This window comes from Triturus cristatus, chromosome 1_1, assembly GCF_964204655.1.
Source record: "Triturus cristatus chromosome 1_1, aTriCri1.1, whole genome shotgun sequence".
Taxonomy (NCBI): Eukaryota; Metazoa; Chordata; class Amphibia; order Caudata; family Salamandridae; genus Triturus; species Triturus cristatus.
Window position 1 is genome coordinate 154,880,684 of NC_140579.1, and position 144,179 is coordinate 155,024,862.

The window sequence follows — 144,179 nt, forward strand, 5'->3', positions numbered from 1 at the left end:
GAATGACTTAGAACTCTCAGCTTGGGCTGGAGTTGAACAAGACACCCATTCTAAAATGGTAGGCCTTTCACAAAAGGGTAGGGGGGTTGTGCCATTCACAACCCCTGTCCAAATAGATTTCCTCCCTGAAAAGGTTGGAAGGGCAGTGGTAGCCACAGCCCAGGCACAGACAGACTTCCCTGTAGGGACTGGCAGAGCTGTGACAGTCACAGCTCAAACACAAACTGAGTGCCCCCCTGAAAAGGTTGGCAAGGCTGTAATGGTCTCAGCCTATACTCAGACTGACATAGGTGTAGTGAAGCCTGAAACAATGGATCACTCCACACAAACTGAGAGTAGTGGGGAGGAAGAAAAGTCTCCCTCTCCCCAGACATTAGGAAAAGGTCAGCCTCCTCAGGGATCTGACCTCACCCCTTCTGAAGGAACTGCCCCAGAGGTAGCCAGGCCTGGCCTGGCAGAGCCTCTGATGTCAGTGGCCCCTTCCAAGGTGGGATCCAGTCTGGTGCAGGTAGCCTGCCTCTCTCTACCCTGCCTCAGTCAGCCCAGGGCTGCAGAGGTCAGGGAGGCCAGTGGACCCCCAGAGGGCCCCTGTCCACAAGAACCCCCCCATCAAAAGAATGAGGATTGCCTGGCTAGTAGCCCTAGTCAGGTGATGGGTAAAAACATTCCTGAGGGATCTCCTTTACAGGTAGTTAGGGACCTCCCCCAGGGGGATTCTGTTGGGCACAGGCAAACATGGGACCTTAGGGCCCCAAACCTGACCTGTCCCTCCAGTAAGCCCACAAAAGGGACCCAGCCTCCAGCTTTAGGTAGCCAGAGGCTGACCCTGAGAGCACAGTGCAACTCAGTTAAAGAAAGAAAGGCATCCATGGTGGAGGATGATTGGAGGAAGCTGAGGCCTCACTTTGAGGACACTCACTTCAGTACTCCATCTCAACACCAGCCTTTTACTTTGCCAAGACACACCACAGGTAGAGATTCCCTATGGTGGAGACCCTCTGATACCCTTAGGGTGAGGGATTGCTTAGTGGACCATGAGACAGGGGGTAACCATGCCAGTGCTGGTTCCTCCTTATATGGCCACTTGGGCAATATAGGCTTACCTGGTCAAGGTCAGCCTTATCTCCCTTCGTTTGGGGGGGGGTTGTGTAGGAAGGTGGATATCTGACTATGGTTACCCCCAAATTTTTGCCTAGTGTCTAGCTGGTTTTTCGACTTAGTTGGCCTGAGATCCTGCCATTCAGGCTCTCAGGCTATCTGCTCTCTCTGTAAAATGGACTCCATGTACCCTAGGTACATACCCAATTGGTTGGATCACCCTGTCAGCCCCTGTACCAGTGTACACTAGGTACCCAGGGCATTGGTGTATCCAAGGCCTGCCAGGGGCTGAAGCATGTATTATGCCACCCCAGGCTTGGCCTAACAATCTGACACAACTGGCTGATCACTCAGCTGGGGTAAGTTGGTGTAATCACCTCTTACTTAGGTGTAGTATACCTATACCTAAACTTAAATGGGACACCTGGTAACCTATAAGTCACTCCTATGGCAGGCCTTAACAATCCTGAAGGCAGAGTGCTTGGTTCCATGTGAGATGGTGCTCTGGCATGAGCTGAGCCTGTCTGCAGTGGTCGGAACAACTTCCTTCTACTGTTTCCAGATATCGTCATACCATATACTCTTAAGTGCATTATGAACCTCGCGGTTAAATGCTATCTTTGGTTTGGCTTTATCAAAACATGTCGAGTAAGGTGTCATACGAATTGGAATACTAACCCCTCGCCAATTCTGGCGACGGGGTTAGCATTCCACCCTTCTAGAGGGACACGACATGTACAGTACCTGAAACCCGGGTAAAATCAGACATAGCCTCAGCTCCACAAAATGGATGCTGCCACCACAGACACAAGTCTGCCCTCCTGCTGCTGGGAGTCCTTCCAGCTTGGGAGGTGTGGACAAAGGGTTTCCTGCCAGGGGAGGTGCATGCACCACCCCAGACAGGATTTTGTGTATTGGTCAGGTAGGGCTTGAAAGAAACCAGACATGCCTGTGGCTCACAAGGAGCCTCGGTGCATATGCCAGTTCAAACCGGTCCTGGGGCACACCAGTCCCGGGCCTGGGGCGAGCTGGACAAAGGATTGGGGGTGTAACCACCCCCCTTCCTGGTCCCACCCATAGGGAGGGACCTAGCAGGTAGTCCGGCCCCTAGAATCCGAATAAAGGTAGGAGCTGTGTCCTAAGACTTCAGACATCCTGGAATCAACTTGAAACTAAGAAGAAGACGGGAACTTCGACATTCTGCTGCACAGAAGACTGAAGAAAATCTCCCCTGTGGTCAGGGAGTGACCACCTTGCTAACGCAAGCACCATCCAGCGAATCACCGTCTGCTTTGCCGCCGCCTCCCGCCGGAGCCCGAGCCCAGAGACTGACAAGACCTGGACCTCCAGACCTCTCACCGCCCGATCCACAGTCCCTGAAAAGAGGAGACCCGTGGAGGCACCGAGACACGTGGAGCCAGCCATCTTGGAACGACTACGACAAGCTGACAAGTGCAACAACCGAGGCTCCCTCCAAGTTGTGCTTTAGGTCCTGAGAAGCCCAACCCTCGAGCAGCATCTGCACCAAAGGTGAGCCCTCCAGCATCTCCACGATCTGCGTGGGGCCCTTCTGCATTTTGCCACTCGACGCGCCTAACCGGTTGCTGGCCCGCTGGCTAGTGGCCATCTTGGCGACGAAATCTACGACAAACACCGCTGGTCTGGTTGCTCCAGACTGGCCCTTGCTCCCCTCCAAAGGAGCAATCCCTCTGACCTTGCTGGTCAGAACCAACAGCTGATTTCCGAATCCTCCTACAATTGCTTTTGCCAAGGCTTGTTTGCTTCGATCAAGTCGCCCACACCGCCGACAGCGAGAGCCTGCGTGGGACAGCTCGTGAGCCGACTCCTGGACGTCGTCGACCTTCAGGGACCACGTGGCTGCGGAGACAAGCTACCCCTCATCACCTGTTTGCACCCGACATCGCCTGGTACCCACCTGGTGCCACGCTGGTCACTGGCTAGTGACTGTGAACACTGTCCCCTCTGCTTACAGGTCTTCAACATCTCCGATCCACTCTTGGATCCACCGCATCTCTCCCGGACCGACCGCCTGCAGCATCTTTGTCCCAGGCTCAACGGAACAGATAGAAGAAACCCGACGCACTTTGAGGCCTATGCACCCGCTTCCTGTGGGTGAGGTAAAGCTGGCACTCCTGTGCCCAAGTGTAGTATTACATCTCTAGTGCCTGTGTTCCAAATCTTAAGTTCCTAGGTCATCCGGAAGATTCCTTTTGCAGTAACTTTGTACTTTTTACGCACCCATTGAAACCTATGGGAGCACGCGTGTGACTATTTGCTCTGCACACGCCACCCGTGGACCTCCTGGTCACTAACTGACGTTAGCTCCTTGTAGGCCCAGCGATTCTAGAGGCCCTAGGCCTTTTCCCTTTTCTGTTCGTGGTACTTATACCACTATTTTAGTATATGGTTCGAGTGGCCACCAGGGCCTATCCATATAAAGTGCAACTTCTGTGTATTCTGTGATAATCTTGTTTGACGATTTGTGCTCCTGTGCTCATAAAGAGACTAGGGGTTACTTTGAGAAATAAATACATATATATTTTGAATATATATCTGTGTGGTGTCCTTTCATTGGTATAAAAGGGGGTTACTATTGGTAAAACAGCTTGCTTAACACGCTTCACGAGTTTAGCCTCAAAGACTGCTTAGCCTACGCTACCACTAGGGCAGCTAGTCCGAAAAGGTTGACTTACAACCACACCATAAGGGTTGCTTGGCATGGTACAAGGTGATCACTTTAACTAGTGAGCATCATATACCAGGCCAACTTCTCACAAGGTGGATGTCAGGTTAATAACTTTGGGCTCCATGGTTAGGCCGTTATCAATGATAATGCCTAGATTGCGAACTTTTTGTGACAGAGTGGGTAGGGAGCCCATTTCAGATGGCCAGTGTCTTAGGTTCCAGAGGTTTTGATTTGGGCCCAGAATCAGAACTTCCGTTTTGCTACCATTAAGTTTGAGCATGTTTTTACTCATCCAGGTGGAGATGTTCCTAAGGCCAGACTGCAGAAGGGAGGAAGAGTCGTGATCTCCATTTGAGAGTGAAAATATGATCTGTGAATCATCAGCATAGGTAAACATGTTTAGACCAGCTACTTCAGCGATCTGGGCAAGCGGAGTAACATATAAGTTAAAAAGCAGAGGGCCTAACACCGAGCCCTGAGGGACACCGTGAGGGGATAGGTGGACATTCGAGGTCGCAGTGCTGGAGGTGATTTGAAACGTCCTAAGAGTTAGGAAAGATGATATCCATTTTAGTGCTTTGCCCCTAATACCCATGGTGGAAAGTGAGTTTAACAAAATGTCATGGGAGATGGTATCAAACGCTGCGCTGAGGTCAAGTAGGATCAGCGCAGCGGAGTCACCTCTGTCAACTAGGAGGCGAAGATTTTCCATCACACCAAGCAGAGTTGTCTCCGTTGAAAAGCCAGGACGGAAACCCGATTGGGAGGGATGTAGTATGTTATTAGCCTCCGAGAAACTAGCGAGGTGTACGTGGACATGTTTCTCCATAATTTTGGAGAAGGCGGGTAAGAGGGATATTGGGCGGAAGTTGGCCAGGATTTTCGGATCTGCCGATGGTTTCCTGAGGAGGGGTGACACCATGGCATGTTTCCACATGGCTGGAACCTTTGCTGTGGAGAGGGATAGATTTAGAGCTTGGCAGATGATGGAAAGTTGTGGGGCGTCAAAAAGTCGAAGTACCGAGATTGGGAGGGGGTCGTTAGGAGAACCAGATTTAACTTTCCCTAAAATGTCTTGGAGACCCTGATTGTTCATCTCAGGCCAGACTGTGAGTGGCTCGTAAGATAAGTAAGGCGCAGGAGAGATGGCATCCATCTGCGGGTCAAGGTCCCGATCTATCACTACTTGTGTCTGATGTTGTTTTTCTATGTCCTGGTGAATTGTATCAATCTTGTCTGTGAAGAAACGCGCCAATTCTTCACATTGGGCATTATTCAATGGAGGGGGTTTGGCTGAAGTATTTGAGCCCGCTAATTCTCTTACAAGATTAAACAAAATGTTGGATTTGTTGGTGGCATCTGAAATAGATTTCGCCACGTAGGTAGCTCTGGCCGTGGAACATGCTTTATGGTAAAGCTTGAGTTCTTTTCGGTAAGTCAGGTAGGCTACAGGGGAGCAGTCTGTCCTCCAGAGGCGTTCCAAGCATTTGCACTTGGATTTAGCTACCCTCAGTTCCTCGTTGTACCATGGCGCAGGAGCATTGTGGGATGTAAATTTTTTGCGTGCAAATGGGAGACAGATGTTTAGGGCTCCTAGTAGCCATTTGTTAATATTAGTGGCTACAATCTCTATGTCCTCGGTATTAAATAATTCTTCCAGAGGAGCAGAGTCCAATACAAACATAAAATGGGTTATGTCCAGTTTCTTCCAGTTCCTTTTGACGGACTGCCCTGTCCTGCCGGAGGGACTAAAAGTCAGATGGTCAGACACACTAAAGTAAATAAGAAAGTGATCTGACCAATGCAGGGGCACGGCTGGGTGGCTAAGTGACAGGGGAAAACTGGAAAAAATTGGGTCCAATAGGTGACCACCTTTATGTGTAGCTCCAGAGTTCCACAAGGTGAGGTTCATGGCAGCCAGGTCGTGAGTAAAATTTATGCCAGATTTATTCAGATGGTCATCCAAATGTATATTTAGGTCTCCAATAATGGATAAATTGCTATAGTTTACTCTGACTGAGGCGACCCAGTCAACCAGTTGCGTGGCCCAGGATTGCAGCGGGCCGGGTGGTCGATAAATCAGGAGACCCGTGAAGGAAAAATTCGGATGGAGTAGAAGTTTAAAAAGAGCTATCTCACAGGCGTTTAAGGGAACGTGTTTCAAGGTGCATTGCAACGATTTTTTTAAAATGACTGCTATGCCGCCTCCTACTCCAGTGGGTCGATCTTGTCTGACAATGGCATAGTTGAGCGGAAGGGCTTCACCTATGTCTGGGCCTGAGCTGGCGTGTAGCCATGTCTCTGTGAGAAATAAGGCATCCAGTAAGTTGTCGGACAAAAGGTCGTATATATTTCTTTTATGTTTGCCAAGGGATCTGCAGTTTAGGCTTCCGAGCAGCCACGTATGCTTCGGCTTATGGCCTTGGGAAATGGGTCGATAGGGCTGGGGGACGTCGAGTTGGAAGTTGCAGTAAGAGCACGAGATGGAATTGTGCCTGTCATTAGGTAGGATCTTGCAGCTTTGCTTAACAGGGGGTCGCATGGAGAATAGTAGGTCAGGCGAGTAAACCCTAAATTCCACTTTCCAAGTTCGCAGATGCCTTCCTGTGACCCCTGATCCAGAGCACAAATACATATTTACGGGACACTAAAGCGGTCCTATGCCTTCTCCAGGATCTACAATTCAATCCTGATACCAGTATTTTAATTGGTTTGAACGTTGAGATCCTGTACACAGGCCTCCCACATAAAGAAACCTTGAACATAATTGAGGAAGTCCTTTTTAAAGCAAATTGGACCTATCATACACCAAGACACCTGGTCTTAGAATGCTGCAAATGGGCTTTGACAGAATTTTATTTTCGCTTTGAGGACATGCTATTCTGCCAACAACACGGGACTATCATGGGGAGCACCTTTGCCCCGAGTGTGGTGGGGTTGTATGTACATCATTTGGAATCCCATAAAATTCTGGCAGAAACCAACCCATTCCTCCAACACATAAAACAATTGAAAAGGTATATTGACGACATCCTGTTGATCTGGGAGGGTGAGGAGTCAGTAGCTGACGAATTCTTAGGATGGCTCAATATTCAAGACCCTTTTCTAAAGTTTACCAACACTATGAGCAGATCCAAGTTGGTATTCCTTGATCTCAATATCATCGCAGCAGATGGGATCCTCAAGACTACTACCCACGAGAAACTCATAGTAAAGTACTGCTTATTGCTGTATTATAGTTTTTATCCGAGGCATTGGAAAGAAAATGCCCCTTTTGGACAGTTCCTTAGGTTAAGGAGAAACTGCACAGAAATCGCTGATTTCAGGACACAGGCTGCAAAACTGTCTGACAAACTTTTAGCTAGGAACTACCCGAAATGGATAGTGTCGCAAGCAAAAAAACAAGCAAGGAACAACCACAGAGACTCCTTATTGGAGAGACGTCCACAACGGAACAAGGAAAAAGACAAGAGAACTATTTGCATTACCACCTTCAATATAGCCTCAGATTGGGTTTGTAAAATTATAGGAAAACATTGGCGGATCCTGAACAGTGGACAACTTAACATCCCAAAACCTATGTTCTCCCACAACAGGGGGAGGGGCCTGAGAGACATACTGGTCCACACCCGCCTAAAACCTAAATATACCAGAGAACGGAACCAAACTATGATGGGCACACCACCCACAGGCCACTATCCCTGTGGTAACTGCAGTGTCTGCCACCTCAATACTGTCGTACTTTGCAATTTGGGACCGCGTAGGAGGCAGGGCCCTACCCCTGTCTATCCCGGTATTAGCGAACCGCGAATGGTCAATGCGGTATGTACAAGTGCTTTGTGTAACGTTTTAGCTATGAATGCACTGTGTATACGTTATTATACATCACTACGTGGGTTCCATCTTAGAGCGGTGGCCATCTTATGGTTGCCCTCACATAGGCTACATATCATGAAGCAAATACGGGCCTTTTAGAGCACATGTGCCTTCCTTTGACTTTTCTGTGACCTGGGCAGCTTGGCTCCGCTGCCCCAGGTCAGTCCGGTCTCACGAGCTCCCCGTCCTCTGGCCACCTGTGATTAGCATCAGGGCTTGACACACCATAAAGCCTTTACATTAAACACGAGCCTCCAGCTAATCTCTTTTACACCTGACTGTTCCTGCTTTATGGCTTGTTTTCCAAACAGGAGATGCTCATGTTTATTGGGGCCTATCAATATCTGATGTGGGATCTGAGCCTTGCTGGGTAAATAATTGTGGGCTGGTTTAACTTGAATGTGGGATGGTCATCATGACTCTGCCTTTTTGTTTGAAATGTATACATATGAATGACCATGCCATAAACCAAGGAATGTGTGCCTGAAGCATGATATTTTGTATTTAAGGAGAAGCCCGTTTCTGTGTTTTTAGCTGTCTCCTGAGAACATACACGCTGTTGTACTTCTAGGATACCTGTAATTGGTCTGCAGCCAATAAACTGATCTTTGACTTCACCCAGAAGACTCTGTGTTTCTGTAGGTCTGAAACAGGAAGAACCCGAAGTCATAGGGTGTGTTCCCCTGCACCGCTGGGCTTAAAATTCCCAGTACTTCAATACCATCACGAAGACTGTTTCCTTCAACAACGGAATGAGTTGGGAACTGCATAACTTCACTAATTGCAACACAACAGGGGTATTGTATCTCATCACTTGCCCCTGCAATCTACACTACGTGTGCATGACCATGCAAAAAGTGAGTACCAGGATTTGCGAACACCGTAGTAACGTCCGATGCCAACGCATCACTACGAAGATGTCATCACACTTCGTCAAACTGAAACACACATCCTAAGACCTGTAATGGGTAATCCTGGAACACCTAAGACATATAGAGAATTTGGAACAACGACTTCTTGAAAAAGAACAGCAATGGGTTTTTAAGCTCCGTACGGATACCCAGCAACTCAATGATAATATCCTGTGGGGCCTCTTAAGTTGAGCTCAACTTTACCCACTACTCCTTTGATTTAGTATCTTGAACTTCAGTGTGCCTGATGCCCATGTAAAAGACAACGAGAAATCATTAGGATAATACATATATACATCAGGTGACATTTTTTCAGCCTGAATACTTATAACACATGGTTATCCCAAGGAACCTTCTACTTGACAACCGGAGCATTCTTAAAATCTTCCAGTAAAATCTACTTATTTCTATAATAATATAATCAGACTCTGTTTCTCCGGAGTATTGATTTTCCTGATAACCCATGTCTGGTTTTTTTTTGTTTTAAACAATTGCTAGAAAGGCGTTGATAACGATAAGCCCCCTTTTCTCAGCCATCGAACTGTGCCAGAGAGCAAAAAAACGAGCGGGTAATATGTATGTAATACCATATGATTAGACCCCATCCGTGTCTCATTCAGCTAATATCTTAATACAATCACCACACACTATTTAGTGACTCTCCTCCAGAATATTGCTAAATATTAAATACTGGGTTCTTTTTAAAAAAATAGTACAGAAGCAATTACGAGTACCTAACGGAAGGGACAAACCCAGCCCTTCCTAAGTTTTTCTCTTACTCTTTACCTCCAATAAGGCGCCGGTGGGACGCCACCTTTGGCGGCCATGTTTAAACACTGCGCGTTGCAGTGTTTACCCGAAGCAGAACTCTGGCACTTTTGCGCTGACCGAGCGCGAGGGTACTTGAAAAGAGGGACCAGTGCACCAACACGCTAATATGCGGTCCCCACAGCAGGAAGAAGGCGCATTGTCCGAGGCGGTCTTGATGAAGTAAGTGACGGGGGTATTACCTAAAGAAGCTCTCAATAGGCGGCAACTGCTGCTAATTAAGTTGCACTACAGACAGCAGCTTCTTTCTGATCGGCATTTCCTTCCTTCCTCATTAGGGTTTGACTACAGGCCAATCGACCCAGGTTTCGACCATGGCGCTATAGTTCAGCGTTTTTAAAGTATGTCATGAAGTATTCTACTTCCTATATGTTAAATGTGTTGTCATGTTGTGTCTTGTTTGTTTTGTCTCACAAATGTGTTTTTGCACAAACCACAGAGTGTGGCAACGATTTTACACATTAAAAAGAGTGATCACTGGTTAGACCTATTGCACATCCACAACATATTGGTGTAACATAGTCATGGTTCAGGATGACTTTTGCGACCTGCCAGCCCTGCTGACAGGTCAACGTTTTTAATGCTTTTCCCTTTGTGTTATTACAGATACGGAATATTTCATTAACAAAGCGTATGTATACAGGGTGCATGCGCATTATGTGTGCACAAGTGTGTTCTTATTAGAGGATCTATTAGGAGTGGTACACACGGGGCTGGTTCCAGTGGAGTCCTGAAGAAGAGCCAAAAGGGGAACGGCTTGAAACATGTTGGCTATCCATTACTGAGACAACCAGACTCATTATGGTATTTGTTTTCAGTAATTACCCCCGATTTCAACCATACCAACTAGGGGCGGGAATAAAATAGTGGCCCACTAGTTAGGTATTTTTAACTGCACATTTTTCACTCCCCCCTTACTTTACCTTGTTTACACCAGTAAGTGCTCCGGCGTAATCGCCAAGTCGCAGCACACCTCAATCCGTAGAGGTTTGGGATGAACCCCAATGATGAAGGATGCCCTAGGGGTAACCCTGGTGGGTGAGGGGTCTCTAGAAAAAAAGTATTTTTTCTAGTAAGCAAATACAGTAGTTTCTCACTGTATCCAATCACCATTCCTTTGGGCATATATTTTCGAAATACAATCTTTCACATCAAGGTACTTTAACTTCATCATGATTTCTTGCAGTTTGCCACAAATTGTTTTTTTCCGCATAAAAATACAATGTATTCTCTGAATCTTTGCATATGTTTAACCCAGATCTTCTTTGTATAACATATTCATCAAAATTGAAAGAACAGCTTGCTTCAGTTCCTTTCTGAGTTTCGAGTCTTCTGGAATACCTATTTTCTGCAAGTCAATTTATGGTCCGCTGTGCCAAATACATTTTGATTGATCTTTTGTCTCTGCCCTAAATATTTGGATATCCAATTTCTCGATTTGTACTTGAAGAGCATTTTGCATCCTGAAACCTTCTTTTTTAAACAAGTTTCTTTATTCAAGTTTCACAGAGAAAATTACAAACCACACTAGTGTAGAAATAGTACAAATAAGAAAAACACCTGTAGCACAGGTACTCATAGTGCTGCCAGCGGCACGGCAAGCCTTCCCTGGCGGCCCACGGATCTTGCAGACATTGTACCTGTGTCTTTTTTTTTTAAATGTAAAGAGTGTCAGCAAACACCGCTGCAGCAGCGCGGACTCCGAGACACTCTGCTCTATGGGGGCCGGGCGATTCCAGCAGAGTGGAGATGCAGGGGCGCTAAGAGGTGAAATACAACAAAGCCTCATTAACATGTAAATGGTCTTTTAAAGACCTGTGAAGTCCGCGGATGTGGCTGTGTGTGTGCCCAGGAAGCTGTCTCAGCCCGGGCTGACACATGCTGGGTGAGGTGAAAGAGGGTGACAGACAGAGGGAGACAGATAGAGGGAGGGAGACAGAGGGAGAGAGAGAAGGAGGGAGACAGAGGGACAAAGACAGAGGGAGACAGAGAGAGGGAGACAGAGGGCGACAGACAGAGAGAGACAGTCCGAGGGAGGGAGAGGGAGGAAGACAGATGGAGACAGAGGGAGGGCGACAGAGAGAGAGAGAGAGAGAGGGAGAGGGAGACAGAGAGAGAGTGAGGCAGGGAGAGGGAGACAGAGGGAGAGAGACAGAGAGGGAGGGAGACAGAGGGAGGCAGAGGGAGTGAGTCAGGGGGAGATAGAGGGAGTGAGAGAGGGACAGAGAGGGAGACAGACAGAGGGAGGGAGACAGTGGGAGGGAGACAGACTGAGGGAGACAAGGAGGGAGACAGGGAGGGAGACAGAGGGAGGGAGGGAGACAGAGGGAGGGAGACAGGGGGAGGGAGACAGAGGGAGGGAGACAGAGGGAGGGAGACGGAGGGAGACAGAGGGAGAGAGACGGAGGGAGGGAGACATAGGGAGACAGCCAGAGGGAGACAGAGGGAGTCAGGGGGATACAGGGAGGGAGAGGGAGACAGACGGAGCGAGACAGATGGAGCGAGACAGACAGAGGGAGACAGAGAGAGAGGGGGAGACAGAGGGAGACAGAGAGAGAGACAGAGGGAGACAGACAGAGGGAGACAGACAGAGGGAGACAGAGGAGGGAGACATAGAGAGGGAGACAGATAGAGGGAGACAGAGAGAGTCGGGGGAGACAGAGAGGGAGACAGACAGAGGGAGACAGACGGAGCAAGACAGACGGAGCGAGACAAAGGGAGGGAGACAAAGGGAGGGAGACAGAGGGAGGGAGACGGAGGTAGGGAGACGGAGGTAGACAGAGGGAGGGAGACAGAGGGAGGGAGACAGAGGGAGGGAGACAGAGGGAGGGAGACAGAGGGAGGGAGACACAGGGAGGGAGACAGAGGGAGGGAGACACAGGGAGGGAGACACAGGGAGGGAGACACAGGGAGGGAGACACAGAGAGGGAGACACAGAGAGGGAGACACAGAGAGGAAGACACAGAGAGGGAGACACAGAGAGGGAGACACAGGGAGGGAGACACAGGGAGGGAGACACAGAGAGGGAGACACAGAGAGGGAGACACAGAGAGGAAGACACAGAGAGGGAGACACAGAGAGGGAGACAGACAGAGAGAGATGGAGAGAGGGAGGGAGAGAGACAGAGGGAGACAGACAGAGGTAGGAGGGTGACAGAGGGAGGGAGACAGAGGGAGCGAGACAGAGGGAGGTAGACAGACAGAGGGAGACAGACGGAGACAGACAGAGGGAGAGAGAGGGAGGGAGATAGAGGGAGGGAGACAGAGAGAGGGAGGGAGAGGGAGTGAGAGAGAGAGATAGAGAGAGAGGGAGTAAGACATAGAGAGAGGGAGACAGAGAGGTAGGGAGAGATAGAGAGAGGGAGGGAGACAGAGAGAGAGATAAGAGAGTGAGAGAGAAAGATGTGTGTATGTCGGGTCTGGTGGCTTAGTGGACGAAGGCGTCCGCTGCAGGGGCCTGTGTTCAACCTCATGGTCACAGTTTGTTTTTTGCTCTCGCCCTGCCCTGTTAGAGGGAGGCAGAGGGAGAGAGACAGAGAGGGAGGGAGACAGAGGGAGGCAGAGGGAGTGAGCCAGGGGGAGACAGAGGGAGTGAGAGAGGGAGACAGAGGGCGACAGACAGAGAGAGACAGTCTGAGGGAGGGAGATGGAGGAAGACAGATGGAAACAGACAGAGGGAGACAGAGGGAGGGCGACAGAGAGAGAGAGGGGGAGGGAGACAGAGAGAGAGGGAGGCAGGGAGAGGGAGACAGAGGGAATGAGACAGAGGGAGGCAGAGGGAGTGAGTCAGGGGGAGACAGAGGGAGTGAGAGAGGGACAGAGAGGGAGACGGACAGAGGGAGGGAGACAGTGGGAGGGAGACAGGCGGAGGGAGACAGGGAGGGAGACAGGGGGAGGGAGACAGGGGGAGGGAGGGAGACAGAGGGAGGGAGACAGAGAGAGGGAGGGAGACAGAGGGAGGGAGACAGAGGGAGAGAGACAGAGTGAGGGAGACATAGGGAGACAGAGGGAGACAGCAAGAGGGAGACAGATGGAGTCAGGGGGATACAGGGAGGGAGAGGGAGACAGACGGAGCGAGACAGACAGAGGGATACAGAGGGAGACAGAGAGAGAGGGGGAGACAGGGAGACAGAGAGAGAGAGAGGGAGACAGACAGAGGGAGACAGAGGGAGACAGACAGAGGGAGACAGGCAGAGGGAGACATAGAGAGGGAGACAGAGAGAGAGAGAGACAGAGGGAGTCAGGGGGAGACAGAAAGGGAGACAGACAGAGGGAGACAGACGGAGCAAGACAGACGGAGCGAGACAAAGGGAGGGAGACAAAGGGAGGGAGACAGAGGGAGGGAGACAGAGGGAGGGAGACAGAGGGAGGGAGACACAGGGAGGGAGACACAGGGAGGGAGACACAGAGAGAGACACACAGAGAGGGAGACAGACAGAGAGAGATGGACAGAGGGAGGGAGAGAGACAGAGGGAGACAGACAGAGGTAGGAGGGTGACAGAGGGAGGGAGACAGAGGGAGGGAGACAGAGGAAGCGAGACAGAGGGAGGTAGACAGACATAGGGAGACAGACGGAGACGGACAGAGGGAGAGAGAGGGAGGGAGATAGAGGGAGGGAGACAGAGAGAGGGAGGGAGAGGGAGTGAGAGAGAGAGATAGAGAGAGAGGGAGGAAGACAGAGAGAGAGGGAGACAGAGAGGTAGGGAGAGATAGAGAGAGGGAGGGAGACAGAGAGAGATAAGAGAGTGAGAGAGAAAGATGTGTGTATGCCGGGTCTGGTGGCTCAGTGGACGAAGGCGTCCGCTGCAAGGGCCTGTGTTCAACCTCATGGTCACAGTTTGTTTTTTGCTCTAGCCCTGCCCTGTTAGAGGGAGACAGAGGGAGAGAGACAGAGAGGGAGGGAGACAGAGGGAGGCAGAGGGAGTGAGTCAGGGGGAGACAGAGGGAGTGAGTCAGGGGGAGACAGAGGGAGTGAGAGAGGGACAGAGAGAGGAAGACCGAGGGAGGGAGACAGAGGGAGGGAGACAGTGGGAGGGAGACAGGGGGATAGAGACAGAGAGGGAGACAGGGAGGGAGGGAGACGGAGGGAGGCAGAGGGAGGGAGTCAGGGGGAGACAGAGGGAGTGAGAGAGGGACAGAGAGGGAGACAGGGGGATAGAGACAGAGAGGGAGACAGGGAGGGAGGGAGACAGAGGGAGACAGACAGAGGGAGACAGACAGAGGGAGACAGAGGAGGGAGGCATAGAGAGGGAGACAGAGAGAGAGGGAGACAGCGAGAGAGGGAGACAGAGGGAGTCAGGGGGAGACAGAGAGGGAGACAGACAGAGGGAGACAGACAGAGCAAGACAGACGGAGCGAGACAAAGGGAGGGAGACAAAGGGAGGGAGACAGAGGGAGGGAGATAGAGGTAGACAGAGGGAGGGAGACAGAGGGAGGGAGACAGTGGGAGGGAGACAGGGAGGGAGACAGTGGGAGGGAGACAGGGAGGGAGACAGAGGGAGAGAGACATAGGGAGACAGATAGAGGGAGACAGAGAGAGAGGGAGACAGAGGGAGTCAGGGGGAGACAGAGACAGGGAGGGAGAGCGAGACAGATGGAGCGAGACAGACGGAGCGAGACAGAGGGAGGGATACAGAGGGAGACAGAGAGAGGGGGAGACAGAGGGAGACAGAGAGAGAGAGAGAGGGAGACAGAGGGCGACAGACAGAGGGGGACAGACAGAGGGAGACAGACAGAGAGAGAGAGAGGGAGGGAGACAGAGGAGGGAGACAGAGAGAGGGAGGGAGACAGAGAGAGGGAGACAGATGGAGGGAGACAGAGAGAGGGAGACAGATGGAGGGAGACAGAGAGAGGGAGACCGAGAGAGGGAGACCGAGAGAGGGAGACAGAGAGAGGGAGACAGAGAGGGAGACAGAGGGAGTCAGGGGGAGCCAGAGACAGGGAGGGAGAGGGAGACAGACAGAGGGAGACAGACGGAGCGAGACAGACGGAGCGAGACAGACGGAGCGAGACAGATGGAGGGAGACAGAGGGAGGGAGACAGAGGGAGGGAGACAGAGGGAGGGAGATGGAGGGAGGGAGATGGAGGGAGGGAGAGAGGGAGGGAGACAGAGAGGGAGACACAGAGAGGGAGACAGAGGGCGACAGACAGAGGGAGATGGACAGAGGGAGGAAGACAGACAGAGGGAGAAAGAGGGAGACTGACAGAGGTAGGAGGGTGACAGTGGGAGGGAGACAGAGGGAGTGAGACAGATAGAGAGGGAGACACAGAGAGGGAGACACAGAGAGGGAGACAGAGGGCGACAGACAGAGGGAGATGGACATAGGGAGGGAGACAGACAGAGGGAGACAGAGGGAGACAGACAGAGGTAGGAGGGTGACAGAGGGAGGGAGACAGAGGGAGTGAGACAGATAGAGAGGCAGAGGGAGGTAGACAGACAGAGGGAGACAGACAGAGAGAGAGGGAGGGAGATAGAGGGAGGGAGACCGAGAGAGGGAGACCGAGAGAGGGAGACAGAGAGAGGGAGACAGAGAGGGAGACAGAGGGAGTCAGGGGGAGCCAGAGACAGGGAGGGAGAGGGAGACAGACAGAGGGAGACAGACGGAGCGAGACAGACGGAGCGAGACAGACGGAGCGAGACAGATGGAGGGAGACAGAGGGAGGGAGACAGAGGGAGGGAGATGGAGGGAGGGAGATGGAGGGAGGGAGAGAGGGAGGGAGACACAGAGAGGGAGACACAGAGAGGGAGACACAGAGAGGGAGACAGAGGGCGACAGACAGAGGGAGATGGACAGAGGGAGGGAGACAGACAGAGGGAGACAGAGGGAGACTGACAGAGGTAGGAGGGTGACAGTGGGAGGGAGACAGAGGGAGTGAGACAGATAGAGAGGGAGACACAGAGAGGGAGACACAGAGAGGGAGACAGAGGGCGACAGACAGAGGGAGATGGACATAGGGAGGGAGACAGACAGAGGGAGACAGAGGGAGACAGACAGAGGTAGGAGGGTGACAGAGGGAGGGAGACAGAGGGAGTGAGACAGATAGAGAGACAGAGGGAGGTAGACAGACAGAGGGAGACAGAGAGAGAGGGAGGGAGATAGAGGGAGGGAGACAGAGGGCGACAGAGAGAGGGAGGGAGAGGGAGGGAGAGGGAGGGAGAGAGAGGGAGAGAGAGATAGAGAGAGGGAGGAAGACAGAGAGAGAGGGAGACGGAGGTAGGAAGAGATAGAGAGAGGGAGGGAGACAGAGAGAGAAAGATAAGAGAGTGAGAGAGAAAGATGTGTGTATGCCGGGCCTGGTGGCTCAGTGGACGAAGGCGTCCGCTGCACGGGCCTGTGTTCAACCTCATGGTCACAGGTTTTTTTTTGCTCTAGCCCTGCCCCCTCCCCCACTGACCCCGCCCCTACCAGTGCGGCCCTCGGCCACATACCACACTGTAAATTTGGCCCCCGAGAGAAAGTTTGTGAGTACCCATGACCTATAGAATCAGCAACATTAACAGTATTGCATACAGTATAAATTCCAACCCGGGAATATGCGACTGCAGATTAAAAGGCAACATTACTAAAAGCTAATCCGCTTACCCCTTTAGAATGAATCAGGTAGCCAGTACCAACACACAGCAATAACCCAGAATAAGACACAAAACTGAAAGTGGAAAAACAAACAGAGAAACACAGAACACTAAGATTTAAAATTAGAAAGATGCTATTTCATACAAAATCCCTGCTCACAAGGATGCATACACCAGCCTAAACATTGAAACCACCTCCCCTACAACTCCTCATAATCTGGCGTAGAATCCAAACTCAATCCCCATAGGTAACAAAGTGCCCTGTGAGGTCCAATAGGATCTTTATTTTAGACATTGTCACCAGGGAAATATCTAGGAAGGAAGGACTCTATGCCCCAGACATAGGGCCCTCTCTTGTCTTTAATGCCTTCCATAGTATCACTTCACGGTGAAATTCATCAACATCACAGCGCCAGTCTCCTTGCCAGTCCCTGGTTTCCTCCATTGACAGTCTAATAGCTCTTTTTAACTGAATGAATGAATGAATGAGTGATAAAACTTGTTCAATGCATAGCTACTCAGAGACTGTCCCGGCACTTCAGTAGGATAGTGGTCACATGCAGGGTTCATCTCATGCATGATTGAGCATCTCAACGCTCCATCTGCAATGGCCTCTCACTAGCCTACCAAGTGAACGTTGGCTGCCCTTTTACAATTTTCAAACAGCTTAAGTCTGTCCTTCCATGAGGAGATGGGGGATACAATCCAAAAAGTGCCCTGCCTTATCAATTATTTTACTGTCAGCCATTTGTCACTTGGTTGCCCTTGTCTTCTGTTCCAGGCTCTGGACCATCACTACCTCAGCAGCAGCTGTCATTTGCTTCCCAAAACCGTAAATCCAACAGGATTGGGGGTAGTTATGTGGTCTGTCTGTTCCCTGTGCCCAAACCAAACACTGGCTTAGTTTCCCTTTGTCTACCTTCCAGGATATGGGCCCTTGTCATCTCATAGCTTCAGGTGGCACTTATGAACATTCCCTATTAGATTGTGCATTTGACATGGCTGAATGAGCCTAGTTCAGCTGCGACCGCCTGATCCACCATGGATAACACCATGATTTAGCCTCAGATTGCCTCCAGTTTCTCTCTTCTGAAGGGTGGACCTCATTATAAGACAGCACAGTCAGCTGCCATCAGAAGGGAGTTGGAAGTGCTCTTTACAAATATTCTTTAATTCTTTAAGCCTAACGCACCTCCATACAGATACTGAGGAAGCACTGTGGATTTAGGTAAACATGGTACACGCAGGTCCTGGAACAGCATCTCTGAGCAAGTCAAACATATTACTGATTAAGCCATGGCATGAAGGATTATCCGTACTGCAGCTCATATAACCATGCCTTTCTGACTCAGCATATTTTACGGATTTTTGTGAACATTTTATGCAGATCTGTTGACACAAATGTAGCATTTTCCCGTATCTGTAGGACTGTTTTAGTGAAACTGAAATATGCACATAGAACCGCCTACAACCCAAACGGGTTGGCAGGGGAATCTCTCGTCACAACAGATGGCATTCTTCTTTCATAAAGAGACTAGGAGTGTAGGTCATGAGGATTGTTAGAAATCCATTAGTACAACAGTTTTCCAAAATAAACAAAACAAACAAAACAACCCGCTATAGGAATGTAGGTTTGTCTGCGTCATGCTTCTGTGGACAATGCACAGGAGGCAGTTTGAATATCAACAACCAATGGTTCAGTGTCTCCATCAAGAGGTGCTATCTTTTCAAAGACTGAAAGTTTGTCAAACTCTGCTGCATCAGAGTGACCAGAGTTTTGGCACCATGAGTCACTCAAAGGCATGCCAGCGAGTGAACATAAGCCCAGACACCTAGCTGCAATAAATATTTGTACATTTCCTGCAATTGCTTCCTCCGGATGAATGATTCTGGTCTGAGGTCTAGAAAGATCACGATCCTGTGAACAGATCTTCTCTCTGAGATCATGAGGCTCTTCCATCGTAGACCACCTCAGACATCTCGAATTCGATGAGCATCTCATATTTGTGAGGCATCCCACACTGTTCTGCAGGTGCTCCATAGTCGGTATGGCATTGCTGGAATTCAGCCTTCTGGGCTCCCTCATCCTGTAGGCTCTTCAACTGTGCCTCCTTTACCATGCTTCAATCAGCATGATCTAGCCTCTTTTCCATGTCTCTTGTAGTGGTTTCCAAGCAATTTATAGTGTGCTCAAAAGCTGCCATCCTTTTATCAATTTTATCAAACTCATGCTGCATTTTGTCCCTTAAAGCCAGCAGGACAAGCTCCCCTTTCGAAAATCCTTCCCTTTACTTAAAGTCCCTAAGGTATGATTCCATTTTATGTAGGCCCAACTCCCTCTTGGCTAATGGAGGTCGCCATCTTCTCACTCTCAAAGAATGTAAGTCGCCATCTTTCCCGATTTATGCAAAATCATTGTCATATCTGCCATTAAATGCAGATTGTGAGAAGTTGGCCTGATGTATGATGTCACTAGTTCTAGTGTACACCTTATATCAGTCCAAACAACCCTTATGGTGATTGGTTGTAAAGTCAACCTTATAGACCAGCTATCCTAGTGGTAGCATGGACAAGAGCAGTCTGAGGCTAAACTCTGAATGGCATGTGAAGCCAGCTGTGATACCATATATAATCCCTTGAATACCAAATGAAAGGACACCACAACAGATATATATATAAAATAAAGTGTATTTATTCTAGACAAACCCTCAGCACTCTTTATGAGATTAGAGGTAAGTACAACACAGTCTTATTTATGCATACATTAAGTCACACAGGTAAGTAATACAGTTAGGCCCTAGGGGCCACGCAAACCATATACTAAAGAAGTGGTATAAGGACCACTGTCACGGAAATAGGATAGGCCTAGGGAATCGCTGGGGCTACACTACACTAGCAACAGTTAGGAAGTGGGAGGCCCACGGGATTCAGGTGCAGAGTGGAAACACTCACGCGTAATGCGTAAAAGTCGATAGAATTACTAGCAGTTAGAAATTAACAGTTTAAGGACACTTCTGAAGCAGCTAGAGAGTCGAGACTCGGAAACTAGACCCTAGGATAGTCACTACCCTCTGTGAGCACCGAAGTACCCAAGTTACCTAGCCCACGGGCTGCGGGTGCATAGGTGTGAACTTGCGTCGGGTTTCGTCGTGGACTTCTATGGATGCCTGAAGGAAAGTTGCTGACAGGCAGTCAGTGAAGAGTGTCCGGTGGATCCCAAGGCTGGGATCAAGAAGAGAGGATACCTGCAAGCAGAAGGGACAGAGTCAAGGTCACTAGCCAGTGACCATGTGGAACCAGGAAGGAACCAGGCGATGTCGTGAAGATTGCAGGTGAAGGTGAAGGTGAAGCTTGTCGCTGCAGCCTTGGGGACCAGGAAACGTCGAGGACGACCAGGACCAGGAGGCGAGCTGTCCCACGAAGGCTCTTGCTGTCGGCGGCGTCGAAGTTGAACTAGGACTCACCAAGCCTTGGCAAGCGGAACCCACGAAGAACGGAGGACTTGCTTCTGGTGCAGACCAGGAAGGTCTGGGGTGCTTCTCTTTTGCAAGGAAGCGGGAGCCAGTCTGGAGGAGCCAAACCAGCAGTGAAGATTTCAGGATGCGTCGTCACAGAGGCCACTAGCCAACGGGCAAGCAACCGGACAGGCGCGGCAAGCAGGAAAATGCAGAAGGGCCCCACGCAGGACTCGTGGAGTGTGGGGGGCGGATCTTCGGTGCAGATGGTGCTTGGGGTTTGGGCTTCTCAATCCCCGGTGCACAACTTTGAGGGTGCCTCAGAAGCTGCGCTGGAAGATACTAGCCACTTTTCCCAGGTAGCCGGTCCCACGTCTCTCGTCGCCTCCACGGATCTCGGCTGTGGATGTGGATCAGGGTCGGAGAAGTCTGGAAGTCAAGGCTCTGGTCGGGCTCTGCAGTCGGTCCCTCGTAGAACTTCAGCAAAGCAAAGGGTAGTCTCTTGATGGTGCCTGTGTGCACAGGATAGCCACTCCTTGGCCACAAGGGAGATTCTTCAGTCTTCTTCTTTCGTCGAAGGTCCAGAGTTTCTGTTCAAGTTGCAGGTTCAGGATAATCTAATCTCCTGGGGCCCAGCTACCACTCTTATCCAAATCTGGGTGGCTGGGTTACCTGCTAGGTCATGCCTTATGGGTGGGACCTGGGAGGGGGGTGGTTACACCCCCTTCCCTTTGTCCAGTTTCGCGCCAGGACTGCGGCTGGAGTGCCCCAGCACCGGTTTGAACTGGACTATGCATGGGACACCTTGTGTGCCCCAGGCATGTCTCATTCCTTTCAGCCCTCCCTGCCCCAATACACTAAAGTCTGTCTGGGGAGGTGCTAGCACCTCCCCAAGCAGGAAACCTATTGTCCAAGCCTCCCTTGCCGGGATCACTCCCAGCAGCAGGAGGTCAGACTTGTGTCTGTGGCAGCAGCATCTATTTTGTGATGCTGAGGCTTTGGTTAGAGTTAAACAGCTAAGTAGGATTTTAACATGTCTCTCCCTCTAGAAGGGAGGAATAATATCCTCATCACCAGAAATGGTATGGGGGTATTATTCCAAAGTGTTAGACACCTTACACGACATGTTTTGATACAGCCAAACCATAGTTACCATAACCGTTTAAGATTATAAGGCACTTTAAGAGTATATGGTAGGCTATATCATAGAACAGCTATAAGGACATGGTTCCGAAAGCTGCAGACAGGCTCAGCTCATGCTAGATCATCATCTCACATGTTACCAAGCACTCTGCCTCCAGGATTGTTAAGGCCTGCCATAGGAGTGACTGATAGGTACACATGTGTCTATATATAAGGGTAGATATAGGCATACTATATCTAAGCAAGGGGTGATTACACGACCTTGCCCCAGCTGAGTGATCAGCCAGTTGTGTCTGATTGGAAGGCCAGACCAGGGGTGGCATAATATATGCTGCAGCCCCTGGGAGGCCTAGGGTACACCTATGCCCTGGGTACCTAGGATACACTGTACAGGGTCCAATAAGGTGATCCTTACCAATTGGGAATGTACCTAGGGTACATGGAGTCCATTTTAAAGAGAGAGCAGACAGCCTGAGACCCTGAATTGCAGGATCTCAGGCCAACTAAGTCGAAAAACCAGCTAGACACTAGGCAAAAAGTTGGGGGTAACCATAGTCAGATATCCACCTTCCTACACAACCCCCCCCCCCCAAACGAAAGGAGATAAGGCTGGCCTTGACAAGGTAAGCCTCTATTGCCTAAGTGGCCATATAAGGAAGAACCAGCACTGGCATGGTTACCCCCTGTCTCATGGTCCACTGAGCAATCCCTCACCCTAAAGGTATCATAGGGTCTCCACCATAGGGAATCTCTACCTTTGGTGTGTCTTTGCAAAGTAAAAGGCTGGTGTTGAGATGGAGTACTGAAGTGAGTGTCCTCAAAGTGAGGCCTCAGCTTCCTCCAATCATCCTCCACCATGGATGCCTTTCTTTCTTTCACTGAGTTGCACTGTGCTCTCAGGGTCAGCCTCTGGCTACCTAAAGCTGGAGGCTGGGTCCCTTTTGTGGGCTTACTTGAGGGACAGGTCAGGTTTGGGGCCCTAAGGTCCCATGTTTGCCTGTGCCCAACAGAATCCCTCTGGGGGAGGTCCCTAACTACCTGTAAAGGAGATCCCTCAGGAATGTTTTTAACCATCACCTGGCTAGGGCTACTAGCCAGGCAATCCTCATTCTTTTGATGGGGGGGTTCTTGTGGACAGGGGCCCTCTTGGGGTCCACTGGCCTCCCTGACCTCTGCAGCCCTGGGCTGACTGAGGCAGGGTAGAGAGAGGCAGGCTACCTGCACCAGACTGGGTCCCACCTTGGAAGGGGCCACTGACATCAGAGGCTCTGCCAGGCCAGGCCTGGCTACCTCTGGGGCAGTTCCTTCACAAGGGGTGAGGAGGCTGACCTTTTCCTTATGTCTGGGGAGAGGGAGACTTTTCTTCCTCCCCACTACTCTCTGTTTGTGTGGAGTGATCCATAGTTTCAGGCTTCACTGCACCTATGTCAGTCTGAGTATGGGCTGAGACCATTACAGCCTTGCCAACCTTTTCAGGGAGGCACTCAGTTTGGGTTTGAGCTGTGACTGTCACAGCTCTGCCAATCTCTACAGGGAAGTCTGTCTTTTCCTGGGCTGTGGCTACCACTGCCCTTCCAACCTTTTCAGGGAGGAAATCTACTTGGACAGGGGTTGTGGCTGGCACAACCCCACTACCCTTTTGTGAAAGGCCTACCATTTTAGAATGGGTGTCTTGTTCAACTCTAGCCCAAGCTGAGAGTTCTAAGTAATTCCCCAGTAAGCAGTCCACAGGCAAGGTTGGAGACACTGCCACCCTTTTAGGGCCAGTGACACCTCCCCAGCTGAGACATACCTCTGCCATGGGATGACTGTTCTGTTTGCCATCAATGTTAGTTACCTGGTATGAGAAACCAGGCAAAAGCTTCTCAGAGGGAACTAGCCTATTGGGCCACCATAGTGATGCTAGCTCCAGTGTCTCTGTAGGCCTCAGCTTTTCTACCATTGATGTAGGGCTCCTGCCTGTACCTACCCAAAGTGTTGGGACAGGCAGTGAAGTTGGCAAACCCCATGCCACCATCACAGACAAGAGTAGCTGCTGTAGGGGAATTGACTAAGCCAGGGTCCCCCTGTGTTCCCCAAGAAAACCCAACCAAATTTTTGGGGGCACTCCCACCACCTGGGGGATTACTGCTGACAGTAATAGGTGGTGTGACAGGAGTAGTTGGAGGAACAGTTTTGTTTTTAGCCTTTGGGCAACTGCTGTCAGTTTTCCAATGCCCAGGAGTTTTACACTCATTGCAGTAAGGCTTTTTAACTGTGGTAGAGGAGGGAGCTTGGGACCCACCACCCTGTGTGGAGTTTTGGGGCCCTGCTGAAAATTTCTCTTTTGTTTTGTCCCCCACCCTTCTCTTGAGGCTTGGTGGTATCTTTCTTTTGGTCACCACCCTGATTTTTAGGCCTAATCCTGGTCCTGACCCATTTATCTGCCCTCTTTCCCAATTCTTGGGGAGAGGTCAAATCTGAGTCTACCAGGTGTTGATGGAGAAGCTGGTTCTGACAATTACTAAGGATCTGCTCCCTCATAATCAAGTTGTACAATCCTGTATAGTCCTGCACCTTGCTGCCAGTTAACCAACCTTCCAAAGCCTTAGTGGCACAATCCACAAAATCAGACCAGTCCTGTGTCTGTGTCTTCTGGGTGTCTCTGAACAACAACCTATATTGCTCAGTGGTTAAGCCAAACCCATCTATCAGAGCACTCTTCAGGACTTTGTAATTGTTAGCATCCTCATCACTGACTGTGAGGAGCTTGTCTCTACCTTTGTCAGAAAAGGAGAGCCACAAGATAGCTGCCCACTGACTCTGGGGTACCTGCTGTACTTTGCAGGCCCTCTCCAAAGCAGTCATCCACTTGTGGATGTCATCCCCATTCTGATATGGGGGGACTATCTTGCTTAGGTTTCTATGGTCATAAGACCTATCCCACCGCTGCCACCAATGTGAGAAGTTGGCCTGCTGTATGATGTCACTAGTTCTAGTGTACACCTTATATCAGTCCAAACAACCCTTATGGTGATTGGTTGTAAAGTCAACCTTATAGACCAGCTATCCTAGTGGTAGCATGGACAAGAGCAGTCTTAGGCTAAACTCTGAATGGCATGTGAAGCCAGCTGTGATACCATATATAACCCCTTGAATACCAAATGAAAGGACACCACAACAGATATATATCTAAAATAAAGTGTATTTATTCTAGACAAACCCTCAGCACTCTTTATGAGATTAGAGGTAAGTACAACACAGTCTTATTTATGCATACATTAAGTCACACAGGTAAGTAAACAGTTAGGCCCTAGGGGCCACGCAAACCATATACTAAAGAAGTGGTATAAGGACCACTGTCACGGAAATAGGATAGGCCTAGGCCTAGGGAATCGCTGGGGCTACACTACACTAGCAACAGTTAGGAAGTGGGAGGCCAACGGGATTCAGGTGCAGAGTGGAAACACTCACGCGTAATGCGTAAAAGTCGATAGAATTACTAGCAGTTAGAAATTAACAGTTTAAGGACACTTCTGAAGCAGCTAGAGAGTCGAGACTCGGAAACTAGCCCCTAGGATAGTCACTACCCTTGTGAGCACCGAAGTACCCAAGTTACCTAGCCCACGGGCTGCGGGTGCATAGGTGTGAACTTGCGTCGGGTTTCGTCGTGGACTTCTATGGATGCCTGAAGGAAAGTTGCTGACAGGCAGTCAGTGAAGAGTGTCCGGTGGATCCCAAGGCTGGGATCAAGAAGAGAGGATACCTGCAAGCAGAAGGGACAGAGTCAAGGTCACTAGCCAGTGACCACGTGGAACCAGGAAGGAACCAGGCGATGTCGTGAAGATTGCAGGTGAAGGTGAAGCTTGTCGCTGCAGCCGCGGGGACCAGGAAATGTCGAGGACAACCAGGACCAGGAGGCGAGCTGTCCCACGAAGGCTCTTGCTGTCGGCGGCGTCGAAGTTGAACTAGGACTCACCAAGCCTTGGCAAGCGGAACCCACGAAGAACGGAGGACTTGCTTCTGGTGCAGACCAGGAAGGTCTGGGGTGCTTCTCTTTTGCAAGGAAGCGGGAGCCAGTCTGGAGGAGCCAAACCAGCAGTGAAGATTTCAGGATGCGTCGTCACAGAGGCCACTAGCCAACGGGCAAGCAACCGGACAGGCGTGGCAAGCAGGAAAATGCAGAAGGGCCCCACGCAGGACTCGTGGAGTGTGGGGGGCGGATCTTCGGTGCAGATGGTGCTTGGGGTTGGGGCTTCTCAATCCCCGGTGCACAACTTCGAGGGTGCCTCAGAAGCTGCGCTGGAAGATACTAGCCACTTTTCCCAGGTAGCCGGTCCCACGTCTCTCGTCGCCTCCACGGATCTCAGCTCGGCTGTGGATGTGGATCAGGGTCGGAGAAGTCTGGAAGTCAAGGCTCTGGTCGGGCTCTGCAGTCGGTCCCTCGTAGAACTTCAGCAAAGCAAAGGGTAGTCTCTTGATGGTGCCTGTTTGCACAGGGTAGCCACTCCTTGGCCACAAGGGAGATTCTTCAGTCTTCTTCTTTCGTCGAATGTCGAAGGTCCAGAGTTTCTGTTCAAGTTGCAGGTTCAGGATAATCTAATCTCCTGGGGCCCAGCTACCACTCTTATCCAAATCTGGGGGGCTGGGTTACCTGCTAGGTCACGCCTTATGGGTGGGACCTGGGAGGGGGGTGGTTACACCCCCTTCCCTTTGTCCAGTTTCGCGCCAGGACTGGGGCTGGAGTGCCCCAGCACCGGTTTGAACTGGACTATGCATGGGACACCTTGTGTGCCCCAGGCATGTCTCATTCCTTTCAGCCCTCCCTGCCCCAATACACTAAAGTCTGTCTGGGGAGGTGCTAGCACCTCCCCAAGCAGGAAACCTATTCTCCAAGCCTCCCTTGCCGGGATCACTCCCAGCAGCAGGAGGTCAGACTTGTGTCTGTGGCAGCAGCATCCATTTTGTGATGCTGAGGCTTTGGTTAGAGTTAAACAGCAAAGTAGGATTTTAACATGTCTCTCCCTCTAGAAGGGAGGAATAATATCCTCATCACCAGAAATGGTATGGGGGTATTATTCCAAAGTGTTAGACACCTTACACGACATGTTTTGATACAGCCAAACCATAGTTACCATAACCGTTTAAGATTATAAGGCACTTTAAGAGTATATGGTAGGCTATATCATAGAACAGCTATAAGGACATGGTTCCGAAAGCTGCAGACAGGCTCAGCTCATGCTAGAGCACCATCTCACATGTTACCAAGCACTCTGCCTCCAGGATTGTTAAGGCCTGCCATAGGAGTGACTGATAGGTACACATGTGTCTATATATAAGGGTAGATATAGGCATACTATATCTAAGCAAGGGGTGATTACACGACCTTGCCCCAGCTGAGTGATCAGCCAGTTGTGTCTGATTGGAAGGCCAGACCAGGGGTGGCATAATACATGCTGCAGCCCCTGGGAGGGCTAGGGTACACCTATGCCCTGGGTACCTAGGGTACACTGTACAGGGTCCAATAAGGTGATCCTTACCAATTGGGAATGTACCTAGGGTACATGGAGTCCATTTTAAAGAGAGAGCAGACAGCCTGAGACACTGAATGGCAGGATCTCAGGCCAACTAAGTCGAAAAACCAGCTAGACACTAGGCAAAAAGTTGGGGGTAACCATAGTCAGATATCCACCTTCCTACACAGATGTTGTCTCACCTTATCTTTCTAACAACTGTGAAAGCATCAGGTTATTCGATTGATGACATATATACCACAATGAGGGCGCGATTAGTCTGGGTCAAATGTGTACTCTTCATCATGTCAAGTTTAAATAATAACACAAACAGACATTTATCCAAAATAATGTAGGGCCTAATTTAGATCTTGGTGGAGGAAAATAATCTGTCACAAATGTGATGGAGATCCCATCCGCCGTATTACGATCTTTTTATATCCTATGGAGATGTAATACAGTGGACGGGATATCCGTCACGTTTGTGATTAAGTAGTCCATCTACCAAGAACTAAATAAGGCTAGTGGTGGAAATGTATGTACTTTTATCTTATATGTTCATAAGGAACAGTTTGGAACGCACACCTTCATGCATATAATCTATGTCAGAGATTCCTGAATTAATGTCAGTAATTCCAATTTCTGATAATATTTAGTATATAAGGATTGTCACTTGACCACATGTCAGGAGAGGTCCTTTGCCTAGAATATCGCCAAAGATTCTGCCAGGGACAGCCTCACTTATTGCCAGCACACTTCGCAGATGCTACATCTCACCTGAAGCTGATAAAACTAATTCCAGAGGGAGACTGGCGGACTTCTACCGCGGCGTGTTTGCCCTTCACAGAAAACTTTCTTCACGCCTCCACTGATAAAGACAGCCTTTGCTATCAACAAGGTATGCAGTGTGTCTCTTCTCCCTAAGAAATTCTAGACTGCAAGTTTGGTTGCCGTCCATGCTATCTTAGTATAGCACGTATAAGTAGATGTTAGGGTGCTAGGTTTTAAATAACATTTTAAAAGGTGCTAGAAATGACTCCTGTAGTAATAAATACTTTTTACTCAAAGTTGTACATTTTTCTTGGTACAGTGTGTATGATAAGGGTTTTAACTGTTACCATGGTGCACCTGATCGCTTTATGGGATTGTTAGCAACCCAAAAGTAATACTTCTGTGTCAATCACACATTGAATAGCATCTTACGGGGCTACAATAACCTGTCCTTGACATTCATGGCTGGTGCATTGAACCAAGTTTACCTGTGTCATCCGTAGGTGGGAAAGCACACCTTGTAGAGTTATACCAACAGTTGGCACCCAATGTGGGGCTTGTGTCTTATGTGAACCATTATTACTTCATTATGGAGACATCCATAGTAATTGTGGTTACCTCCTACTAGGGATAAGGGAGCGCCTATTTGTGTAGGTTTGTCATGCTTGACTCATAAAACGTTATTCCCCATTCTGGGATTTTTTCTAATTCTTTGATTCCAATTATCAATTGAATCCATTCATTATAGCAGCACCTATTGTTACAGGGGTCAATTACAGGGAAGCAGTCACTTAGCATCTCAAAGCTCAAGGTATCCCCGATGATGGGGGGCACAGTTACTTTTGTAATAGCTGCATATCCAGCATATGCCTGCCTTTGAGAGATGAACTCCACTCATGGAGTTTGAGCCTATTGAGGCTGCTTCCAGGCATCTTCAAGAGTATACAGCTGTAGATCCACCAGCACACTACTGGGCTTATTAAGATCTGGAAATCACTTTAACCTACCAAGAACACCAGAAATGGTTTGGTGGTCACACACACAGAAATGACTGTTTGGGACCTCTGAGTAATGAAGGGTCAACATGGCTAGTCTAATCTGGCTACACTCTTGTTCCTCGCCCTAAAAAGTTAACACATGTTGAAGTGGGAGGTGTGTTAAATTACAAAGTAACCTTATACAGGAGCCTGGTACAGTTTGTACAATGTACTTTGAGCTGCAGAGCTGCTGCTCCAGTGCGAAAACAAACTGTTAGTTCACAGACTATTAACGCTATCATGGGGAAGGCGCCGACACAGCATGATGAGATGGCTTTCTGGATTGCCTATAAGACCAATCAGTGAGAAGCAGTGTTTCCATACACTAACACCCAAAGATAAACACAGAATACAGACTACGTGTCTCCTTCTTGGGATGGTGCCTCCCATAGAGCAGTTTAACACCTGGGGAAGCATCTTGGCATGCATTTTGTACCAGTAAACATGGTACGCGTTCATTGGCAATCCTCCTGATGTACTTAAGACAGGTACAGAATGAACAAAGAGGTGCACCAGCTTTGGACTTCGGAATGAGTTTAATGGGGAACTTCTCTACAGTCTCCTCTATCAAACTAAGCAATAATAAGGGAAAGGCTTCAGTTCTGCCTATACGCCAGTGACTGTAAGCAGTTTCAGTTCATCCATTCATTCAAAGGCTTTATTTCGATAAATCAAATCATAAAAGCATCACATTAATACAAAAAGACATTTATACAAAAACAAATTTAAATTAACCATTAGTTTTAGACATTTTTTCCAAAACATTTTTCGAAGAAAAAAAAAATCTTTTTTTTTTTTCTTTCCTTCTCTCCCTTTATATTCTTTAAATATCAAGGAGAATAAAAACAAAGTTACAAATTTTAAATTTGAGGTTGATCCTTCAATTAAAAAGCAAATTAAACATTAGATGATAGCCTTTTGGCTCTAATGGACCATGTCCACGATAAAAATTTTGAAAGACCACAAACGTACAATGTCCGGGTGTTTGATGTTAGAATACGGAGTGCCTCACTTGAGTGCCTAGTGCCCATACACCGACATATAGGTTTGAGCCACGCTTGCCTTGGGCGCGCACAGGCCGGACAGACAAACAAAATATGCGGTACAGTCTCTACACTAATTTGACAAAAGGGGCAAAAAGGAGTTGTCTGGGACGGGGGCTTCCAATGGGCAGTTAAGGCGTGCACTGGACGAGACCCTACCCTAAATCTAAAATATAGGGCCCTATCATGAGATTTCCATACCAGATCTAGGTAGAGTTCCCGAGATGGAACATCCTTATGTCTTAGGAACTCTTCCGTTAGCCTGCCAAGAGTTGGGTCAGTACTAACTCTATTGGTAACCCAGTTCCAATAGAGGGTCTTTATAGTCGCTTTCGGGGGAGAGGACAGACTATCCCAGGCTTTACTAAGACCTAGCTTACCAAGGAGATGTTTAACATCTTTAAGCCATTTTATTTTATGCCATCCCACCATTGACATTACTTCCGCTAGGCCCCTCGCATACTTAGCAAGTTCTGGGCCGGAGTTTTGCCAGATTATTGATGGGTTGGCAACCTAGGTCAAGCAACAGGGGTATCATTGGGGTACTCTGCGGAAGTGACATAATGCCCCTCAAAAATTTATTCTCAGACCTTGTCAGTAAATCTGTGTTAGATGTGCCCCAAAGCTCTGCACCGTAGAGGGCAGAACTAACACCCTTAGCCTTATAAATGTCAATAACAGGTGCAATAGGTCGGGTCGTGGCAGATCGCTGCTCCTTATACAGCGCCCCTGTAACCCTCTTATGTTTTAGCAGCATTTTATGGAGATGAGGGGTCCACTGCATGGTATCTGAGATACGGATATCTAAATAATCGAATACAGTTACCCTCTCCAGGGATACATTGTTAAGTACGGGGGATCGCCCAAGTTTTTTCGGGGGATTTAGCACTAAAAACTTGGTCTTGTCAGTATTTATAACAAGGCCACGTTGGTCGCAAAAGGCCTGAAAATTATCTAGCAGGCCTTGGAGGCCTACCGGAGTCTTTGATATTAGGAGCGTGTCATCGGCGAATAAGAGGGTGGGGATTCGTTCCCCTGCCAGGGATGGTGCATCTGATGGTTTTTCGAGTAGATGCTCAACAACCCCATTCACATATAGTAAGAAAAGGGTTGGAGCAAGAACACATCCCTGGCGGACCCCTCTCCCCACCGGTATCCTATTCGTTTTCTGCCCCTCGGTGCCCCACCTCACTTGCGCGAAGTTACCTTCATGTAGCCTCACTAGAATAGACAAGATATTAGGCGGAATCCCCATATCTGCCAGCACACTCCATAGTTGTCCTCTGGGCACAAGGTCAAAGGCAGTCTTTAAGTCGATGAATGCAAGATAAAGACTGCCTTTGCCTATGACAACCACTTTCCAATAAATCAACAATAACCTGAAAGCCTGCTCTATAGTGCCGGTGCCAGCCCTAAAACCCGCTTGATAATCAGAGAGAACCTCATTATCATTAGCCCATTGAAGGATTCTCTCAAGCAGCACCTTCCCCACAACCTTCTGGGTTGAGTCTAATAAGCTTATAGGGCGATAATTGGCTGGGTCCTCCCTCTGGCCCTTTTTAAAAATGGGGACGACCTCAGCCCCCTTCCAGGATTCAGGGATAGAGGCACCTTTATCAATTGCAGTGAGTAGGGTATGAATAAGCTTCCCCCATTCCGGCAGATTAGACCGAAGCAAATCCCCAGGGATTCCATCAGGGCCAGCTGCCTTTTGGGGGACAATGCAGCTAATCGCGTATTCAACCTCCTTAGCTGTAAATGGGAATAAGGTGTTTTCTCCAGGTAGTATTAGGGAGCTGCAAGGAGCGGAAGTAATAGCGGTTCCTAGCTGACAAGAATACAGGCTTGAAAAATGATCAAACCAGGTCTGCCCAGTAATATTACAAGTAATACGTTCGCTATCGGGCCTGTTCCTTGTCCTTATAGCGCTCCAAAAGCGACCTGCATCCCGCCCAGCACTGGCCTCTCTAAGTGTATGCCAATATGCATCCTCCCACTCTTTTTTGGCTTTTGCAACCACCCAATTATATTCTTTCCTGGCTTGCTGGATAAGGGGTTGTAACTTCGCCTTGACAGCCTCAATTAGGGCAGATTTCTTCTGTCTACATTTGAATGTGTACCATCCGTGCTTCACATTGGGCCTCTGGCGCCCAGTTGCCGTACCCCCATGTGTATGCGCCACAAATTGATTACCTACTGATTTTAGGGACTCCTGGAACAGTGACGTAACTCTAGAGGGATCAGAATGTTCTAATGAGTACATCTCCATCTCTCTTAGCGAGGCATCCACAAGTTGTCCTATAACCCGAACTTTTGCCTCATCTAGGGCAACTTTGCGCCATTTGAGGCGCCTTCCACAATTAGATGGAATAATTATAGATGTGGACTTTAGGTTGCACGGTGAAGCTAAGCTATTTTGTTTTACCCATAGATGCTTTAGGGTTAAAGACAGGAAGTTGTGATCGCTGTCTACAGTGGGTATTACTACCATATCTAGGACAAATCGCCAAAGAGATAAGTCAAGGAGAATGTAATCAATCCTAGACGTGTGATTCGCCCTATTGTATGCGTGGGCGCCCAAAGGATCTGAAGTAGTTCTGCCATTTAGTGCTCGTAAGCCATACTCCTGGGTCATAGCGTTCAACTGAATCGCCCTCTGTGTCCATCTTTTAATTGGTTGGATCGCTAGTTGGAATCATCCTCAGTGACATCTAGGATGTCTTCAGCCGCAAGGGGCTCAAACGTACAGTTAAAGTCCCCCGCGATCAATACTTGTGTACCATCACAGGTATCACCAAGAGCTTTTTCCAGCAGTGCTACTGTGGGGGATAAAGAGCTACCTTTGGTGCCCCTGGCATATACATTAAATATGTCAAGAGACCTCCCGCTGCCTAATCCTCTCAGTGAAATCCTAAGGATATCAGGTGAGATACTATGTTTTTGGGTGATGCTGCAGCCCAAGGAAATGCTCACCCATATGAGGAGGCCCCCCGAAGGCCGACCCCTCCCCGATGGTGGCAAAACTGCAGGTAAAAAATACGTTGAATAGCCGACCTTATAGTTAGGTTCAAGGCTCCATGTTTCCTGAAAAATACATATAGTGTAAGACTCCACCTGGGTATTCCAGTCTGGAAGGGCTGTTTTCCTGGCAATTCCTGCTATGTTCCAGCTCATAATCCTCAGATCGGGCCCAACAGCCTCCACCTTATCCTGCAGACAGATAAAGTGATCACTAAGTGGTGTTGGTGATTCACCTCCAGAATCAATTGCCATAAATAATGGCGGAAGAGCATGCGATGGAGAAGCCTTGCTCTTCCGGACAGAAGTAGCTGCTGGAAAGATGGATGTCCCCAGGGGGGTAACAGATATATTGTTACAATGCGATAAACCAAATCCGGAGGGAGAATTATTAACACACTCCCCCACAATTGCTATGCAATTACTGGTTGCCTCCACTCGAGATGCTAACTCGAGTCTATCCCCCCTATAAATTACCTCAGGTTGGGCTGAAAACAGGTGTTTAGGAGAAATCCCAGGAGAAGTAATTGGGGACCTGCATCCTTTGGGCCTTCTGCTATCAACTGGGGCTGACAAGAGATTCAAAGGCAAGTAGTCTCTACGTCAATACCTGGTATTGTTTCCGAGGTGAATATCTCCTCTAACAGAAGCAGGGTTTGGGTAGAATCCAAAGTTATCAACTTGCCCTCCCCACAGTTGGTTGCCAATGCTCTGTCTCTGATACCAGCTTAGTGGCCGCGGGTAAAAGTACCCCAAGTCCCGGGTGCTAATTCCACCCTCACCATGCATGTCCTGCTGGCTACAAATAGTCCTTGCTACTCTACTGTCTTTAAAATTAACTAGGATACAATCCCCTTGGTTGTCCTTGGTCCTTCTTCCCACCCAGCTAACTCGTCTAACAAGAATAATCCTGCCATCTAAGCCCCTCGGAAGTGGCATGTTATTGTTTAGCCAAAAAGTAGCTTTATTTTTAAGTTCAGTGTGTGATTCCGTTTTTCCCTGCTTTAAACAAGGGACTCCTGCCAATACAGCTATATAGGGCATACAAGCTGGAGGCAAATTAGTACATGGAGGGTTAATTTCTCTACTATGAGCTAGGTCAAGATTGATCATTGCCTTGTCTCTCTATATTACTACAATTCTGTTTGTCCTTCTGCACCTGGGTAGGTGCGCTATCACGTGTCCCCTTATCCCCTTTAGATGGTAACTGGTGTGTTGGATTACTAGCCTTATTTGATTTTATGGCTATCGCTGGAGCTTTGCTCGTTGGCGCCGTTCTCTCCGGGGGATTAGTTCCTCTCGGGGTCTCTAAGGCGCCATCCAGCTTTATGGATAAGCATTTGGCCACTTCAGAAGGGGCTACCAGTGAAGATTGTTTCTGAGCATCTACTCCTGGGCTATTTTTAGAATGTAGCTTGATTAAGGCCTTTATGGAAAAAAAGTTGTCCAAAGTTCCCTGCTCAAAGCGGTCAAGTCTTGCTGTTAGCTCTTTCAACCTCTCAGTCAAAGGCAAGATAAAAGACTTCAGGATATGCTCAATGCAAGCAATCGGGGGCATGTCCCTCTCAGAAATGGGGGGGCACGGCAAGATGGTATTGCCACTAGCAAGATCGTTGCATTTCTGGATATCAAGGGATTTATCCAGGAGAGTCTCTATTCTTTCCTGAGAGAATGCATCAAGAAATAGACCTTGGGCCTCAGTAACAGCCGCAGCATCCCTAGCTGCATTGTTCTCAGTAATCTTGCCCCTTATTGCACAATTTCTAACGGGCGCTTTCTTTTTCTTGGTTCCCTCCGTTAGCCCCTTACAGCTTCTTGCAGTTGGACAATCTTTAGCAGCATATTTAGACTTACGCCTAGCCATCTGCCCTCTAGTTCTTACACTAGGACTATCACTGCTTACGCTTGACTGCAAATCAGAAGCTGAACTAGTATTAACAGGCGTATTACAACTCCCATTATTGATAAGAACCCCAACCTGAGACGAAGAATCAACAGTAGCCTGGATTTGTAAAATGGGAGGGGTCAACGATAGTCTAACAAAGGAAGGGGGAGTCTCTGGGGATGAGTTGACCGCCGTGGGGGTTAAATTTTGTAACATCAGGGGATAACCACCACCTGGAAGAGCAACAAAGGACGGTGCCCGTAACGAGTCCTGGGAATTGGTAGACAACAACGATACATTTGTAGGGAGTAAGGGGGGCACAGAGCCATCAGGAAGCAAGAGACGATGCTCAGTGCTTTCGATGGCATTGACCACCACCCTTATAGTTTTTTGGAGCATGCGATCTATTGCGGTTAAACTAGGGAGCTGGGGTTTTATAACTTCTTTTTGCTTTGGGACTGGAGCAGGGACAGGTATTACAGGGTTGCGCTTCCCCATTCCTAATCCTTATGATATGATATCAGACTGCATGTAACACTATAAACAATAAATATGTAACTTTTATAGCCTTTTACCGCTGATATTACACAAGCAAAAACCCTGATTTGAAAAAACAGATAGCAAATAACCAAAGTACGAATACAAAGAGCCAAGAGGGGTGGCCCAGCCCGGCCTCACACGGCCACTAACGGCCAGAAACGGTCCCACCCTTGTCCCGGGCTTCTCCCGGCGCGTCCCGCAAGGCGGGAGGTCAGTCTGATTTTTAAGCGCCACCTGGCGCAAAGGGGGCGTGTCCCACGATGTTTGTGCAGGGGCTTCTGGGCCAAGTAGTCTCCCCGCACAGCGGCCGCGCCTAAGGTGTTTGTAGGCAGCGGCGGCGGGGGAGACAGCAGGCAGGACACGGAGCACCAGGCAACGGGGCAAAACAACAGCAAGCAGCCCAGAGACAAAATAAGCAGCGGCGCGGGTCCTTCCTCTGCAATCGGCTAACAAGTGTCCCACTCAGCCGGAGGTCAGCCTGATTTTTAAGCGCCACCAGGCGCGAAGGGGGCGTGTCCCACGATGTTTGTGCAGGGGCTTCTAGGCCAGGTAGTCTCCCTGCACAGCGGCCGCGCCTAAGGTGTTTGTAGGTAGCGGTGGCGGGGGAGACAGCAGGCAGGACACGGAGCACCAGGCAACGGGGCAAAACAACAGCAAGCAGCCCAGAGCCAAAATAAGCAGCGGCGCGGGTCCTTCCTCTGGAATCGGCTAACAAGTGTCCCACTCAGCCGGAGGTCAACCTGATTTTTAAGCGCCACCAGGCGCGAAGGGGTCGTGTCCCACGATGTTTGTGCAGGGGCTTCTGGGCCAGGTAGTCTCCCCGCACAGCGGCCGCGCCTAAGGTGTTTGTAGGCAGCGGCAGCGGAGGAGACAGCAGGCAGGACACGGAGCACCAGGCAACGGGGCAAAACAATAGCAAGCAGCCCAGAGACAAAATAAGCAGCGGCGCGGGTCCTTCCTCTGCAATCGGCTAACAAGTGTCCCACTCAGCCGGAGGTCAGCCTGATTTTTAAGCGCCACCAGGCGCAAAGGGGGCGTGTCCCACGATGTTTGTGCAGGGGCTTCTGGGCCAGGTAGTCTCCCCGCACAGCGGCCGCGCCTAAGGTGTTTGTAGGCAGCGGCGGCGGGGGAGACAGCAGGCAGGACACGGAGCACCAGGCAACGGGGCAAAACAACAGCAAGCAGCCCAGAGACAAAATAAGCAGCGGCGCGGGTCATTCCTCTGCAATCGTCTAACAAGTGTCTCACTCAGCTGGAGGACAGCCTGATTTTTAAGCGCCACCAGGCACGAAGGGGGCGTGTCCCACGATGTTTGTGCAGGGGCTTCTGGGCCAGGTAGTCTCCCCGCACAGCGGCCGCGCCTAAGGTGTTTGTAGGCAGCGGCGGCGGGGGAGACAGCAGGCAGGACACGGAGCACCAGGCAACGGGGCAAAACAACAGCAAGCAGCCCAGAGACAAAATGAGCAGCGGCGCGGGTCCTTCCTCTGCAATCGGCTAACAAGTGTCCCACTCAGCCGGAGGTCAGCCTGATTTTTAAGCGCCACCAGGCGCGAAGGGGGCGTGTCCCACGATGTTTGTGCAGGGGCTTCTGGGCCAAGTAGTCTCCCCGCACAGTGGCCGCGCCTAAGGTGTTTGTAGGCAGTGGCGGCGGGGGAGACAGCAGGCAGGACACGGAGCACCAGGCAACGGGGCAAAACAACAGCAAGCAGCCCAGAGACAAAATAAGCAGCGGCGCGGGTCATTCCTCTGCAATCGGCTAACAAGTGTCTCACTCAGCTGGAGGACAGCCTGATTTTTAAGCGCCACCAGGCACGAAGGGGGCGTGTCCCACGATGTTTGTGCAGGGGCTTCTGGGCCAGGTAGTCTCCCCGCACAGCGGCCGCGCCTAAGGTGTTTGTAGGCAGCGGCGGCGGGGGAGACAGCAGGCAGGACACGGAGCACCAGGCAACGGGGCAAAACAACAGCAAGCAGCCCAGAGACAAAATGAGCAGCGGCGCGGGTCCTTCCTCTGCAATCGGCTAACAAGTGTCCCACTCAGCCGGAGGTCAGCCTGATTTTTAAGCGCCACCAGGCGCGAAGGGGGCGTGTCCCACGATGTTTGTGCAGGGGCTTCTGGGCCAAGTAGTCTCCCCGCACAGTGGCCGCGCCTAAGGTGTTTGTAGGCAGTGGCGGCGGGGGAGACAGCAGGCAGGACACGGAGCACCAGGCAACGGGGCAAAATAGCAAGCAGCCCAGAGACAAAATAAGCAGCGGCGCGGGTCCTTCCTCTGCAATCGGCTAACAAGTGTCCAGTTTCAGTTCAAGACCATGAACAGGAACTACCAAAAATGATTTGGGAAGTTTATACCTCTATAGGTAGAGATACCTTTAGTACTCGACCCAATAAGCCACACTTAAAGCCTAAAATACCCCACGGGCCGAACTCTTTCGCAATCACTTTCCCTCCCAACCTCTCTACTAAAGCGAAGAAAAACTTTAAACATAGAGTGATCAGACAACACCCTGAAACACTATTCGTAGACACGTACCACTGCTCCTCTAGAGGGCAGATAAAAATGGACTTCATCTTCCATACTGAAAGACCCGACAACTGGATCATAATCCTTAACACACATCTCCCCATCTCCAAAACTACCATCACATCCCACAGCCGCAAATTGACGACCTCTCTCCCGAACCACCAGACGCTGAGCGGTAACATCTCCATAACCATTTATGTGAATGGAACAGTCCTGATACAGGCTGAGAGCGATAACCTTCAGGTCTTCGACTCCCTCTTCCTCTCTCTAAAAAAAGGCACCCTTGCTCACTAAACGACCCGGACTGACCCCACCCCTCCCCCCAGTGAGCCTTCCACAACAAGGGAGGCACTGTACCCCTCTCGCGTCCTCTTCGAGATCCCTCTCCCTGCCCTCCCGAGGCACCTATTGCAACTCTGCACCTCCGAATAACGATCCCACCCCCTCTGGCAGATGACCCGCCCACCCTTGCCCCCCTTACCACCCCATCCTGCCATCCAGGAACGAGCATTACCCACAAGCTCAGCCTCCTCACAGCCCCTCCCCATCCCCACGCCACACGTGGCATGACTCTCATCATGAGCCAGTACTCCTCCTGCCCATGAGCCCTCCCAGAGTCAAATCAGGCAGCTCTTCCCCCAACAACCACCAGGACTGGGACCCACCCCCAATAACCACCATGACAGGGACCCATCCCCCTCCCCTACGGGCAATGCTGCCCCAGCTCCCCCCCCCCCCCCCCCTTGGATAACATGACGCAACGCCTCAACCTCCTGGAAACTCAGCTTGTAATCCTGAACCAAGGCCTGAACGAAACTCTTTCCAACCTGGCCGAAAGCCCACTCAGCCCCCCACCGCGCCGCCAATTCTCACCCAACCCAGGCGTGGCAAGGTACCACCCTCCAGCGGGCCCCATGTCCCCCCCAGATCCCGACCCAGGGACCAACAGAATGGGGAATGAGAATTGCTCCGAAAGACCCAGAAGAGCAAAAACCACACTTTCCGCTCAGGAAGCGGCACTCCTAGCCTCAACCTATGATCCCCCTTCGAATTCCTCCCCCAAATCCACGATCCAAGTAATTATGGGAGTTGGAAGAGAACACCCCCCTCCGAGAGACCCCAGACCCCAGCCCACCTAACCTCCCTACCTAGAGCCCAATCTACTGAGAACAGGAGCAAAGAAGGGCCCCCCCCATCAACTGCATGCTCCTAAACTGCAGATCTGCCTCTAAACATGCAACCGAACTAGCGAGCAAAGAAGTGCCCCCCATCAACTGCATGCTCCTAAACTGCAGATCTGCCTCTAAACATGCAACCGAACTAGCAGAAGCCATCCTCTCCCATGATATAGACATAGCATTCATCACGGAGACCTGGCTCAACAATCTCTCCTACCCCAGCATGGACATGCTGGTGCCTCCCGGATTCACATTGATCAACAAAGACAGGCAAGTGCAAAGGGGTGGGGGCATAGCCATCATCCACAAGAACAACATCTCCATCACGGAAATTACCTCCTGTCTGTATAGCTCCTTTGAGTGTCTCTAAGTCAACATCAAGACATGCGATAACAGGCTTTCACTTTGCCATCTCCTGTACCACCCCACAGGCAACTCCGAATTCGGGGAACACCTCTCCGACTTGATTGCCCATTGCGCACTCAGTAACTCTAACAACATAATTCTTGGCGACCTCAATCTAAGATGGAACAAAACAAAAAACCCGCTCATTCAAACCCTAAACAACCTCCTACTAGAAAACAATCTGACTCAACATTGCTCAGAAGAAACACACCATAGAGGAGCAATCCTCGACGCAATTATTGCCGAAAGCAACACAATCACCATCGACCACATCCTTCTCGTAGACTGGTCCGACCACCACATCATTCTTTTCCACATCAACCAATCGGTCCTAACTCAACACCCCAAGCAGGACCCCTCCCAAATGGGTCAGGAACACAGCTCAGGTCCCTCGAGCTGACCTAGAAGAAAGAAATAGCTTTCTCCTCCCCAACACCACTGATCACCTCTCAACTACCGAACTCACCTCTCTCTACAACTCCAATATGACGCTCACCCTGGATCACCTTGCCCCCCTGAAATTAAAAAAATCCAGGAACATTCCCTCCAGATTATGGTTCACCACTGACATCGATGAAGAAAGAAGACATCTAAGAGCCTCTGAAAGAATCTGGAGAAACAATCCCTCTGCCCTCCATCGCGATCAACTCCAAGCAGCCTGCAGGAATTACAAAAAGCACATTAAGGACAAAAAGACAGCTTTCTTCTGCTCTGCGCTAGACACCGCAAAAAAACGACCAAAAGAACTCTTCAATATCATCAGGAATCAAACCTCTAAGCCTATGACATCCTCAACTCAGTTATCCAAAGAACGATGCGACAACTTCGCCATCTTTTTCAATGACAAAATCGCCAAGATCGATCCCTCACTTGGCTCAAATCTCATCCCCTCCACCGAGATCAAGGAGTCTGAAACTCACGATAGCACTTCCTTGATCCCCCCCAAAACATTGGTCCTCCTTCATTCCCATTCAGGAAGCAGAGATAGTCAAACTAATCTCCAATGCTAAACCCTCATCCCACGCCCTGGACCAGCTTCCCCCGCACCTGGCCAAGGACCTGAAACTCGTCCTAGCCCCGCTATGGTGAAAGATCATTACCAGCTCACTGAGCTCTGGAATCGTACCGGATTGCCTCAAAGTAGGTCAAGTCACGTCACTGCTGAAAAATCCAGGACTAGACACTGAGGATCTGAATAACTTTAGACCTGTTTTGAACTTACATCTTTTGTCCAAAATCCTGGAAAGATGTGTACTCCCTCAGCTGACCCAACACCTGGATAACATCAATCTCCTAGATCCCCATCAATCTGGCTTCAGAAAAGGCTGTAGCCCCGAATCCGCAATCCTCAATGTCATAGACGATCTACACAAGTCACTTGACTCAGACCAATGCTGCCTTCTTATCCTCCTAGACTTATTGGCCGCATTCGATACAGTCGATCACAAACTGCTCATCAAGGTTCTACAAGAAAGAGCTGGTCTTGAAGAGACGGTCCTCCACTGGTTCTCTTCCTTTCTCCACAACCGCTCACAAAGAATAACAATTAAAAACTTCGAGTCCGACCTTCACCCCGTCAACAGGGGTGTTCCAGAAGGGTCAGTTCCCTCCCCTCAGCTTTTTAACATTTACATTGAACCCCTTACCACGCTACTCAGTAAATCTAACATCGCCTTCCACTTATATGCGGACGACATGCAGCTATATCTGGAAACCACCTCCATTGACGACATCCAGAGACTCAAAGCCATGCTCAGAGAGGTTCAACACTGGCTCGCAAGCAATCACCTAAAACTCAATCAAGAGAAAACGGAAATACTGCTCATCTCCAACAAAGACGAAAACCCCCAAATTGAAGAATGGCTCAAAGCCATTGATGCCCTCAATGGTAACCTCACCCTGGCGGATTCGGTAAACTCTCTAGGTATCACCCTAGACCCGAAACTGGACATGAAAAAACACATTACAAGATCCGCTAAAAGTGCCTTTCTCAACCTGAAATTACTGTACAAAATAAAACCCTTCCTCCCGCCCAAGGACCTTCATTAAGCCACGCAAGTACTGGTGCTCTCCAGAATTGGCTATGGGATTGCAGCCCTGACTGGGACAGCAAAATCGCACCTCGCCCCCCTGAAAACAACCTTCAATGCAGCAGCCAGAGTGGTCACCGGAACTAAGAAATTCGAACACATCTCTCCTGCACTCAGAGAACTTAAATGGCTCCCAATTGAGTTGCGAGCCAGCTTCAGAACAGCCTGCCTCACGCACAAAGCCCTGCACACAGGCAAACCGGAATACTTGGCTGCCAAACTCAAAAGGGCCGGCCAGTCCAGGAACCTCAGGAGCTCCAACGCTCTGCTACTCATCCCGCTGAAAAATCGTAAGCAAAAAACCGCAGCCAAATCATTTTCTGGAAACGCCCCAAAAATCTGGAACTCCATCCCCCCCCACATCAGAACGACCACCTCGTTTCCAAAATTCAAGAACCTGCTCAAAGTCCTCTTCCTCGACCGCTCTCAAGCGAACCGACAAGAGCCAAGGAAGTACCTTAGCTGATGACAATGACTCGGATAAAGAAAACTGTTTGGACAACCGTCCTGTTTGAACAGGGAATCCTCACAGAAGCTCGTCTTGTTTGACCTGCACCCTCCACGCCCCTTTACCCGTTCGCTCCTTTGTTCATTCTTTACCCGGCTCGAACCCTCAAGTCCAACCATACTAACTGTACTGTCTATTTGCACATAATTGTACATGCTGTGAAGCGCTCTGATACCCTCGGCTCCAGCCAGCGCTATATAAAACTCCTAAAAAATAAATGAATGACACTGAGGGTTCCGTTAAAGAGAAATCTGCAATGGTATCTTGAAGAAACCTAATGTGGAACTCCTTGAGCTCTCTCATTACAGGCTATAGCAATGCTTTCTTACCTTAGTAAAATCATTGAGACTTTAGTGAATAAACAACATTCTTCTTACCTGGAGGCCCATTCACTTTTGGACCCCCCTCAGGCAGGCTTTCGAACCTCCTACAGCACAAAAACAGCATTGGTGGCGGCACTGTATACCATCAGACTCTCCCTTGATGAAGGCCTCCCAGCTGTGCTGGTACTACTCATATTATCTGAAGCATTCAACAGCATCTTACACTCTATTCTGATCCAGAGACTCTCAGACTTTCCAGAGAAACTTTAGTATTGCTTAAAAAATTCCTTAGTAATCAGACTCCAACTGTGCTTCTAGAATCCTTCAAATCTTGTACTATGATCTTAGATAAGAGGGTGCCACAGAGCTCCTCATTGAGCACTACACTCTTTATTATATACGTGCCCTCCGGCTCAAGAGGTAAGATCCCGTGGTTTAGAAGGTATCTCTTCTGCAGATGACACTCAATTAATCATCTCTATGGGACCCAACCCTGAATCTACCAAAAGCTAATTCAGTGACTGTATGAAGAAAATCGCCTCTTGGATGGCTTGAACTGCCTCCAACTAAACTGCAATAAAACAGGGATCCTGCTATTTGGTAAGGCCCATGCACACTGGTCTGATGACTGGTGGCCTCCTAAACTGGGCATGGCCCCCCACCCCAAACAGGTGGTAAAAAGCCTTGGCATCCAGGTAGATGAGAATCTCTCTGTGACGGAGCAGGTCAGCTTTACCTGCGGCGCTTGCTCTGCCATCATGCATATGCTCAGAAAGGCTTTCCAATGGCTCCCGCTGCAAACTAGGAAAATTCTCATTTGGGCACTTATGGTAAGCCGCTTAGATTATGGTAATGCCATCTGGTTGCCGCAAATGAGGCACTTCTCTCTAAGCTTCAGGTATCAGAAAACGGCTGCCCGCCTGGTCTATAAACTTCCTCTTTGTACTCCATCAGAGCTTACATTGAAATCCCTCTATTGGCTCCCAGTGAGAAAACTATCTCTATTCAAGCACTTGTGCCTGGTTTACAAAACTCTGTTAGGCAAGGGCCCACTCTGCCTTCAAGAGAAACTCCAGCCATATCTGCCTACTCGTAACTTCAGATTCAAAGGGCAACTTCTATGTACTCGTCACATACACATGACTAGATATGGGCGCTCTTTCTCTTATCTTGCTCCCCACAAATGGAACAGACTGCCTCTTCACATTCTGTCCTGTTCTGACTTTGCCTGTTTAAAAATACTGCTCAAGACTTGGCTCTTTTAATTCCAGATCAGATCCTAAGCAGGGAGGTAGACCCCTGTGGGGGTGATTCGTTTGCGCTTTACAAGGTCCATATAACTTATAACTTAAGAGACCTCAAGAAAATGAAAAAACCTGTCCGATATCAGTATTCTGATAGCCGCTCTCTTCACGTTCTTTTCAGGACACTGAAGGTTTAAGAACAGAGAGGGGGAGCTGATCTAAGTACTGAAGAAAAGAGGAGTACAGTAGGAAAAGTGAAGGAGGACGTGAGATTGATGTCAGCATAAAGCGAAAAAGGATTGGACTCTAAAACCCCAGTAAAAAAGAAGAAAGTAGCAGGACTTTCTAAAAAAACATGCCTATCCAGCTGCAAGTCCTCCTGCAAAACAGAACTTGGGCGAGAGTACTCCTAGACAGTGCTGCAGATGTCACAATAGTACATCAGGCGCTTCAGAGGTTTCTGGATGTGAATCCAACTGATGACTTCATACAGATCGAGACTCCAGATCAACATTTAAATCCTCCTGAGAGGATTTACAATCTAAACATACAAATCTAAGGGGACATACCACGTCTTATTAAAGCAGTCTTCTGGACAAAATTATTGGATGATTATGACTTTATTGTAGTGCAAGAAGACTGACCTCCAACCTTTATTTGGAAAATACCCCGGGGAGAGGAACTCATAAGGATAGCCTTGTCTCCCATAGTACCTGAAGAAATCAGGGAAAATTATGCCAGCGAATGGGCTGTGAGACAAGCTCCGGCCTCATATAGAATCCAAGCGGGGTGGGAAGAACACTCCAGTTCACATGTCATTTTCCTACACAGCAAACCACAAGCACAATACCCTTTAAAGCCAGAAGCAAAACGTGGTATAAAAGCAATATTAGATCAGTTGCAGTACCATGGGATTATAGGACCCATCGTTCACCAATGAACACGTCCCTTTTTCTCTTCTCCAAACCAGACGGTTTTTATAGAATAGTATAAAATAGAAATTTGAATTCGCACAAGCGGACTTCTGCAGTATAAAATGTCTATAACAAGTATAATGACCAACCTGGTGCGAAAAAAAAAACACAACGCTGGATATTTGCAACAGGTTTTTTAGTCAGAAAGTAGTGCCTGCGAGTGAGTACCTCACTGCTTTCAACTTCAACTGAGTGCAATTTTCAGTCCGACGCTACTCAACGGGCTATAAGAACAGTCCTGGCTTATGTTCAACATGAATCATGGAGATCTTACACCAAGATCCCAGGGTATTGTCATATATTGATATCTATCTTACTGATGATGATGATTTGAATCTACACCTGACCTGGGTAGACAAAGTAGTGACCGTGTTAACATCACATGGTTACAAAATTAATTTAATAAAAACAAAGATTGCCCACATGACAGTGACCTTCCTAGGATACAAGTTATCGAGCAAGGGGAAGGGTTTGAATCCAGACTTCCTTCATAACCTTGCAACCTCTGGACAAACTGAAAAAGTTGCAATCTCTACTGGGATTTCTATACTTTGGACGTACTTGTTTGCCTCACTACACAGGGAGAGTGAAGCCTCTATATGAGCAGATTTCTCCCATGTTTTTCATCAAAACAGTGGCTGAACACACATAGTGATGTCCTGTGTGCCCTACAGGCAGATATGTTTGAAGCTTAAAATGTACAAACTAGGGACAACAAAACCAACCTAGTTATCAGAGTCATACCCAGTCACTGTGGTTACGCTGATTTATTCTACAATGAAGGATAGACCGTCCCTATTGCTTACAAGTCTCACTTGTATTCCCTAGCTGGAACATTTTTGTTTCCATCAAAAAAAAATCCAGACAGCTGTGCAAATAGCTAACTTAAAAGCAGGTAGATGGCCAATTGGAGTTGAAAGTGGCTTTAACGGGGCTGGGGCACACTGTATCACAGCTTTATGGTGCCTTGTGTGTCAATGATGCCAGCGGTGGGTTCCCTGCTCTAAGGTGTTGGTGGTAAGAGAAACTGTTGGTGGACCTGCAGGATGCCACGTGGTGGAGGTGCCTGGGGTCTGTTAAAATGGTTACACGAAAAGCTCAGTTTCATTTACGCTGTTTAATTTTCTGACCATACATACCTTCCCTTGACAGAATTGCAAAAATGTACCCAGGTGCCAGAGATTCTTGCCCCAGATGTCAGTGGGCTGAAGCAGATTTTCTGCATTTCGTGTGGTTCAGCCCTGTAATAGTGGACTTCTGGCAACCTGTGACATCTTGTACACAAATGCTGAGATGAGTTACTCATCAACAGAAACAATTCTGACAGCAGTACAGACTGCCGTAGTGAGAGAAAGAGCACTAGCTCAGGGGAAACTAATAATTATCGTGACTCCAGTACCAGCCTTAGAGGCTGCAACAAAGGCAAGCGTCCCTAACGCAAAAGCCTTACATCCGAGATGGATACAATGGGCTAACTCTCACTGCAACAGACGTAGAATACAGGTACCACCCAAGTCTAAAAACAAAAGCATTCCTGCAATACAAACAAGAATATCCTCTCCCGAATTAAATAATGCCACTGTATCAGTATGAATATATCATTTACACTGGCGGATCTGCTGAGTCAGCCATTGGAAGTAAATAACAATACAGCGCTGCATGCGCAATCGTTAAAAGGATGCATGCAGGAAGGAAAATTTCATCCAAGTTATACAAAAACACAATCTCTAGGAGATTGCACGGCACAGCTAGCAGAATTAAAAGCTCTGTTACAGGCACTGGTAAATACGGATCGAGAATTCCCCACACTAATTGTGTGTGATTCATTTTACTGTGTACAGTCGTACAATGAGTACTTACACCACTGGGGTCAACATGGGTTCAAGGATGCAAAGGTGGCACAATTAAGCACAAAACGCTATGGGAACAGGTAGTGGAGTTGAAAAACGAACTACCGTGAGCCCACGTGATACACACACTGAGTCATCAACGTGATGGCGTTCACGTTGAAGGGAATTCATTGGTTGATGAAGCCGCAAAGGGAGCTGTACGTACGGCTTCCGTAGCTGCAATCACTCATTCAAAAACGAGAATAGACGGTGAGATTTTGGTTGCAGTTATTGCTACACGCAATAAATCGGCACTTCCGAAAAAAAATCCACTCAAGTACTCCTACAAGTTAGATGCAAACAACATTCCATTTGCTCAGATTCCTGGAGTGAGGGATAGAGTAATACCAAACATGGATGGCAGATTAGACTTAATATTAGCTGTACACGAGGGTCTGGGTTCCGCACATGCAGGGGTTACAGCGACGGTTTCCTTGCTGAAACAAGTCAAACAACGCTATTGATATCCAGGATTAATAAAGCAGACTAAACATTATATCTTGAAATGCGACATCTGCCAGCAGATGAAAGGCTCCACCGTAACACGTCCAGCGCAGACACCATTATTAATATCAGACAAACCACTAGTGTGTGTTTATTTGGACCACTGTGGCCGCTTATAAAGAGATGGGGCTTACAAGTACATCACGGTTGCAGTTGATTCCTGCTCGAGATTCCTATAGGTATGGCCCCAGTGCTCGGCTGACGCTCAAACTGTTATCAAAGATTTGCAAGTCTTCATATGGACATATGCAATTGGCACATTACATTCTGACCATGGCCCCGCGTTTAGCTCTCGGGCTTACAAGGCAGCCATGCGGGTTTGGGTGTAGCATTGCAGTACTCCTCTCCGTACCATCCCGAGGGAAATTTGGTTGTGGAAAGGAAAAACTGGGACTTAAAGCAATTTTTAACAGCTAGAGTATTAGGCTCAGGTGGTATTTGGGTCAAACATTTATATGGAGTACAAAGAGCATTAAACAACATGCCAAGAAGTTCTCTCGGGGTGTCACTCCTTATGAGGTCCTATTTGGGACGAGAATGTGGGTACTTGATCTTGATTGTGACAGCACACTGGCAGATGAAAAACCTTTTGACATCCATAAACGTTTGGCTGGTTTACAGGATCTGAATGAATCCAGGGCACTACAAAGCAATGTCCAGTTAAAGCGGACCGCCACTGGGGAAGGGAAGTCAGTCACAGCAATACCTGTGACTGGGTCCCTAAAGTCCGGGATCTGGTCAGAGAAAAAATAGCAGACAAAAAAGAATTTGGGCCATCATACAGAAAGCCTGTACCTGTACTGGCAATTGAAGGAACAAGAACTATACTTCTGCAATCTCTTGCCGGAAAAAAGGAGAAAAGATTGCTCTCCATTGACCTGATAAAACCACACTATGTGGCCGATACCGAATAGCCTCTAGCTACTATACAGGAAGTTCAAACAGAAAGACTCATCATGTTCGAAGAGTCCCCAGCACGGAATGATGGACTATGCAATAATGCTATGGAACTCGTTCCTCTTGAAAATGAAATTCAAACTCAAATTCAAAATCAACATGGAAGACAAATTTCTATTCGGCTAAACACTGATGTCTACATCAACATGCCTTAACAAGAGCCATCTACAAGTTCAACAAAACCTGCGGAACTACCAAAAATAGATCGAACTACATCTGGCTATTTCATCGACTTCGATACGTTTTCATTGGATCCAAGTGAACCAGAAACGTTGCCAGCCCAAAAAACTCATCACCAGCAAATCAAAGACATTTTTATCTTTCTTAAACAGACATACATGGTATCACCTTGGATAGAACTTTGGGCAATCACCCGGATACTTTTCTTTCTTTTCTGGGTAGGCTTAATAACTGTTTTTAGCATGCTTATTAATGGAACTTATCTTAGACAAAGCTCTGCAACATCAAAAGTGAATCTGATTCTGTAACCTCACCTTTCATAACATCATGAACAAAGAGACTTGTCATCAGTGAACATTACGGGTGAGAAAGCAAAAAACAAACAATTTATGGACGGAATGCAGAACAAATCAAAACATTCACCCCCAGTCAAGAGATCTGGGTTAAATACATCTTTCTTTTGCTCACCATGCCACCCCAGTTTAGATCTGGCCATATGCAAATCAGTCTTGACCCTGTGCCTCATGGGAACAGTCTAGCCCGAACTGCCAAGCCAGGTCCTCCCTGGAACGGAAACAAGCATCCTAGGACCGGTTTCGGGGTTTCACCACTCTTCAGCCAGGATAGCTTGATTCCAGTGGCACAGTGAGCCCAGGACCCACGTCTAGGCATACCTGAGAAAGCAAAAGACTTACTTTGTGGGACAAGGTTGATTATGATATATTCGGTCCGACCAAACTTTTAAAAATACCCCATTTATTTAAAATATCCTTAAATATATACCATAAATTGGGGTAAATCCGTGTTGTACGTCCTCAGGGGACCTCTCACGGCCAGAGATTGCCCGATACAGATCACAACACAGGGCTTCCAATACCTTGGCATATATATAACTGCCAACCCTGCAGATAGATATGCACGCAACCTGCTCCCTCCTTTGAAAAGACTCAAAAGAGACTCTGAACGCTGGATGACGCTCCTGCTTTCGCTGCTCGGTAGGGCCTCCCTGTTCAAGATGATGTCCTTGCCCCGATTCTTATACGTCCTGCAGAACTCGCAGGATCTGGTGCCGGCCAATTATTTCAGGGAGATTGAGACCTTACAGCGCCGCCTGTTATGGAATGGGAAGCCGCGCATAGCACTGTCCAAACTCAACCTCTCCTGGTATGACGGCGGGATTGCCCTCCCTGACCTCAAAAAATATTATTGGGCGGCTCATCTGGCAGCAATCAACCATGGGACATATAGGCAGGCTGACGATCCAGGCTATGCGATGGACCGCTGGGTACTGCCCGGAGAGAACTACAACCGGGCGCTCTATTCGAGCGCTGGGAGGCGCCACCTCACAGGACCAACAAAACAATCGGTGCAGGTCTGGGGGGCGGCCTCCAGGAGCATGGGGTGGGAGCATAAAATCACTCGGGCCACGCCGCTATTGGGACTCCGACAGGCTTGGTAACCTCTGGTCTACGAAGGGGTTTGACAAATGGGACCTCATTGGCATATCAAAGGTGGGCGACCTATGGGTGAAGGGCGAGGTTAAGTCGTTTGCCGCCTTGCAGCAAGAATATGAGCTGGCCCCTACCGAGTATTTCAGGTACATGCAAGTTCGCCACGCCCTGGGCTCCTGTTTACGAAGGGGGGAGACCCCTCCGGAGGCGGCACCCCTTGAAGACCGACTCCTCGATGGATACTTACCAACGAAGGCCATCACACTCACATATAAAAAGTTGGTGAACCACACGGGAGACCCCCTGGTGAGGTTGAGGGAGAAGTGGGAAAGGGATGGCATCATACTCGATTATGAAGATTGGGTGGCGGCGGTATCCTCGCCACGTGAGGTAGCCATCGCAGCAAAGCTGAGATTAGTACAACTCAAAATTCTGCACCAAATCTACATCACGGGGCCAGGGATGGTATTCATGGGGAGAGCACCTGATGGTGAGTGTAGGCGGGACTGTGGGAGTGAAGGCACCTTCCCCCATATACTGTGGGAGTGCCCGCATATCCGGAGGTATTGGAAGAGAATACACGAGGTGCTGAGTGAAGTGTTCGGCCTTACACTCCCACTGGAGGCTAAGCGATGTCTCCTAAATGTGTGGGAGCCAACGGACCTAAATAATGCGCGCATAACATGGGTCACACTGGGGCTAATGATAGCCAAACGTAACATCGCCCAGAAGTGGGGGGCATCGCTTGCGCCGAGTGTGAGAGCCTGGGAGAAAGACATGGATTGGTGCATGTTTCGGGAGAAGTTTGTATATGTGGCCAGGGGGTGCCCCAAAAAGTGGTTCCACATATGGAAAGACTGGAATGCATATAGGGGGCATATCTGTACCCCACCATTGAGCCCAGCTCAAGATGAATTGTTGCAGACATGACACGAATCGCCACTTGACAGCTCACTGTACACTTTCAATTGTTTGAGAGCCATGTAAAGATAAGAATATATTATAATGATGTACTGTGCCTGGTGTTGAAGATTCCTATTGTTAATAAAAAGAAATTTTAAAATATATATATATATATATATATATATCCTTAAATGATATGATTACCTCCAGTACATTCTCCGATGATTGAGATTATGAAACTGTGAATAATATGTTGGCTGATTTAGAACAATCTGCTACCTTTTCTAATAATGAAATGTTGGAAGACACATCAGATTTTGACACAATGTATTGCTATCAGCAATTGTTTTCACACACCACCAATGAAAACATTGCCCAACACCGCCGAAAAGCAGTTCAATAACATTTGCACAGAAATTTCCATATTTTTCAGGGTTTAACATGTATGACCCAGCCTCATATCATTATATGGTTGCACCGATATCAGCACAGAAAAATATGTTGAGAAACACCAAAGATTTACTCTGCTTCCTTTATTACCCAGTTGTCTGAACAAGGTTTCGATTTATGGAAAGAGACAAAAGACACCAAATCAGTCTGGGGTTCTAGACCCTGGCAAGTCCAGGGAACAGAAGCTCTATTTAGAGCATGCCTCATTCCTCAGCAGATTATGTTTCTGAATGATACTGTGCAACAAACTACCTGTCTTGGAATAGCCAAGAATAAGATTTGAACGCACCTCAGATTCCAAAACCATCACAGACTGCGGGTAACCTTACATCACAATAAGGGATTACGCTAGATAACATCATGCAATATAATAGATCAGACCCCAATTGGAAGGGATGGTTGGTTTTGCACATAGGCACTAAAAGATGTCAGGAAAGATTCAAAGGTACAACCGAAGGGTTTAGTATCTACAGGCCAGACCCACGCTATGTACAAAAAAAACATCCAGGGGTAGTGACGTCATAAAGTGTTGGGAAGTTATGCCTCGATTGGATAAAAACCTCAACACTCACTCAGGTGAAACAACACTTATCCTTACTCCCAGAGGATGTGGACCTACAGGATTTTTTATTAGGTCCAAGAAAGCCACGTCAAAAACGCCTCTTAAATGCTGTCTATAATGAAATATGGAAAATCTCCGATCAAGAAGCCTCGGAGAGGTTACAAGAAATAGATAGTATTTACTTTGAGAAAGCCTTAGCCGTAGTTGACAATGGTATGACTACGTTAACTTCCTGGCTATATTCACTGGGCAACATTGTATTTTCTGCTATTGATGTACTAGAACGAGATCTGTTCATACTACAACACGGGCAATCACAATTGCGTTCTATTATGTTATTAAGCTGGACACTGCAATCTTTGCACGCAGGCTATGTGCCCTGGCGTTTTATCAACAATAAGTCTCTGTTTTCCGCATTCAATCTGACAGAGAAACAGACAAAAATGGCACAGAGGGAAACAAAATATACAATGCTGCGTATTGAAAAGCTGGACAGATTAGCTTTAACAGTGGCAGAATCACCGTACACAGAATGGTTAATCCATGGCCATATCATTCTACGGAACACAACTTTTTAATTTCAGTATTGCCTAGAACAACAGGCAGGCAGATATGAACAAATGGGTAGGGAATTCATCAAGGAATCTTGGGAATTACCGTACAGATTTTGATGCAGGAGTGGGGATCTAGAAGTGTTTCTATGTGATATAAACTGTGAGAACGCTTTGAGTAGATCTTTCATATGCCAGGATATAATGCTGCACGGGGACTGTAATGGTTCAGTAGCTAACTTATCCTGTCGCTTGAGGGGTGCCCCGGCAGCCATGATTACTCCAGTGTTCAGGCTACGTTCAAAAGGGAGTTAATTTTTTTGTTTCAAAAACCTTTATTGAACAGTTGGCATGTTACATACATCATTTTGATCGAGGACAGAGACATATTCTGCAATGTTCAGATAGCCCAACAGTTACACAGAGAGTTACAGTAGTGCATGCTATCGCACAGCCCGGCAGGTGAAGAAGGGAGGGCGTCAGAAGAGCATTTGTGCTTATGCGGTTTGCAAGAGGACCGCGACGTGTCCGTGGCTGCAGTTGTCGGGATCAGCATTATTGTCGTGATCGATAGCCAGGAGGGAGCCCACAGGTGGTGTGTCTGGGTTAGCAAGGCGATGAAGGTAGGATATGAGGGAGCCCCATATGTCAGGGGGTCTATTTGCAGCCTGCATCAGGTCCCAGAATTCCCCCAGGAGTGTCTGGCAGTGCGCTGAGTCGTTGAGCCAATGTTTATCCTGAGGTGCTAGTTTACGTTCCCAGTGAATCACCACCCGCCTCTTGGCGAGCACCGGCAGCATTGCTACAAGTTTGCGGTTGACATTGGAGATGTCTTTAACATGTTCCCAGGAGGCATAGCAGGGGATCTGGGGCGATGTGCTCCTGTGTGATGTCGCTATTCGTGGAGCACACCTCCAGCCAAAAGTCGGAGACCTTAGGGCATGTCCAGGCGAGGTGCGCGTAATCTGCTTCGGGAGCAGAGCATCTCATGCATCTATTATTATCTATCAGTCCCATCTTGTGGAGCACGGCGGGGGTACGATACAAACGATGTAAATATTTAAAATGGATAAGCCGTAGACGGTAGTTGGGAGAGAGGCGTTTGGTTTGGTTACAGCAATACTGCCACTGTGCGGGTGTGAGGGCGCCGGCCAGATCTGCGTCCCATGCGTTGCGAGCTCGATCGGTGTTAATTGGTGATACAGCCAGGTTGAGTGCATATAATCTAGTGACTAATTTGCACGGAACGTGGATGAGTGTATATATTCTAGCGCTGGGCCAATGGAAAGGTTGGGTTAGCGTCTTTGCAGGTGTATCTAATCTGATAATAAAGCTGTTTGTCTAGTGATGCGGCGTCTTCCGGCAGCATAAAAAAGGTGTTATTGGGATATATGTCGGCATTGGTGTGAATGCCTAAATCTGCGGCATGGCAGACCATGCCAGCTGTTTGCAGCAGGGGGAATGAAGGGTTGCGTGCAAGTTGCAAGCAGGGAGCAAATGTAACTGCGTAGCCCGTCCCAAGCCCAGCGCACACACTCCACAGTGTATATCTCTCCCCGGGTAATTTTGTGCAGTAGAAATAGCGCCGTTTGCAGGGGCCAGGGGGAAGCCAGGTCAGTTTCGACTGCAACGAGTGGCTGGAAAGGCGTGGGGTGAATCCAAAAATGAAGAAAGCTGGCTTGGGCACACAGTGCGTAGGGTCGGAGTCAGAGATCGGGGGCTCCCATTCCACCACTTGTTAGGGGTACTGTTAAGATATCATAGGCGATGCGTGGTTGGCGCCCTGCCCAGATTAAGGCAATAATGTTAGATTTCAGTTTCTCAAAAAATTGTAAGGTAAGTGGGATTGGGATGTTTGTTGCCCAAACAAAAGGGTAGTCAGTGGGGAATGATTTTGTGGCGTTTTTAAGGGGGAAAAGAACAGACTTGCCCCAGTTAACCCAGACACCGTATAAGCAGCGAAAACAAACAACCTCCCTGGTCATGTGGGCCACATTCTATTGTGGGTCGCATATGTAATGCGTGACATCATCAGCATACATAGATGTGACCAGGCCGCGGGACGTAAAACCGATGCCGCGTTGAGTGTGGTGCTGGCGCAGGCGTGCCACCAGAGGCTCCATAGCAATGGCAAATAACATAGGCGACAGTGGGCAGCCCTGACGGGTGCCCCTCGCAATGGCTATGGGATCAGTAACCTGTCCGTTCACTCTGATGCGCACCATCGTTGCGTATATAAAAGATGGAATTTCAGCACAAAGCCCACAGTAAAGCCCAGGCGAGGGAGGAGATAGAAGAGAAAGGGCCACTCAAGAGTGTCAAATGCCTTGGTGGCATCCAGGAGGGCAGCCACCACGGGCAGAGAGGGGTTGGTCTGGTGTAAGACGGAGAATATGGTGTACAAATTATGAGAGGTGGCACACCCCGGGATGAACCCTGATTGATTTGGGTGAGCAATCATGGCATCAGCGGGAGAAGGCGATATGCCAAAAGTTTAGCGTATTTTTTATTGTCATTATTAATTAATGATAATGGGTGATAAGAGTCGCAGCTCTCCTGGGACTTGTCTGGCTTTAATAAAAGGGTGATCATGGCTTCTCGAAGGGAGGGGGGGAAGCTGCCCTGTTCTAGAGATTCGTTGTACATTTCTGCCATGTGTGGGACAAGAAGGGACGCGTACTCTTTGTAAAATGCAGGGGTGAGCCTATCTGAGGCGGGGGCCTTATCGCCCGATAGGCCCACGATGACCTTGGAGATCTCCTCTAGCATAAAAGGCTCGTCTAGGTATTCCCGATGGCTGTTACCGAGCCATAGCAGCTCTATGGAATCGAAATATTGATCAAGAGATTCTCTGGATGGGGCTTCTCCCGCGGAATACAGAAGTGAATAAAAGGTCGAGATACATGTGATGATCTCGGAGGGGGAGGTTGTTCGCCCAGCGGTCTCATCACCGAGTGCTGTGATGTAAGAGGACGCGTGCGGCTGCCTGAGAAGATTCGCAAGGGTCTTGCCTGGTCAGTTGCGCTCTCCGTAGCGGCGGGCACGGGCCTCTTTGCCGAGGAATGACACCTCCCTGTCTGCTTCTTCGTGGTACTCGGTAAGCTTGGTTCTAAGGGATGCAAGAGTGGCTGGATTGGGATTGTTGAAGGTCCAGGGTTTTGATGTCTTTTTCCAGCCGTTGAAGGGAGCCCCTAATGGATTTTAGCACCCCGGATTGCTTTGCAATGCATTACCCCCTGATGACGACCTTAAAGACCTCCCAGAGTGTGGAAGGCGACTCGACGGAGCCAGTGTTGCATTCAAAGTAATCTGTGATGGCGGTCAGGATATCCTCCCGGAACACAGCATCGCGAAGTGAGTTGGGGGGCAGGCGCAACGCAAACATACGGCGCAAGGTGAGTGGGAAGCACAGGCAGAGTCGCACCGGGGCGTGATCGGACAGTGTATGGGCCAAGTGGTCCACTGACGTAGTCCAGGAGGCAACGTCTCGAGCGGTAAGCCATAGGTCGATGCAAGACCATGCCCCACGTGAGCCAGAAAAGCAGGACCCCTCGCGCGCGTCCAGTTGTGTGTGTCACCAGGCATCTAACAGGGAGTTTTCCTCTAGGAGGGACTGAAGGGTGGTAGTGGCCAGCGGATGGTGTGTGTGTGGATGGTGTGTGCGGTCGCCAGAGCGGTCTGATGATGGTGAGGGCACGACATTAAAATCGCCCCCCCCCCCCAAATCAGGGGGTAGGGCCCCAGGGAGGCTATTATTTGCCAAACGTGAGTTCGAAAGGTGGGGTCGTCAGTGTTAGGACCATATAGCGCCGCAAGTATCAGTGGCTGGTTGTACAAGGTGCCGGCGAGAATCACATAGCGCCCTTCAGTATCAATGGAGGAGTGAGAACCGTGCCAGGGGAGGCCCTTTCGGAAAAGGATAGTAACGCCTCTCGCGTAATTAAAGTAGAAAGTGCTGTACGACTCCCGCCCAGTGTTACGAGTGGAGTCTGGCTGAGGAGATGAGTCTCCTGAAGAAAGCAGATGTCCACCTTGTGTATGCTGTGGTGTGCGTGCATGAGGCATGCTTTGCGAAAATCATTTAGGCCCCTTACGTTCCATGTCATGAAGGTGGTGTCAGTCATGGAATAGTTTTGGGGGGAGTGGTGGAACAGTACCGATTGTTGTGCAGTGTGCGTCGACATGGAATGTGTACATTAGGTTACATGCCAAAAACAATGCACAGGAAACATTGCAACAACCCATATTGGAAGGGTGCCTGTTATGAACCCTTAAACAAAAAACAAATGCCCGCCCCTACCCCCTCCAACCCCCCAATCAAGTTGAGTATCAGATCCCCCTCACCCCCCACCCATGAACCCCAAACTTGGAGAAAAAACTATGGTAGTGGGACTCCTCCTTGAGTATGCGTGGGCATAGCCATAGCCCACTGCCGCAAGGGCAGGGTGGCCGAGCATTGGGTAATAGATAGAGAAGTAACGTTGGGGTATGATATGCAGTCAAAAACAGGCCCAGTGTGGAGGCATAGAGGGTAGGTCATGTGAAAAGAAACCCACAATCCCATAACATAAACAATGCTGTTCCAATAAAAATTACAAATAGCATACAACCTGGCAGGCAATACATGAACAGAGGACTATCGTTAGCAGTAGAGTGCGATTAGCAATTGTTCAAACATGACGTGGGTGTGGCAGACGCCCGGAGTATGGTACAGCCACGCGGAGAAGTTGGGGCGTTTAGGATCAGTCATTGTCGCTCAGTTGTCTATCGTCAGAAACAGAGCAGTGGCCGTGCGGAGGCAATTTTTGTAGCTGTTGACAAAGGTAAGGGCTGCCTTTGGGTCAGTGAAAAAGTTCGGCTCTTCCCCACAGTCCACACGGAGTTTGGAAGGGTAGAGCATGGCATAGGTGATATGAAGCTGTTGCAAGACACGTTTGACGGGGAGGAAATCCCGGAGAGCAGCCAGGACTGACAAGGTAAAGTCGGGGTAAAAAGACAGTGTTGCCCTCATGATTAATCTCCCCCAGTTCCCGGGCCCTACGCAGTAAGGAGTCTCTGTCACGATAGTTCAGCAAGCGGGCAACAATAGGTCTCGCCCGTGCGCCAGGGGGAGGCCGAGGACCGAGTGACCTTTGTGCCTGCTCTATAATGAAATGGGTGGATAGGACTGGGCCAAAAAGGTCACGGAGTAGGGTCTCCATGTAGTCCTCCATCCTGCCAGTGGGCGTGGACTCTGGTAGGCCCACGACCCGGATGTTGTTTCTTTGGGAGCGCGCTTCAAGGTCCTCATTTTTGGCATGTATAATCTCCAGGAGTTTGTCCATTTTTAGTAGCTTTTGCGCGCCTTTGGCCCCGGTGTCCTCGACATCTGAGACCCTGGTCTCGAGCTGATCAATGCGGGCATCATGGGAGACCACCCTTTGTTTAACCTGGTCTAAACGGGAGGTCAGGTGGTCAATTTTGGTGTCTATAGACTTCAAGCTGGATTGAACGTCCAGGAGGATGGTCCTCAGGCCGTCGTCCTTCTCCTCAGTGGGATCCGTTTGTGTGGACTGCTCGCCGGCGTCCAGGGGAGCTTCCCGTTCCTGCCTTAGGCTGCCTGTTATCAGGTTTCCCCATGGCGACCTGCAAAGCGGTGGGAGAGCAGGGTGGGCAAATTGTTAGTCGTTGATTAGGAAGACCCTCTGTCCACGGTGGGTGCAGGCCAGCACGATAGTGGGGGGCACGCAGTAGCAGTGCCACTGGGTGTCAAGCGACCACCCCGGTGAGCTTCAGGAAATGTCCCCCAGTGAGCTGTAGGCAGCCGCTGAAAGGTCAGAATTGGCCTCTGGAGCATGGGGAATGGTGCCGGGGCCTGAATAGGAAAGACCAATCCTCCTGCAGGTAGGCCCAGTGCAGGCCACGTCCAGGCCGGGCTGTATCAGTGTGCAGATGCCAGAGTTGCCGGGGTGATAGCCAGGCAGGGCAGCCTCATGAGGGGCGTGAGACAGGGCGAAAGAGATCGGTATATCAGGTACAGGCCCCCTGGCGTCGGCTGATATGGGGATGGGGATGGTGGATGCCTGATTGGCGTGGTCGCCTGTGCAGTTTGAGGAGCTGGGGAATTGGGGAAGCCCCACCACAAACAACCCCCCACCTGGAGCGCCAGCTGCAATGAGCGGGCTGCTGCAGTCCAGGGGCAACTCCCGCCAGGCACTCACCGGTTAAGGGTGGGGGGATTGGGTCAGCCGATCACTGGAGGGTTGTGGCGGGGACGACGTGGTGTCAGGTGGTTGCAGGCCGGTCAGGAGTCCCCCAGCTATCTTCACCGTAGGTAGCCGAGAGCCGGTTCTCCAGGCGCTCTACTCTGTTGTAGGCTCAGGAGCGGGAGCAAGTCAAGGTGCAGCTGGGCTCCACTGCAGCCGGAGTCACAGCAGTGCCTCCAAGATGAAGTCCCGAGGCCAGCACCAGGATCAGGCCACCGGGATGTTCTGCTACATCCGAGAGCACAGAGATGATCCTCGGGGTGATGCAGCAAGCCGGCCGGAGATATGCGGGCAGGCGCCTTCCGCGGCGGTGATAGTGTGGACCATGTCCAGCAGGCCAGGCCCATGCGGCCGCTCCGGGGCAGTCACTGGTGTGCGGATCTTCGGGACCCCCTGGGTCGCACAGCAGGTAGGGGAGGTCAAGTGCTGTTGTAAGGGGCCAGATGGTACCCTCTCTGGTAGGATATTGATCGGATAGGTGGCTCGGCCCAGCGGAGCTCGCTCAGCGCGCAGCCATCTTGCCGCTGGTGAGACCACGCCCCCTCAAATGGGAGTTACTTGATGCTGAATGATCAAGGTTGTTGTGGGATGCTTCCCGGAATCGCATATCTGGTAACCGTGAGCTCCAGGTTTACGTGCTGTATGCAAGCCCGTCTGCGCCTGACGCGACCAGGGTCAAGGTCCCCTGCTTCCCTCCAGGTCTGCAGGAGTATTCAAGAGGGCAGCTTTTACCGCTCAGGCCTCTAAACTGTTCCCCGTGTGAACAGCTGATGGGTTCCACTTATTTGCATGGTTCCAGAGGCAGCTGTAACCAGTGTGCCTTTGAGATACTCACCTTCAAGGATAAGCATCGAACAACTCAATTTTCCTTTTGAAAGCTAGGTCTGATTAATGCCCGGTCAATCCCCAAGCATGCCATTAACATCAGAAATTTGTTAGAGGAAGATATCCTCGATGTACTGTTCATCACCGAAACCTGGCTTAAGGAAAGCTCTGGGCCTGACAGTAATCTGGCTCAACCCCCAGGGTACCAAATCCATAGATTAGATGGAGAAAATAAAACGCGGGGTGGAATTGCCATTTTTTTAAAAGCTGCTTTTAAATGCACTACGACCCCACTCTCTCTCCCGGAATGCGAAAGTGTTCAATTCCACATCACACTATCACCGTCCTGTACATACTCTGGTGCTCTAGTAAATAGACCACCGGGCCCCTGCTCCTCTTTTCTAGAGGCATTACCAGATACTTTAGCTAGCCAATCTCTACAGAAAAACCACATAACAATATTAGGTGATTTTAACCTTCACTTTGAAGCACTTAACACCCCTTCCACCAAACGGCTACTGGAGGCTCTGGAGGCCCTGTAATTAACCCAACTGGTCTCGAAATCTACCCATGACAAAGGGCACACATTGGACCTCATATTCTCCAATGACCCCCAGGTCAGGGTATCTGACATTACCCCTGTGCCCTGGTCCGATCACTGCCTTATTCTGTTTAGACTACCCAAACCTGCCAATCAGACTAAGGTCAAGGCCGTGACCATTGCTACTAGGAGCTGGTTGAAGCTCGTTCCAGAAATGTGGTCAAGTGCCCTGAAGAACACTATGCCCAATCTTGCTGGCAACATAGAGGAGGGCTACCAGCAATGGGAAAATTGGATTAGCCAGTCGCTAGAGGCATGTGCCTCACTGAAAAAAATGCCTAATCAAAATCTCAGACTAGGAAAGCCCAATGGTATAATAACCACCTGTTGACATTGAAGAAGCAATGTAAGAGACTAGAAAGGGACTGGAGGAAGGAGTACGACCCAGCCCTAAAAATCAAATACAAAACCGCTATTAGATCCTATCATAATGAATTAAAATCTGCACAAGCTAAATTTTATGAGGAGAAAATCACCCAGGCACCCAACTCTCCAAAAGAACCTTTCAGAGTAGTCAAAACTCTGACCACACCTCAAGAAACTATTGGATCCCCATAGACCACTAAAGACAGATGCAACGAAATAGCATCTTTCTTTCGCAAGAAAGTGACAGATATCTATAGTCTCTTTCAGAACACCACCATACCAGCACATGAGGGGTCAAGGAAGGCCAGTGAAACGGATACAGCACGAGTCTATCTCAATTCCCTAAACTCGAGGAAGAGGCTATCCTCAAACTGATCCAGTCCACTAAATCTAGATTCCCGTTAGACTCAGCACCCCCGCATGCCCTTCTCAAGGTGATTGAGGTTAAACTTTCATCACTAATGATGATTCTTAATAAGTCACTCGAGTCAGGCTCGGTCCCACTACACTGGAAGCATGCCATAATAAGAACAATTCTGGAGGAAAAAAAACAGCTGGATCCAGACATACTTGGTAATCTGCGACCTATTTCACTACTTCCTCAACTCAGTAAACTCCTGGAGAAACATGTCAACCATGCATTAGTCAACTACCTTGAGGAGAACAATCTACTCCACCCTAAGCAGATGGGCTTTCGAGCTCAACATAGCACCGAAGCAGGTCTCCTGGCAGTTACCGAGGAACTTAAAACCCTACTAGATAACGGAGGGTCTGCCGCCAATTATTCTGCTTGATCTCAGCGTGGCATTTGATACCGTCAATCATGCTATACTAAAAGACATATTGATGGAAATAGGTATCTGGGACAAAGCGATGGACTGGCTTTGTTCTTTTCTGGAAGATAAGTCCTTCCAAGTGATGGAAAAGGACTGTTTCTCGGACCACCTGCCAGTAAAGTACGGAGTACCACAGGGCTCTTCCCTTAGCCCCACGCTATTCAATATATACGTAAGACAGCTGGCCACTATCATGCAGGAATTTGGCATTTCGGGTGTATCGTACGCTGACGACACCCAGTTGATTGTCTCTCTGTCTAATGGCCTCAACCAAGGCAACCAACAACTGGCCCCCTGCCTGAACAATTTGTCTCACTGGATTTCAAACTGCTGCCAAAAGCTGAATGGAGAGAAGACTGAACTCATGATATTAGGTAACATGGCCATTCCCAGGCCACTGAACAATTGGCCGTCCTGCATGGCAAAAACACCTGATCCTAAACCTGTTGTAAAAAATGTAGGTATCTGGCTGGATAGCACCCTTGCAATGAACCAACAGGCAAACAAACTGTCTGGCATCTGCTTTGGGCTTTTAAGAATGCTCAGAAAAGTACTGGAGGTTATCCCAGAGCAGCTAAGAAAACCATCCTGCAGTCCCTTATAGTCTCACGAATCATGGACTATGGTAACTCTCTTTACCTAGGCTCACCAAAGTACGTGATAAAGAGACTTCAGACTGTGCATTTAAGAACATAGGTTCAGGACTGTTAAGCACCTTTCAGACGGTTCTCTGAGTTATACCAAACTTTATACGCTCCGTGTTCGGAAGCATTTTTGGAGTACTTCTGCTAATCCGGTATCTAAACCAGGTATCTTGATTGTCATTTTTCTGCTACACAATGGACGTCCAAGTCACCAAGGAGATGGAAAAAGCACTCCAGGAGTGTAAATACAGTGATCGCATGGTACAACATCTGGGCACTCCTCGCCTGAGAGAACTAAGTGCATCTTTTAGACCAGTCTTGATGGACTGCATCTTACCTATCCTCCGATGCCTGTTTTGCAGAGAAGAATGCGCCTGACACTCCCAACATGTGCACAATCTGACATTTATGCTTTACTGGACCCGATAACGGCCCATGTTCTGCAGTGTCCCCAGCGTATTCCAAGGTTGATGGAGGCATTCCTAGAGACTCCACAGGTAGTCACGGCTCCTGTCGGAATGGATGCTGGCTCCTCCACTGACACCCAGGCCCTGGACGGTGCACAGGCTGCCCCAGCATCGGCTGCAGGCAGTACGGAAGATCATCTGTGCTCAATTGACGTAATCTGCGAGGTGGACAGGGATCGTCGTCTGCGAAGGCAGGCAACTGTGATGTTGCGTCTACCAGCCAGGACACATAAACAATTGGCTTATTGTGTGCTGGAAGAAATTCGTTTTTTTCTCAAACAAACTAAATTTTGAACTCAAAAACAAATTGACATTTTTATGAACATGCATGGCTTTCAGACGAGTGGAGTAGTTCGAACTATACATACGGACATATTAGAGCTATGGCTTGAGTGACAATTTCCGTTTTCCATTTTTTAAAGATTTTCTTAGAATTTTTAAAACATTTTATTAGCATGACTATTTGTCTTACTATAGTTATTTGCATACCAGTGCCTAGTCATCCTAGTAGCATGTTTAGAATTTGAATTATGTTGTCCAGTCGGATGAGGAGTGGGTGTTATATTCCATATAGGTACCCTAATTTAGGCTCAGGTAACATCATAACACTTCACCTATATTCTTTCCTACATTACATACATAACGGTGCTTAGGGACTGACCTTTTAACTAGATACAACACTGCATTCAGAACGCTGGATTTTCCCTGGTAAAAAAACGTATACATTATGCATGAGGATTCTTGGAAGTAAAGCAGGGTTAACATCTCCTGTATAATATCTATGTACAAAGTTCATTCCCGACATCATCCTAAGTCCGACAAAGTAATACAACGAGGTAGAACCCCTGGGGAGACCTATAGTTACATATACATCACATCTTGCTAAGATAGACAGAGGAGACCAGGACTTATCAGCCGACACACTGACCAAAGATGCTGAGGGTCCTGCATGCAGATACTCTAGCTCGCAGTGGTCTAACATCCCTTGCAGGGTGTCCAACCCGAGACCAGGACAGGGTTCCACAGTCTCTCAATCCAGGTAATAGGGTTGACTTTATCCTAGAGGGATTCTTGGCTTAACACCTACACACATGCTAGGTACACTTAGGTACATCTAGTTAGGAAGGCATCGTAGGAGTACGCACATTTATTTTCATGTATTTTATATACTTGCATGTGTTCATGATTATTGCAAGATGGTAGCACTCTATCATCATTTTACTTTCATTGCGCTTGTAATCATTTATATCTGTTAATGTCTAGTGGTTGTTGCAGCTCGTCTAATTTACACTAGAATTATTCTGTGTACCTCTCTGAGACTAAGTGAGCACGAGTGACTGAGTGAAACGTAGTACACTGTTTCTACGTTCCTGAGGGATCAGGGTTGTCATGTTCGAAGGTTGCCAAGAACTATTCTCTCCTTGGTAAGAGGTTATTTTAGTGGCACTGTGAGCTAGCTGATACAGAAGGCCAACATACCCGGTGGGGGTGTTCAAAATCAGTCTGACACCAGTCCTACAGTGTATGTTGTCCGAACACGCAGATCCTGTATATGTTTTTATAGGAACTACACGACAGAGGCAGTTGTTGATTAGCCCAATCACCTGTGGCTGCTTGTACAATAAGGAGACCCAGGACAGGAAAGAAGGGGGGAAGCCCATTCTTTTCAGCACGACAAATAAGTACTTTCTAGTGAGTCGAACGCTTTGGTGGCGTCCGAGTAGACTGCCACCGCAGCGAAATCGGGATCTATGTCCTGTATGATTGCAAAAAGAGTGCGCAGATTTTGAGAGGTGGCCCGTCCCGGCACAAAGCCAGATTGGTCTGGTAGTACCAGCTTGTTCATCAGGAAGCTGAGCCTGCTGGCTAGTATTTTAGCCAGTATTTTGGCATTGCAATTTATGAGAGAAAGTGGCCAATACGCTTTGCACTTAGTCGCCGTTTTCCCTGGTTTCAGAAGGAAAATGGTCATAGCTTCGCGCATGGTTGGTGGTAATATGCCAGTCTCATTAGCCTCTACGAAGACTTTCTTGAGTATGGGAGTGAGTGCATCTATGTAACATTTATACAATCAGGTGGTCAGGTCTTCCCTGACCTCAGCTGCTTTATGACTGCTCTGATTTCGTCTTCTTCTATCTCGGCTGCCAGAAACTCCTTATGGGTGCCTTCGATCCATGCCAGCGATATGTCACCCAAGTATGTGGGCATTTCAACTGGGAGGTCCCTGCACGTTGTGTACAGTTCTGTGTAATAAGCTGTATCTGGAGAATATCTGCAGTTTCTTTTTGCATGAGTACTGCAGTTTTCCACTTCTAAAATGTGATTAGAGAATCTGAGTGGTCGTACTGTTTCTGCCAGGGCTCTCCTAGGCCTTGCCCCCTCTCCATACTGCCATGCTCTGTGATACTTGGTACAGAAGAGACATTCTCGTTCTGCTTCTTCTTGATTTCAGTCATCAGGGTACAGAGTTTGGTTTTGACGTCTCCCTCTGGACTGCCCCTGAGTTGGCCCTCTGCGTCTTTAATATCTCCTTCTAGCTTTTGCAGCGTCGCCCGGATATCCTGTAAAATGCCACCGCTTTTCACGATGCCTATGCCCCGTAGCATTACTTTAAATGCTTCCCATACAGTAGAAATGCTCGACACTGTGTCTACAGTTCTACTGAAGAAGTCATGAATCTCCTGCCTGACCTCTTCCCTGAAACAAGTGTCTAGTAAGTGTCTAGGGGATAGCTTCCGTGATTGGTAGGAGGGAGGTGGACACCAGGGGCTGCAAATGAATCAGTTCTAGGGAGTGATCGGAGTATGTACGCACCAAGTGCTCCGCACTGGGGAGCCATATACCTAGCCCCCGCAAAATGAGGCAGTAGTTAAAACTGGACCAGCTGGCATGAACCCTAGAATGGAACGTGCCCTCTCTACGCATTGGGTACAATGTCTTCCACACATCCAGCAGGATATGGTCTTGTATAATTAATGCCTCCCAAATGTTTCCCGGCTGCAGTGTGCTGTTCTGAATCGCTGTGTGACCGATCTTTGCTCGGGTCTAATATTAGATTGAAATCCCCCCCCAGATGAGGTGTGTGGAACCGACACTGAGAATAATGCCCCATAGTTTATCACAGAACAACATCTATGTTTGGCCCATAACAGTTGACCAGCGTGACCGAGTGTGTGTCAATCTTCCCCCACATCAAGCAATAGCACCCCTGCGAACCTTGAATGAAGCCTCCGGGGAGGTATGAAATGCCACACTTGATCAGGATGGCGGTGCCTGTGGAGTATGATGCGAAGCATGTGTGTGAGGCCCATTTTGCTGCGAAGCTAATTGTTTTGCCAGGGTCGCAGTGCATTTCTTGTAGCATTGCGATAAGGATGTTATGTCTGTCTATGTAATCTAGTATATGTCTGCATTTGCGTGGCTATCCCAGCCCCCTCATATTCCAGGACAAAAGTCTATAGTGGGGTCCTTTAGCGGTTTCCGGAGCACTCATGGTGCTGGTATACTGCACATGTCAAGCCCTGAATACGTGTGAGTATTTTGGTCAATAGCTGAGGGCTGTCTTACATGTGAGGCCAAAGAACTAGTGCAATGTAAGAACAGTAACATTTCCCAACTTCCATATTCCCCTCACACACACTGGGGGTCCAATCCTGTCAGTGAAACCTGCCCAGTCGAAACATACAGCCATGTAATACCGAAATAGTACCAAACGTAGCAAGGAAAGAGGGTAGTAGAGAAGTGGAAAATAGGTGGTAGAAAAAGAGAGAGGGGTACAGCACAACATACATGCCCTAGTTCTTACAGGTTTAACCATTCAATTGGGAATTCCCGCTTGGAGGATCGCCAGAGGTCCAGGCATACGCCCTCGAACAGTCGAGGGTGCCCGGGTGAAGATCAGTTATCAAGATCTCCAGGGTACCTCGGGTTCCCGCAGAGCTTTTCCACACCTTCGGAGTGTAATGCTCACCTTAAGTCGACTGTGCTTGGTTAGGAAGTAGGATCAACAAAGTTTGTGGCATACATTCAATTCTCCGTTCAGAGTTGCACGTCACCGCATAGCGTATGAGCTTGAGACTGTTCAGGTTGCAGTGGCATGTCCGCCAGTCAGTAGAGTTTTAATGTGATTGAAGGGGTTTTGTACCTTTGCCTAGTCATTTTAAGATAGTGGAGTTCCGGGCCTGGAGCTCAAGTTCTCTTCCGCCTCAAGGGTGCGCCGTCCCCTCTCCTTTCGCAAGTATTCCTGGGCTTGTTGTGGAGTGGTGAAGATGTGGTGTTTGCCTTTCACTGTGATGACCAAATTGGCCGGATAGAGCATAGCGTAAGTAATATTTGCTTATAGTTTTCGCTTCACAGGCAGAAATGTTCTGCGCGCCTCCTGAACCGCCATTGTCAAATCGGGATAGAAGGATACTTCATTTCTATCATATGCGAGGCGTCCTCGTTCCCAGGCTACCTGGAGCACCGCATCCCGGTCGCGATAGTTTAACACCCGGGCTATGATAGGACGAGGCGGTGCGCCTGGAGGTGGTCTTGCTGCTAGTGATCTATGCTCTCTCTCCACTACTAGCTGTTTAGACAGTGCTGAGGCATCAAACAGTGTTTTCAGCTTGGTCTCCACGTAGTCTTCCATTGACCCCACCACTGTGGATTCAGGGATGCCTAGGATGCGGATCATGCCTCCAAGTCTTTATTCTTAGCGGCAATAGTGCTCAGGAGACACTCGGTGTGCTTTAGTTGGTCTCCCCGCTGGGTGGAGAGGTCTTCAATGCTGGATATGCGCTGCTCAGCTTCACTTATGCGCCCATCCTGCTTTTCTAGTCTCTGTGTGAGGAAGTCCATGCGCATACTCATGGTGTCCATTTTAGCTTCTATGGAGTTTAGGCAGTCTTGCATGGCAAGTAGCGGGGAGTGCGTCCGGTTGAGATTGCGAACGTTGGTCGTCTGTCATATCTGTGGCCAGTTCCCCCGGCATCCCTGCACCGATTTACAGGCTTCAAAGGATAATTTAGATTGCTTTCCGTCCGCTCGCCCCATTTTCACAGTATACGTGGGTAGAGCACGGCAGACAAGGTTCTCGGGAGAATAGAGAGGAGGCAACTTTTCCATCCTGACCCGGTGTTGCTCGCAGTTATGCCGGGGTGAGGGCAATATCCCCTGTGTCATCAGTAGAGCGCTCTCTGCCGGTCCTGCATGGGTGGGTACCGTTTGTCCTCCATCCCGGGAGTGGATTTCTGCAGGAGCCTCCTCCGATAGCTGTACCTCCTGTCCTCCAGTCACTGTGCCAATAGTGGTATTTTCAAGGGAGTGGTAGCATCTGCGGTGGCACCCTGAATCGTATTCCCGCCCTCATTTCAGTGTGGTCTGCGCCTCTGGGGGGGGGGGGGGGGAGGGGTAACCGCTCTCCTCCCCACTAGTGATTTGCATGGGGGGGTAGCTGTGCCCCAACACAGGTACGAAGGTGTAAGATAGTCAGCAGTCTAGTAGCTGGGGAGGGCGGAACCAAGGGGTCAGGGGAAGAGGAGGAGTTACTTGAGGAGAGGGCAGTTAGGATAGGGACAGTGCTGGTGTACGACGTGAGAATAAAGCTCCATGATAAATATCCTGAGTGTCTGTGGTTTCATTAGTAGCGCGACGCTACAGCTGGCGACGAGGGTGGGATCACCCAACCCCACTGACCACAAGACTGTACGAGGCGAGCTGAGCCGATCGCGTTGGAGCGCGCTTCACGCGGGACGCGTGTGACTGGGAAGGCGCTGGTGAGCGCAAAAGTCGGGAGCCCACCCCGAACCTGTCGTGCACCCAAAAGCAGAGAGAGGAGTGCCCCAGCACCTGAGACGCTGTCCCAAGGAGACTGTCAGCGAGCGCTGTCGAGCGCGTTGAAGTGCGAGCTGGGAAAGCTCGATGCCGGCAAACCTCACGCTTGATGCGTGAGTTTCGGCCCGCCAGTGTGAGGAAGATCGCGGGAAACGGCAAGAAAAGGCGGGAGCCCACCCCGATCTCACCTGAGCTGTCGCTGTGAATGCAGAGCAGGACTGGAGGTGTGCCACCAGCCAAAGATGACCGCTGGTGAGTCCGGTATGCTCTGAGGGCTGAATGTGAGCACTGAGAGGAAGCCTCGTGTATGCAGGGACGGCGGCCATCTTGGAATCAGGCAGGCTTTCGAGACAGACCCCTTAAATGTTTGGGAGCGGCCATTTTGAAGTCAGGCACGCCATAGCAGAAGCAAGCACTGGCAAGACCAAATAAACAAGCATTGGTGCAAAGAGAACAAACAAACAAGCATTGATAAAACGAAATAAACAGGCACTGGCAAGAGGAAATAAACAAGCATTGACAAGAGCAAGCTAGCAGTGGCACGTACAAACGAGCAAGCAGTGACAAGGAGGAATAAACAAGCATTGGCACGAATAAATAAACAAGCATTGGCAAGAACACATCACGGAACTAGACTCATCAAGGAAGTGGAAAGTAGACAACGAGGAAATGGCAACATCACCACGACGGAAGCCCCTGGCTGTGGGAGGATCGCACCTGAGAGCCCCGGAACATCTGACCGTGACCACAGGAGGGAGCATGGGCCCCAAGTGGCAGGAGTGGTTAGAGGATTTCGAGGACTATATTGAGGGATCCAAGGTGACGGAAGACGGAGAGAAGTTAATTGCCCTTCGTAATCTCGCAGGCCGAGAAATAAGCAGAATAATAAAGGATCTTCCGCCTGCTGAAACAGGGACGTATGACGATGTGCGGGACGCACTGAACAAAAAATTCCTTCACAAAAGAAATGTCGATTATGAGCGCCATGCATTCCATCAAGCTCGCCAAGGAAAGGAGGAGGCGATGTGTGCGTTCATCACTAGGTTGCGACGGCTGTCGAGGTACTGCGAGTTCGAAAGGTTCTCGCCGTAGGCTGCCATCAAATCGCAAATTATAACAGGTTGCCACTCAGAGACACTTCGGCGATGATTATTGAGAAAACATCATGACTTAGAAGAGATTGAAGAGATGACCCGCATTTACGATCAGGCGGAGGAACACGCTGCCACCATTGAAACAGGTCACAACGTCAGCCATGAGCAAGCGCATCGTGTTCAGGAACGCCCGAGTGGCAGAAGAAAATACTCACCGGAAAACAACTGGAGGTCTAGCACATCGTCTCACCAACGGCGTCCGGAATATGGAAGAAGGGATACCCGGCGAAGAGATAGGAAGACTGAAAGGATTAAGCGATGTTACCGGTGTGGACGTGACTATCCCCATGTGGGCACCTGTCCGGCCATGGGCCAACGGTGCAGGAAATGTGGGCGGTCCAATCACTTTGAAGCAATGTGTGGGGACTACCACCGAAACAAGCGGAGCGAACAGACAAGGTCGTCCCGATCAGACACCCGGAAACATCACATACGGGCTGTTCAAGGAGAAACTGTGCGGTCCCCAGGCTCATCTCACTCTAGCCGGGAATCACGCCGGTCAGGTTGGGAACGACGATCTCCATCCCGGGACTCGAGCTCATCATCCTCCCGAGACTCCGCATACACAGTGGTGTATCTGAACATGATTGCAGACCCCGATCAGCTGAAGAAATATCCGCGACTAGACATTAAAGTGGGGAATCACAACACTAAATTTGTCATGGATAGCGGTGCGTCGCTGAACTACATTCCAGTTACAGAGCACGACAAAATGATTCCGAAGCCTCCACTGACGTTTGCACCGGTCCGCGTGTTCACGTGGATGTCTGACAAACCACTTCCCTGCCTGGGCAAATTTCACACAACGCTCACGCACGGCACCATCACCATACAGGCGGTCATACACGTCATCGAAGGGCCTGAGGCCGACTGCCTCCTCAGCCTCCCCACAGCCGAACGGCTTCGTCTGGTGGAGATTCTTTTCAAAGTCAACAACACACAGGACTATGTCACCAAGTTTCCTGAACTCTTTCATGGTCTGGGCAAGCTGAGAGGTTGCCAAGTTCGGCTGCACATCAATGAACAGGTCAAGCCTGTTGCGCAGCACCCGCGACGGGTTCCCTACCATCTACAACAGGCGGTTGAAGAGGAACTTCAAGAACTGCTCGCCGCGGACATCATCGAGCGCACTGATGGACCGATGCCATGGGTATCCCCAGTGGTCATCGTGCCGAAAAAGGGGACCCCCAACAAAGTGAGATTGTGCGTCGACATGCGTTTGCCCAATACCGCCATTGAACGCGAGCGACACCCCGGACCACACCTGAGCGATATGATCGCTGCTCTAAATGGCGCAAGGGTGTTTTCAAAGCTGGACCTGAATAAAGGTTATCACCAGTTGGAACTGAATGTCAAGTCTCGCTACATCACCACGTTCGCTACGCACCTAGGACTGTTCCGGTACAAACGGCTGAGCTTTGGTGTCTCGTCCGCTGCGGAGATTTTTCAGGAAGCTATCCGCCAGGTCATCCAACACATTCCGAACACGCTGAACTACAGCGATGACATCCTGGTCTATGGAGCGGACGTGACTGAGCATGACATCGCTCTTGATCGCGTTTGCCATGCTCTGCTGGGTGCAAATCTGACACTGAACAAAGAGAAGTGTGAATTTCACAAGGCCACTCTGAAGTTCTTCGGTCATATCTTCTCTGATGAGGGCATGAAGCCTGACCCGGACAAGATTGCGACATTGAATAACACCGACAGCCCGCAGGACGTCAATGATTTGAGATCCTTTCTAGGGATGGCCAGCTATTGTGCCCGCTACATCCGGGACTACGCGACCATCAGTCACCCACTCCGAGTCCTGACCAAGCTCGGTCAGCCGTTTGACTGGACACCTGAGTGTGAGAGGGCGTTCAAGGAGATAAAACGGGCGGTGGAGTCGGCCGACAGCCTGTCCTATTTCAATCCATGACGGAAAACAGAGATCACTGTCGATGCCAGCCCCGTTGGTCTAGGTGCCATTCTGGCCCAATATGATGATGACGCTGACCAGAGGCGGATCGTTGCATATGCCAGCCGCAGCCTGTCGGATCCTGAGAAGAAGTACTCACAGCCGGAGAAGGAAAGTCTTGCTGTAGTGTGGGCGTGCGAACATTTCCACGTTTTCATTTATGGCAAACACTTCACCCTGATTACGGATCATCAGGCGCTTCTCACCATATATGGCAACCCCAAGTCCAAGATGCCTCCGAGGATTGAGAGATGGGGTCTCCGACTTCAAGAGTACACGTTCACAATTATTCATAAACCAGGGAAGGCGGAGAACCCGGCTGACTACATGTCTCGTCACCCTCAACCATCTGTGGAATCGAGTCCATCGATTGCCGAGGAATATATTCACTTCGTGACTGATCGAGCACTGCCACCGGCCATCCCCATGGAAGCCATTCGGGAGGCCACCGCCCAGGACGCCATCCTGCAATTAGTGGTACACCGGATCCGCATGAATACATGGAGACATACGACACCAGAAGAAGACGCCGATGCGACCATCCGGAAGGAGATCCAGGCATTCCGGCATGTATGTGAGGAACTCTCGGTCACCACGGATGGAATCATCCTAAGAAGCCACCGACTCGTCATCCCCAGTCAGCTGCGACAGGGAGTCATCGACTTGGCTCATGAAGGCCATAGAGGGGTGGTGTCCACGAAGAGAGCCCTACGGGAACGTGTCTGGTTCCCTTTCCTGGATCAGATGGTGGAATCCACGCTAAAGGACTGTCATCTCTGTCAGCTAACCAGCCAATGCAATCCACCGGCACCGCTGCAGATGACCACTTTACCCAGTGGAGTATGGCAAGAAATCGCCATGGACTTTTATGGGCCACTGCAGTCTGGCCAATATGTGATCGTCATAATCGATGAATACTCGCGTTTTCCCATAGCTCAAATTATTTCATCTACTAGCGCCTCTTGTACTCTCAAAGTACTAGACGATGTATTTGCAACATGGGGTGTCCCCAGAGAGGTCAAAACAGATAATGGGCCCCCATTCAATGGACAGGAATTCAGCGCCTTTGCAAAGCACATGGACTTCAAACATCGGAAAGTCACGCCACTCTGGCCCCAAGCAAATGGCACCGTTGAGAGGTTCATGGCCACGATTAAAAGGACATTTCAGCAGGCGTCCGCCGAGAAGAAAGAACTCCAGGTCGCTCTGACGGAAGTTCTCAGAGCATACCGGACAACACCACACTCGACTACTGGACAATGCCCTGCCACCCTCATGCTAGGGCGACCAATGAGGAACCGCATCCCAACATGGGAGGGCGCTTTGCAAGCTGTATCACCAAGCCTCCTCCATCAGGAAATGGTAGTGACGGACAAGCACCACAAAGACAAAATGAAATCGTACGCTGATGCAAAACGAAGGGCGAGGTCTCCGTCCTTGCATGAAGGTGATCTCGTTCTCGTCAAACAGGAACAGCGGAAAAAAACTGACTCCCGGTTCCGTGATGAGCCACTGGTAGTTACCCGCCAGAAGGGCACCATGTTGACCGCGGAATCTGAGCAGCGCAGAATAACCAGAAATGTTTCCCATTTCAAGAAGTGTCTGCAGGACACGAATGGAGCAGGGAAAGACATGACTCTCTCACCGGCAGGTGAAGAACATGACCTTATCGATGCTGGGGACCGAGGTCAGCAAAGTGAGCCAGTGGCGAGTGCGTCCACCGGGAACATGTCACTGCGGCCACGTCGGGAGATCCGGCCACCCCAGAGACTCATCGAAGAGATGGACTAGAGCACTGTTGCTCTGCTATTTTATGAAGATAAGGGGAGATGTAAGATAGCCAGCAGTCTAGTAGCTGGGGAGGGCGGAACCAAGGGGTCAGGGGAAGAGGAGGAGTTACTTGAGGAGAGGCAGTTAGGATAGGGACAGTGCTGGTGTACGACGTGAGAATAAAGCTCCATGATAAATATCCTGAGTGTCTGTGGTTTCATTAGTAGCGCGACGCTACAGAAGGAAAGACATCAGCTCTGAGATGCGTGTGCACGCAGACTACATGGCACACACTAGACGGCAGCCTGGTACGGCTTTCCCCAGTTCACAATCATCAGCGTGTTGTCCCGCTGTCCAGCCTCTATTACATTCCTGACTCCTGCCTTAGATTAAAGGCGATCTCTGTAGCAGTGAGATGAGGCCTCCCGCATGTTATTTATTCCACCCTATGTTGGCCCTTATGCTCCCACTCGCAACCACCATCCCAGCATCATTATGTAGGTGACACGGGAGCTCTGCTGCTTCGTATGGGCTCTGTGCCGCAAGTGGGCAGGGCTGTATCCACGTTGGTTGTCTGCTCCAAATCCAGTCCGCATCAGGGCCCAGACAGGGAGGTGGCAGGAGCTTCCCAGGCCCCCCACAAGCCGCACCCAGGCTTAGCTGGGCTGCCTCCGCAGTGGACCCCGCTCTCACTCTTCACACATCGCTAGCCACTGCAGCTCTCACCTCCCACCCTCCTTCCCTCCACCAGCGAGGTCCCGAGCAGACAGCTTGGTCCCGTCAGGTCTTATCAGAGCCAACGTCCACCGCACCTCTCATCGAGCGGCTGTGTGCTTCGGGGATTCCCGCAGAGGTAATCAGCTACCCTTGGCACCATCCGCTCGCTGGTCGCCACAGAATGGCTCCAGTCTGCCGGGACCGTCGAACACCATTCCTGATATTCTTTGGCCATGAGATGGACGTTTTCACCCCTCGCGGCGGAGGGGGAAGAGCCTGGCCCCCCGCTTCTTTCTGCGGAGCAGCTCACTGCTGTGTGCAACGGTAGGGTTCTAGCGCTAGCCAAGCTGCACAACCATTTTCTCCCGAAGTGTGGCCGCCACTGATCTATCTGTGTTTTTCCTCCATTTAACCCACTTGGCGTCTGCTTGGAGCATTAGATTGCATCCTGGATATCTTAAGCAGTTAAATCTGATTTATATTCCTCTTTTAGCTCCACGGGGCTGAGGATGCATTGCGGATTATGAGCCCGGGCGGCAAGAGCCTCACGTTAGTACGGCCATCTTGCTCTCCGGCTCACTAGCACCCCCGGTTTTCATTTATTTTTAAGAAATGTTACTTACTGTGGGTTGGAACACGCCCATCCACACCTCATCACAGTTTCAGAAACAATACAGTGCTGTGGAAGGATCTTGTATCCTCTGCCTCAAAACAGCATTTAGAACATCCCTTGGCCTAGTATAAGTATGAACTCTACCTGGCCCCAATGGGTTACCTGGTCAACTGTTTAAAGAAGATTGCGACTTTTGGAGTAGTTTACTAACGCCACTCTACCATCACTGCTTAGCAAACTCCACAATCCCAGAGTCTTGGAAAGGATCTCTATTACAACCTATCTACAAAAAGGGCAGTACTGGGGATCCCGCAAACTACAGGCTGATAGCCCTTCTGGACATTGAAGCCAAAGGATACGCCAGTCTTTTACTACAAGATCTCCAGACGTGGGCCAACGAAAACGAAATCCTTCCAAGATGCCAAAATGGCTTTAGACCTGGAGCATCCACAATGGATAACATCATAACATTAGCTTACATGATAGAACAAACAACACAAAAAAAGTCTCTTCCTTTATTTGCATGCTTTGTGGACTACTCCGCAGCCTTTGATGGAGTCAATCGTGGCCTGTTGTGGCAGAAATTACATGGCTGGGGGATACCAGAGACCCTTTTAAAGGCAGTAATTAGCCTTTATACTGGAACCTGGGTTCGGGTGAAAACCTCAAGAAATTCGGCCACCAAAAAGATCTTTACAGACCGTGGCCTAAAACAAGGTTGCGTATTGGCACCTCTGCTTTTCAACCTATATACAGCAGATTTGGCTAAAACAATTTTCAACGCAAACTTTTTATCTCCGAAAATTGGCTTTGATAAATTTCCTTTGTTACAATATGCAGACGACATGGTATTACTGGATCATACAAAAGTAGGCATGCAAAGGTTATTGGACGCATTAAATCGCTATAACAACAAGAATGATTTAAGAGCAAATGCAGGCAAAACGAAGGTAATTATATTTGGTAAGTATGCTAACAAACTCGGCCACTACTGGAGGTTGGGCAACTTGAAGATATCAACAGTACCCAAGTATAATTACCTAGGGGTATGGCTGATGAGCAATGGGAATTCTGTTTGCTTACAGAGAGGTCCCACAAAAGGGGGTTGGCTACAGCCCTTTTGAGCTTTTGTTTGGGCATCCTGTAAGAGGACCCCTGTGTTTGGTAAGGGAAGGATGGGAGAGACCTCTCAGACAACCCAAACTGGACATAGTGGATTATGTACTTGGTCTCCGCTCCAGGATGGCAGAGTATATGAAGAAGGCTTCTAAAAACCTTGAGGCAAGCCAAGAACTCCAAAAAGCTTGGCATGACCAAAAGGCTGTACTGACTGTTTACCAGCCAGGACAGAAAGTGTGGGTGTTGGAGCCAGTGGCCCCAGCAGCACTCCAAGACAAATGGTCTGGACCCCACACTATTGTTGAGAAAAAGGGAGAAGTCACCTACTTGGTGGACCTTGGGACTCCCAGAAGCCCCCACAGGGTGCTTCATGTCAACAGATTGAAGGCATATGTTGACAGGGCAGACATGGGGCTACTCATGGCTACAGATGAGGGGCAGGAGGAAGAGAGTGACCCTCTCCCAGACCTGTTGACTCAGAACCCTGATGATGGCTCAGTTGATGGTGTGGTCTTTTCTGACAGCCTCACTGTCCATCAGCAACAGGACTGCAGGCAAGTTCTGCAGTCCTACAGACATATGTTCTCTCTGACCCCAAGTCAGACAAACTGGTGCACCCATGAGGTGGACACTGGTGACAGTCTGCCTGTGAAGAGTAAAATCTACAGGCAACCTGACCATGTCAGGGACTGCATAAAAGTTGAGGTACAAAAGATGTTGGAGCTGGGAGTCATTGAACCTTCAGAGAGCCCTTGGGCTAGTCCTGTAGTCCTTGTGCCAAAACCTCACACCCAAGATGGTAAGAGAGAGATGAGGTTTTGCGTGGATTACAGAGGTCTCAATGCTGTCACTAGGACAGATGCCCACCCAATACCTAGGGCAGATGAGCTCATTGACAGACTGGCAGCTGCTAAGTTTTTGAGCACATTTGACCTGACAGCAGGCTACTGGCAAATCAGACTAGCTGAGAGTGCAAAGGCCAAAACTGCTTTCTCGACCCCAGGAGGACATTATCAATTTGTGGTAATGCCCTTTGGTTTGAAGAATGCACCTGCCACTTTCCAAAGGTTGGTGAATCAAGTCCTTACTGGGTTGGATGATTATTGTGCAGCTTATCTTGATGATATTGCTGTCTTTAGCTCCACCTGGGAGGATCACCTGGTCCACCTGAGGAATGTTTTAGAGGCCCTGCAAAAGGCAGGCCTCACTATCAAGGCCACTAAGTGCCAGATAGGGCAGAGCAAGGTTGTATACCTGGGCCACCTAGTTGGTGGGGGTCAGGTTCAACCACTGGAGAGCAAGATCCAGACCATAAAGGACTGGACTCCTCCAACTACCCAGACTCAGGTCAGAGCTTTCTTGGGCCTGACTGGGTACTACAGAAAGTTTGTTAAGAACTATGGGTCCATTGTGACACCACTTAATGACTTGACCTCCAAGAAGATGCCAAAGAAAGTTCAGTGGACAGTAAGCTGTCAAAAAGCATTTGATGACCTGAAGCAGGCCATGTGCAGTGCACCTATTCTGAAAAGTCCAGACTACTCCAAAGAGTTCATTGTCCAGACAGATGCTTCTGAGTTGGGTGTGGGAGCTGTTCTTTCACAACTGAATGTAGATGGTCAAGACCAGCCCATTGCTTTTATAAGTAGAAGGCTGACCCCTAGAGAGAAACGTTGGTCAGCTATTGAGAGGGAGGCCTTTGCTGTGGTTTGGGCCCTGAAGAAGCTGAGGCCATACTTGTTTGGCACTCACTTCAAGATTCAGACAGACCATAAGCCCCTCTTGTGGCTAAATCAGATGAAGGGTGAAAATCCCAAACTTCTTAGGTGGTCCATTTCCCTACAGGGGATGGACTTCACAGTGGAACATAGACCTGGGACTGACCATGCCAATGCAGATGGACTCTCCAGATATTTCCACTTAGAACATGAAGACTTGTTGGACCCGGCCTCATAACATGGCTTTACTGGTCCCCACACCACCTAACCTGGTGCCGGCAGCCCCAATCCCCCGGCCTCACCAAGCCTTTCCACCAAGAACACACGCACTCGACCCGGACATCCTCGTCCATGGCCTCTCTCCTTTCGGCCACCCCGGGCCCGCGTGCCCACTTCATGCACCAAGATGGCCGCCCGGCCCCAGCACGACCCGGGCCTAGAGGCGCCACTCCGGCTGGAGGACATCACGCTTCCAGGGGTTGAGAGAGGGAGGAGCAGTTTCTATCGCACCTCTGAACTCCCCTGGGACGATGGGTTTCGATCGGCCCTCCGGCCTCCCTGAAGGCTGGCTCCACGCCTGCTGGGTGTCTGGGACTCCTCCCGACCTAGCTCTGAAAGGATCAAAAGACAATGGCAGGAAACCCCGACAAGCGACCCCCAGGTGACAAGACCCCTGCCTGCACAGACTCCGGACATCAAAGAGGGGTCGACCTATAACAAGGGGTGCTCTGGGACTGTCCGGCAGATTCGACGCTGGAACAACGAGAGCCTGCTGACGCGGTCGCGGCTCCTGGAACTTAGAACTACCTGAGCCCTGCTGAGTGACTCGCGGCTCCCTGAAGATCGTAAGACCTCCGAACTGCACCTGAGCCCTGCTGAGTGACTCGCGGCTCCCTGAAGATCGTAAGACCTCCGAACTGTACCTGAGCCCTGCTGAGTGACTCGCGGCTCCCTGAAGATCGTAAGACCTCCGAACTGCACCTGAGCCCTGCTGAGTGACTCGCGGCTCCCTGAAGATCGTAAGACCTCCGAACTTGTACTTGAGCCTGCTGAGTGACTCGCGGCTCCCTGAAGATCGTAAAACCTCCGAACTGGTACCTGAGCCCGCTGAGTGACTCGCGGCTTCCACAGACTCCACTGGTCCCGCCGGACCCCACGACAACTAGCCTACCCCCCAGCTCGAGGATTGTGAGCTGTGCGCCGGGTACATCCTTACCTTGAGCCTTTGTGCCAAAGACTGTCCCGCTACCCCCTATCCCTTCCGAGACTCATTGAGCCCGCGCTCTCCTTGTACATATTTGCAGTGCTAACCTGTTTGATAAAGATTGATTCCTAAGGACGCACGGTGTGGTGTTTCTGTGTCGTGTGGTGCCAGAGGTACGATCCTCGATCCGAGATTTTTCCTCCTGAGGAGTCTCCCGCCAGTGCCCGGCTACGATACTTTGAGGGTGGGTCTCAGGGTAGTCAGGACCCCCTTTCCGGGCTCCTCTGAGGTCGCCGTCTAACATTGGTGGCAAGCGACGGGATTCGGGCCCATCACCGAGAGATCGTACTGTGAACGACGGACGCACTACCAACAAAGATGGCAGAAGGAAACACCATGATCCCCGCAGAAATCAACGCCAACAGGGTGTTCCAGGTGGAACAACTAGAGGAATACACACACACAGAACTAAAGCAATTCTGCAAAGAACTTAGAATCGCTACCACCGGTCTCAACACCAAGGAAGATTTGCAGAAAGCACTGAAAGCCTGGGTGGATACCGGGGCCTCCCGCCCGGAAGACACGGGGGAGCGCCCCGACGAGGCCGAACCCCCCCAAGGCGAAAGCAGCAGCAATCAGGTGCGAAGCATCGTACCAGACGGGGGCCTGTCCCCGGAGGAACTCGCGGACAGAGAGAGAAGCCGCAATCACGAACTCGAGCTAGCTAAACTCAAAATCGAAGGCGAATTAAAGTTAGCAGAGAAAAAGCTTGCAGTAGAGCAAATGCGCGTGCAAGGCGAGTGTGAGAAGTTGGCCTGGTATATGATGCTCACTAGTTAAAGTGATCACCTTGTACCATGCCAAGCAACCCTTATTGTGTGGTTGTAAGTCAACCTTTTCGGACTAGCTGCCCTAGTGGTAGCGTAGGCTAAGCAGTCTTTGAGGCTAAACTCGTGAAGCGTGTTAAGCCAGCTGTTTTACCAAATGCAACCCCCTTTTATACCAATGAAAGGACACCACACAGATATATATTCAAAATATATATGTATTTATTTCTCAAAGTAACCCCTAGTCTCTTTATGAGCACAGGAGCACAAATCGTCAAACAAGATTACAGTAGAATACACAGAAGTTGCACTTTATATGGATAGGCCCTGGTGGCCGCTCGAACCATATACTAAAATAGTGGTATAAGTACCACGAACAGAAAAGGGAAAAGGCCTAGGGCCTCTAGAATCGCTGGGCCTACAAGGAGCTAACTTCAGTTAGTGACCAGCAGGTCCACGGGTGGCGTGTGCAGAGCAAATAGTCACACGCGTGCTCCCATAGGTTTCAATGGGTGCGTAAAAAGTACAAAGTTACTGCAAAAAGGATCTTCCGGATGGACTAGGAACTCAAGATTTTGAACACAGGCACTAGAGATGTAATACTACACTTGGGCACAGGTGTGCCAGCTTTACCTCACCCACAGGAAGCGGGTGCATAGGCCTCGAAGTGCGTCGGGTTTCTTCTATCTGTTCCGTGGAGCCTGAAGACAAAGATGCTGCAGGCGGTCGGTCCGGGAGAGATGCAGTGGATCCAAGAGTGGATCGGAGATGTTGAAGACCTGTAAGCAGAGGGGACAGTGTTCACAGTCACTAGCCAGTGACCGGCGTGGCACCAGGTGGGTACCAGGCAATGTCGGGTGCAAACAGGAAGAAAGGTGTAGCTTGTCTCTGCAGCCACGTGGTCCCTGGAGGTCGACGACGTCCAGGAGTCGGTTCACGAGCTGTCCCACGCAAGCTCTCGCTGTCGGCGGTGTCGGCGACTTGATCGAAGCAAACAAGCCTTGGCAAAAGCAATTGTTGTAGGAGATGAAATAAGCTGATGGTTCTGACCAGCAAGGTCAGAAGGACTGCTCCTTTGGAGGGGAGCAAGGGCCAGTCTGGAGCAACCAGACCAGCGGTGTATTTTGTAGAGTTCGTCGCCAAGATGGCTACTAGCCAGCGGGCCAGCAACCGGTTAGGCGCGTCGAGTGGCAAAATGCAGAAGGGCCCCCCGCAGATCGTGGAGATGCTGGAGGGCTCACCTTTGGTGCAGATGCTGCTCGGGTGTTGGGCTTCTCAGATCCCAAAGCACAACTTGGAGGGAGCCTCGGTTGTTGCACTTGTCAGCTTGTCGTGGTCGTTTCAAGATGGCTGGCTCCACGTGTCTCGGTGCCTCCACGGGTCTCCTCTTTTCAGGGACTGTGGATCGGGCGGTGAGAGGTCTGGAGGTCCAGGTCTTGTCAGTCTCTGGGCTCGGGCTCCGGCGGGAGGCGGCGGCAAAGCAGACGTTGATTCGCTGGATGGTGCTTGCGTTAGCAAGGTGGTCACTCCCTGACCACAGGGGAGATTGGCTTCAGTCCTCTGGGCAGCAGAGCGTCGAAGTTCCCGTCTTCTTCTTAGTGTTAAGTTGATTCCAGGATGTCTGAAGTCTTAGGACACAGCTCCTACCTTTAAGCGGATTCTAGGGGCCGGACTACCTGCTAGGTCCCTCCCTATGGGTGGGACCAGGAAGGGGGGTGGTTACACCCCCAATCCTTTGTCCAGCTCGCCCCAGGCCCGGGACTGGTGTGCCCCAGGACCGGTTTGAACTGGCATATGCACCGAGGCTCCTTGTGAGCCACAGGCATGTCTGGTTTCTTTCAAGCCCTACCTGACCAATACACAAAATCCTGTCTGGGGTGGTGCATGCACCTCCCCTGGCAGGAAACCCTTTGTCCACACCTCCCAAGCTGGAAGGACTCCCAGCAGCAGGAGGGCAGACTTGTGTCTGTGGTGGCAGCATCCATTTTGTGGAGCTGAGGCTATGTCTGATTTTACCCGGGTTTCAGGTACTGTACATGTCGTGTCCCTCTAGAAGGGTGGAATGCTAACCCCGTCGCCAGAATTGGCGAGGGGTTAGTATTCCAATTCGTATGACACCTTACTCGACATGTTTTGATAAAGCCAAACCAAAGATAGCATTTAACCGCGAGGTTCATAATGCACTTAAGAGTATATGGTATGACGATATCTGGAAACAGTAGAAGGAAGTTGTTCCGACCACTGCAGACAGGCTCAGCTCATGCCAGAGCACCATCTCACATGGAACCAAGCACTCTGCCTTCAGGATTGTTAAGGCCTGCCATAGGAATGACTTATAGGTTACCAGGTGTCCCATTTAAGGTTAGGTATAGGTATACTACACCTAAGTAAGAGGTGATTACACCAACTTACCCCAGCTGAGTGATCAGCCAGTTGTGTCAAATTGTTAGGCCAAGCCTGGGGTGGCATAATACATGCTGCAGCCCCTGGCAGGCCTTGGGTACACCAATGCCCTGGGTACCTAGTGTACACTGGTACAGGGGCTGGCAGGGTGATCCACTTCCAATTGGTTATGCACCTAGGGTGCATAGTTTTAATTTAGTAGAGAGAACAGCAGGCTGGGGGTCTGATTGGCAGGCCCACAGCCTCAATATGTCAAAAACCAGTGAAGCAAAAAGCAAAAATTTGGGGTGACCATAGGATAGCAGACCCTACTCTCCTACACAACCCCCCCCCCAAACGCTGGGACATTAAACTAGCCTTGACCAGTCTCGTCTTCATGTCCTAAGTGGAAGTACCTGGAGAGACCATCTGCATTCCCATGGTCAGTACCTGGCCGGTGCTCCACTGTAAAGTCCATCCCCTGTAGGGAAATGGACCACCTAAGCAGTTTGGGGTTTTCACCCTTCATCTGATTTAGCCACAAGAGGGGCTTATGGTCGGTCTGAATCTTGAAGTGAGTGCCAAACATTTCATTTCATTTGATAACTTTATTTCGGTCAGAAGACCATAAAAGCGTACAAACATACATCCTCAAATACATATACACAATAAAACAATAAATAACATTTCAAAGTTAAAAATCCTATTTTTTTCTTTTTTTTAAAAAAGAGATTAAACTTAAAGTCATCAATATGAAAGTAGTTAGGTTAAGAACGTTAGTCTCCTTCGCCACATGCTGTAGAGATAGCGGGATACAGCGAAAACAATTTTTGGGTCGGTGTCATAAACTATTATCCTGTAGGCCTGCTTAAAATGACGAAAACCCAGGTTCCTACAAATGGGGATCAGCCAACTTTTCCTGATTAAGTGATACGCGGGGCAAAATAGCAGAGCGTGTAAAACAGACTCAGATTTATGGTTACAAGCAGGACAGCTTTCCAAGTTTTGTGCCTGCCACTTAGAGGTAAAAGACCTAACCGGTAAGGTACCATACCTTAGCTGGATGTACAATTTGCATGCAAGTGGGGGTTCTATTTGGTCCATGAATTCCTCGAGTTTAGAGTCTTGTTTAACCAGGAGGAATTCCAAGGTCAGCCTACCCGTAGTTGAAGAACTCTGGTGTGAAGAAGAGTTTTCCATGGACACCAGAGAAAGAATTTCTTTCTTTGAAATCGCAGGGCAACTTTCCTCCGGATTCTCCCACATTTCCAGAAGTCCTAATGAAGTACAAACTTTATTAATATACAAAAGCCAAGGGATCTTTTTTGATTTAAGTGCAGGCCAGATCTCAACAAACTCTAATTTAAATGAGGTCAATTCAGGCACAGACCAAAGCCTTTTCCAGTAGAGGATAGGTTTTGCACTGATGATCTCCTCTATGGGGACCAACCCAAGATCAAGCCTAAGAGGGATCAACGGTGTGCTGGAAGGAAGCCCCAAGAGAGATCTTAAAAAGGATTGCTCAGCCCTTGAAAGAGACACTGACTGCTTGTGTCCCCAAAGTTCGGCCCCGTATATTGCGGCCACTCTAGCCTGTCTACAATAAATTTCAAGGGCGGGAGAGACTGGCTTAAAACTCGATCTTTTAAAAACTTTATTCAAGCCCCCTGTCAGTTGAGCGAGCTTGAGTGTTGACTTAACAATCTGGGAATTCCAAGAAAATTTCTCAGTTAAAGTCACACCCAAATATACAAAGGTTTTAACTCTCTCGAGGGGAATACCAAATAAGACTGGGTTGGGGCGCACCCGCACAGGGGGGTTAAAGATCATATATTTGGTTTTTTCCAAATTTATTTCGAGTCCTCTTATTTCACAGAATTTGGCGAAACCATTCAGCGTGTTTTGTATGCCCGTTGACGTTCTAGATAATAACAAAGTATCGTCCGCGAACATCAATGCGGGCACACGTCCTGAAGCTAGTCTGGGAGTGTCAGTATTTTTTATAGAATTTAAGTGGTCAATGAGGCCATTGATATAAAGGCTGAACAGTGTGGGGGCCAGGACACACCCTTGGCGAACTCCTTTTGAAACAGAAAAGCGATCAGTGAGTTCACCATATTTACCACATCTTACTTGGGCATAGTTATTGGCATGAAGCCTAACTAAGACAGCCAATAGGTAAGATGGAAGGCCCAGGTCTGCCAGAACTTGCCATAGTTTAGCACGAGGGACCAGATCAAAAGCAGCACGCAGGTCCACAAACACCAGGTAGAGGCTGCCACACTCAACCAAGGCAGTTTTCCAATACAGGACCTGCAGGCGAAAGATCTGGTCTAAGGTGGAAGTACCAGCCCTGAAGCCTCCCTGAAAAGTGGTCAGGATTTCATTCTCCTCAATCCAGCCAAGGACCCTGTCCAAAAGGACTCTCCCCATTAGTTTTTGTGAGGTGTCTATTAAACTAATAGGCCTATAGTTGGAGGGAGTCAATGGGCAACCCTTTTTAAAAACAGGTACAATTTCTGCCCCAAGCCAAGTATAGGGCACTTCACCCCCCTGTAGAATGCTATTAAATAAGACAACCAGGTAGGGTGCCCAGATCTTTGGTTGGAACTTAAATAGATCTCCGGGCAATTTGTCAAGACCTGGTGCTTTATTTGAGAGCATTTTCCCAATTGCAGATTCCACCTCGGCCAAAGTAAAAAATTCAATAGAGGCAAGATCCATTTGGACAAGAGAAAAATCAAAGGTATCTGCAGAAGTTCTATCAAGGTCATGTGTTCCATACAAGTCACAAAAGTGTTTTTCCCAAATTGAGGCAGCTATATTTGGGGCAGGTGCAGAAGAGTACCCATTTACTCCAGTTGCAACAATGGACCAAAATGTTTTAGTGTCCTTACAACAGAGCGCATGGCCCAACTGTTCCCACAGTACAACTTCCCCTGCTTTCTTTGCTTCAACAATAGCCTTTTTATATAGAGAACGATTAATTTTAATTGCTTCTCTATCTTTTGTTTTTATTACAAACAGCAGGTCCTTTTTAGCTAGGCGGCACGTTTTATTAAACCATCTAGCCATTTCAGTCCTAGGATATATGGCCCTTTTTACTGGGTACAGAATATCCCGTAATGCAATGACCAATTTCCCATGGATGTCGGTAGGGCTGACCAAGGGTCCGGCGGCCCCCATCTTTTCAATAAATGGAATTATTATACCATACAGTTCCGCCAACTTACTGCTAGAGATTTGGAATACTGGCCACTTTACTCTTCTTCTACAGTTTCTAATTATTAGTGGTTCGGGTACAGGATTTTCAACCAGGGTCGAGTTTTTAAGCCCGAAGCTTCCTGGTTTAAGTGTCAGGACTAGAACGTTGTGATCGCTGTCCAACCTCTCCATGACCATAAAATCATAGAGTCTATCCCAATACTTAGCTTCAATAAAGATATAATCAATTATTGAGGTGTAGCTAGCTTTGTTAAAGGTCTTTTTCCCAGGTCTATCTGGCATTACCCTACCATTACACGCTCGCAATGATGCATTTAAAGAGAGAGACTGCATTTGCAAGACAAGGGGAGTCCATGCTTTTACCGGTGGAGTAAGTGGATCAGGAATATTCCATAATATATCCACTTCATCGCGGTCTCCCATACTTGAGTCCAATAGAGGCTCAAAATGGCAGTTGAAATCCCCGCCCAGAATTATCACAGTAGAGGAGTCAAGCGACTGCAGTAGGTTAGACAATACAGTAATGGCCTCTGATTCCAGGCCCCTCTTAGTCGGTCTTGAATATACATTTATCAGGGCAATATCCACGCCTTTTTCCACTTCCAGGAGAACAAATTGTACATCCCGTGAGTGGATTGAAATAGCCTTTGCTTTTACACCCAGGTGGGAGCCAACCCATATGGACAACCCTCCCGAGGGCCTTCCCCTGCTACTCTTGCATGCCAAAATATCAAATATTGCAAAGCCCGGAGCCACAATCTTTTTAAGCAACCAGGTCTCTTGGAGCATGCAGATATCAAATGAGGAAATGAATGAGCTCCACTCCGGGTTAGAGGATTTATTTTTAAGGCCGGCCACATTCCATGAGATAATTTTAATACCACTAACATTAGGTGATTGGTTAGGGATTCGGTAGTCTGGTAAGCCAGCACAACTATTCAGTTCGGGAGGACCAGCTACCACCTCAAGGTTGGGTACACAGTTATAGAGAGTGCATAAAGTAGAGGCGGGGGTAATTAAATCTGGGCTCAAAGTCCCCTTCATTGGACTTGGTCCTTTCCTTAAGTTGGATGCATCATTATAAGGTAGCTCAAGAATCGCCGATGGGCCAGGCTGTAATTTATCAGGGGGCAATAAGGGCTTTTGCCTCATCTGTCAGTCACAGCCATCAAGATTAGAGAGAGCCTGGTATCTATTTGAGACATCCAATGGTGTAAAAGGGACAAAATCTTCCAGCCTCCTACTACAGTTTCCATATTTCTGTGGGAGTACTATATCCTGCCTTTGGAATTTATCAACATTCGTTTGTTGAGAGTTAGTTTTGGGCATATCATGCTCATACGTACGGGATACACGGAAGTTAGTCAAGGACAGGGGAAAAAGGGAAGCCCCAAAATGTCGGTCTCTAATCACGTGGGTTCTAGGGTAGAAAAAAGTTAGGTCCAGGGGAGTAATAGCAGTACCTGGGATCTCCACAGGATAGTTAAGGATGTACCTTACTGCTATTGGATCCCTGAAGTTAACAACAACTAAGTCCCCATTGATATCCTTCTCTCTGCTACCCAGCCAATCAAGTCGGCGAACATGAAGTATTTCGCCGTTGATGTAATGGGGAAGTGGGCGGTTTTGACTCAGCCAGTGAATGATCTTATTTTTAAGCTGAAAAAAACCCTCTTTCTTACCATCTGGCAATCTAGGTACTCTTGCCAGCACTACCACATAGGGAACTGCTCCGGAGGTAATTCAACCCGTGGTTCCCTACCGCTAGAACCCCTAGTAATATTAGGGCTCTTACACTCATTGTTGTCTATGTTTTTTCCATCTTGTTTGTCCCCACTCCTCCGGGTTCCATTTGGAGCCAATCTTAGAGGTCTTACAGGTCTAGTGGTTGGTATATCCAAATTTTTAGGGCCAGTGGTCATCTCTGTAATGGCAACAGTCCTCTTACTCATTAAGGCTGGGCCATCCTTGTCAACATAACAAGAAGGTTGTTGTGTTTTAGCAGGAGGACCGTCCATCAACACTTTATCTCTAATTTGGCCAAGTTTATTACTAACATTTAACTCCATATTCTCCAACCTTTCTTCAACCCTTTTTAGCCTCTCAATTATTGGTAGTATGAAAGACCTTATGAGATGTTCAATACTTTCCAGGGGATCAGTTAAATGAACTTTCTTAGGTGGGCTAGGATGGGGAATGCCAACTTCCGGTGGGTTTAATACAATATTAGAAACAGCCTTAGAAATTACCACTGGTGATTTATGTATAGAAGCATTTTGGTTAGTGGTCTTATTACTTTTCCCCGAAGCAGTGTGATTTATCCTAAGTCTGCGTGCCTCTCCCCCCTTCTTTCTCCTTTTTTTAGGTGGTGGACCAGGAATCTTATGCAACGGTAGGTTTCTAGCCCTTCTTTTGGAGATCTCTTTGTTTATCAATGGAGGAATTGGTATCACTTTTGGGTCAGGCAAGGAATCAAATGAGCTAGAGATTGTGATTGAGTGTATAGAGTCCAATGAATTGGGTACAAAAGGTTCAGGGGATAGCTCGCGAAGAAGTGCAGGGACACCATCTAGGGAGATCAGTTCGTCACCAGAAGGATTTCCGGCTGGCAGGGTAGCTTGTTGTGACAAATCAATTGGTCGTCTATTTTTTAGGTACTCAATCGACTTGCGGCGCTCAACCCTGCGCTCCGCTAGTAAGTCCTCCCTTTCTCGATCCGTGCTAGGCTTACTAAAATAATGGTCCAGAGTGCCCTTAGCCAAACCCCCAATCTTTCCGGGAAATAAATGTTCTTGACTCCCAGCCATAGTTTTAATAGTTCAGCGACCAGTCACCGCAACAAACCCAGCTTCCAAGGGGGTCAGACGGCAAGGGATCAGAAAATATGTCCTATCAGAGTATGCCAAACACACAATCAGTCCAGATACATCCGTTATGGAACATAAACGGGAGCTGGGACACTTACAGTTCTGTAGCAGATGTCAGAGGGATTGCCCTGCCCGGCCTTGGTCGGTCCTTGACGGGCAAGGACGGGCCCGCCCTTGGCCCGGGCTTCGCCCGGGTGCCGCCCGCGCGCGTCCCGCGCTGCGCGGAGCCTGAGGATCTTTTGAATGTGCTGGGCGCGGGCTGATGTCGTCACAGCCGGGCGCCCAGCAACAAGGCTTCTGGGTATTGTGGTTCTTAGCCGTTTCCCTCACGGCGTTATCTGGGCTGTAACTCGATTCTCCCCCACAGTAGCCGTTCCCCTCACGGCGGCGACAAGAGCAGAATGGCAGAGTATCCGGTAAGGACCTTGTAAATGCGCGTCCCGCGCTGCGCGGAGCCTGAGGATCTTTTGAATGTGCTGGGCGCGGGCTGATGTCGTCACAGCCGGGCGCCCAGCAACAAGGCTTCTGGGTATTGTGGTTCTTAGCCGTTTCCCTCACGGCGTTATCTGGGCTGTAACTCGATTCTCCCCCACAGTAGCCGTTCCCCTCACGGCGGCGACAAGAGCAGAATGGCAGAGTATCCGGTAAGGACCTTGTAAATGCGCGTCCCGCGCTGCGCGGAGCCTGAGGATCTTTTGAATGTGCTGGGCGCGGGCTGATGTCGTCACAGCCGGGCGCCCAGCAACAAGGCTTCTGGGTATTGTGGTTCTTAGCCGTTTCCCTTACGGCGTTATCTGGGCTGTAACTCGATTCTCCCCCACAGTAGCCGTTCCCCTCACGGCGGCGACAAGAGCAGAATGGCAGAGTATCCGGTAAGGACCCAAAAATTTGGGGTGACCATAGGATAGCAGACCCTACTCTCCTACACAACCCCCCCCCCAAACGCTGGGACATTAAACTAGCCTTGACCAGTCTCGTCTTCATGTCCTAAGTGGAAGTACCTGGAGAGACCATCTGCATTCCCATGGTCAGTACCTGGCCGGTGCTCCACTGTAAAGTCTATCCCCTGTAGGGAAATGGACCACCTAAGCAGTTTGGGGTTTTCACCCTTCATCTGATTTAGCCACAAGAGGGGCTTATGGTCGGTCTGAATCTTGAAGTGAGTGCCAAACAAGTATGGCCTCAGCTTCTTCAGGGCCCATACCACAGCAAAGGCCTCCCTCTCAATAGCTGACCAATTCTTCTCTCTGGGGGTCAACCTTCTGCTAATAAAAGCAATGGGTTGGTCTTGACCATCTACATTAAGTTGTGACAGCACAGCTCCCACACCCAACTCAGAAGCATCTGTTTGGACAATAAACTCTTTGGAGTAGTCAGGACTTTTCAGGATAGGTGCAGAGCACATGGCCTCCTTCAGGTCATCAAATGCCTTTTGACAGCTTACTGTCCACTGAACCTTTTTGGGCATCTTCTTGGATGTCAGATCATTAAGAGGAGTCACAATGGACCCATAGTTCTTAACAAACTTCCTGTAGTACCCAGTCAAGCCCAAGAAAGCTCGAACTTGAGTCTGGGTGGTTGGAGGGGACCAGTCCTTGATGGATTGTATCTTACTCTCCAGTGGTTGAACTTGGCCTCCACCTACAAGGTGGCCCAAATACACAACCTTACTCTGCCCTATCTGGCACTTAGTAGCCTTGATAGTGAGGCCTGCCCTTTGCAGAGCCTCAAGAGCCTTCTTCAGGTGGATCAGGTGATCCTCCCAGGTGGAGCTAAAGACAGCAATGTCATCAAGATATGCTGCGCAAAAGTCATCCAACCCAGTAAGGACTTGGTTCACCAGCCTTTGGAAGGTGGCAGGTGCATTCTTCAGACCAAAGGGCATCACCACAAACTGGTAGTGCCCACCTGGGGTTGAGAATGCTGTTTTGGCATTAGACTCCTCAGCTAATCTGATTTGCCAATAGCCAGCTGTTAAGTCAAATGTGCTCAAAAACTTTGCAGAAGCTAGTTTGTCTATGAGCTCATCTGCCCTTGGAATAGGGTGTGCATCTGTCCTGGTGACAGCATTGAGTCCTCTGTAATCCACACAGAACCTCATCTCTCTCTTGCCATCTTTGGTGTGAGGTTTGGGGACCAGAACCACTGGGCTAGCCCAGGGGCTCTCTGAGGGTTCAATGACACCTAATTCCAGCATTTTATGTACCTCAGCCTTTATACAGTCCCTGACGTGGTCAGGTTGTCTGTAAAGCTTGTTCTTTACAGGCAGACTGTCACCAGTGTCCACCACATGGGTACACCAGTCAGTTTGACTAGGTATCAAGGAAAACATATGTGAAAATGATTGTAGAACCTGTCTACATTCAGTCTGCTGATGGGCAGTGAGGTTGCCTCCAAGGGTCACTCCTTCAACTGAGCCATCTTCAGGGTTCTGAGACAACAGGTCTGGGAGAGGGTCACTCTCTTCCTCCTGTCCCTCATCTGTAGCCATGAGCAAGCCCATGTCTGCCCTGTCAACATATGCTTTAAGCCTGTTAACATGGAGTACCCTGTGGGGACTCCTGGGAGTTCCTAGGTCGACCAAGTAGGTGACCTCTCCCTTCTTTTCCAGGATTGTATGGGGTCCAGACCATTTGTCTTGGAGTGCTGCTGGGGCCACTGGCTCCAACACCCATACCTTCTGTCCTGGCTGAAACTCAACCAAGACAGCCTTTTGGTCATGCCAAGCTTTCTGTAAGGCCTGGCTTGCCTCAAGGTTTTTGGATGCCTTCTCCATATACTCAGCCATCCTGGAGCGGAGACCAAGTACATAGTCCACTATGTCTAGCTTAGGCTTTTTGAGAGGTAACTCCCATCCTTCCTTCACCAAACACAGTGGGCCTCTCACAGGGTGCCCAAACAACAATTCAAAGGGGCTGTAGCCAACTCCTTTTTGTGGGACCTCTCTGTAAGCAAACAGAAGGCAGGGTAGAAGGATGTCCCATCTTCGCCTGAGCTTTTCAGGTAATCCTTTGATCATACCCTTTAGGGTCTTGTTGAATCTCTCAACAAGCCCATTGCATTGTGGGTGATAAGGGGTGGTGAACTTGTAGTTGACACCACATTCCTTCCACATAGCTGTCAAGTATCCTGACATAAAGTTGGTACCTCTGTCAGATACTACCTCCTTAGGAAACCCCACTCTGGAGAATACTCCCAGCAGGGCCCTGGCCACAACAGGAGCTGTAGTGGTCCTAAGGGGAATTGCCTCTGGATACCTGGTGGCATGATCCACTACCACCAGTATATATCTGTGCCCAGATGCAGTGGTAGGATCCATGGGACCCACTATGTCTATTCCCACTCTTTCAAAGGGGACCCCCACCACAGGTAGTGGTATTAGGGGGGCCTTTGTTGTGCCACCTGATTTGCCACTGGCTTGGCAGGTCACACAGGAGCGACAAAACTCCTGTGTATCTTCATTCATATGAGGCCAGTGAAAGTGAGGGACAAGCCTGTCCCAAGTCTTGTTCTGGCCTAAGTGTCCTGCTAAAGGAATATCATGGGCCAAGGTGAGAAGGAAGCCCCTAAATTGCAGAGGTATAACCAACCTCCTGGTAGCACCAGGCTTGGGGTCTCTAGCCTCTGAATAAAGGAGCCCTTCATCCCAATACACTTTATGGGTACCTTGAGCATTCCCAGCAGCCTCAGCAGCAGCCAGCTGTCTGAGGGGTTCAAGAGAGGGACAGGATAACTGAGCCTGCCTCAAGTCAGCCCTTGAAGGTCCCCCTGTCCCCAGAAACTCAACCTGATCAGGTTCAAGCTCTTCAGGGACAGTTCCTTCAGGGTCCTCTAGATCAGCTTCCTGGGAAGGCTGATCATCACTCTGAGGCAGGGGGGAAGGCACAGCCTTGACCCTCCTGTTCTTCTTCTTGGTAGGTGCTTGGTCCATTGTTCCAGGATCCAAGACCTGAGGTTCAGTGAGGCACTTTTTGGCCTGTGACCTGGTCACAGCAAGGACATGTGATGATATACCTAACATCTCTGCATGAGTCCTGTACTCCACTTCTGACCATAGAGAACTCTCTAGGTCATTGCCCAACAAACATTCTACTGGGAGGTCTGCACTAACCACAACCCTTTTGAGGCCAGTTACCCCTCCCCATGAGAAGTTAACAACTGCCACACTATGTGAAGTAGTGGCATTGCTGGCATTGGTCACCAGGTAGTTCTCACCTGGTATGTACTGTCCAGGGTCCACAAAGCCTGGTGTCACCATAGTGACACTGGCACATGTGTCCCTGTAGGCTTGAGCCACTTTTTCATTTATTAAAGGAGTCTGTCTGTACTTGCCCAGGTTACTGGGGCTCACAGTCAGGGACAAATCAATGTCCCCATCACAGATCAAGACTGCCTGTGTCAGGGTTCTGTCTAAGTCAGAATCTCCTTCAGTTCCCATAGTGATTCCCACTACACCCTTTGTCTGGGGACCAACACTGCTAACAGTAGTACTGGGAGCAGGTGCCTTAGGGGCAACAGTGTTGGGGGCTCCACCCTTTTTGCAATCACTAGTCCAGTGAGTTGTATTTTTGCAATGATTGCACCAGGGTTTCTTTTGACCTTCTTTCTTCTTTTTGGACTGTTGGGACCCACCCTCCTTAGCAGTAGTTTGGGGCCCTGTTGAAGACTTCTGGTCTTTAGGTTTCTGATCTCCACCCTTTTGGTCTGTTTTCTTCTGATCACCCCCTTGGCCCTGGTTCTGGTTCTTTTGCTTAACCCTGGTTCTGACCCATTTGTCTGCCTTCTTTCCCAATTCTTGGGGAGAGGTCAGATCAGAGTCAACCAAGTGTTGATGCAGTTGCTGGTTTTGACAGTTATTTAAAATCTGTTCTCTCATCATCAAATTATACATCCTGTAAAATCAGATACCTTACTTCCCAGCAACCAACCCTCCAAAGCCTTAGTGGCACATTCAACATATTCAGACCAGTCCTGAGTCTGTGTCTTTTGGGTGTCTCTGAACATTAACCTGTATTGTTCAGTGGTTAAGCCTAACCCATCTACCAGAACACTCTTCAGGACTCTGTAATTTCTGACATCCTCTTCTCTAACAGTGAGCAGTCTGTCTCTGCCTCTTCCTTCAAAGGAGAGCCAGAGGATTGCTGCCCACTGGTCTTCAGGAACCTGCTGTACTTTGCAGGCTCTCTCAAGAGCAGTTATCCATTTGTGAATGTCATCCCCACTTTTGTAGGGGGGCACAACCTTAGACAGGTTCCTATTATCAAAGACCCTATCTTTGTCCTTAGGGACAATGCTGCCACCAGTGGGTATAGACCCACTCTCTCTAGGTTGTCTAGCCTTGTTCAGTTTTTCTTCCATCAGGGCTACTTCTAGCTCCTGCTTCCTGATCCTCAGCTGGGCTTCCTGCATTCTGGCCTCATGTTCCCTCCTTTGAGGGGTGGTCATCCTTTTCCTGGAGTGACCTTGAGAGCCTCTAGAGCCATGGGAAGCATTGGAGTCACCTGAGCGATTCCTTTGCCTCCCAAGCCCTGTGTTAAGTCCACTGGGGAGATCCAATGGGGTAAACCCACTGTCAATCCCCAATAGCCTTAGTTTAGCTGGGCCAAGTATAACACTTGGCACTGGGCTAGTTCTCCCTTCATCATCACTACTTTCTGTATCCTCACCACTTTCCTCCCCTGTAGTATGATTCTCATCTAAGGGATGGCTATTGGAACTGGGTACCTCGGTAGCATCTTCAGAAGGGGGGCCTCCTGTTCCTGACCCTAAGGGGGCTAACTGGGAAGCTTTCCTGAGTTCTCTCTGATTCTCATCATTTTGCAAGAGTTCTCTGAGCTCAGCAGAGGTAGGGTTCTTGGGCTGTTTAAGGCCTCTAAGAGTTGCCAAATGTCTGAGCTCATTCTGGTTAAGGGTAGCAAAGCTGGATGGTGCCCTCTGGGGGTCACTCTCAACAGAGATGGGTACAGTGGACCCCTCTGCCCCGGCCATTGCTCTTAAGTGTGGGTGGATGTGTTGCAATCTACCTACACTTGGGTTTACCTACTAAACCTATCTAGTAGTTGTAGTCAGGGTGTGCTACTCCCTTTGCTCTACAACAACTAAGTTCAGTAGAACTTATGTATATCTAATCTTGTTTTATATGTACCTACAGGTACCTATGTGATCTTTCAATTGGTAACCAAGAGATTACAATGGTAAAACACAGCAAGCTCAAATCCCACCGCTGCTCACCAATGTGAGAAGTTGGCCTGGTATATGATGCTCACTAGTTAAAGTGATCACCTTGTACCATGCCAAGCAACCCTTATGGTGTGGTTGTAAGTCAACCTTTTCGGACTAGCTGCCCTAGTGGTAGCGTAGGCTAAGCAGTCTTTGAGGCTAAACTCGTGAAGCGTGTTAAGCCAGCTGTTTTACCAAATGCAACCCCCTTTTATACCAATGAAAGGACACCACACAGATATATATTCAAAATATATATGTATTTATTTCTCAAAGTAACCCCTAGTCTCTTTATGAGCACAGGAGCACAAATCGTCAAACAAGATTACAGTAGAATACACAGAAGTTGCACTTTATATGGATAGGCCCTGGTGGCCGCTCGAACCATATACTAAAATAGTGGTATAAGTACCACGAACAGAAAAGGGAAAAGGCCTAGGGCCTCTAGAATCGCTGGGCCTACAAGGAGCTAACTTCAGTTAGTGACCAGCAGGTCCACGGGTGGCGTGTGCAGAGCAAATAGTCACACGCGTGCTCCCATAGGTTTCAATGGGTGCGTAAAAAGTACAAAGTTACTGCAAAAAGGATCTTCCGGATGGACTAGGAACTCAAGATTTTGAACACAGGCACTAGAGATGTAATACTACACTTGGGCACAGGTGTGCCAGCTTTACCTCACCCACAGGAAGCGGGTGCATAGGCCTCGAAGTGCGTCGGGTTTCTTCTATCTGTTCCGTGGAGCCTGAAGACAAAGATGCTGCAGGCGGTCGGTCCGGGAGAGATGCAGTGGATCCAAGAGTGGATGGGAGATGTTGAAGACCTGTAAGCAGAGGGGACAGTGTTTACAGTCACTAGCCAGTGACCGGCGTGGCACCAGGTGGGTACCAGGCAATGTCGGGTGCAAACAGGAAGAAAGGTGTAGCTTGTCTCTGCAGCCACGTGGTCCCTGGAGGTCGACGACGTCCAGGAGTCGGTTCACGAGCTGTCCCACGCAGGCTCTCGCTGTCGGCGGTGTCGGCGACTTGATCGAAGCAAACAAGCCTTGGCAAAAGCAATTGTTGTAGGAGATGAAATAAGCTGATGGTTCTGACCAGCAAGGTCAGAAGGACTGCTCCTTTGGAGGGGAGCAAGGGCCAGTCTGGAGCAACCAGACCAGCGGTGTATTTTGTAGAGTTCGTCGCCAAGATGGCTACTAGCCAGCGGGCCAGCAACCGGTTAGGCGCGTCGAGTGGCAAAATGCAGAAGGGCCCCCCGCAGATCGTGGAGATGCTGGAGGGCTCACCTTTGGTGCAGATGCTGCTCGGGTGTTGGGCTTCTCAGATCCCAAAGCACAACTTGGAGGGAGCCTCGGTTGTTGCACTTGTCAGCTTGTCGTGGTCGTTTCAAGATGGCTGGCTCCACGTGTCTCGGTGCCTCCACGGGTCTCCTCTTTTCAGGGACTGTGGATCGGGCGGTGAGAGGTCTGGAGGTCCAGGTCTTGTCAGTCTCTGGGCTCGGGCTCCGGCGGGAGGCGGCGGCAAAGCAGACGTTGATTCGCTGGATGGTGCTTGCGTTAGCAAGGTGGTCACTCCCTGACCACAGGGGAGATTGGCTTCAGTCCTCTGGGCAGCAGAGCGTCGAAGTTCCCGTCTTCTTCTTAGTGTTAAGTTGATTCCAGGATGTCTGAAGTCTTAGGACACAGCTCCTACCTTTAAGCGGATTCTAGGGGCCGGACTACCTGCTAGGTCCCTCCCTATGGGTGGGACCAGGAAGGGGGGTGGTTACACCCCCAATCCTTTGTCCAGCTCGCCCCAGGCCCGGGACTGGTGTGCCCCAGGACCGGTTTGAACTGGCATATGCACCGAGGCTCCTTGTGAGCCACAGGCATGTCTGGTTTCTTTCAAGCCCTACCTGACCAATACACAAAATCCTGTCTGGGGTGGTGCATGCACCTCTCCTGGCAGGAAACCCTTTGTCCACACCTCCCAAGCTGGAAGGACTCCCAGCAGCAGGAGGGCAGACTTGTGTCTGTGGTGGCAGCATCCATTTTGTGGAGCTGAGGCTATGTCTGATTTTACCCGGGTTTCAGGTACTGTATATGTCGTGTCCCTCTAGAAGGGTGGAATGCTAACCCCGTCGCCAGAATTGGCGAGGGGTTAGTATTCCAATTCGTATGACACCTTACTCGACATGTTTTGATAAAGCCAAACCAAAGATAGCATTTAACCGCGAGGTTCATAATGCACTTAAGAGTATATGGTATGACGATATCTGGAAACAGTAGAAGGAAGTTGTTCCGACCACTGCAGACAGGCTCAGCTCATGCCAGAGCACCATCTCACATGGAACCAAGCACTCTGCCTTCAGGATTGTTAAGGCCTGCCATAGGAGTGACTTATAGGTTACCAGGTGTCCCATTTAAGGTTAGGTATAGGTATACTACACCTAAGTAAGAGGTGATTACACCAACTTACCCCAGCTGAGTGATCAGCCAGTTGTGTCAAATTGTTAGGCCAAGCCTGGGGTGGCATAATACATGCTGCAGCCCCTGGCAGGCCTTGGGTACACCAATGCCCTGGGTACCTAGTGTACACTGGTACAGGGGCTGACAGGGTGATCCACTTCCAATTGGTTATGCACCTAGGGTGCATAGTTTTAATTTAGTAGAGAGAACAGCAGGCTGGGGGTCTGATTGGCAGGCCCACAGCCTCAATATGTCAAAAACCAGTGAAGCAAAAAGCAAAAATTTGGGGTGACCATAGGATAGCAGACCCTACTCTCCTACAGCGAGCTAGAAGAGAAGAAGCTCCAACGGGAACACGAAGGAAGGAAGCTCCAACTGGAGCACGAACGCAGCTTGAAGGAAATCGATCTCAAGGCCAGAAGTGAGGAAGGGAGGCCCCCGGGAAACCGAGAGGCGACCTCCCCAGCGGAACAGAAGGTCCACATCCCCAAGGATGTGGTCAAGGAATATTATAAAAATGATGACATTCAGCAATGGTTCAGGGCCTACGAGGTCGCCATGACCTCCCATCGGGTCCCGCAGAAGGACTGGGGGGCAGGGTTGTGGGGACGGTTTCTGAGCGAAGGAAGAGACACCCTGCTCGACCTACCCCTCTCTCTGCAGACCTCCTACAGCCACATGAAAGAGGCTCTACTCACAAGGTACAGTCTCACCCCCGAGATGTACCGTCAGCGATTCCGGGACTGAAGGAAAATCCCGGGCACCACCTGGGTGGAATATGTAAACTTTTTTAGTCGGGCCTTCGATGGGTGGGTCAAGGGCAGCAAAGTCACCACCCTTGAGGAACTCACCGACCTCCTATTGTGGGAACACCTGGCTGCGAACTGCTTTGTGGAACTATGCCAGCATCTGCTTGACAGCAAACTCACCGATCCCAGGAAGCTGGCGGTGGAAGCAGACCGCTGGACCAACACCAGGGTCACCCGGGGCATGGTAGGAGAATACCCCCGAGCCAGTCAGGGACCACCCCGCCAGAGAGGAGGGGGGAACCAGGGAGGCCAGTGAGAGTCCCAGCCTAGTCCCCCGAAGACCCAATCTCCACCTTTCCCAGTGCCCCCCCCCCACCAGTAACCGGACCCCCCGGGAGACGGGGACACAGGGTAACCGTCACTTGTTTCCGTTGCCAGAAGCCCGGGCACTACGCCAATGACCCAGAGTGCCCCATGGCCACCCAAAACACCCCTGCAAGACAGATAGCCAACGTAGCTCTAGGGGAGGAGGTTGAGGAAACCGGGGAGTGGGAACCCGCAGCCATGGCCCTAGTATCCCTGGGAGATAGGGAGATGGTCCCTGGTAGCCTCCTGCCCTCCAACACGAAGAAATACGGGCAGCTCGTTAAGATCAATGGCCACCAAATAGAGGCCCTGCGGGACACCGGGGCCAGCATCACCGGTGTCCTCAGGCACTTAGTCCCCGAGGAGCAGATCCTCCCCAACGTCTTTTGCCCAGTCATTTCCGCCGATAATAGAGAGAGTATGTGTCAGGTAGCTCTGGTGCCGTTTGAGTGGGGTGGAGTGATAGGTAAACTGAGGGTTGCCGTAAGAACCTCCCAGCCGGTCGACTGCCTCCTAGGGAACGACCTGGAGAGTTCTCCCTGGAAGCACGTCGAACGCAAGGCCCACCTAGAGATGATGGGGCTCCCCGAGTGGATGTGTGCCACCACCCGATCTATGTCAGCCCGACTCACCCCCCTGGGAGAAGTCGAAGACGCCCCGACCGAAGAAGTCAGAGCAGTAACCCCCGAGGGTCCTCCCGTCCCCCCCATCGGAGGGGCCCGTCGCCAGCGACGAGCCCTCCCTGTCCGACACCCCCCCGGTCCCTGAGTTAGGCGATCTACCCGAGTTGGCCCAATGGCGTCACAAGGGTGGGCCCACCCGGGAGGAGTTTTGCCGGGAGCAAGCCACCTGTCCTTCCCTGGTCGGACTGCGGCGCCAGGCCGAGGGCCAAGCCGCAGGCGACCAAACTGGCACGCACCGAATTTATTGAGAGAGTAGCCTTTTGTATAGTGAGCAGAAGTCGGTGGAGCTGGGATCCGGACGGGTGCTGGTGGTACCCCTCCGCTTCCGAGACTTCCTCCTGGGCTTAGCCCACGACGTCCCCCTTGCCGGCCACCTGGGTCAAGACAAGACCTACAGCCGTCTCGTGACCCATTTTTACTGGCCTAAAATGAGAGCAGCCGTAGAAGCCCACTGCAAGTCCTGTCCCACGTGCCAGGCTAGCGGGAAGAGTGGGGGGAAGCGCAAGGCTCCCCTCCAACCCTTCCCGGTCGTCAGTACCCCCTTTGAACGAGTCGGGATCGACATCGTGGGGCCCCTGGACCCCCCCACCTCCCAAGGTCACCGTTTTATCCCGGTCCTGGTGGATCACGCCACCCGCTACCCTGAGGCGATCCCCCTACGCACCGTCACGGCCCCCGTAGTGGGCCGGGCCCTGATGGGGATCTTTTCCCGGGTAGGGTTCCCCCGCGAGGTCGTGAGCGATCGCGGCACTAATTTTATCTCGAGGTACATGACGTCCCTGTGGCAACAATGTGGAGTGTCCTACAAATTCACTACCCCGTACCATCCCCAAGGGAACGGCCTAGTAGAGAGGTTTAACCGGACTCTGAAAGGGATGATCACCGGCCTAGAAGAGCCCCTCCGGCGTAAGTGGGACGTCCTGCTCCCCTGCCTCTTGTTCGCTTACCGAGAGGTCCCTCAGAAGTCCCTAGGGTTCAGCCCGTTTGAGTTGCTCTATGGACACCCCGTCCGAGGTCCCCTCAGCTTGGTTAAGGAAGGGTGGGAGGCGACAACCCAGACCACCCCACGAGATGTGTTCCACTATGTTCTGACCCTCCGGAACCAGACCAGGAAGTTCCGAGCACTGGCCGAGGCCAACCTAGAGACAAGCCAAGAAGAGATGAAGCGCTGGTACGACCAGAATGCCACTCTGGTCGAGTTCCAGCCGGGCCAACAAGTATGGGTCATGGCTCCCGTGAAGCCAGGCGCCCTCCAGGACAGGTGGACCGGGCCCTACAAAGTGATTGAGCGGAAGAGTCCAGTCACATACTTGGTGGACGTCCAGTCGCCTCGGGATCCCCTCCGGGTCCTTCACGTGAACCGCCTCAAGCCTCACTTCGTGCGGACAGAACTAAGCCTCCTGCTGGCCACCGATGACGGGGCCGAAGATGAGTCCGATCCCCTCCCGGACCTCCTGTGTGTCAAGGAGCAGGATGGCTCCGTGGAGGGAGTGAATCTCTCCCCAGCCCTCACTGCCCAGCAACAAGAGGACTGTCGCCAGCTACTAGGACAATTTGCCGACCTCTTCTCCCTGATCCCCCGAGTCACCGACTGGTGTGTCCATGACGTGGACACCGGGGACAGCCCGCCGGTGAGACACCGAGCCTACCGGGTCCCCGACCGGGTCCGGTCCTGCATTCAAGCTGAAGTCTCAAAGATGTTGACCATGGGAGTGATCGAGCCATCTGACAGTCCCTGGGCCAGCCCCGTGGTCCTGGTCCCGAAGGCAGCGGCCCCCGGTGTCGCCCCCGAGCTCCGGTTCTGTGTGGACTACCGGGGGCTCAATGACGTCACCCGAGCCGATGCCCACCCCATTCCACGAGCCGACGAGCTCATTGACCGACTCGGGGCAGCACGGTTCCTCAGCACCTTCGACCTCACCTGCGGATACTGGCAGATTGCGCTCACCGAGGGGGCCAAGGAGCGGTCTGCCTTCTCCACCCCAGATGGGCATTACCGCTTCCGCGTAATGCCCTTCGGAATGAAAAATGCCCCGGCCACCTTCCAGCGACTGGTGAATAGAGTCCTGGCCGGGCTAGAACAGCTCAGCGCGGCCTATCTGGACGACATCGCCGTTTTCAGTTCCGGATGGAGTGAGCACCTCCAGCACCTCCGGAGGGTGCTAACCGCCCTGCGCCAGGCAGGCCTGACAGTAAAAGCCAGCAAGTGCCAAATTGGGCAAGGATCAGTAGTCTACCTGGGGCACCAGGTCGGGAGTGGCCAGGTCACCCCTCTACAACCAAAGATCGATGCCATCGTGGCCTGGGAACCCCCCACCACCCAAATGGAGGTCCGAGCCTTTCTGGGCCTCACTGGCTACTACCGCAGATTCATCAAGGGGTATGGCAGCCTTGTCGGCCCCCTCACAGAACTCACATCCAAAAAACAGCCAAAAAAGGTTCAGTGGACAACCGCCTGCCAGGAGGCGTTCGATGCCCTAAAGAAGGCCATGTGCACGGCCCCCGTCCTCCAGGCTCCCGACTACTCCAAGGAGTTTGTAGTCCAGACCGATGCCTCCGAGCATGGCATTGGGGCCGTCCTGTCCCAGATGAATGACCAAGGCCTGGACCAGCCCGTCGCTTTGCTCAGTCGGCGGCTGTTGCCCAGAGAACAGCGATGGAGTACCATTGAGCGCGAAGCCTTTGCCATGGTCTGGGCACTCAAGAAACTACGCCCTTACCTGTTCGGCACACATTTCAAAGTCCAAACCGATCATCGGCCCTTGCGATGGCTCATGCAGATGCGGGGAGAAAACCCCAAGCTACTGCGGTGGTCAATCTCCCTTCAGGGGATGGATTTCACCGTGGAACACCGCCCTGGGACGGACCACGCCAACGCAGATGGCCTCTCCCGGTTCTTCCGCCTCAGCGAAGAGAACCCCCCAAGATGATGGGCAGTTCTCTCCGGCTTTCAGCTGGGGGGGACGCGTGTTGGACCCGGCCTCATAACATGGCTTTACTGGTCCCCACACCACCTAACCTGGTGCCGGCAGCCCCAATCCCCTGGCCTCACCAAGCCTTTCCACCAAGAACACACGCACTCGACCCGGACATCCTCGTCCATGGCCTCTCTCCTTTCGGCCACCCCGGGCCCGCGTGCCCACTTCATGCACCAAGATGGCCGCCCGGCCCCAGCGCGACCCGGGCCTAGAGGCGCCACTCCGGCTGGAGGACATCACGCTTCCAGGGGTTGAGAGAGGGAGGAGCAGTTTCTATCGCACCTCTGAACTCCCCTGGGACGATGGGTTTCGATCGGCCCTCCGGCCTCCCTGAAGGCTGGCTCCACGCCTGCTGGGTGTCTGGGACTCCTCCCGACCCAGCTCTGAAAGGATCAAAAGACAATGGCAGGAAACCCCGACAAGCGACCCCCAGGTGACAAGACCCCTGCCTGCACAGACTCCGGACATCAAAGAGGGGTCGACCTATAAAAAGGGGTGCTCTGGGACTGTCCGGCAGATTCGACGCTGGAACAACGAGAGCCTGCTGACGCGGTCGCGGCTCCTGGAACTTAGAACTACCTGAGCCCTGCTGAGTGACTCGCGGCTCCCTGAAGATCGTAAGACCTCCGAACTGCACCTGAGCCCTGCTGAGTGACTCGCGGCTCCCTGAAGATCGTAAGACCTCCGAACTGTACCTGAGCCCTGCTGAGTGACTCGCGGCTCCCTGAAGATCGTAAGACCTCCGAACTGCACCTGAGCCCTGCTGAGTGACTCGCGGCTCCCTGAAGATCGTAAGACCTCCGAACTTGTACTTGAGCCTGCTGAGTGACTCGCGGCTCCCTGAAGATCGTAAAACCTCCGAACTGGTACCTGAGCCCGCTGAGTGACTCGCGGCTTCCACAGACTCCACTGGTCCCGCCGGACCCCACGACAACTAGCCTACCCCCCAGCTCGAGGATTGTGAGCTGTGCGCCGGGTACATCCTTACCTTGAGCCTTTGTGCCAAAGACTGTCCCGCTACCCCCTATCCCTTCCGAGACTCATTGAGCCCGCGCTCTCCTTGTACATATTTGCAGTGCTAACCTGTTTGATAAAGATTGATTCCTAAGGACGCACGGTGTGGTGTTTCTGTGTCGTGTGGTGCCAGAGGTACGATCCTCGATCCGAGATTTCTCCTCCTGAGGAGTCTCCCGCCAGTGCCCGGCTACGATACTTTGAGGGTGGGTCTCAGGGTAGTCAGGACCCCCTTTCCGGGCTCCTCTGAGGTCGCCGTCTAACAAGACTCAACTGGTCAAGGTTAGTTTAATGTCCCTAAGTTTGGGGGGGGTTGTGTAGGAGAGTAGGGTCTGCTTTCTATGTTCACCCCCACTTTTTGCTTTTGCTTTACTGGTTTTCGACTTAGATGTGGCTGTGGGCCTGCTAATCAGACCCACAGCCCTGCTGTTCTCTCTCTAAATTGATACTATGTACTTTAGGTGCATAACCCATTTGGATAGGATCACCTTATTGGCCCCTGTACAGTGTACCCTAGGTACCAAGGGCATAGGTGTACCCTAGGCCTACCAGGGGCTGCAGCATGTATTATGCCACCCCTGGCCTGGCCTTCCATTTTGACACAACTGGCTGATCACTCAGCTGGGGCAAGGTCGTGTAATCACCCCTTGCTTAGGTGTAGTATTCCTATACCTAACTTACATATAGACACATGCGTACCTATCAGTCACTCCTATGGCAGGCCTTAACAATCCTGGAGGCAGAGTGCTTGGTAACATGTGAGATGGTGCTCTAGCATGAGCTGAGCCTGTCTGCAGCTTTCGGAACCATGTCCTTATAGATGTTCTATGATATAGCCTACCATATACTCTTAAAGTGCCTTATAATCTTAAACGGTTATGGTAACTATGGTTTGGCTTTATGGAAACATGTCGTGTAAGGTGTCTAACACTGTGGAATAATACCCCCATACCATTTCTGGACATGAGGATATTATTCCCCCCTTCTAGAGGGAAAGACATGTTAAAATCATACTTCACTGTTAGTCTCTGACCAAAGCCTCAGCATCACAAAATGGATGCTGCTGCCACGACACAAGTCTGACCTCCTGCTGCTGGGAGTGATCCCAGCCAGGGAGGCGTGGACAATAGGTTTCCTGCTTGGGGAGGTGCTAGCACCTCCCCAGACAGCCTTTAGTGTATTGGGGCTGGGTGGGCTGAAAGGAATGAGACATGCCTGGGGCACACAAGGTGTACCTTGAATAAGTCCAGTTCAAACCGGCGCTGGGGCACTCCAGCCCCAGCTCTGGCGCGAAACTGGACAAAGGGAAGTGGGTGTAACCACCCCCTCCCAGGTCCCACCCATAAGGCGTGACCTAGCAGGTATCCCAGCCCCCCAGATTAGTATAAGAGTGGGAGTTGGGCCTCAAGACTTTAGATTATCCTGAACCTGCAACTTGAACAGAAACTCTGGACCTTCGACATTCGACGAAAGAAGAAGACTGAAGAATCTCCCTTGTGGCCAAGGAGTGGCTACCCTGTGCAAACAGGCACCATCAAGAGACTACCCTTTGCTTTGCTAAAGTTCTACGAGGGACCGACTGCAGAGCCTAACCAGAGCCTTGACTTCCAGACTTCTCCGACCCTGATCCACATCCACAGCAGAGCTGAGATCCGTGGAGGCGACGAGAGACGTGGGACCGGCTACCTGGGAAAAGTGGCTAGTATCTTCAAGCGCAGCTTCTGAGGCACCCTCGAAGTTGTGCACCGGGGATTGAGAAGCCCCAACCCCAAGCACCATCTGCACCGAAGACCAGCCCCCCACACTCCACGAGTCCTGCGTGGGGCCCTTCTGCATTTTCCTGCTTGCCGCGTCTGTCCGGTTGCTTGCCCGCTGGCTAGTGGCCTTTGTGACGACGCATCCTGAAATCTTCATCGCTGGTTTGGCTCCTCCAGACTGGCTCCTGCTTCTTTGAAAAAGAGAAGCACCCCAGACCTTCCTGGTCTGTACCAGAAGCAAGTCCTCCGTTCTGCGTGGGTTCCGCTTGCCAAGGCTTGGTGAGTCCTAGTCCAACTTCGACGCCGCCGACAGCAAGAGCCTTCGTGGGACAGCTCGCCTCCTGGTCCTGGTCATCCTCGACATTCCCTGGTCCTCGTGGCTGCAGCGACAAGCTTCACCTTCACCTGCAATCTTCACGACATCGCCTGGTTCCTTCCTGGTTCCACGTGGTCACTGGCTAGTGACCTTGACTCTGTCCCTTCTGCTTGCAGGTCTCCTCTCTTCTTGATCCCAGCCTTGGGATCCACCGGACACTCTTTCTTCAGGCATCCATAGGAGTCGACGACGAAACCCGACGCAACTTCACCCCTATGCACCCGCAGCCTGTGGGCTAGGTAACTTGGGTACTCCGGTGCTCATCAGGATAGTGACTATCCTAGTGTCTAGTTTTCCAGTCTCGTCTTCCTAGCTACTCCGGAAGTGTCCTAAATCTATCTATTTCTAAACTGTACTATTGCTAGTGACTTTTACGCATTACGCGTGAGTGTTTCCACTCTGCACCTGAATCCCGTGGGCCTCCCACTTCCTAACCTTTGGTAGTATAGTGTAGCCCCAGCGATTCCCTAGGCCTAGGCCTATCCTATTTCCGTGACAGTGGTCCTTATACCACTTACTTAGTATATGGTTTGCGTGGCCCCTTGGGCCTAACTGTATTACTTACCTGTGTGACTTAATGTATGCATAAATAAGACTGTGTTGTACTTACCTCTAATCTCATAAAGAGTGCTGAGGGTTTGACTAGAATAAATACACTTTATTTTATATATATATCTGTTGTGGTGTCCTTTCATTTGGTATTCAAGGGATTATATATGGTATCACAGCTGGCTTCACATGCCATTCAGAGTTTAGCCTAAGACTGCTCTTGTCCATGCTACCACTAGGGTAGCTGGTCTATAAGGTTGACTTTACAACCAATCACCATAAGGGTATTTGGACTGATATAAGGTGTACACTAGAACTAGTGACATCATACATCAGGCCAACTTCTCACACTGGGCACACACTGTTAGCAGATCTTTGAATGGCCCTTGGCTTGTTGATGTGAGTTTGTTTCTGATCTCCAGGCACCCATTGGGTGTAGTGTCTGTCTCTGCGCTGCTGCTGTGGTGGTGTGTGCTGCCACTCTTTCACAATGTTGGCTGTTCATTAGCTGCTGTCATGTGCAAAACAGTGCCTTCACCCCCATGTGTTGATGCAAGGCGTCCGCCATTTGCTGGCGAGTCTTTCCTGTGTGGGGACACAGTGTTTGTATGGCTGTGACCTAGGCCATATGGGCACAGGGCAGTGTTGTCTGCTTCTGAGTTGCACTATGTGAATTTTGGGGCCCACCCTCCCGCCATCCGGGTTACCGTGTCATGTGTTGGTGTCTTCTGTGGCCTGTGACTTGACATTGTCCAGCTGGGTGCATGGGGAATGGTGGCGCCAGTGGCATGTGCGTGTTCATGGAGTGTGGTTGAGTCATGCGATAGCTTGGGGTGGTTGCGTGCCTGTTAGTGATTTTGGTTGTGGATGACGTTCCCCCCATGTGAGGTGCGTTGTTTGTGTACTCACCCGGGTCTCGGAGTCCTCCTAATCCTTCGACTGCCTCCACCGGCTGTATGGCCATCACCCTCTCCTCCCAGGGCTGGTAGTGTACGGGTCTGCGGGAGGGCCCTCCTCCAGTGGCGTTGGCCTGGTTGTGTTCCTCCAGCATCTTGGCTCGGACCCTCCTCCGCAGATCGTACCACCTGGCTTGGCATTCATGCCTGGTCCTTCTGGTGTCCGCAACAGCATTCACAGCATCGACGATGGTCTGCCACATGGCTGTTTTTGCTGCAATGCTGGTCTGTCTGACCAATGTTCCAAAGAGCTGTGGCTCGACTCTGAGGATTTCATCGACAAGGACCTCCAACTCTCGGTTACTGAACTTTGGATTCTTGTTAGTGGGCATGGTGAGGGGTGTGGGTGTGGATGGTGGGGGGTGTGTGTGGATGGTTGTGGGTGTGTGGGTGTGGTTGTGCAGGTGTGTGCGTGTGTGAATGTGATGAGGGGGTGTTTGTGAAGGTGGTTGTGTGAAGGTGTGCAAGTGTAAGGTGTGGTGAAGCTTGTAGTATGGTGCTGTAGGTTGTATGTGGTGTCTGGCAGCAGTGAGTCTGTTGCAAAGGCTCATGGTTTGTGTGTGTGGGCCCTTTTTATTGGTCCATTGGTGGGTGTGGCTGTGTTTGAAGTTTGGGTGGGTGTGTTATAAGGAGTGGTGGTGTTTTGGGCCTCTGTTTGTTTTTGGCAGTTGCAGGTCAGTGAATGTGTTTTTTTAGTGTTTGTTGGACATGTTTTGTGGCTTTGTGCCATTCGAATGCTGTATTCTTGTGTTGTTTTGTTTTGTCCTGGTTGTGTACGTGCGTTTTTAGCGTGTGTACGGTGTGTACATGGGCCATTTGGTTGTACGGTGCTGTCCTTGTGTGTGGCTTGGTACGACTCGTACATGCGTTTGTGATGTTGGGGCCTGGGGTGCGCTCCGTACTTAGGAGGTTGTGGTGGGGGTGCGACTCTGACGTACACGGGTGTACATACAGGGGGGTACGACACGTACAGGGGTGTACATACACGGGGGTAGGACACGTACACGGGTGGGGGTACGACTCGAACGTACAGGGGTGTACATACACGGGGGTACGACACGTACACGGGTGGGTGTACGACTCGAACGTACAGGGGTGTACATACACGGGGGTAGGACACGTACAGGGGTGTACATACACGGGGGTAGGACACGTACACGGGTGGGGGTACGACTCGAAGGTACAGGGGTGTACATACACGGGGGTACGACATGTACACGGGTGGGTGTACGACTCGAACGTACAGGGGTGTACATATACGGGGGTAGGACACGTACAGGGGTGGAGGTACGACTCGAACATACAGGGGTGTACATACACGGGGGTACGACACGTACAGGGGTGGGGGTACGACTCGAACGTACAGGGGTGTACATACACGGGGGTACGACACGTACAGGGGTGGGGGTACGACTTGAACATACTGGGGTGTACATACACGGTGGTACGACACGTACAGGGGTGGGGGTACGACTCGAACGTACAGGGGTGTACATACACGGGGGTAGGACACGTACAGGGGTGGAGGTACGACTCGAAAGTACAGGGGTGTACATACACGGGGGTAGGACACGTACAGGGGTGTACATACACGGGGGTAGGACACGTACAGGGGTGGGGGTATGACTCGAACGTACAGGGGTGTACATACACGGGGGTAGGACACGTACAGGGGTGTACATACACGGGGGTAGGACACGTACACGGGTGGGGGTATGACTCGAACGTACAGGGGTGTACATACACGGGGGTAGGACACGTACAGGGGTGGGGGTACGACTCGAACGTACAGGGGTGTACATACACGGGGGTAGGACACGTACAGGGGTGGGGGTACGACTCGAACGTACAGGGGTGTACATACACGGGGGTAGGACACGTACAGGGGTGTACATACACGGGGGTAGGACACGTACAGGGGTGGGGGTACGACTCGAACGTACAGGGGTGTACATACACGGTGGTACGACACGTACAGGGGTGGGGGTACGACTCGAACGTACAGGGGTGTACATACACGGGGTAGGACACGTACAGGGGTGTACATACACGGGGGTAGGACACGTACAGGGGTGGGGGTACGACACGAACGTACAGGGGTGTACATACACGGTGGTACGACACGTACAGGGGTGGGGGTACGACTCGAATGTACAGGGCTGTACATGGGGGTACGACACGTACACGGGTGGGGGTACGACTCGAATGTACAGGGGTGTACATACACGGTGGTACGACACGTACAGGGGTGGGGGTACGACTCGAACGTACAGGGGTGTAAATACACGGGGGTACAACACGTACAGGGGTGGGGGTAGGACTCGAACGTACAGGGGTGTACATACACGGTGGTATGACACGTACAGGGGTGGGGGTAGGACTCGAACGTACAGGGGTGTACATACACGGGGGTAGGACACGTACAGGGGTGGGGGTACGACTCGAACGTACAGGGGTGTACATACACTGGGGTAGGACACGTACAGGGGTGTACATACACGGGGGTAGGACACGTACAGGGGTGGGGGTACGACTCGAACGTACAGGGGTGTACATACACGGGGGTACGACACGTACAGGGGTGGGGGTACGACTCGAATGTACAGGGGTGTACATACACGGGGGTAGGACACGTACAGGGGTAGGGGTACGACTCGAACGTACAGGGGTGTACATACACGGGTGGGGGTTCGACACGTACACGGGTGTACATACAGGGGGGGTGTGTACATTAACGGGGAGTGCGACTCGAACGTATGGGTGCTGGGGGGAGTGTTGGGCGCGTATGCGGGGACATGTCTCCATGGTTGCCATGGGAGTTCGGTGCGGACGGTGTTTTTACCATACGGTTGTGAGATCGGACGAACGGGTTGGATCGTGATTCCTCGGTCGGACTTCACTTTTCACATTTGTACGGTAAATCGTACGAGGACGTGTCGGACACATTTTCCGACCCGAGGACGTGTGGGGAAATATTCCGAATGCGGTTCGTATGGACTTTTTACCATGCGAATCGTGATTGCCAGTTTGTACGGCACTTGTACGATTCGTACGGTAAAAAGACCGGATACGAGTCGTACGGGGAATTTTTTTGCCGGATCGTAATTGGCACCTGAATGTTATACTATCTTCATTCTTGGTTGTCTAAGGATTATACTTGAGGAGAATGTTTTTGAATTTCAAGGCAACCTCTACAAACAAATAAAAGGTGTAAGCATGGGTGCATCTTGTGCCCCAACCATAGCTAATATCTACGTTGCTTACTTTGAACAACAATTTATCTTCAATGAGGTGGCCCCGTTCTTTGAATCTATATTCTATTGGTCAAGATATATAGATGATATTGTATTTATCTGGGATGATAACGAGGATGTCCTGACCGAGTTTATTACTTGGCTCAACTTGTGTGATTCTAATCTCCAATTTACATCACACATTAGTAATACTGAATTGGAATTCTTGGATATCTTGATCAAACATGAAGATGGCTATCTATTTGTAGATCTCTATACAAAGCCCACTGCTTGTAACACTCTGTTACATTACAATAGTTTTCACCCAACTACACAAAAAAATAGTATTCCATTCAGCCAATTCTTACGTTTGAGACGTAATTGCACTAAACTGGAAGACTATGACAACAGAGCAGTTGATATGAAGAAAAACTTTTTGGACCGCGGATATCCGCACAGATTGGTCAGGGAATCATATAAACGCGCTCGATTTTTTGATCGTCAACATCTTCTGAAAAATACGCAACCAAAAGAAGATACTAAACTTGTTTTTGTGACACGACACTCCCTAATGAATGAACAGATTCGACAAATTATCTGTTCTAATTGGCATCTGCTTAATGTTAACAAACCCAAACTTGAACAAATACCCAAACCACTTTTTGCCTATCGCAAAAATAAAAATCTCAAAGATTTAGTGGTTAGATCACGCATGCCGAAACAAAAAGAACAAACACAGCTTAGTATTGATGGCATGAATCCAATAGTAGGTAATTTTAAGTGTGGTACCTGTATAGTTTGTCCGCAAGCAATAGAGACAAAAGAACTACACGTTAACGGACAAATTATAACATCAAAAAACCTTAATAATTGTAAGACCAAGAATATTGTCTACCTGCTCTTATGTCCATGTCACAAAGGTTATGTGGGTGAAACGTCACGTACACTTAATACAGGCTTGACTGAACATAAATCAGCCATAAAAACCAGAAAACTGACTGCATCTTTGGTGTCTCATTTTCTAGATAATAACCATACTTCAGCCTATATACGTTGGTTCATTTTGGAAAGGATAATTAACGAAAGAAGGACAATGTTCCGACAGAATAAGAAAAAACGCGAGGTCTTCTGGTTCTTTTCTTTGGATACAGTCAATAGGGGCCTTAATCTTGAAATCCCGTGGGAACAGAGTTTTCTGTAATATTCTTAGTCTCTGTCTTGATACATTTTGCGTTAATATACTGGGACTATGTCTCAACTCGTATCGAGTTCTAATTAGCTCATTGTGTATGGCATCTATTTTTGACATTCTGTTTTTTGTCTTTGTAAATATTTCTAATCTTTTTTGAGTTAGTTTTCAGTAACAAAAATATTTATTAATAATTCTGAATATCTACTTTTTCTATTTTTCTTCTTATATTCATTCTGACCCGTTGATCACGCGGTCTATTCAGTGACATATGGCGTCTATTTCACCTCAATTATTTAACTCCATTCGAGTAAGGCGCATCTATTCTACTCCGATCATTTAGCTCAATTGAGTAAGGCTCAGATAACTCTCTACCCTACCCCAATACCGCTAGTTCGAATCTCTAGTTTACCAATAAAATATACTTTTTGGATTCAGGAAATGGGTTTTTTGTTCGTCTATTTTTACGGTACATAGTTGTAACAGTCTTTTGGATTCAAGATAACATCTAGTTTTGCCGTCAATTATGTATTTATAAACTTCACGTACCAAAATCGAAACGTGTAGTCTTTTTTCTATCACAATACCCACTGATTGCCTGACCTTAGCATGGCGCAAATTATCTGTAGCCCATTGGACCATGGCTTTTTCAATTTGAATTTGCGCGGCAAATCCAACGTCTATTTAAGATAGAGTGTAGAACTCTTTGGTTCGCATCTATCCTGACTCATCGCCAGAAGATCGGAGACTCTCTATCGCAAAGGGCCCCCATTCCACTGTTTCTTCACTTTCTATTATGGTATTTCCTAAGCTTGGGAGTTCTGTCTAGAGGGTTAATATCTCTATAAAATAATTCTTATACTTCCCATTTGTTTAGATATCGATATATGTATCAACATACTTCTCAACAACAATAAAATAATCACTTGCAGTATATTGCGCTTAAACCACGGCCTTAGTAAGTATGTAGTATCAGTTTGTCCGTTTAATCTTACTTGCTTATTCATTTAGTTTATTCAGGACAATATTTAATAGCGTATGATGCTCATATTGGTGAATATTAGTGCACATTGTTTGTTGTTCTTCAAATATCTTTGTATTGTTTAACCTTATTTCGATATTTAGGGTGTTTAGCTGATTAGCTATCGGTTTAACCTTCTGATCTTACACGGGAAACCTATTTGCTATTTACGATAGGGTGCAGAAATCCTTAGTCTTAATATATTCCACCTATTATTACATAATTTAGTCACCATATTTCTCTCTTTTTTCTAGATGTTGACATATGTAACTACTCATTCTGCAAATACATTGCGCAATTATTCGTTTGTAGTACGTTTAATCAAACGATTTTAGTAAGTATTCATTACCTTTGGTAATCAATTTGGGCTATGAATGCATACATCACTTTTTCTTGATCAAGAATTAAGTATTGTTATTTACTCGCAGATATTATATCAACCTTTTTGTGGCACTCCAACTACGAGGTTGCACCTAGACCTTTTGGCGCGCTATATCCTGAATTAATCTCCTAGTAAGTTTAGCCCATATTATCTATTTTTGTTCAGTATGAGCTAGTTACCATGCATTCACCATTCAATTAAAGATATCGTTTAAAATTTATCATTGATTCTCTCCCTCTTTAGGACTCTTGCATATATGAAAAATACGGAATAAGAATTACTCCATTATATCTTCTCAGATATGATAATAAACTTATAGAACCTTAGTAAGTACACTTTAACATATAATTACTTAGTATTCCCATTAGCTCTCATGAGATACTGGTGTACCTTGAGGCACCCAATTATCATTATTCCTTTATCTTCAAAAACATGATATTTCTAGGTATCAACATGTAGCTCATATAGTTATTTTTCTTGTTTCTTTTTCCTGTTATCTTTTTTAGTTTATCCCTCTATTTTTATTGTCCCTATTCTCCTTTAAGATTATTATATCTTTTTCTCTATCCTTTCGGTCTTATTTTTTATTTTTTATTCCTGTTTCACGTTTTACTCTTTTTCTTCACTTTGTAACTAAAGAAGTACTGACTATATGAGTTATATATATTCTTGATGTTGCCAAATGTGTGTGTTTCCTATTGTATCCATAGAGTTGTATATATGCTTTGTCATATTCAAAGTGACTTTAATGTATGTTCTTGTTCACCCCTTCCCTGATATAAATAGGTATACTATGTATTAGTTCAGATTAACTGTTATCTTTCAGAAGAATTATGATTAGCCGTTGTAAATATATGTTTTTATATTGTATTTCTCTGTATTTAATAATTGACCAAACTTGCCAGGTGTATGTATGTATATATTTAACTATTTGGTTGAAAATGCAACAAGAGATATGATTTGTAGATTCTATTTACTTATATTCTTTTCTATATTATTTTATGCTTCTTATAGTTACTATGCAATAGACGGTCCCCTGATGAAGGCAGCTTTGCCGAAACGCGCGTAGTCTCCATCTGCCGCTTTGCTTCCATCGACTACTTTATTGACCGTATTATTATTTTCTCAGGATATGAATCTATATTAAATTTAGAATCATTGTTCACTATTTTGTAAAAATAATTGTTTCTGTATATAGATGCTTTATCTTTTTGTATAATAATAACAAATAAATGATCATAAAACACCTAAATATGTCTTTCTGGATCTATATTTGGAATTGTACTGATTAACTACGTATAGATATATACCTGGTAATTATTGGCAGTTTTAGTTAAATTTGCTATTGCTCTTTATCTAATATTGATAGGGCTGGCAGGACACTAGCGTGGTTGGAGAGGCGAGAACAGGGAACGAGATGGGTACACAAACTGACGAAACCAGGGGGCATAACAGTGACGCATCCACAGGAAATAGCGGAGGAATTCGCTGACCACCTGGAAAAGGTATACTCCCCCTCTACCCACTACACGGCTGACGATTCGCAGCAGCTCCTCTGGGATAGTGACCTGCCGGGCCTCTCAGATGTAGAGAGGGACACCCTGGAGGGAGATCTTTCGGACGATGAAATTAGCAAGGCCCTAGGACAGATTAAATCCGGTAAAGCGATGGGGCCTAACGGCATGCCGGTTGAGTTCTTAAAAGCCACTGCCTCTCTCACTGTGCCACACCTAAGGGCCATGTATGAAGAGAGCCTGGAGGTGGGTAGGTTACCAGTGGATCAGCGGCTGGCCACCATTGTAGTCATCCACAAACCGGGTAAACCAGCGGACAGTTGTGGCTCCTATAGGCCAATCTTGCTGATTAATGTGGAGGCAAAGGTATTGGCGAAAGTCCTGGCAAATAGACTAGTGACGGTTATTGCATCATTTGTCCATCCGGACCAATCTGGATCTATACCAGGGAGGAATACGGCCCTTAATATACGGCGCGTTCAGAATGTGATGGCTCGTAGGCAGTATATTGAGGAGGACGCAGCGGTGTTATCTCTCGATGCCTCAATAGCATTCGACTCCATAGAATGGCCGTATTTGTTCGAAGCCCTGGAAAGGGTGAGACTGGGCCCTAAATTCATAGCTTGGGTGGAGCTGTTATATACGGATGTGTTGGGACAGTTGAGGGTTAACAGCTATACGTCCCGCACATTTAGGTTAAGAAGAGGTACTAGACAGGGATGCCCGCTATCCCCGCTGATATTCTCCCTTCTGCTGGAGCCCCGTGCGGCATGGGTGTGCCGAGATGTGATGATACGAGGGCTGCGTTGGGCGGACGCTGTGGAAGATCGTATATCCTTGTATGCGGACAACATACTGTTATATCTAGCCTCCCCGCACAAATCCATCAGGGTAGTGCTCGACATCTTCACGAATTTTGGCAAGTATTTGGGGTATGCGATTAATTGGCACAAGTCCGTATTGTTTATGTTGAGGGGCCAAGTCCCCCGACTTCCGGCTGAATGCACCATAGCGGTGGCAGAGGAGGGGTTTCGATATTTAGGGGTCTTTATCACATTGGATCCAGCTCATTTTTACAGCTCCAATCTGGCCCCCCACTGGCTAGACTACACGCGGATGTGAAGCACTGGAGATCCCTGCCTCTCACGCTGTTGGGGCGTGCCGCACTCTTTAAAATGTTGTCTCTCCCTCGTTTTCTCTACATACTCCATAATTGTCCGCGCAGAGTACCAGACTCATATTTTAGAGCAGACGAGGGTGAAATCCGCACGCTGCTGTGGGATGGGAAGGCCCCCAGGGTCGCACTGAAGAACTTGACAAAGGGCTGGTATGATGGAGGCATAGCGCTGCCCGACCTGCAACTCTACTACTGGGCGGCGCAATTGGTGACTGCTAATCACTGGCTATATCACCCCCCTGACGACCCAGCATACGCCCTTGACCGTTACCAAACTGATCGCTCCGGTTATCTGGGGGCCCTGTACACTAGTGATAGGAATAAAAAGAAGAGATTTTTTTTTGGGACCTACCCAACACACGTTAGAAATATGGCATATAGTTAATTCTCGTTTGGGGTGGGCGGCTGTTCTCTCACAGGTAATGCCGCTATGGTATACACAGAAGCTGGGCATGTTATGCTATCAGCCTGGGTTTGACAAGTGGGACCTCATAGGTAGCTCCGCAGTGAAGGACCTGGTTAAGAAGGGAGCTATACTTACATTTGGTGACCTTCAGAGTCAATATCATCTGGCTCAGGGAGAAATATACAGATATTTCCAGATTAGACACGCGATACGGGCGGCTTTTCTGCCCCTTAATGATATACCAGAGTCGTCACCATTGGAGGACCGGCTGTTAGATGGGCCTCTAAGTTCAAAGGCGATATCTCTCACATATAAATAGTTAAGTAATAACCTGCCAGACACCTTTCCAAAGTTAAGGGAGCGATGGCAAGATGACTTAGGCCCAATGAGCGACGAGGATTGGCAACTGGCTCTTATATTCCCTCTGGAAGCGGCCATCACACTTAAATTCAGGCTGATACAGCTTAGGATACTTCACCGTTTATACATGACAGGGAAAACTTTGGCGAGAATAGGGTCTAGACCTAACGACCTCTGTATGAGGGGTTGCGGATAACAGGCCACCTTTTATCATACTTTGTGGAGCTGCCCCAGGATACGTGCCCTTTGGGAGGGAGCTTCGGATCACATGCAGGCGGCCTTGAGAAAGAAGATAGTGTTGTTGCCACAATTGGGATTGTTGAATATATGGGAGGCGACTGATCTCACGGAAGTCAAACAGCAATTCACAACACTGGGGTATACGTTAGTTAAACAGGAAGTGGCGAGAGGGTGGGGGGGGAGCAAACCCGCCGCCCATCACCCTGTGGGCAAAAGAGCTGGACAGATGTATGTTGGCAGAGTCCGAAGTTTTTGTTGCTCGGGGGGCCCCAAAAAATGGAATAGAAAATGGTTGCTGTGGAATAAGTATCGGGGGGATCCCTGTGTGTCACCTACGATGGAAATGGAGATGCGTAGACATGCGGAACAGGAGAGGAATGCTTGATATGCAATTTAAATTGATGTTTGCTCAGAGACTGTGTTGACTAAAGTTGAAAATGTCGTCCAATTATGTATGTATGGCTGTAATTCAAACCAATAAACACATTAAAAAAATAAAAAAATTAAAATTAACAAATCCAACTTGACATCGCTCTGGAATAACATGACACATTCATAGATGTACCAGAACTGGTAAACCTGGGAATGCGCTAAAATGCTACGCCTTCCCTGGTGAGGCGTAACGAGGAGAAATATCTTTCTGTCTCCTCGTTACTTCCTCTTTCTATGTGTGCTGCATTCTGAGGCACACACAGAAAGAGGAATGTGCCTCAGGGGATTGTTTTGGTGCAGGAATGTGCCCCTTACTGCACACAAATAATGCATGCAATGGAGGCACCCTCGCACCATGGTGCAAGGGTGCCTGCATTGGCGCTAGGCAGCCCAATGTGCACCAGTGCTGGGGAAAGGACAGAAATGCACCGTAATGGGATAAATACAGCGCATTCCAGCCCTTTCCCTGTGGCGCTGCGCAGCAAGATGACTTTCTGTGCTGCGTCAATTTGCCATAAATATGGCCTTTGGTGTTCAGGTCCAGATGACTCCTATGCTATCGCGGGGCAGCAGGTCGACCCTCTCCCTTGGTCTCACTCGGTCTCTGGCCCTCAGTTTGTGTGCCACAACATCTGTGGCAACATCACAGTATGTGTGGCACCGCTGCTGCCACTGCCCCATTTTCAGCGCTCGCAGACCCCACGACTACTGCAGTGGCAAAGGATAGAAAAGTGGTGTGTGAGTTGGCTCCAGACTCCACCAAGGAGAAGACTACTGGTGTTATGCAACCAGCAATTTATCAAATGTGGAGTGCAGAGTTTCTGTGAGACCAACTGTAAACTAAGAAGGGGATGGTGCAGACTCCCAACCACGAAAAACACAAGTTTCTTGGAAAGGGTACTTCTCATACAGACATGCGGGTGTCACATCCACCTTGAGTGAATTAAGTCCAGCAGAAAGCCTGGCCTTGTACAGTGACGTGCTAACAAACAAATGACACGTACACCAAAAACTGGCCAATATCCCTAATGATGGAAGAGGCACTAGGCATTGTACCTGTTTGGTGATGCAGGTAAAAAAGGTGTAAGTCCTTAAACTATAAACACTACCACCGCTGCCAATCTCCTCTTTAGAGACTGGGACGAGGAGGCAGTAGCCACCCGCCCTAACTCTGGATGAACATCTTGGTTGTGCACCCTTTTGGCAGAGCGTTGCTTGGCAAAATGCACTGTAAACAAGCATTTGCAATGCAATAGGTCTCGCATTTGTGAGACTTAGAGCTGTTGGACTTATAAATGAAAGCGGGCACCGTACTGAATCAAAGCACAGTGCCTGTGCATATAAAATGTATGCGCGTGGCAGCCCATGAAGTGGGCGCCATGGTAATAAAAAAAAACTCAAAAGCAGGTGCCGTGCTAAATATAAAGCGCGGCTCCCATGTACATAAAAATTATGCTAGGGCAAAGAAACATGATAGCGAGCACCGTGCTAAAACATGAAGCGCGGCGGCCATGTACATACAAGTTATACAAGCAGCGGCCCGCAAAGTGGGCACCAGGGTGATAAAATAAACAGCGCAAGGTACTAGGGACAGGCCCTCGCACTAGCAAGAAATAAAGCAAGTAGTTCCTAAAGGAACACATAAACACAAGCCTAGGGAAACTGTAGTTGCATGGTGCTCCTGAGCTAAAAACGGGAGTAATGTATAAGGAGCCACGAAATAAAAGCGACACAGGAGTGAACCAATTGCAAGCAGCAGTCGGAATTACACTTCGTATAAAGATTACACCATGCACGCTGCCTAGGCTCGACTTAAAAAGTGGAACACTATCAGGGGGCTCACAGATTGTCAAATTCAGTGGAAACACACAGGACAGGCCAGAATAAACGGACAAGGCGGGGGCTCCTCTTTCCCAAAGGATGCCAATGACATTTGTCCCAGTAACAGCCAGCCAAAAAATATATGTTCATTAATAAAAAAAACTTTATGTTCATTACAAAAACGTGCATGCTGAGGTACTGCTGTTTCTCATCACTAGGGCAGCTTATAAGAGGCTTCCCTTCACCTCTGGTAACCACCTAAAAACAAGAGCCTATAGCCACCTTCTTCAAGGTCACTGCGAATGGAGCATTGCTACTAAAGCCTTGCAGATGTTACTTCGGAATCAAAGTCATTAGGATTTCAGATGCCAGACCTTGTTTTTTTTGTTTTTATTTATTCTCATATGACCTCCATAGATACAACGAACTCTCAACCAACCCTTGTCGTTTTATATCTAAGGGGTGTAGACTCAGCTGATGGTGTATATGTGGAACCCAGCCACACCACTAGTCGAGAGCTGACCAAGAGGTCTAATCATAGGATAGCACAGATAGATTAAACACCGACAGTGCCATCTAACAGGATCCAAAACAACCCCACATCTGCCTTACCCCTATTCTGATTGACCTTTTGATCCAAATCTCTGAAATATCGTACCGCATTCCACCAGGCTCTCCAAGTTGGAGGGAGGGCCTGGCGCCAAAGCTTACAGATTTCCCTTCTTGCCAAAAGGACGAGGTAGAATACCAATTTACTCTCAGGCCCCGAAAACCCCAACAGACCATCAGGCTTCAACATAATACCAAAAATAATAAAAGAGAGGCTTACATCAACCTCCATGCCCAACACATCAGACAGGGTCTTACCCACACTACCCCAGAACTCTTGAATCCGGGGGCAAGCCGCAAAGATGTGAACATCATCCGCGTTCGGGGCTCCACCTCCCCTTATTTTGGCGAGCTTCAAGGGCGACCAGTATATCCTGTGTAGTGTGAAGAAATGTTTTTTCCTCAGTGCAGCAGATTTAATTAGTGAGTGTAAAATTTCCAAAGATACTTGCCATAACTTTTCCAGGTCTTCACTCGGCAAGCACTTCTCCCAGACCAGATATGGGCACTCCATTTTCTTATCTGCTGTCGCAAGAAGACGTTGACACTGATCCAGCACGAAACTATTGGGGTAAAACTTACATAACCTCCCTGCGTCGCAGACCCGTCGTCACGCTAACACATTCACACACTCATTCATTGGTGGGACCCATAAAATCAACACTCATACATTTTCCTCTCACAAGTCTGCGCACAGGAGGACGATGTATCCGCTGGACATGTGGGGGAGTACCTTATTACCTAGAGGGAACAAAATATACATATTTACATCAACCCCATTAGGATCCTAACCTTAACATCAAGGCACTCCACCACTTGGTCAATGGACCAATTAGTTGGACTGGTTGATGGTGATTTAGAACCAGCTAAAACACATTTTAAAGCTTCAGAATCCTCTAATCACCCACTGGAAGAACCACAAACTCATTATTTCTGTTAATCAATACTTTGTTTATCTAAAATTTTGTTTTCAATCATATAATTAGCATTTCGGTCAATCAAATTTGAATTTAGTCCATCACTACAAATCGCATGACATTTTATATTTACCTAGTCTTGCTATCAGGGTCTTTTCTAAGTCAATTGGCGCTGCAAAAACCAAATTCTTTGCTCAATTGTCCCAATAGAAAGCAGGCCAAGACTCAAAAGTCCGGGAAAATTCTTTGCTCAGCACGACACAGTCTCAAAAGATCTCCAAAAGACCAAAGATCGTACAAGCATGTCAGTCTGTAACTCGTCTGTTGTCGTCTGTAAGTAATGGTCTGGGGCAGAAGGTAGCGGCGTAGATAGAGATGACTCCTCCCTATTCTACTACCCTTTTTATAATAAAATTCTGGGTAACATGAAACATTTCTTAGACTATGATGAACGTGATTGGTCCATTTGGTGAAATTTGTAATATGGTCCTGTTTTCCCATCGATTTGGGTTCTCAGATATTTTGCTGGGTCACTTCCTCGGTCTATGTCATACTCATGCAACATTGTTGATTCCCGGTTGTGTGTGACTATTGTTTCCTCACTGACTGAAGTTTGGCAGTCCTCCATGTTCCTATCCTTGACCAGGAACACTGTGCTCTGAATTGAGGTTGCCTGGAGATTTTCGGAGCCATCCGAGTCTGCGCAGAAGACATCACGCTCATAAGACGGTGGCCACTTCTGAACTCCATTTTGGATGTCATGGGTTGGTAGGCCCGAATGCCAACTCAAGCAAAACAAACACAAAAGAATAATTAATATATGGAAATGAAGATTCTAATGTTATAGCGCCATTTAAAGCAATAATACTCACCATTTGGCATCAACATGAACGCAAACGTCACCAAAGCAACATAAATCATGCAATATTCTATCAGCACACACACTATTATTAATAGGCGTACCACAATTAGTTATTAGTTATTCTGCCATGCAAATAGCAATGAGACCCACGTGTAATTTGTGTTTACCAAAAATGCAAGTTGTTGGTCAGCATAACACAGCACACAGTTAATTCAAATTAAGATATAAATCGATTACGTAATTAGTATTTTCATGCAAAATAGAGAAGGTATATAAAATGTTGCTTTACCTGCTCCATCAGTACCAACGGCCTACTTCCTTTTTTTTAACCATTGGGTCTTGCAGCTCATCTTCCATGGAGGTATCCTCGGGGATTAACCTACTTAGGCTTTTACACCATGAAGAGCTATGATAAAATTTGAATCTGGAAAGGGCTCCTCTAGTAAGGTTCCACCATACTTCCCAAGGATAACAGATGCTCCCATCCATTATATCCTTCCAATGTAGGACTCCGGCCTCTTTTAGTGGCTGAGATAGTGTGTCTATGAGGTATTCCGGAGTTCCTGGAGAGTCCCACACTGGAGCCCAATCGCTATAATACGGCAATCCTAGACTAGCTCGACACTCAGTCCATAGCTTAGCCGCCATATGTAGATTCTTAAGCCTGATCTTTTCAAAATATTTGGGGGCTCCAAATTTGTACATAAAACCAACCTTATCCATATCTGAAAGCATGGAATTGAACATATTACCAATCAGGGAGCTATCGGGTTTTAATAGTAGCATCCTGCAATTTTTTAATATATATGCCCAACAATATAACTGAAGGTCCGGCAGACCCAAGCCTCCCTTCGCCAGCTTTCGCCTAAGCTTCTTCCAGGATAGCCTGATCCCTTTACTTGTCCATATAAACGAGGAGATCTTACCCTGTATTTTCAAAAGAGCAGTTTTGTCAAATTCCAGGGGAATTTATTAAAAAGGTAGGCGAATTTGGGACGCACACACATTTTAATCAAATTAACTCTCCCATAGTGGGATAACGGTAGAATCTGCCGTCTCTTCAGTAAAAGCTCCACCTCCTTCAAGACTTTATCCAACTTTGTTTTGGGGATCTTTCCTATGTCCTGGGTTACTATCACTCCCAAGTACTTTAGTTCTTTTGAAAGCCTAACCCCTGTGCTGAGGTATTCCAAGCCATGATCTCAGTTTTATCTCTGTTAACTTGATAACCTGATACTTCCCCAAAAGACTGTACTTCAGCCATTAGCTCAGATACGGTAGGATTAACGTTGGAAGAAAATAAAATAAGATCATCTGCATACAGTGCAATCTTCCTGGTAAACCCATTAATTTCAAAAGGAGAGATATTATCATTCTGTCTTAAACTCTGAGCCAGGGGCTCGATGTACAGATCAAAGAGGATCGGTGATAATGGGCACCCTTGTCTTGTACCACGCTGTATCGAGACCGCAGCAGAAAGATTACTATTAACCAAGATCTGTGCCCGGGGAGAATTATATATTTTTTTAAGAACTTCCCTAAAGTTGACTCCGAACCCAAAAGCCTTTAGAGTGTTGTTAAGATAATGCCAATTAACTTGATCAAAGGTTTTTGCAGCATCAACCGTAATAATAGAAAGGGGGGCCCCTAATGTTGTTGCCAGGTCAACCGAGCCTATTAAGGAATACACCAGATCCAGCATCTGCCTACCCGGTAAAAAACCTTTTGATCTTGATGAATAATTGACCCCACTATCTTATTAAGCCGAGCATTTAACACACCCGCGAAAACCTTGTAATCACAATTTAGTAGTGGAATAGGGCGATAAGATTGACACTGCATTGGGTCCTTGCCCGGTTTCAGGATTAGCGTAATGACAGCCTCATTCCAGGAATCTGGCAGGGGCGAATTCCCTCTAAGGATCTTGTTATACAACCTCAACCAGATCGGGATTATTTCATCTAATACGTATAGACGTCTTTTGGGATTGCATCAGGACCTGCTGCTTTCCCTTTCTTGGTTTTGTTTAAGATTACACGTATTTCACCCTCCTCTATATCTCTGCTCAAAATTGCTTGGCTCGCTAGATCCAGTTTCGGTAATTGTTTTTCAGACAGCCACTGATTGATAACCTCGTCCTCAACCGATAACTCCTCCCTATATAAGCCTTGAAAAAACTCCACAAATGCTTTCTCAATCTCCCTTTTTTCCTCTGCCACTTTGGCTCCTACCTTGATCTTATTGATGAAGTTGCGGGACCTGTCAGATCTACTTTTCATAGCAAGTAATTTGCCACAGTTCTCCCCATGATCAAAATCGCTCATCTTGCTTGCCTCCCACTTTTGAAGCATTATTGCTTCGGTTTTGAGCCTAAATTTCATCTGTAAATCCTCTGCCCTAGCTTCGAGGGATTTCTTTCTCCGCAGCGGGCATCTGCCCCCTTTTTAGGGCTGTCTCGTTCGAAGCTGGCTGCTTTTCTATATCTTCGATCTCATTTTTTTCCGCTCAAGCCCAGCCGACAACCGCTCCCTTTAAGGTCCCCCTAAGCCAAGCCTTAAAGGCATCCCACACTATATGCAAAGGAGCCGAATCTAGATTGTGTTGAAAAAAGGTAGCTGTCTCTTTTTTTAATAATCATCAAAACACCAAAACCTGGTTTCTAAGGTGGCTCTTTTTAGGTTCAATGCTTTTAAAACGTGTGCGAAGTACTGTAATTTTCTAAATTCCATAAACTCCTCTTTTTTCTTTTTTATGAGGTAGTCGCAAAACGTTTTCAGCCTTTCATTAAAACCCAAATTTTTACAACTGACAGTCTCCTGAATGTTAAATACTAAAGTCCTTTCAACTTAACTCTGTATACATTCAGAACCAAAGTGATTTCCTGAATCAGCAGGAAAACGAGTGATAGACAAAAAATGTGAAAGACAAAATGACCCTACACGTGCGCACCATCAACGGGGCCACTGGTTGGTACTCACCAGTTGTGCCCACTTTTATCATCATCGGTGGTCATTTTGTCCGAAAGAAAAAGAGAAAGGTGTCCAAAAGAAAAGAAAAACTGTAGGTGAAGTGAAGTGAACAGGTCACATCACACGATATGACCGGCTGTGATTAAAATTGACAAAAACACTCTTATAGCAATCACTTTATTATTTACTGAGTGTATTTTATCAAATTAAAATGGACAGGTTGCTATTCATGCATTCCATTTCCAACGCCAACATGTTTCTTTGCCACAGTAATGTTTGGCAAATTCTTCAGGGCCAATCACTTCGCCAAAGCACCAGTATTGGACATACCGTTATGGAGGACTGTCAATTGTAAAAACAAAACACACAACATACTACGTAGTCAATGTAAAAACAAAACACACAACATACTACGTAGTATGTTGTGTGGTTTGTTTTTACAATTGACAGTCCTCCATAACGGTATGTCCAATACTGGTGCTTTGGCGCAGTGATTGGCCCTGAAGAATTTGCCAAAAACTACTGTGGCAAAGAAACATGTTGGCGTTGGAAATGGTATGCATGAATAGCAACCTGTCCCTTTTAATTTGATAAAATACACTCAGTAAATAATAAAGTGATTGCTATAAGAGTGTTTTTGTCAATTTTAATCACAGCCGGTCATATCGTGTAATGTGACCTGTTCACTTCACTGCACCTACAGTTTTTCTTTTCTTTTGGACACCTTTCTCTTTTTCTTTCGGACAAAATGACCACCGATGATGATAAAAGTGGGCACAACTGGTGAGTACCAACCAGTGACCCGTTGGTGGTGCGCACGTGAGGGGTCATTTTGTCTTTCACATTTTTTGTCTATAACTCGTTTTCCTGCTGATTCAGGAAATCACTTTGGTTCTGAATGTATACAGAGTTAAGTTGAAAGGACCTTAGTATTTGACATTCAGGAGACTGTCAGTTGTAAAAATGTGGGTTTTAATGAAAGGCGGAAAACGTTTTGCGACTACCTCATAAAAAAGGAAAAAGAGGAGTCTATGGAATTTAGAAAATCACAGTACTTCGCACACGTTTTAGAAGCATTGAACCTAAAAAGAGGCGCCTTAGAAACCAGGTTTTGGTGTTTTGATGATTTTTGAGTGGAGGGCGACCTGGTTTTCTTTTCCCTCTGTAGCTCCTTTTTGAATATATATCTTTTTTTAATAACTCAGGAGTTGAAGATTGCAAAAGGAATCTTCTGTTCAAGGTCCACCTCCTCAAAATAGGCTCCGAAGGAGGAGCCAGATTTAACAACATAGCACCATGATCCGAGATGTGGATCGGCTGATATCTAATTGATCTTACTGACTCTAACTCAGAGAGGTCAATAAACATGTAATCAATTCTTGAATAGTGATGGTTCTTTTTACTATAAAAATAATATTCTCTTGTCTCTCCCATTTTTTTCCTCCAAATGTCACCAAGGTTAAAGTTTTTTAACATCGTCACTGAATATGCTTTTACGCGTGGTGCCGCAATTTGTGTTCTGGGGGAAGATATATCTAAATTATTATTAAGCAGAACATTAAAATCACCTCCTAAAATTAAGGGGGCTTCAAAACCCACCAGGGCTGAGCACAGGTTATTCAAAGGGTCAGTATCATCCTCATTAGGACCATAATAATTGGCTAAAGTATTTTGATACCATGACACCTCACCTCCACTATTGCCCACCTTCCTCTATTATCTATTTGTAACTTAATAAGCGATACCTCTGCGTTTGATTTAATAATTATAACTACTCCCTTTGAGCAACATTGTTGGTCAGAGGCTATTACCTTCCCCACCCATCTTAGATTTCCAAACAACGCCCTGCATTCCGACTGTAGCAGGTGAGTCTCTTTGGAACATAAGAATCTTAGCCGGATTATCTTTCAGATGTTGCAAAATCAATCGCTGTCTCCTCCTAACTCTCAGACCATTCACATTCCAGCTTAGAATCTCAAGGGACTCTACCCCAGGTCTATCCCCTTTCATAGTCCTCGCTCTCCCCCTGACTAAGTTCACAGATAGAAATTAAATCATATGAGGTCATATTTAGGATATTTGTTTTGTATTTTTTTCTCAATGCTCCCCACCCACACACATGTGACACCCCATCACCCACCCACTCCACCCTAGGGAACCCTCCCTGGCTGTTCCTTGGCAAATCCATTTTGCTAATTTGGGTCCAAGCCCACTAACCCCAAAGAAAAAAGAAAATTGTAAAGACATTTTTTCCTGCTGAGCTCCCTTCACTGAACCCATGCTTCACTTTCATTTAGCTGCTGATTTTTTATGTAACAAAAAATTATCAAGCATGACTTTCAGGAAGGCCGGAAATCTTAACTGGACTTGCACTCCCAATTCTTTCAGAAAGTCAATCCGCTTACCCAGTTCCCATCTTCTGTCCTCTGTGATGCGACAAATATCTGATCTTATTCTACAAGTTGAACCTTGTAGCTGAATAAATTTGAACTTCAACGCAGCCCCAAGTAGTTGTTCCTTCAGGGAATATGATTGGATATACACCAAGATTTTCCTTCGTTTCTTCCACCCTGGATTAAGCTTAAATGGGTCCCTGTGGACCCGTTGAATCTCGGCCTCCCAGACGGACGTCGAGGCAACCTGGGGAAATGATTTATTTAAAATCCCAATGACAAAAGCCTTAATGTTATCCCTCTCCAGACCTTCTGCTAAATCCAGAATCCTGATGTTGTTCCTTCTGGAGTTATTTTCAAGTCTCTCTAGTCTTTCTGAGAGATCTCTATCTCTTTCCTTTAGCCTACTTAGTTCTAGAGTGTTCCCTTTTACATCTAGCGTAAGTTCTCCCAACTTATTCTCCAGCTTCTCCGTACGATGTGCTAATGCAGCAATGCTTTCCTCTAGATTAGAGCATATGTCTTGAATCTTTTTCTGATTTACTTCAGAAGTGGAAAAACGTTCTTTTATCTCTAAAGACTGCTGTGTCAGCATCTCCTGGATTGAGTCTGAGCCAGGTGTTGTGATCTCCTGACCCCTGTCGGGAATTTCATTTTCATTCCTCTTATCAGTACCGCTCAGATCGCTATCTCCCCCATCCGAGGGACAGGCCTCAGAAAGAACTGCATATCTATTTGCTGAGAGAATGGCCATTTCTGGTGGCTTGGTGTTCTGGACCAGGGCTGCTCCTTGCTTCTCTCCCTGCTTTTCTGCTTCCTTATTGCCCTGCATGTTCAGTTTAAAATAAGACCTTAGAGACGAGGTCACCCTAGCTGGGGGTTGAATAGCTTTCTTCTTCCTCTCCTTAATAGGAGTCAGTTTGTTATCCTTACTAGCCTTATCATGCCGACTCCTAAGTTTTGGCTTGTTAGGGACTCGCCCAGGGGGTACAGATTGAGACAGCAAAGCCTCTTTCCCTAAAAAGGTACTCAATCCTAATTTGTATCTTTTCCCATGAAGAGCCTCATCAGTAAGGGTTGAACTGGTCAGAGCACTAGAACTACAATTCTGTTGCCCAAAGCAGCCCTCCTTAAATAGCTGGATCCTCCCCCGCACTGCTGAGGAGCTAACTCCATGGACCTAACTCCTCTCCTGTGAGCCGGGTCATACCTAAGCTCATCCTCCTTAACCTCAAGAGGGTGACTGCATATATATAAGCAGCGAGGTTTTCAAATAACTAGAGGATCAGCACAACACTCTGTACAAGGCCAATTTGTTCTCCTTGTACTTACTGATAGACAGCACACATAATGTGTATGGACCTTTCCTGAGGATATCAGGTAACAAGGAATCGGCTTGGCCGGGACAGAATGGCGGAAATGAGCTCGACGTAACTCGCCAAGCACTCTAGCAGCCCTGAGACAGGCAAAAGCTGGCCCACCACACATCAGGTAAGTGAGAAAAGGTGGAAAGAAAAACTAAAGAAATGCAGAGAGGGAAATTGCAAATGCCAAAGCTAGCTAGATTACCTCTAACCCACCGTAAAACAACTTATAATAAGCTTATAATAAGCTTAGGGCTCTTAAAACATTCCCTTTCTAGAAATTTAAGCTTTAAGCTAAGCCTTATCTCCCCCCACTGTATCTATATGGCCGCACCCTTCCAGCATCCAACTTCTAGCCCCCCCGTCTGGCGCAAACAGTAACAATAACACTGACAGAAACAGTAACGTAGCAGTCAGCAGTGACAGTGGCCAAACGCTGCCAATCTACAACTAGAGCTCAGACTTATACCTAGATTATACCAAGTTCCAGTTTAAAAAAAGTTTTTTGTTAGCTCACTAGTTCCAAAAAGTCACAGTCACAGCCATAGCAGTTTTTCCAGTGTGTATCTCAGTCCCCCATACACAGCTAACCAAGCGGATCAGCAAACCGACTCAGTTAACACCGCAAGGCCAAACAAAAACATCCACAGTGCCACCTCTTCACCTCCCGTCTCCGGGCTCCAGACCTCGGTCCTCGGTCCTCCCCAAGGGCTCCACTCCTAAGCCAGGGCATAAGCAAAACCCAAACAGCAAAAGAAAAAAACAAAAGCTCCGGGCAGCTAGCCCGAGTATCACCGGAGTTCAGGAGCCGTTCAGGGAACCGCTGAGCAGCCGACCTGCTGCTTACGACTCGCAGCTCGCATCCGCAGCCATGATCCTCTACGGAGGAAGCCACCGAGGCAGCCGAGCGGAGCTGAGCCGCAGCTCAGAGCGGCTCAAAGGGGCTCAGAAGGACCGTAGCTTTTCCTTTAGTGGTGAAAAAGGAATGTCCCTGAAGAAGCGGACAAACGCCAACAAGCTACCACCAACCTGCAGCGCCGTAGCGCCGGGAGATCAGCATTCAGTAGAGGTTAGTGAGAGCTCGACCCGCGACCGGCTCCTCTGGTAACCATCTAAAAACAAGAGCCTATAGCCACTTTCTTCAAGGTCACTGCGAATGCAACATTGCTACTAAAGCCTTACAGATGTTACTTCGGAATCAAAGTCATTAGGATTTCAGATGCCAGACCTTGTTATGTGTAGCACCACCTTACGTCAGTCGGATTCACTGCAAAGCCGCTAGCCTCATTCCACTTACAAGACACTGCCCTCCTTACCTGCTGTATAAGATGTAAACTTTCCCTTATTCACTGTTCAACTCTGTATTATGATCTCCTGTCCACATCCTGTCTGTACTATATCACTAGGGAACGTTCCCATCTTGCTGTTCCATGTGCATTTTGCGTATTCCTCCCTTAAGCTTCTATCCAAAGTTTGATCCAGGCTTAGTGGACTATGTTTGAACCTAGCTTTTTGCTCATTTCTATAGACCAATTATTATTAATGTTACTGTTCTATCTATCCTCTGATAAATACATGTTGTTCCTATACCTATGCAACATACACCAATCACTTGAGTGGCTATATTTGCATAGATAGATAGATAGATAATGAACTTTAATCGATATGTAAAAACAATATCATAAAAGTACATACAGATAAAAAATTTGTTAAAAATATAAAATTTCAGTTATTTTACAGTAATCTCAAATTCAGTTAGAAGTTACAGATGCACGACAGAACATTATACATATATCAACTAGGTCTGCATTGTGGCCCTCAGCTTCATGGTCATTTTCAAGTAGGATGATATGGCTGCCAGGGCTAAGGGGGTATCCAAAGTTTTTAATTTATGATAAGCCACTCTATGTGAGCGTAAGCCCCATGATTTGAGCAAAGGTTTCAAATAGATAGCCCTTGGGAGTTGATAAAATCTACAGAATAAGATACAATGTATATTGGTTTGCATCGATAGGCCATCACACGGGATTTCTCCAGATCAATAGACCAACAATTTGGGTTGGGAAAGGTTAAAAATCTGAAAAAACAGTCAGTACGAAAACGGGTCAGCAGCATGCGAGTAAAAGGCGATGGTTCTAAGAGTAAGTATTGCTGGATCCCATTGGTAATGGTCGAGTGATGATATTCCACAATTGAACTCTTTTGTTTTTCAGAGGACCATCGTTGGCTGCTCAAATGGTTTAGAACAAGACGTTTTAGCGTAACTCTTGCTATTTTGCTTAGGGCTGAGGGGTCAGAAAAGAGTTTGGGATGCCCTAAGTCAGAAGACAAATTCTTTACATAAGTCAACCATTTAATATTCCTGACCATATCTAGTTCAAGACAGTCTTTGATAATTTCTCTATTAAAAGAAGTCTCTTGGTTGGTCCAGACTTTATGCCATAGGATGAGTGGGGAAGAGTTAATCATATCCGCAATATATGTAAGACCTAATTCAGCGTGTACCAGGTGGGTAGATGTGCCGGGGGGACAGCCAAGAGATAACGCAGAAAAGCGTTCTCGAGGCGTTGAATTTGGTCTACGGAATCAATCCCCCAAATCCCAGCTCCATAGATGCCAACTGAGATGCACTTTGCCCGATAAATCTGGAGTAAGGGGTTAATCGGGCGGCCCCCAAGTTTTTTTGAGAAATTGGTCAGTGCACCAATAGCTTTGGACAAAGCTAACCCCCTAGCTTGAGCTGCGGCACGCCAAGTACCCCTCTTGTTGAAAATGATGCCCAAATAAGAGAAACTATCAATACTGTCCAATTTTTGACCGTTTAAAAAGATAGAACGTGATTTTTTCCTAGTCCCCAAGCCGCACGACATTGTAAAAGTTTTAGAAGTGTTGACATTTAGGCCTCTCTTTGACATAAAGTCAGTGAATTCATTTACTGCCCTTTGTAGCCCCCTTCGGGTCTGGGACATAATTGCTGCATCGTCTGCGTAAAGCAGGATAGGTATGGGTTTACCATTTATTATGGGATAGTCATGGAAATTTCTAGTTAAGTGATGTCCAACAGAATTGATGTAAAGGGTGAAAAGCAGGGGAGCTAATATGCAACCCTGCCTGACGCCACGCCTGATGAAAAATCTGTCAGAACATTCTCCAGTTCTGCCATACCTAACGCGGGCTGATGCGTCCCTATACAGCTCTTTAATAAATGAGAGGATAAGGGGGTCTAGTCCTATCTCTGTAAGGGAATCCCATAAGAGCTCATGATCAACACAATCGAATGCCGAGCTTAGGTCGACAAAGGTAATAAAGAGATCGCCTTTTTTGGCCTGAGTGTATTTAGCTATTATGAGAGTCAGATTCAGGCCTTGCTCAATAGTACCCTTCCCGTGCCTGAAGCCGTATTGCAGATTAGAGATAATATCTTGATCATTTATCCAGTCGTGTATTCTAGTTAAAATAATTCGCCCGGCTACCTTCATGAGGGAATCTAATAGTGAAATTGGGCGATAGTTGGCAGGATTATCTCTCATGCCTTTTTTAAAGATCGGGACAACAACTGCCTCAGGCCAGGTGGATATAAAGCCTGTTGTGTTCAGTGAGTTCAGGACGTTGGTAAGCAAAGGTGCCCAAAGGTCCGGCTGCGATTTAAAGACATCTATCGGTACACAGTCAGGGCCTGGCGCCTTCCCGGAAGGACTTTCTTTTAGTGCCATCAATACTTCGGGATAGTCGAAGGAAATGTTCAGTGGAAAAGAGGTAGAAATAATTGAGTTTGGGAGGGGGTTAAGATTACTTCCCCTCTCATTCAGTTGATCGCCCAGTTCAAGGGGATTGTATAGGGCACTAAAGTGATTAACCCAGGTTTCAGCAGTTATGGCTGAGTCCAAGATTGGGGGCTGTAAAGATCGAAAAAAAGGGGCATTAACTGCCCTCCAAAAAGCGGTATTATCCCTCTTGCTGGAAGCTTCCATAAGAGCTTGCCAGGCCTCTGACTTCAGCTGATTTTTCCTGGCCTGGCGTATAGTGTGGTAATTTTTTCTAGCTTGTTGAACTTCCAGGCAATTTCTGGGATTAGATTTTAAAGCGGCTTTCAGGAGTCGCAGAGCTTTAGAGCAGTTCCTGTCGAACCAGTGATTGCTAGTGGAGGAGGGTTTCTTTGGGGGACATTCAAGCAATCTTTTTATTTCCAGTGAAATTTTGGAAAAGGAGTGACTTATTTCGTGCGGGTTGGCTGAAGGTGATAGACATGTTTGGATATGATCATATGTGTTCTTCACCAAAGAATTTAAAAAGGTGGATGGAACTACCTTGTCCCATTTGAGATAAAGCCCCATGGTGGTTCCTGGCTGAAGAGGTTGGGTGTAAGGAGAATTCTGCCTAACTTTGTACTTAGCACGTGGGGAGAGTTTTAAGGTTAACCCAATTGGGTAGTGGTCACTGATTACAGAGTAAAGGGTCTCCCAGTCAAGAATAAGCCCTGAATACCTGGAAGATATAAGTATGTAATCGATAGTAGTGTGACTACCTCTCCCATGGTAGGTAGGTTTAAAACACTTAGGTGGGTTACATAGTTTGTTGGCATAGGATAGATTAAAGTGGGTTGTTAAGCCATTTAAAAGGTCTCCAAGTTTGGAATGTCGAAAATGTCTAGAGGAGTCATCAGTATCAAATACCATTCCACAGGTGCCTTTAATGCTCTGTGAACACAGAGGGCAGTTAAAATCACCCAGCCAGATGGTTAATGAATCAGATTTATTTTGATTCTCTATTTTTAATAAATCGGTTTTTAGCCCAGTAAGTGTCTGTTCAAGATGAGTGCTTGGGATGTTATTGTAGAAGTTAACCAAAACGATGTACTTTGTTGAACCACCGGTTAAACAAATGATCTGATAATTTGAAGTCCCTGTAATGTGGGCTGGTCTTAGTTGACATTCTACAGAGATGTAAGTCGTGAGGCCCCCTTTACTTCTGCCATGAGGGCTAGGGGAAGCTGGGGTGTGAAAGGTCTGATACCCCAAAAGATGAAGCTCGGTAGTAGTCCATGTTTCCTGTAAGCAAATAATGCTATAACGGGAGACGATCTGGACCCAAGCAGGGTTGGTCAATTTGTCAGAAAGACCTGCAACGTTCCAGGACAAAAGACTATCATCGAGTGGGGTTTCATTATCGATTACCAGATCTATTGGGGTCTCGTTTGTTTCTTGCAATTTCTGGGGAATTGGTGGAGGGGAAATATCCCTCATCAAAGAAGAATTAGGTGATAAATGACCAGTTACGCTCATTGACTCAGAGGGAGTAAAGAAAGGAGCGATGTCTGCAAGCTGCTTACTCCCGAGATTGTCATTGAGCGGGATATTTTTTTGGGGATTAAAGATGTCAAGTACTGAAGTGGTCAGCGGAATGTTAGTATTAAGGAATTTTTCCACCGAGGGTGCAAAATTAGAAAGTCAATCTTGTTCATCCAAGCCGGATAAAATGGCGAATCTATTAGAAGTGGAAAGAGTGGAACAGTGGGCCTCGGCATTAATCCTCGACAGTGGATGTGGGATTTGGGACTTAGACAGGAGAGAGCGGGGGTAAAAGTAACTCAGATCGTGCGTTGAGATACCCGCGCCCCTGCTCGGAGTATACCAATCTACTATATGAGGTAATACCTTACGGTCCCTGAAGTTGATTATGATTATATCGCCCTGTATGTCCTTGGGTCTAGAGCCCAGCCATCTCAGTCTTCTCACGTGCAATATTTCGCCATTTATTTCAGGGGAAAGTGGTCTGTTTTGAGTTAACCAATGTACTACTTTGTTTTTAAGGCCTTGATAACTCTCCATTTTACCCTGGGTAAGTTCTGGAACGCCAGTAAGTGTCACAACGTAGGGTGCTGCTTCGGGGGGCAAGTCAATGTGGGAAGTATTTTCCACTCTATTTTTTGGAGGGGACTGCCACTTGACATTGTTACCCAAGGGGACTGCAGGATGAGAGAAGTGATCTCCTCCTGGAGCCCCTTCGGCAATGGTTTTTTTCCCTACTATAGGCATGGGAACGGGAGCGGTGTCCATAGGGTTCAAGGTGCTAAGCTGAGTGGCTATTTGAATGGATGAGGGAGGCATGGTGACTGGAGTAAGATTTTTAGATAGAAAAGTGTTTATATCGCTATTTAATGCGGTGAATGATGTATGTAAAATTTCCAGTAAGGTTAACTGTTTTGCTATGTTTTTAACTCTCTCCACCAGTGGTGAAAGTAAAGATTTTACCAGGTGCTCCATGTCAGCCAATAAGTTAGAATAAGGTGATATAAGAGGCTGTGTCAAATCTTTTGAATCTTTTGAGGGCCCGGCTCTCATTGGGTTTAATATAATTTGAGGCGTAAGGACAAGAGGCTCGGAAGAATGGTCTTTTCCTCTTTTTTTATTTTTAGGCGCAGTTGATTTTTTTACAGCGAGCTTAAGAGGGATGGGTCTAGTTTTTACATGTTTTGTCTTAGCCGTTTTGGTGGTCTGAATTGGAGTTTGGTCCTCAAAAGAGATATCCAATGATGATTGTAGGTTGGGGGAGCGTGTATTAGAAGGCTTTAGAATAGTCGTTGTATCCATTTTATCAGGTGACTGCAAAGGGGGGGCAACAACATCCGTAGGAACAGGACCCATGTTCCTGGTTGGGGGTGACAGGACCTGTTGAATGTGACCCAGGGACGAGCGCTTCTGATAGATAGGGTCCAATGATAAACGGCGCTCTGTAATAGCAATCTCTTGTTCAAGAACAGTAGCAGCCCTAGTGATAAAGTTATCTAATGTCCCCCTAACCGAGCCCCCCACCAAAGAATGCCTAGGTTTTGAGGATCGTGTTGTCATTATGCTTGGTTGCGTATAATAGATGCTGACAATGTATTCCCAAGCAATGGGGGACTATACACAACAGTTGACGTGAAATGACTAAAGTATAACAGGTATAACCAATGAAAACACAAATATAAAAATGGAAAATAGATAAGAAACTGTATGGTATTTCAATCACCTTCGTATTGGGCGGCTAATGAAAGCTGTACAGCCAACAACAGGGGGGGTGGCCCAGCCCAGCCTTGGTCGGCCGTGGACGGCCGTAGACGGCCCGCCCTTTGCCCGGGCTTAGCCCAGCGCGTCCCGCGAAGCGGGAGGCGCGAGGCGCTTTTAAATCCGCTGCCGGGAGAAGGGAGGGGCAACAGGTGATGATTCTGCCCCCAAGGTGTTCTGGGTTTAGTAGTTCCTTCGATCGCCAAACAACAAAGTCCTCGCTCCTAGCGCTGCGCGTCCCGCGAAGCGGGAGGCGCGAGGCGCTTTTAAATCCGCCGCCGGGAGAAGGGAGGGGCAACAGGTGATGATTCTGCCCCCAAGGTGTTCTGGGTTTAGTAGTTCCTTCGATCGCCAAACAACAAAGTCCTCGCTCCTAGCGCTGCGCGTCCCGCGAAGCGGGAGGCGCGAGGCGCTTTTAAATCCGCCGCCGGGAGAAGGGAGGGGCAACAGGTGATGATTCTGCCCCCAAGGTGTTCTGGGTTTAGTAGTTCCTTCGATCGCCAAACAACAAAGTCCTCGCTCCTAGCGCTGCGCGTCACCCTAGCTGGGGGTTGAATAGCTTTCTTCTTCCTCTCCTTAATAGGAGTCAGTTTGCCATCCTTACTAGCCTTATCATGCCGACTCCTAAGTTTTGGCTTGTTAGGGACTCGCCCAGGGGGTACAGATTGAGACAGCAAAGCCTCTTTCCCTAAAAAGGTACTCAATCTTAATTTGTATCTTTTCCCATGAAGAGCCTCATCAGTAAGGGTTGAACTGGTCAGAGCACTAGAACTACAATTCTGTTGCCCAAAGCAGCCCTCCTTAAATAGCTGGATCGTCCCCCGCACTGCTGAGGAGCTAACTCCATGGACCTAACTCCTCTCCTGTGAGCCGGGTCATACCTAAGCTCATCCTCCTTAACCTCAAGAGGGTGACTGCATATATCTAAGCAGCGAGGTTTTCAAATAACTAGAAGATCAGCACAACACTCTGTACAAGGCCAATTTGTTCTCCTTGTACTTACTGATAGACAGCACACATAATGTGTATGGACCTTTCCTGAGGATATCAGGTAACAAGGAATCGGCTTGGCCGGGACAGAATGGCGGAAATCAGCTCGACGTAACTCGCCAAGCACTCTAGCAGCCCTGAGACAGGCAAAAGCTGGCCCACCACACATCAGGTAAGTGAGAAAAGGTGGAAAGAAAAACTAAAGAAATGCAGAGAGGGAAATTGCAAATGCCAAAGCTAGCTAGATTACCTCTAACCCACCGTAAAACAACTTATAATAAGCATATAATAAGCTTAGGGCTCTTAAAACATTCCCTTTCTAGAAATTTAAGCTTTAAGCTAAGCCTTATCTCCCCCCACTGCATCTATATGGCCGCACCCTTCCAGCATCCAACTTCTAGCCCCCCCCCCCGTCTGGCGCAAACAGTAACAATAACACTGACAGAAACAGTAACGTAGCAGTCAGCAGTGACAGTGGCCAAACGCTGCCAATCTACAACTAGAGCTCAGACTTATACCTAGATTATACCAAGTTCCAGTTTAAAAAAAGTTTTTTGTTAGCTCACTAGTTCCAAAAAGTCACAGTCACAGCCATAGCAGTTTTTCCAGTGTGTATCTCAGTCCCCCATACACAGCTAACCAAGCGGATCAGCAAACCGACTCAGTTAACACCGCAAGGCCAAACAAAAACATCCACAGTGCCACCTCTTCACCTCCCGTCTCCGGGCTCCAGACCTCGGTCCTCGGTCCTCCCCAAGGGCTCCACTCCTAAGCCAGGGCATAAGCAAAACCCAAACAGCAAAAGAAAAAAACAAAAGCTCCGGGCAGCTAGCCCGAGTATCACCGGAGTTCAGGAGCCGTTCAGGGAACCGCTGAGCAGCCGACCTGCTACTTACGACTCGCAGCTCGCATCCGCAGCCATGATCCTCTACAGAGGAAGCCACCGAGGCAGCCGAGCGGAGCTGAGCCGCAGCTCAGAGCGGCTCAAAGGGGCTCAGAAGGACCGTAGCTTTTCCTTTAGTGGTGAAAAAGGAATGTCCCTGAAGAAGCGGACAAACGCCAACAAGCTACCACCAACCTGCAGCGCCGTAGCGCCGGGAGATCAGCATTCAGTAGAGGTTAGTGAGAGCTCGACCCGCGACCGGCTCCTCTGGTAACCATCTAAAAACAAGAGCCTATAGCCACTTTCTTCAAGGTCACTGCGAATGCAACATTGCTACTAAAGCCTTACAGATGTTACTTCGGAATCAAAGTCATTAGGATTTCAGATGCCAGACCTTGTTATGTGTAGCACCACCTTACGTCAGTCGGATTCACTGCAAAGCCGCTAGCCTCATTCCACTTACAAGACACTGCCCTCCTTACCTGCTGTATAAGATGTAAACTTTCCCTTATTCACTTTTCAACTCTGTATTATGATCTCCTGTCCACATCCTGTCTGTACTATATCACTATGGAACGTTCCCATCTTGCTGTTCCATGTGCATTTTGCGTATTCCTCCCTTAAGCTTCTATCCAAAGTTTGATCCAGGCTTAGTGGACTATGTTTGAACCTAGCTTTTTGCTCATTTCTATAGACCAATTATTATTAATGTTACTGTTCTATCTATCCTCTGATAAATACATGTTGTTCCTATACCTATGCAACATACACCAATCACTTGAGTGGCTATATTTGCATAGATAGATAGATAGATAATGAACTTTATTCGATATGTAAAAACAATATCATAAAAGTACATACAGATAAAAAATTTGTTAAAAATATAAAATTTCAGTTATTTTACAGTAATCTCAAATTCAGTTAAAAGTTACAGATGCACGACAGAACATTATACATATATCAACTAGGTCTGCATTGTGGCCCTCAGCTTCATGGTCATTTTCAAGTAGGATGATATGGCTGCCAGGGCTAAGGGGGTATCCAAAGTTTTTAATTTATGATAAGCCACTCTATGTGAGCGTAAGCCCCATGATTTGAGCAAAGGTTTCAAATAGATAGCCCTTGGGAGTTGATAAAATCTACAGAATAAGATACAATGTATATTGGTTTGCATCGATAGGCCATCACACGGGCATTTCTCCAGATCAATAGACCAACAATTTGGGTTGGGAAAGGTTAAAAATCTGAAAAAACAGTCAGTACGAAAACGGGTCAGCAGCATGCGAGTAAAAGGCGATGGTTCTAAGAGTAAGTATTGCTGGATCCCATTGGTAATGGTCGAGTGATGATATTCCACAATTGAACTCTTTTGTTTTTCAGAGGACCATCGTTGGCTGCTCAAATGGTTTAGAACAAGACGTTTTAGCGTAACTCTTGCTATTTTGCTTAGGGCTGAGGGGTCAGAAAAGAGTTTGGGATGCCCTAAGTCAGAAGACAAATTCTTTACATAAGTCAACCATTTAATATTCCTGACCATATCTAGTTCAAGACAGTCTTTGATAATTTCTCTATTAAAAGAAGTCTCTTGGTTGGTCCAGACTTTATGCCATAGGATGAGTGGGGAAGAGTTAATCATATCCGCAATATATGTAAGACCTAATTCAGCGTGTACCAGGTGGGTAGATGTGCCGGGGGGACAGCCAAGAGATAACGCAGAAAAGCGTTCTCGAGGCGTTGAATTTGGTCTACGGAATCAATCCCCCAAATCCCAGCTCCATAGATGCCAACTGAGATGCACTTTGCCCGATAAATCTGGAGTAAGGGGTTAATCGGGCGGCCCCCAAGTTTTTTTGAGAAATTGGTCAGTGCACCAATAGCTTTGGACAAAGCTAACCCCCTAGCTTGAGCTGCGGCACGCCAAGTACCCCTCTTGTTGAAAATGATGCCCAAATAAGAGAAACTATCAATACTGTCCAATTTTTGACCGTTTAAAAAGATAGAACGTGATTTTTTCCTAGTCCCCAAGCCGCACGACATTGTAAAAGTTTTAGAAGTGTTGACATTTAGGCCTCTCTTTGACATAAAGTCAGTGAATTCATTTACTGCCCTTTGTAGCCCCCTTCGGGTCTGGGACATAATTGCTGCATCGTCTGCGTAAAGCAGGATAGGTATGGGTTTACCATTTATTATGGGATAGTCATGGAAATTTCTAGTTAAGTGATGTCCAACAGAATTGATGTAAAGGGTGAAAAGCAGGGGAGCTAATATGCAACCCTGCCTGACGCCACGCCTGATGAAAAATCTGTCAGAACATTCTCCAGTTCTGCCATACCTAACGCGGGCTGATGCGTCCCTATACAGCTCTTTAATAAATGAGAGGATAAGGGGGTCTAGTCCTATCTCTGTAAGGGAATCCCATAAGAGCTCATGATCAACACAATCGAATGCCGAGCTTAGGTCGACAAAGGTAATAAAGAGATCGCCTTTTTTGGCCTGAGTGTATTTAGCTATTATGAGAGTCAGATTCAGGCCTTGCTCAATAGTACCCTTCCCGTGCCTGAAGCCGTATTGCAGATTAGAGATAATATCTTGATCATTTATCCAGTCGTGTATTCTAGTTAAAATAATTCGCCCGGCTACCTTCATGAGGGAATCTAATAGTGAAATTGGGCGATAGTTGGCAGGATTATCTCTCATGCCTTTTTTAAAGATCGGGACAACAACTGCCTCAGGCCAGGTGGATATAAAGCCTGTTGTGTTCAGTGAGTTCAGGACGTTGGTAAGCAAAGGTGCCCAAAGGTCCGGCTGCGATTTAAAGACATCTATCGGTACACAGTCAGGGCCTGGCGCCTTCCCGGAAGGACTTTCTTTTAGTGCCATCAATACTTCGGGATAGTCGAAGGAAATGTTCAGTGGAAAAGAGGTAGAAATAATTGAGTTTGGGAGGGGGTTAAGATTACTTCCCCTCTCATTCAGTTGATCGCCCAGTTCAAGGGGATTGTATAGGGCACTAAAGTGATTAACCCAGGTTTCAGCAGTTATGGCTGAGTCCAAGATTGGGGGCTGTAAAGATCGAAAAAAAGGGGCATTAACTGCCCTCCAAAAAGCGGTATTATCCCTCTTGCTGGAAGCTTCCATAAGAGCTTGCCAGGCCTCTGACTTCAGCTGATTTTTCCTGGCCTGGCGTATAGTGTGGTAATTTTTTCTAGCTTGTTGAACTTCCAGGCAATTTCTGGGATTAGATTTTAAAGCGGCTTTCAGGAGTCGCAGAGCTTTAGAGCAGTTCCTGTCGAACCAGTGATTGCTAGTGGAGGAGGGTTTCTTTGGGGGACATTCAAGCAATCTTTTTATTTCCAGTGAAATTTTGGAAAAGGAGTGACTTATTTCGTGCGGGTTGGCTGAAGGTGATAGACATGTTTGGATATGATCATATGTGTTCTTCACCAAAGAATTTAAAAAGGTGGATGGAACTACCTTGTCCCATTTGAGATAAAGCCCCATGGTGGTTCCTGGCTGAAGAGGTTGGGTGTAAGGAGAATTCTGCCTAACTTTGTACTTAGCACGTGGGGAGAGTTTTAAGGTTAACCCAATTGGGTAGTGGTCACTGATTACAGAGTAAAGGGTCTCCCAGTCAAGAATAAGCCCTGAATACCTGGAAGATATAAGTATGTAATCGATAGTAGTGTGACTACCTCTCCCATGGTAGGTAGGTTTAAAACACTTAGGTGGGTTACATAGTTTGTTGGCATAGGATAGATTAAAGTGGGTTGTTAAGCCATTTAAAAGGTCTCCAAGTTTGGAATGTCGAAAATGTCTAGAGGAGTCATCAGTATCAAATACCATTCCACAGGTGCCTTTAATGCTCTGTGAACACAGAGGGCAGTTAAAATCACCCAGCCAGATGGTTAATGAATCAGATTTATTTTGATTCTCTATTTTTAATAAATCGGTTTTTAGCCCAGTAAGTGTCTGTTCAAGATGAGTGCTTGGGATGTTATTGTAGAAGTTAACCAAAACGATGTACTTTGTTGAACCACCGGTTAAACAAATGATCTGATAATTTGAAGTCCCTGTAATGTGGGCTGGTCTTAGTTGACATTCTACAGAGATGTAAGTCGTGAGGCCCCCTTTACTTCTGCCATGAGGGCTAGGGGAAGCTGGGGTGTGAAAGGTCTGATACCCCAAAAGATGAAGCTCGGTAGTAGTCCATGTTTCCTGTAAGCAAATAATGCTATAACGGGAGACGATCTGGACCCAAGCAGGGTTGGTCAATTTGTCAGAAAGACCTGCAACGTTCCAGGACAAAAGACTATCATCGAGTGGGGTTTCATTATCGATTACCAGATCTATTGGGGTCTCGTTTGTTTCTTGCAATTTCTGGGGAATTGGTGGAGGGGAAATATCCCTCATCAAAGAAGAATTAGGTGATAAATGACCAGTTACGCTCATTGACTCAGAGGGAGTAAAGAAAGGAGCGATGTCTGCAAGCTGCTTACTCCCGAGATTGTCATTGAGCGGGATATTTTTTTGGGGATTAAAGATGTCAAGTACTGAAGTGGTCAGCGGAATGTTAGTATTAAGGAATTTTTCCACCGAGGGTGCAAAATTAGAAAGTCAATCTTGTTCATCCAAGCCGGATAAAATGGCGAATCTATTAGAAGTGGAAAGAGTGGAACAGTGGGCCTCGGCATTAATCCTCGACAGTGGATGTGGGATTTGGGACTTAGACAGGAGAGAGCGGGGGTAAAAGTAACTCAGATCGTGCGTTGAGATACCCGCGCCCCTGCTCGGAGTATACCAATCTACTATATGAGGTAATACCTTACGGTCCCTGAAGTTGATTATGATTATATCGCCCTGTATGTCCTTGGGTCTAGAGCCCAGCCATCTCAGTCTTCTCACGTGCAATATTTCGCCATTTATTTCAGGGGAAAGTGGTCTGTTTTGAGTTAACCAATGTACTACTTTGTTTTTAAGGCCTTGATAACTCTCCATTTTACCCTGGGTAAGTTCTGGAACGCCAGTAAGTGTCACAACGTAGGGTGCTGCTTCGGGGGGCAAGTCAATGTGGGAAGTATTTTCCACTCTATTTTTTGGAGGGGACTGCCACTTGACATTGTTACCCAAGGGGACTGCAGGATGAGAGAAGTGATCTCCTCCTGGAGCCCCTTCGGCAATGGTTTTTTTCCCTACTATAGGCATGGGAACGGGAGCGGTGTCCATAGGGTTCAAGGTGCTAAGCTGAGTGGCTATTTGAATGGATGAGGGAGGCATGGTGACTGGAGTAAGATTTTTAGATAGAAAAGTGTTTATATCGCTATTTATTGCGGTGAATGATGTATGTAAAGTTTCCAGTAAGGTTAACTGTTTTGCTATGTTTTTAACTCTCTCCACCAGTGGTGAAAGTAAAGATTTTACCAGGTGCTCCATGTCAGCCAATAAGTTAGAATAAGGTGATATAAGAGGCTGTGTCAAATCTTTTGAACCTTTTGAGGGCCCGGCTCTCATTGGGTTTAATATAATTTGAGGCGTAAGGACAAGAGGCTCGGAAGAATGGTCTTTTCCTCTTTTTTTATTTTTAGGCGCAGTTGATTTTTTTACAGCGAGCTTAAGAGGGATGGGTCTAGTTTTTACATGTTTTGTCTTAGCCGTTTTGGTGGTCTGAATTGGAGTTTGGTCCTCAAAAGAGATATCCAATGATGATTGTAGGTTGGGGGAGCGTGTATTAGAAGGCTTTAGAATAGTCGTTGTATCCATTTTATCAGGTGACTGCAAAGGGGGGGCAACAACATCCGTAGGAACAGGACCCATGTTCCTGGTTGGGGGTGACAGGACCTGTTGAATGTGACCCAGGGACGAGCGCTTCTGATAGATAGGGTCCAATGATAAACGGCGCTCTGTAATAGCAATCTCTTGTTCAAGAACAGTAGCAGCCCTAGTGATAAAGTTATCTAATGTCCCCCTAACCGAGCCCCCCACCAAAGAATGCCTAGGTTTTGAGGATCGTGTTGTCATTATGCTTGGTTGCGTATAATAGATGCTGACAATGTATTCCCAAGCAATGGGGGACTATACACAACAGTTGACGTGAAATGACTAAAGTATAACAGGTATAACCAATGAAAACACAAATATAAAAATGGAAAATAGATAAGAAACTGTATGGTATTTCAATCACCTTCGTATTGGGCGGCTAATGAAAGCTGTACAGCCAACAACAGGGGGGGTGGCCCAGCCCAGCCTTGGTCGGCCGTGGACGGCCGTAGACGGCCCGCCCTTTGCCCGGGCTTAGCCCGGCGCGTCCCGCGAAGCGGGAGGCGCGAGGCGCTTTTAAATCCGCTGCCGGGAGAAGGGAGGGGCAACAGGTGATGATTCTGCCCCCAAGGTGTTCTGGGTTTAGTAGTTCCTTCGATCGCCAAACAACAAAGTCCTCGCTCCTAGCGCTGCGCGTCCCGCGAAGCGGGAGGCGCGAGGCGCTTTTAAATCCGCCGCCGGGAGAAGGGAGGGGCAACAGGTGATGATTCTGCCCCCAAGGTGTTCTGGGTTTAGTAGTTCCTTCGATCGCCAAACAACAAAGTCCTCGCTCCTAGCGCTGCGCGTCCCGCGAAGCGGGAGGCGCGAGGCGCTTTTAAATCCGCCGCCGGGAGAAGGGAGGGGCAACAGGTGCTGATTCTGCCCCCAAGGTGTTCTGGGTTTAGTAGTTCCTTCGATCGCCAAACAACAAAGTCCTCGCTCCTAGCGCTGCGCGTCACCCTAGCTGGGGGTTGAATAGCTTTCTTCTTCCTCTCCTTAATAGGAGTCAGTTTGCCATCCTTACTAGCCTTATCATGCCGACTCCTAAGTTTTGGCTTGTTAGGGACTCGCCCAGGGGGTACAGATTGAGACAGCAAAGCCTCTTTCCCTAAAAAGGTACTCAATCTTAATTTGTATCTTTTCCCATGAAGAGCCTCATCAGTAAGGGTTGAACTGGTCAGAGCACTAGAACTACAATTCTGTTGCCCAAAGCAGCCCTCCTTAAATAGCTGGATCGTCCCCCGCACTACTGAGGAGCTAACTCCATGGACCTAACTCCTCTCCTGTGAGCCGGGTCATACCTAAGCTCATCCTCCTTAACCTCAAGAGGGTGACTGCATATATCTAAGCAGCGAGGTTTTCAAATAACTAGAAGATCAGCACAACACTCTGTACAAGGCCAATTTGTTCTCCTTGTACTTACTGATAGACAGCACACATAATGTGTATGGACCTTTCCTGAGGATATCAGGTAACAAGGAATCGGCTTGGCCGGGACAGAATGGCGGAAATCAGCTCGACGTAACTCGCCAAGCACTCTAGCAGCCCTGAGACAGGCAAAAGCTGGCCCACCACACATCAGGTAAGTGAGAAAAGGTGGAAAGAAAAACTAAAGAAATGCAGAGAGGGAAATTGCAAATGCCAAAGCTAGCTAGATTACCTCTAACCCACCGTAAAACAACTTATAATAAGCATATAATAAGCTTAGGGCTCTTAAAACATTCCCTTTCTAGAAATTTAAGCTTTAAGCTAAGCCTTATCTCCCCCCACTGCATCTATATGGCCGCACCCTTCCAGCATCCAACTTCTAGCCCCCCCCCCGTCTGGCGCAAACAGTAACAATAACACTGACAGAAACAGTAACGTAGCAGTCAGCAGTGACAGTGGCCAAACGCTGCCAATCTACAACTAGAGCTCAGACTTATACCTAGATTATACCAAGTTCCAGTTTAAAAAAAGTTTTTTGTTAGCTCACTAGTTCCAAAAAGTCACAGTCACAGCCATAGCAGTTTTTCCAGTGTGTATCTCAGTCCCCCATACACAGCTAACCAAGCGGATCAGCAAACCGACTCAGTTAACACCGCAAGGCCAAACAAAAACATCCACAGTGCCACCTCTTCACCTCCCGTCTCCGGGCTCCAGACCTCGGTCCTCGGTCCTCCCCAAGGGCTCCACTCCTAAGCCAGGGCATAAGCAAAACCCAAACAGCAAAAGTAAAAAACAAAAGCTCCGGGCAGCTAGCCCGAGTATCACCGGAGTTCAGGAGCCGTTCAGGGAACCGCTGAGCAGCCGACCTGCTACTTACGACTCGCAGCTCGCAGCTCGCATCCGCAGCCATGATCCTCTACAGAGGAAGCCACCGAGGCAGCCGAGCGGAGCTGAGCCACAGCTCAGAGCGGCTCAAAGGGGCTCAGAAGGACCGTAGCTTTTCCTTTAGTGGTGAAAAAGGAATGTCCCTGAAGAAGCGGACAAACGCCAACAAGCTACCACCAACCTGCAGCGCCGTAGCGCCGGGAGATCAGCATTCAGTAGAGGTTAGTGAGAGCTCGACCCGCGACCGGCTCCTCTGGTAACCATCTAAAAACAAGAGCCTATAGCCACTTTCTTCAAGGTCACTGCGAATGCAACATTGCTACTAAAGCCTTACAGATGTTACTTCGGAATCAAAGTCATTAGGATTTCAGATGCCAGACCTTGTTATGTGTAGCACCACCTTACGTCAGTCGGATTCACTGCAAAGCCGCTAGCCTCATTCCACTTACAAGACACTGCCCTCCTTACCTGCTGTATAAGATGTAAACTTTCCCTTATTCACTGTTCAACTCTGTATTATGATCTCCTGTCCACATCCTGTCTGTACTATATCACTAGGGAACGTTCCCATCTTGCTGTTCCATGTGCATTTTGCGTATTCCTCCCTTAAGCTTCAATCCAAAGTTTGATCCAGGCTTAGTGGACTATGTTTGAACCTAGCTTTTTGCTCATTTCTATAGACCAATTATTATCAATGTTACTGTTCTATCTATCCTCTGATAAATACATGTTGTTCCTATACCTATGCAACATA

The 144,179-nt window shown here is 48.5% G+C and overlaps 1 long non-coding RNA gene across 1 annotated transcript; it reads left to right on the forward strand.

The window, feature by feature from the left end:
* The first annotated feature begins 9,467 nt into the window (after window positions 1–9,467).
* LOC146869879 (uncharacterized) lies at window positions 9,468–112,564 on the forward strand. The gene is made up of 6 exons (XR_014981536.1): window positions 9,468–9,582; window positions 9,699–9,761; window positions 111,209–111,288; window positions 111,383–111,467; window positions 111,580–111,662; window positions 112,351–112,564. It is a non-coding gene; the product is annotated as an uncharacterized LOC146869879 (long non-coding RNA).
* Window positions 112,565–144,179: the final 31,615 nt, after the last annotated feature.